The sequence below is a fragment of the Dryobates pubescens genome, chromosome 3 (genome assembly GCF_014839835.1).
Source record: "Dryobates pubescens isolate bDryPub1 chromosome 3, bDryPub1.pri, whole genome shotgun sequence".
Classification (NCBI taxonomy): domain Eukaryota; kingdom Metazoa; phylum Chordata; class Aves; order Piciformes; family Picidae; genus Dryobates; species Dryobates pubescens.
The window spans coordinates 42,452,616-42,596,794 of record NC_071614.1 but is presented as its reverse complement, the minus strand read 5'-3'; the positions used below and the strand labels follow the sequence as shown (position 1 = coordinate 42,596,794).

At 39.0% G+C, this 144,179-nt stretch overlaps 2 protein-coding genes across 6 annotated transcripts; one reads left to right on the top strand and one right to left on the bottom strand.

Moving 5' to 3' along the window:
- The first annotated feature begins 42,607 nt into the window (after positions 1-42,607).
- On the top strand, positions 42,608-74,186 carry FANCL (FA complementation group L). Its single transcript, XM_054180056.1, has 14 exons — positions 42,608-42,721; positions 46,433-46,491; positions 47,427-47,487; positions 48,470-48,526; positions 51,131-51,228; positions 55,833-55,929; positions 61,453-61,521; positions 69,559-69,709; positions 71,405-71,488; positions 72,073-72,118; positions 72,209-72,290; positions 73,049-73,165; positions 73,484-73,555; positions 74,151-74,186. The coding sequence occupies exons 1-14, from the start codon at positions 42,629-42,631 to the stop codon at positions 74,184-74,186; spliced, it is 1,122 nt and encodes a 373-aa protein (XP_054036031.1). The 5' UTR covers positions 42,608-42,628.
- VRK2 (VRK serine/threonine kinase 2) lies at positions 73,940-121,738 on the bottom strand. Of its 5 annotated transcripts, XM_054180055.1 has the most exons (15): positions 121,708-121,736; positions 121,227-121,367; positions 108,978-109,033; positions 108,421-108,490; positions 107,544-107,631; positions 107,296-107,404; positions 104,891-104,983; positions 95,534-95,666; positions 85,192-85,312; positions 82,677-82,735; positions 80,709-80,890; positions 77,137-77,313; positions 76,672-76,877; positions 76,066-76,158; positions 74,371-74,475 (listed from the first exon to the last, which is right to left on the bottom strand). In XM_054180055.1, the coding sequence occupies exons 2-14, from the start codon at positions 121,360-121,362 to the stop codon at positions 76,086-76,088; spliced, it is 1,503 nt and encodes a 500-aa protein (XP_054036030.1). In that variant the 5' UTR covers positions 121,363-121,367; positions 121,708-121,736; the 3' UTR covers positions 74,371-74,475; positions 76,066-76,085. The 5 variants fall into 5 exon arrangements, with proteins under 5 accessions (XP_054036027.1, XP_054036026.1, XP_054036028.1 ...); XM_054180052.1 differs by lacking the exon at positions 76,066-76,158 and having other exon boundaries at positions 73,940-74,475; positions 76,671-76,877; positions 77,137-77,310; positions 121,708-121,738; XM_054180051.1 differs by lacking the exon at positions 76,066-76,158 and having other exon boundaries at positions 73,940-74,475; positions 76,671-76,877; positions 121,708-121,735.
- Between the last annotated feature and the right edge of the window lie 22,441 nt (positions 121,739-144,179).

Genomic DNA, 144,179 nt, shown 5'->3' with positions numbered 1-144,179 from the left:
GCATAAACCAATCATTAGCTGTCTGGAATTAGGAAGAAACTTCCCCATATGAGCAAATTATTCAATAACTGTCCATTATGGTTTTTTTTCCACTGAACCATCTGGTCCTGGTCACTTACTGTAGAGACAGGGCATCAGGCTGCTGATGTGATCCACTATGGTATCTCCTATTTACATTGCCCAAACTGCATATGCATTTGCCATGAGCTAAGGAAAGCTACCTCTGTACCAAAAGGTGTAGTTCTGTTGTTCGGTGACCTCTTTGCTGCATGGCAATTAATGAATATTTAGTTATGTATTTGTGATACAGGCAGGAGAGGATGAAGTTTCATCTTTCATAAGGGGCAGATTTTTCATTTTAAATGCACACATGGCTTGCACAGAACTGTCTAATGCTAACATGATAGCATTTTATTTTTCAGCATTTTGGAAAGCCTTTTGTGACTTTCACTCATAGTCAAAAAAGCAGGTGATTTTACTGAAGTATTAAATCTATTTTGGTTTTTATTTTGTTTGTTTTGAGAGTTCATTTGACAGATATTTCTCTTTTCCCACTTTCTTCAAAAGTGGGAAATACATCCTGCTGCAAAGTCTTAAGGAAACGGTATTCCACACTTCCATTGTAGTAGTCCAATAGCAATCTAGCTTAGATTGTCCAATAAAAGCTTATCAACTTATCTGTCCTAGAAAATTAGTGAGATATTCAAAGTTACTTTCTGGGGAGTGTTGGCCATACCAAAGTCAAGAAAAGCCTGAGAATTTTTCCTGCTGTGTAATATATTAAACATTAGATGCCATCAAGATGCTTTTGCATCTAATTGCATTTTACGGTTTGTTCTCTGCCATCCGTTTATTCTGTTTTAATGCATTGACTGCATCTCATGATCCAATTTTACTATTCCTGTCGAGTTTTACTATTACCATCTAGGTTTTTTTACTATCACTTTTTTGTCTACTACTACTATTTACTACTTGAACACTACTATATAGTTTTACTATTACTATTACTTACTATCAAGTTTTACTATACTATTTTGCTACATGAAATTCTGCAACAAAGATTGTGTCAGATGAAAATATGATTTCTGCTTTAAACCAGTCAAAACAGCATGCAGATATGTAATGCAGTACTCATACAATTATTCTGGAATACACCTCTCACACACTTGTGACTTGCTAACCAAGTCACAGATGTGCCTGATTGTCTTCTACACATTTGTTTAGCTATAGATAATGCTGATAAGATCCCATAGGTTCAAATAATCACCAAATGCAACCTAAAGTGTTATTGTTTAGTGATTTTAGTTGTCAGGATACATAATTTCATTATTAATTCTTAGAGTACTGTCATCTGACAATGTTGAAAGCAAAAGATTAACAATGCTTCAAAGACAAACTGTGGAGAAAGGAGTCAATGGTGCAGAAAATAAAAAAAAGGTAGATTAATTTCAGGGAATAAATTCTTAAGATCACTGGGAAAAAAAAAAAAAAACAACTTTAAAACATGCAATTGTTTCATTCTGCTACACAAAAATCATCTTTAAACCACAGAATTATAATACTATTTTCCACCCAAGAACTATGTAAATGTATTTAAATCAAGTTCATGGAAAACAGACACAACAACTCCTTCTAATGTTAGAATAGCTTTTATGTTTTAAAACCTACAGAATGTTTAAAAGTTTTCTAAGCTTGCCTAGCATTTTAAAAATTTGGAATAAGGTTTTTGTACAATTTTTTTTTTCCTCATATGTAACTTCTTAATTTGCACTGTGTGTATGTATTTTAATGATATGTTTTCTTTAAACAGTAACAGCAACCAATCCCATTTTGAAACTTCCAGAGCCCTGAGGAGATACATCCAGTGTTTATCAATCTACAAGTAGCAGATACAATTACAGATGAAAAATAATGGGGAAAATAAATTATGAAGTTAAATGCAAGGATCAGCACTTCCAGAAAGCCTCATAAATAATGGCAACCAAATTCAAAGCATAGTTTTAGAACACTATATCCAGGAAGACCAGTGGACTGAGTTATCACAGTATCACAGTATCACTAAGGTTGGAAGAGACCTCAAAGATCATCGAGTCAAGAAGTCATTTACAAGATTAATGCTAGAAACTTTATATGTCTTCAGTTTGAATCCAGCCAAATTAAGCAGTGAGCAAAAGGGGTTACTACATAACAACTCAGTGGCCTAGATGAAGTGAGTTTCCTGGTGCTGGTCCAATTCTTACCACACAACAATGTTCACACCATTCTGAGTGACACTAGTTAGCATCCTTGTTGGCAAGTCTCAAGTAGTTATGGACTGACTGTGCCCAGGGAATGAACAATGCTGTCAGCCCCAAGTGGGATTCTTCTGGGTCATGCTTCTGCTCTGCAGAAGCAAACATAGCTGTTGCTTTATCAGTTTACAGATAAATAGAGTTCATCAGCCTCTAGGGATGCCAGTCAGCCCCTTTTCTGTGTGTAGATTTCACATTTACAGCTATGTTTTGTGGCTTCTAAAAGCCCTAAAGTATTGGAGGACTTCAGGTAGTCAAATGAGCAAAATATTGCAGAGAGTATGATAGCCAATATGAAATAAGTAAACTTTTCCTATATGTTTCTTTGAAAAAGGCTTTATATCACTGTTGAATATCCTTTGTTGAACTTGCTGAAGCATTAGTCAATATGGTCCTCAAAGAGGCTTCTGCTGTAAAAGTCATAGGTCTTTGTTACGGGGTACAAATGGTGCTGATACTGAGACTGCTTTTACAGCAAGAATGCACTAAGTGAATGTCATTCCAGTGTAGTTTCAGAACAGTGTTTTTAACACTTCCACTTGGGAGTTCATCCTTCAGATGAGGCCTCCATAAGTTCAGGCCCTTCTTTAATGCACACTTGCCACAGCTACTGATTTTGTTGGCATTGGCATTGGATAAGATTTTTCTTGAAAGACAGTCTGCCCTCTAATCATCACTTATGCATCCCTGAAAGCTCTCCTGTGACAGCTGAGAATCAGGGTCATTATCTGGTGGTGGCGGTTTTTAGATTCTTTCTCAACAGCTTTCATATCAAAGGTAAGTATACAATCAAAAGTATTAGAATAGATACTGAAAGAGAACTGTATATAAGGGACCTGAAAATGCACTGTATAGGACTGTATTAAAGAAACAGTCACATAAAGACTCATTGATACAGCATATTTTCTTCATTATTTCTGCCTCATTGTATGTGAAACTATATTAGTATAATGAAGTGAGAAATAATAGGATATTGGATATTATATTTCCTGCCTAGCAGTTAACTGAGAATTTAGCTCAAGGCAAGAGAAAATGCAGCCTTTCTGTCCTGAAGAATAAACAAAAACCTGTTACAGAAATAAAACTGTCAGTAAGAAATCAGGTGGTCTCTCCACATGTATGAGTGCACTTCTTACCATAGCTTTTTAGAGAACTGCTTAAGGTTTAGTTTGGTTTGGTTTGTCTAGAAACCAATCTTATGGGTTGTTTTCCTTTTTACACCCAATAGTGATTTATTTACATTTTACTACTTTCTGTTCAAGATCTGTGAAAAAATTTTAAAGGCATAGCCTAAAACTACCCCAACTGATAAGTCTTACTCCTTAGTATGTAATTATGTGTATCTTTCCTCTTTATAAAAAAATTGAGACATTTGGGATGTTGAATAATCAAGCTGCATTTATAAAACTCAGATGCCAAAGGACTGGTGCACTGCAAAGATCCCTGCTTCAAGACTTCATGTTCCCTAGATCCCAATTTAAAAAAATTATTATTTCTTTTCCTCTATTTTGTATCCCACATGCTTTATTTTCCTTACCCTGTATGTAAGATATCTGATGTTTCCAAAATTGCTGATATGCTTCCTCTTATCTCTTCTCTACATTCTCTTTGGTATGCCATTAGTCAATTTTTGAAGAAATAATTCTTCTTCCTTCATGCAAATAGAAAATTCTTCACAGTCTTCTTTGTCAGCTATTTTGCTTGCTGAAGTCAACAAAGAATGCTTATGCTTTCAACAAGAGGAGAATCCCAAAGCTACAGACACCAACATGTGCATTTTTCAGTAGAAAGATACAGGTTTTGCAACCTTAAATTTATGCCCACTTTATGGTAACCAAACTAGATATCACTTAGAGAGTTTCTGTATTTCCTGAATATTAGCGTTCTAGTCTTACAGGAACAAAATAGCAGTTTTAGTTAAAAGGACTTTATGTTAGAAAATAGACTTATTCAAGCACTTGGAGATCTGCAGAGAGCTGCTGATTTATGATTTAGTACACAGGCAAAGCTATATGGAGTAAATGGAACTCTTCAGAAAGATAGAACATATGGTATAATAGTATAAATATATGTACACTTGTGTTAGGTGTGTATGGCCTGAGATACATCACAGACATCATAGTAGCCATTCATCTATATTATAATCAAGAGGAACCAAACTGCTGAATTACTAATTGCACAATTCCAGAGAAATGCATATTAATAAAAAGGAAAGTTACAAAATAGCAGATGAGCCAGTGTTGCTGGGATGGATCTGAGTGGAAAGAAGTCCTACTTTTACCAGACAGCTTGTATTCTTTTTCCATAAGCTATTTTTAATTTATAGCACCAGTCTAAACTATGTACAACAGACTTATTCACTTAATAGGTGCAGGTCAGAGAGTTATTGTGTTTCTGCAGCTGGTGCTCAGAAACTTTTTAATTTATGATGCTTATTAATTAACCAGGTATATGCTGAGAATGTCGCTTTTCCCTTTACCAGACATTAGCAGTAAAAACAAATATATTCTCAAAACAGTGGACCTTCACAGTACTTCCCACATTATGCAAAAGGTCCACAAAACTACAAAATATCTGAAAATGTAGTGATCCAAAAAGTATATCTTAAAAGAAAAACCATGCTATTTCCCTGAAAATAGTGAAAGGAGAAACATGAGTGGAAGACAGAGAGGGGGTGAGGGGGTTTGAGGCACTGTGGGGAGAGTGGGGAAACAGAAGTTTAAAAGAATGGATGACCTAACCCATTGTGAAAACTGCCAGGAAGCAACAATTAACAAATAAGTGCAGCTGCATTGCAATCTGCCTACTTGATCTTTTGGAATGAGCTGCTCCTGGTTTTATGCAAAAAAGAATTGTAAAGGGCTGATACTGAAATAGCCCTTAAGGAAAGTATGTCCTGAAGGAGGCAGGATGAGGTAACAGTTTCGGTAGAGACTCTATATCTCATGCACTGGCCTTGGAGACAAGCCTGCTTAAAAAAGGTGTGACTCCCATTAGCTTAGCAAGCACAATGCTTCTCATTATAAGGATCCTCACTTCCCACTTGCACCTCTCAAGACAAAGCAGCTCTGTGTTGTACCAGAGGACAGGGCTGTACCTCTTCAGGAAGGATCTAACACCTCTTCTGTAGCTTTGTTAAAAAGCCTGATGCTGATCAGAACATCAGTGCTCTTTGTTGTAACCTTCCTTTCAGGTGAGACTATTTTAATATTCTTATATGTGCATTGCTTCCAAAGCCAGAAGCTGACTCAGGAATCAGCAAGACAAGTAGACCACGTCAAAGGTTGTAGTCAGGTGATTTTATGCCAAAAAGGGGCTGCAAACCATGAATAATCAGGAGTGTTTCTGTATTCCTCTGCCATTTCTTCTACCAAAGTAATACCAAGATACACTCATTGAAAGACTTCCCCCTTACTGCTGCTTGAGGACTTTTGTGCTATTAGAGAAAAAGAAAATTACCATGATAAGGGATAGGCTTGAGTCCTTCACGTCTAACTTCATTAATTCTTATTAAAACAGTTGCATGTATTTTTTACCAGCTACCATGAATTGTCATTTCACCCTGCTAGTTTCCTCTGTATTATGGCAGAGCTAGTAGTTACTTCACTGTTGGATCTGTCACTTAACTATTCATTGGTGAATTTAAAAGTTACATTGTACCAAAATCACTTTGTTTCACCTTACAGCCCAAACTAAATCACTTTTAGCAAAATTCTCCAGTGCAAATGCCAGTCTACTTTATTTTAAAATTCTGTCCAAAGGAGTGTACTACTTCAGCAATTGTAAGCAAACTATATGCTTGCATATAGCTCAGAAAGCAAACTTATCCTAGGGGTCAGAGGAACAGTTTTACTGGAAAGAGCAATTTAACCTACAGCTAAGGCTTTCTTTTTCTATTTAGAGCTCTACTGTGAACTGTGTTTTCTTTCTGATAACTTTTCAAATTATTTTATATGACATTTCTGTATTTTCTTCCTAGCACAATAATTCTATCTTTGTTTCAGGGATAAGGGTTGTAATATATTCTCATGTTTGCCACACAGCAAGAGCAGATTCATCTAAAATATGACAACCAGCAGGCTTTCTTATTTACAAAGAGGGTCATTAGTTGTTTTTAAGAATATGGTGCAAATGATTGTACCAGTATATTGCTAATGCTTAAATCTACATTTCTGTGTAAAATTAATTTTCTCTTTTGTCTGTAGTTGCAAGTTGGAACACTTTCCTTATACGCACAATAAAATGTTAATAGCAAAATTTAGTGTGACTTTATGACTGTGGTGTCATTTTTCTCAGCTTGATCAGCTCTTTCAAATGGCATCATTATGATCAAAGTTGTTTACAGTAATAAAGCAAGAATAGTTCCAATAAAATAGTAGGTGCCTTTACAGTTAAACTGTAGCTGGCATTTAAGAGTGCAGCAGCTACTCATTCTGTGGGTGCAAAATCATACAAGACCACAATATAATAGAGTTAATGCATGTAATTATGAGTTTGCCCCCCTCAGGTTTTGAGGGCATTGAAAGAGACAACAGGAAATACATTATGAATCTGAAAGGGGGGAAAGTAGCAAAATTGCATATATGGCCAATATAAGGAGAAATAGCTATGCATTGAAGCTTTGAAGTCTCCAAAGTAGTGTATTATTCTAATGCAACATCGTTCTTCACCAGTAATTTGTCACTGGTTATTGACTTAGGAGAATAAAATGGGGACATTTTAAATTAAGGTACATTTATAATATTTTACTAATGTTACATGATTAATAGAAATTAGTTTAAATTGATGTAGGTGTGCTTTAACATGTGGGAACACATATGGATGATGTTTCAAAAGATTTTTAATAAATGTTGCTCTAATTACCAGCTGTAAACATTAATACTTGAGGACATGTGAAATAATTTATAAACCATTGGTCTCTATAAAATCTTTAAAGAAACTTTGTGGCAGTAAGAAAATAAACAGTGATTTATATCTGCTTTACTCCATGTAAAGCATAAAGCTGAAGTCTAGGAAAGCAGAACTCAAGGAATGTAACAAGTGAGATTCACAGGATCGATCACTAACTGGGAATATGGTTACAGTAATACATTAGGTGAAATTCCAGGTCAACAGTTGCAGTGAGTAAGATAATGAAGAAAGTAATGAAAAATTGTTCCATAGAGGGAAGAAAAAAGATCGATGATTCTTTAGTGAGGCACTGTCTAGTACTTCAGAAGACATGGGATTAATGCTTCCCTCTGCCACTTCTGACTTCTGTGACCTCAGGTGAACTACCTATACCTGATCGTAGAAAACGTGGTACCATTCCTGTAACACATCAGTTTTAAGCATTGACTTCAAACAGATTCAAGCGTAGGCTTAAAAGATGCACTAGAGCTATCTTTTGAAATCAAGACCCGCAACTCCAGGATTCAGTCTGTAAATTGAGATTAATACTACTTTCTCTTCTGCTGCTTTTGTTTACCTGTTGTCAAGGTATTGTGTATACCAACAATCTCTAGAACCAATTTCCCCCATGTCCAAAGTCAGCTTTGATATGGTGCAGCACTGTAACCTTGCATCTTACTGCTGGGAAAACAGTTGTGAGAAAAGGTTGCAACAAACCTCTGTCCCTTGGCTTGTGAGGTTCATTTAAGATTTGACCATCTCACATGTTCCTCCTTCAATTTGAAAGCTGCCTCAGAACAGAAATAATAGGTGACATTTGTTTGGTTAACAGTGATAATTGGCAACATCTGTGTCAATGTAAAGTAAGTGAAAACTCACTTCAAAAGTTCATATCCATTGGTAATAATTTATTAGCAAAAGTTTTACCTGGGACAGTAACAAGTAAATTGCAGACTGATCATTGCTTTCCTACAGTGAAACTTAGTAATGGTATATAGTCCATCCGAAGGCTGTACTTCCAAGATTGAAGACTCCCTAACAGAGACTAAGAGGATGTGATTGATTTATGTGATACTGGTTTAACTGAAAACACCATGAAATAATTCAGAACCAGTTTGATATTTTGGAAGACAACCTTATATCAAGAAACTTCAGGACTGTAGAGCACAGAAGGAGAAGACAATCATATATTTTTTCAATGAATGGTGGGGATACATACCTATAAAACTCCCAAACAATGTGCTGTAGCACCTTGTATCCCTGGAAAGGCCAATCAAGTAGCACATTATATGGTACTTGTGAAATATTGCAAGTCTTCAAATGAGGAAGAGAAATTTGAAACAGGCATATAAATCTGAGTCACGCTGTTATGGTTGAAGAAGTTTCCTTTATCTGGATTAAACTTCTGCTTTTATTTGATGTTGAAAGGTGTTTATAACTCTTAAACTGGGAATGAAAAATATAAGCCAAGATAATGTGGTTCCACATTCACCCAGAAAGAAGGCTCACTGAGGAAGTCAAAGTTACCTTTGACTCATGGGATAATGCCTGGATAGGGGCAAGTTCCTGTGTTTTCTCAGAAAGAACAGCCTTTCACAAATGACTGCCTCATGTTTTCTGTTGGTAAACTACATCCTTATTACACAATCGATTTTTTTTTTTAAATGTATGTTTAAAAAATGTACATTTTTAAAAAATTACATTATCATTATCTTTTATTGATGACTTTCCCTGTCTTTTAAAGCATTTTAATCACTAGACACTCATGTCCACAGGGTACATAACACTGTGGTTATAGCACACAATGCCTAGACAAACATACCGTTGTTTCTCCTTTATCCTTCCTATGCAAAGGCAGAATTAATTCAGTTCTGAACCTTTAGATGCTCATTATCAGACAGATTTATACAACTGATGGTCTGTACACATGGTTTTCAGTCCTGCTGAAATCAAGAGTGTTGCAATATAGGAAATGAAATATATACATTAAGCCTTGCAAGATTCAGGTCATAGCAACAAATGGGCTCAGTCTCTATGCAGTCAGTGCAGTGTTTTCTCATTTGCCCTCATCTCAAAGGGACAGTGCATTCAGAGAGAGAGCTGTATTTTTAAAACTGTTTCCAAGTATCATTTATTATACTTTAAATTGGTAACACTACTTTTTTTAATTAGAATTATTTCTTGTCTCTCTTTTGTTATTTTTTTCAATTCAATCTGTCCAAAGAATGATCACAGAGTAACATCCACTTTACAGTCCAGGCAGTGTGAAGAATTTTTTTATCCCTACGATACCTGAGGGCCTCTGAAATGGCACTAAATGAGTATGTTTAGAAATCTAGTCCCAAGGTTGCAGACAGTTATGACTATACATTTTCTTATGGAGGTGGTCTTGTTTCTGTCCAAAGGTTTACTCAAGTCAGTGAGGAAAATCCCATTTAATTATAAACAAACAAACAAAAATAATTTTCTGCACAAACAAACAAAACGATTTCATCCAGTCTTTGCCTGCGAACGTATCTATACTCCACTCATTTAGCATTATTTGGAACTGTATTAGTGGTATGGTTATAGCTGTAAATGCATTAAATGCCTTTGCCTTTCCCTCTAAAAACAGCAGGTAAATATTATCTTTCTACACATTGTCCTGATGCCCTTCTGCATCATTCTGAAATGTCAGCTCTCTGTCTCATTGCTAGCATCTGGCAGCCAAATGCTTTTTCCCTTGTCACAGAACATGCAGGATGAATTGAAACACTATTCTCTAAAAGGCCCAGTAAGTGCACAGAAGGGAAAATGTTTCTTACAGCAACTCTTTTTCTATTTGTTGTTGTCCTGCTCCATGACAATATTCTTTTTACCTTTGGTGTGGTGGACTTATCAGCTGGGACCTGATATAGTTACACAGGGCAGTGACAAACATACAAATTGAAGAGCCAGTTTTCCTTTCTCTTTGCCCTAATGTGTTCTCTCTCTCTTTACTTTTTTTTCCTTTCATTTTCCTTCTCTTCCATCTTGCACAGGGGTGGAGTAAAGGGGCACATCTGATTAATCCTTTTCAGACTGGAAGGCTTTGCAGTTTTATTACAGGACAGAATTATTATGAACAGCTCAAGCTCAAAATACTCTTTGATACAGGGAAATGTATTTAAAGGTTTGCCTGCAATGCCTGGTAAAACCAGAGCTGGAATATTTGAATAAGTGTTTTGAAGCTTGCAGTTGCCTGAGTTCATTGCTATCCAGAGCTGTAGTCCAAGATGGCTGGAGCTGCTCCAGGCTTTGCAAACTTATTACAAGCACAGGTGAGTTGCTATCATCAAACTGGAGTGTCCATTAAAACTTCAAAGGAGAAGCTTGATCTAAGTTTTCCTTGTCATAATGTGTAATACTTATTACAGAGAAATTTATTAAGCTTCTCTCATTTTATAGGTTGAATCTAGTGGAGGGTCATGGAATATATTAAGGTTTTGACCAAGAGTAAAGAGCTGAAAATTTTGTATTTTGCTATTCATGACCTTGGGACTACCTAAAATGGCAGCCACTAATGCAATTGTGCCTAAGCACATCTGTACTTTAGCTCCAGTGATGTTTCAAGAGACAGGAAAAAAACATTGGAAGATGAATGTTAAGCAGATGAATGTTAAGCATTTTAAAAGACAGGCACTATGCTAGGCCAGAAATGGGGGACCCTGCCATGTAAAATAGTCTTACACTCAGGTGGAAATGCTATACATTGAGAAAAAAAATACATAATTTAGTAAATTAAATTTGAGTGCTCTGTTCTGAACTAAGTCTGTATAACTGCTGCACTTTAAAGACCCATACTGTGTGCCTGAAAAATCAGTGTTAGTGAGGTGTCACACATACTTTAATATTGCATTACTATCTACTGTAAGTGAAATTACCAATTGGCACAGCACAGCTAATATATTTTTTTTTGCTAACATCATTGAGCAAAACCAGTTTTATTTTGTTTATATTGTTTATGCTGGTGTAAATATATAGTAGCTTGTGGAGACTAAGGAAGTTTGCAAGGACTGCATTTTCCAGATGTTCCTTTATTTCTTTTAGCTCTGGATTTGCAGACTTGAGGGTGGGTTTCATCTGACTGAGAACAGCTCTGACATCACCTAGGCTCTCTTTGCATAGTTAGTACAGACTTAATTTGTTCACCTTGAAGTAGACTGTTATTCGCTGTTGACCTGAGTGCACCTTTTCCCTGCTCTTCCTTTTATCATTGATGTATTTGAAAAAATGCTTCTTGCTCTCTTTTTCAAATACATCAATGATAAAAGGAAGAGTAGGCAAAAGGTGGGCCCACTACTGAATGATATGGGAGATATGGTAACCGATGATGCGGAGATGGCAGAGTGGCTGAATGCTGCCTTTGCCTCAGTCTTTACTCCTAAGGTGAGCCCTAGGGAACCTCAGTCTCTAGAAGCAAGGGAGTAGAAATGGAGGGATGCGGACACTCCACTGGTCAGTCAGGACCAGGTTAGAGATCTCTTATACCAACTAAAGACACACAAATCCATGGGCCCTGATGGGGAGCATCCATGAGTGCTGAGAGAGCTGGCTGATACTGTTGCTGAACCTCTCTCCATCATTTTTGAAAAGTCATGGAGAACAGGAGAGGTGCCTGATGACTGGAAGAAAAATGTCACTCCAGTCTTCCAAAAAGGCAAGAAGGAGGACCCACGTAACTACAGACCAGGCATCCCTGGATAGATGATGGAGCAGCTCATCCTGGAGGTCACCTCTAACCACATGGAAGACAAGAAGGTTATCAGGAGTACCCAACATAGATTTACCAAGGGGAGATCCTGCCTGACTAATCTGATAGCTTTCAATGAAACCATGACAAAATGGGTAGATGATGGAAGATCAGTGGATGTCATATACCTTGACTTCAGTAAGGCTGTTTCCCATAACATCCTCATAGAAAAGGTCAAGAAATGCAGCAGATTGGTCTGTAAGGTGGCTTGACAACAGAGTTCAGAGGGTTGTCATCAGTGGCACAGAGTCAACTTGGAGGCCTGTGGCCAGTGGTGTTCCCCAGGGATTGGTACTGGGTCCAATTTTGTTCAGTATTTTTATCAACAAGCTGGATGAGGGGATTAAGAGTACCTTCAGCAAGTTTGCTGATGACACAAAACTGGGGGGGAAGCTGGCTGACATCCCATCAGGCTGTGCAGGCAAACCTCATGAAGTTTAATAAGGACAAGTGCAGGGTCCTACATCTGGGGAGGAATAACAACAGACACCTGTACAGGTTAGGGGCTGCTCTGCTGGAAAGCAGCTCCACAGAGAGAGACCTTGGAGTCCTAGTGGACAGCAAGTTCTCCATGGAACAACAATGTGCCCTTGTAGCCAAGAGTATGGTATCCTGGGATGCATCAAGAAAAGTGTGTCCAGCAGGTCTAGGGAAGTTCTTCTACCCCTTCTGCCCTGGCGAGACCACACCTGGAATACTGCATCCAGTTTTGGGCTGCCTGGTTCAAGAGAGACAGAGACCTGCTGGAGAGAATCCAATTAAGATCCACGAGGATGATTAGGGGACTTGAGCATCTCCCCTGTGAAGAGAGACTGAGATCCCTGGGCTGTTTAGTCTTGAGAAGACTGAGAGGGGATCTCATCAATACGTATAAATATCTGAGGGATGGGTGTCAAGAGGAGGGGGCCAAGCTCTTTTCAGTGGTGCACACTAATAAGACAAGAAACAACATGTTCAAGCTTGAACATAGAAGATTTCACCCCAATATAAGGAGAAACTTCTTTACAGTGAGGGTGATGGAGCACTGGAACAGGCTGCCCAGAGAGGTTGTGGAGTCTCCTTCTCTGGAAACTTTCAAAACCCACCTGGATGCATTCCCTAAATGATCCTGCTTTGGCAGAGAGGTTGGACTTGATGATCTCTTGAGGTCCCTTCCAACCTCTTGTGTATTGTGACACTGTGACCTAAAAGAGAGCTTTGTGTGCAGTGGTGAACTCACTGAAGATGTCTTCATCTGGTATTTGAGAGACAAATATCTTTGCTGCATTTAATTTTCAGAATTTCTAGCACTTTTTTTCATAATTTTCATCCAATATTTCAGACAAATGTGAAACTTTACAGAAGTCCTAAATTGCTAGAAACCCTGTAATACTGAATCCCAAATGCAGTTTTGGATCACTCAGAGGATGGTGTTTTTTCCATGTATTGTATTAACACAACAACAAACAATATTTATCTATCTTCCAAAGTGAAGTGGGGAAACAAGAAAACAAGCCAAAGAACAACTGGATTTCTCTCCTCCTTAGATTCTTTATGGCACCTAACATATCCCAATAAGTAAGTTGTTTCTGCTTAAAAAAAAGCGAAGACATTTTCAAGGGTTGCAAACTCAGATTTATCAGACAACCACTCCACCTGTCTTGGGAAACTACATTCAGAGCAATTCTTACTATAAGATCCTGCTTTTTACTTCATTTAATTTAGGATTATTATTTTATAAACTAAGCTAAATTATCTTGAAGGGTATCATTGGAGTTATTCTGCATTTACAGTAATGTAACCATAGTCTGAGCATGAATTTGTGTCTTACTCCATTTTTATATGCAGTTTTCACAATTTTGTTTTTAGATAATTTGCTGCACTGGGAGGGTCAATGGCATGTATGTGGCAGGTGACAGGGAAGTATTCATTCCTCATATTTGACAGTAAACAGAGGATGCTGTCCTAGTGAGTCTCCACAAGCTTCCTATATAATCCATGCAGAAAGAAAGGCTCCTCCAGAGGGTATCTGAGAGCAGCTGAATTGTGCTTCTGCTCGGAACTGCTCTGCAGAGGTTCTCTTCGTATAAAGGACGATTGCCTTCCCCCAATATACACTGTGTGCCTAAACTTACATGAATGTGAAGAATCTCCCCAAAGAACTGGGTTGAAGTTTCCCCCCACCAGCATTAACTTTGCCAGACCAACTCAGTTAGAAGCAAATGAAGCTGCATTTACAAGCAAGAACTACACTCTACAATGGAATGCAATGAATATGTACAAAACAGACAGTATTTAGAATATTATACAGGTATTTACAATTAGCAAACAACACAAAAATCTCCCTGGCCAGAGACCAGGGAAGCCGTTCCACTGTCCATCACCCCCAACCCCCTGTCCCAAAAGAGAGAGAAGCAGAGAGAAAGCAGTGAGTTACTTCACTAAACATCTCAGCCCAGGCCAGCTGACAAGCAGGTTAATCTCTCCAAGCAGAGATCAGGAAAGAAGAGAGAATTGTTTAGGTACTGCCCATCTTATTCTAGATATTTATCCAATGAATTTAGAATAATATTTTGTTTTCCTTCTTACACCCAATAGTGATTTATTTATATTTTTCTACTTTTCTGCTCAAAATCTGAAATTAAATTTTAAAGGCATAGCCTAAAACCACAACAAGAATCTATTTTGTGCGTGGATTTTTGTGCATAGACTACACGACTAGTGGGAGAATGCTTTTTATTTTGGGCAGGTTAATTTGGACTTCTGTACAACTGTATTTAAATCTTTTTTGCAAAGACAACCTTTTGCTGTCCTAATGAATTTATTTGTTTTCATGAGTTTGTCTCAACATTCAAGTTATTGTAACAGTTTTGTGTATTTAATATACAGTGTGTGTTAATATCATAAGACAGTTTTGTAATAGCATTATAACATACACCATTCCCTCCAGATTTTTATGGTCATCTACACTTCTGCATTAAAATACTGTAGCTTGTGGAATTTACAGTGGAAATCAAGAATGAAGCCTGATGAAAAGCCTTTTAAATTGTGTTATATAGATCCACTGCATCCATCTTACAAAAGGACTAAAATGAAGAGAACTCTTAGGTGATAATTTCTATCATCGTATCTCTGCAAGAGCACAGGATTACCATTCTGACAGACAAACCATAAAGGAAGAAAGGTTGTAGTAAAGGAAGAAGGCTAACTTCATCTTTTTATTTGAAGCTTAATTGTTTATGTTTTTTGAGGAAAATGAAAATAAAACAGGAACTATGTATTCTTAGTTTAATTTATGTCTCACTTTAGATTCTGCAGCACTAAAATGCAACTAATATATCCTAACTAGAAAAATAAGAGCAGAAGAGATGCAGTAGGTAGATAGATAGATAGGTAGAAAGATAAACAGACAGATAGACAGACAGATAAATACTTCTCTCCCTACTGCAAAAAATGGACCTAAATTCTGAGGAAGCATATAATTACAAAGCAGTCTATTTATTATATCTCTGAAGATATATTAATTCTGAATTTGAGAATTTCTATATCATTTTTAAGGTAAGCTCTATGCAAGTCATGGAAGTTCTCATTATATTACCAACCATTATATTACCTTAGAAGTGCTCTGAGTTTTTACTGAAAAATATAACACATGGCACAAGTTATACTTCACATTATAATAAATACTACTGTAACCTCACCATGAAGCAACACAGGTTGTCATATCTATTTACTACTTTCTGACTTCTGGCTATCATGGGCCGATGTGACATGACAGTGTAAAATCATATTCCAGTCTGTGATGAGCTAGATGATAACATATGTCATCACTCCACTAAACCTGTGAAAAACTCTCAGAATTCCTCACCACAGTGTACAATATATGACTTCTTCACTGGTTACAATAAAGCACTGTTTATTGTTAATTGCTGTGATGTATTCAATTTCAATGGCAATCAGAATTAAGCAAACCAGTGAAAGCTTGCCTTATAGGAGTACTATAAGTATTTTTCAGAAGTACTAGTATGCTTCAAAATTACCTCAAGGACAGCTCTTCAGCAATCTGCATCACCTGCTTGCAGTCTACTAATTCATCTAAATTTAGTTCACAATTAAAGCACAGCTGACCCATATTAAAAGTGCATTATCTGCATTTAGGTTCTATTTATATAATAGTTCTTTATCACTCCCTCTCTCAAGTTTTCTCTTGTTTATCTTACTACAGATGTTCTTTATGGGGAATTATCATCCTGAAGAAATACTTCGAGGAAAATGAAGATGAGAAGTCTGTATATTAGAGACGGAAGAAATTCCTGTAGAACTGTCTTTGCAAATCAAATCAGAAACTAAATTCTAAAATTTACCTCCAGGGTTTAAGACCTGTGTGTTCATATGAATGTTCAATCCCCCTTTGGATTTAGCCAAATTACCATCCATAGCAACAAGCTCTACATTGTGTAAGAAGCATATATTCTGCTTCAAATTTCACTCTGTGTTCTTATCACATATTAGAAGATCCAAACCGTCCCTATCAAGACTTAATTTTGGTAGCTTTTTATCATATCTATGATATGATATGATATGATATGATATGATATGATATGATATGATATGATATGATATGATATGATATGATATATGATCTACCTTCTGTGAAGATGGTGATGCCAGCTGTTTCAGTCTTTTCTCCTTATCCTCTGTCATTCTTGCCAGATTAAGCTGAGTTGCTTCTAATTTTGAAAAACTTCTGTTTGCAGTTGGTGACCAAGATTGTACATGGTGTTTGAAATGCAGAAGTTAACTGATTTACCAAATGATGTACCAAAACTTTCTAATATAGTTGCATGCCAAGTGGAAGACACTGCTGAAGTCTTGACAATAAGTCCTTTTCCTTTGATACAATTTATTTAGAACTTATTAGAGTGTAAAAATAGATTTTTTAAAATCCTTGTAAAGTGCAAAAATTTGCATTTATCAACATTGAATTTAACCTGCCATCAGGTTGATCTTTCACCTAACTTGTTTATTTTGTTCTGAAGTTTCTTATTACCCTCTCTGGACTTGGTTAACCTGAATAATTTTGTGTCACCTGCAAATTTCATCACTTCAGTACCCATCACTTTTCCCAGCTCATTAAAAAATGTATTAAACTATGCCACTCCTGGTGCAGAATACCATGCACTTGGATGTCAAATTCAAATGTAGTGAAAACGGAGAATTTTTTTCTGCCTTTTTTTTATATCACTAGTTGGATTGATCCACGACAAAAAAACAAGTGAAATCTTTAAGTGAAAGCTACAGGAGCCTTGTTGCACACAGTTTTTCTATTTTTGTCTCCAGTTTTGTCACTACTTCATTTCTTTAAGCTTCACAAGGGTTTGAAAAACTAGACTTAAATGATGAAGCAGTTTATCCAAATTTCTGAGCCATATTCAATGAGTTCTAATGGATAAATTGGTATGTGAATGTCCTGTTGCATGCAGAAAATTAGAAAAGATTTTTGCTTACCAGATTAGGTTTATTTAATGGTGGTATTCATATTTCACTAATGCTAGGGTGTATTTTTCTGAGCGTATTGGACATTTAAACGTGTCTTTAATTAGAATATTTGTCTGAAGGAATTTATTGAATTCCTTCAGGATGTGCAACTCCCTATATTTGTCATTTATGTTTGAGAGGACACTTAGCACACTTGGAGCCTCTTTTAGCCCTGCAAGGTTTCATTTTCAGAAGCAAACAAGCAATGTGTTTTCCCACCTGACATGTAATTGCTCCCTAGGATAGTCTGCCAAGCAAAATCATTACCAGTACTGAGAGGCTTTCTCGTTTCTGTGAAGAAGCATTTGCAATTGTTAGTTCAAACACAAAAGTTCTCTGTATTTCTAACTGCTCTAACTGAGCAGATTTCCTCAGTCCCTTGAAAGCAAGTCATCAGTTCAGTGAAGGCCAAAGAATGGGCCATACTGCTACTCAGAAAGTAACCAGACTAAGCAAGTATGTCAGGGCTACCTGGCTTCCCTGTGAAAGATGAGCACCTGCTCTACTGCTATCCTCTGCCTGATGATGAAAGGGAAATTAGTAACAACATTGGAGCCTCCCACTGTCTGAAACAAGAAGATTTTTCTGAAGTCCAGTGGTACTTTGGAAGTTGGAAAAGGGAATGAACACCAGAGGATAGAGGGGAATTATTTAATCCACTTGCTGATCTCCTTACTATATCTTGGAAAAGTTTATTGAGTTTGCTAAGGATTTAGGAAAGGGAGGTGAGTAGAAGCTATAGAAGTTTCATTGATGTTTCCTTAAAGTTGTAAAGTAATCCTCTAAATTAAATTAATATCTAACTTCACATCTTGATCCTCTGTAATTCCCTTAAAAGGAATCTATATTATTATTTTTTCCAGGAACATGGGTTACAATATATTTTACATAGGACTTACATATTTCTCTGGCAATTACATAATTTGCATGTAACCCATGTTACAGAGTTTCTTTTGATGCATCAGATTCTTGGAGCATTTTGAACATCTGAGAGCTCAATTTGCAGAACAGAAACAGTTTTACACAAAGGAGTCCCTACCTCTTTGCTGGATTATCTGTTGTATACAGAATCGCTGCTAGGAAAATTTCAAGTGAAAGGGGGGCACACATCAATTTTTTTGTGGTGGTGTTCTAAATTCCTCAAGTTTATATTGCATTGTACAATCAGTGTTCAGATGCATAAGATGATTTTTTTTTTGGGGGGGGGGGGAGGGGGTAAAGTAATGATTTAAGATCATCTCTTCATATGAAGAGAGGCTCAGAGCACTGGGACTGTAGCCTGGAAAAGGCTGATGGGGCATCTTGTCAACATGAACAAATACCTGATCAGAGGGAATGAAGAACAAGGAGCTGGACTCTTCTCTGTACTGCCCACTGACAGGACAAAAGATGACAGATACAAAAAGTGGAAAATTCAGTCTGAACGTGGTGAGGATGGTCAAACACTAGAAAAGGCTGCCCAGAGATATTGTGGAGCCCACTTCTGGAGATACTCAAAGCTTAACTGAACACAGTCCTGGGCAACCAGCTCCAGATAACTCTGCTTGAGCAAGGAGGTTGGATTACATGATCCAAGAGGCTCCTTCCAAACTAAACAATTCTGGGTAAATGTATGCAGAATATGAATGATTAGTATGTATAGTTGTTTAATGTTGGATATCTATTTATAGACATTTTGGACACAGGAACCAATTAACAAGTCAAGCAGAATCTAAAATGAAGTCAGTCATTCAAAGCTTCTGAGATGCTTCGATACATTTACAAAATTTATGCCTAGTTCCTTTTCTTTGTATATAGATATAGTGCAACTATAGAGGTCTAGCACTGAATACAAACTCTCAGAAGTTCAAAACATCATAAAGTCTGCACACCTCTCTCATGAAGAAGTTAAAAATCCACCCTTTACTGATTCAGCCACTGACAATCTTTTTCCTTGTGTCAGTGTAGTTATATCACCAAGACATGATTTTCTAGGTGAGAATGTTTTAATAAAAACTAATGCTTCAATATTTTCCCCCTACATTGATAAAACAAAGTGCTAATTAAATTACTCAGCCCTTACACTCTTTTGTAAAGACTACCTTTTTCCATAGTGCCAATGATGAAAATGTTTCAACAATGGTACTTGAAATATTTCAGAAGGAATCTTTACCTTATTATTGCACATCAGACATGTTTTTGTGATATGTTGGTCTTTAGAGTAAGAAGACTTCTGACTTCTTCCAAAGTAACATAAGGGACATCTTGAAAACAGGACACAAGAGATAAGAAATATTTATAACTTAGAGGAGCATGTGCTACCAGAGCCAACTTAAATAAGAGGTATCAAATGTTTCTGGTGATGAAAATCTTTGTGTAACGTGAAATGGGCTATGTTCTGTTTCTTTTATTCCAAAGATGAGATGGATTTGAAAAACCTACCTGGCTCCTTGATGCAAGGACTCGCCACATGAGATAATCTCCAGCACATTAGTATTGGCAAGCAGATCTTTCACCCTTTTTTCTCCATGCCTTATAGAAAATATTAAATCAGTTTGGTGTCCACAAAAACTTTTGATCCTAGGAATAGCCTAGGGTACTATCATTATCTTCAGGAGAACCATTTGTAGATCTTCAGTAGGTAGCACTAATTTAATTTCTTTGCTAGAGAAAAAGTGGCTGATTTTCTAGATCAATATTTGATTGAATATGTTTGAAATTTCATCAGATAAAGGCCCCTTTTTCTGGCCCAAAGAGTTTTTGAACCACAGAGGTATACTGTTCTAGCTCCCCTGGGATCTGACTGCAAGGAGGTCTCAAAGATCTGTTAGAAACTTTCCTGCTGTTCCTTGTGTTCTTCCAGCAAGACTTTCTAAAGGTTGAGATAAGAAGAAAGAAGATCAAGAACCAAAATGTCTTTATATCCATTTTTTAATCTTTCCTGGTGCTTCTCTTAACTAAAAATAATCGTTTATAACACCAGTTTACAAAAAAACTCCTAATAGGATCATGTGAAAGGAAAGAAAGAAAAAAAAAGAGTGAAGACCAGTTCTTCAGATTTGCTTTAAGAAGATGCTCCAACAACTTTTGCAAGCCATTGACATTTGAAAGGCTTTTTCTCTTTCATGACACTAATTAAAGCAGAATATCAATGTATCATCATCTTGAAAGTGATCTGTTAAAGAGATATGCCCAAGGCTTAGAAACCAGGGCAATGGACATATGTTTTAGAACATCAGAAGAAAAGTTACCCAGTTATGTTAGATCACCACAGAAAAGCATAAAAGTGAAAAGATTCTTAAACAATAAGAGGTACTGTTGAAAAAAATGCACGATGTGAGACCCTGCATATTCCATATAAATTCATGCCAAATACAGACACACACAAACGTCCCCCTCCCTCAGCTCCATACAGAACACTGCTCATCCTTATGCTGTTCAAATGGAGAGGTTTCTTTAAATCTTTAGGACCTGGACATACATACTTAAAATGAGACTGTGAAATACTATGGATGGAAACTTCTTGTAAAATTGAGAAAAGAAATATATCTAAAGAGTAAAACACATTGTCTATCTTGAATACATGTATGGTTTGATGTTACATGATTAAGACTAAATACACTTCTACATAGTAAGATCCATTCATCTTAACATTAAAATGTAATTTAAATATGAGAACATTGATGGTGATTTGTTTGATACACAGAAGTTTGATTTTATTTTTAAAAGTAAGCATGTTAAACTTACTGATGATGTATGTGCATGCTTTTTCATTACACGAATTAGAGAACTGTGTCAAAGATAAAGAAATCATGTGGTACAAAATCAGTTCAGATAGGGGTTATTAGTTGTTTACTGCAGGGTCTAATGTCAGTTTTCTGCCACCTTTATAAATACTGTAGTATTTGTAGGGATCCAAACTCCTCTGCTTTAAAAATGCCTTTCCAATTAGCCAGTATTTGAACATAGTATACTGCTTTAATTTATTTCTTTGTGAAGCAAAAAGTACCCTATAAGCCAAAACTATGAAACATACAGCAGTAGCTGGCTTAGTATGTCATTTCAGTGATCCTGGGAAACACTTTCAGTCTTTTTGTTTCTTTTACAAGCAGCAAAAATGTGCCCAGATTTCTGTTAACCTCTTGGGGAATACAGGGCAAGGGTGGGGGGGAGGAAATCACTACCACTCTTGTATCTAGCATGTAATTTAGAAAGGTGTGCTAGTAACTCCAATGCCTTTTATGTAAATAGAAAGCCGGTTGCTCATTACTTCCTGCACCATACCTAAATGACTAGTTTATATCAAAAACACCTCATCCAGTTGCTGTACCAGGTTCTGCTAACCGAAACCATAAGCCTCCAGCAGCGAAGTCAGATACCCAATAGTCTCTGCATGGATCAAAGTAAGCCAAACAAAATCTATGTTTTGTACCTGCTCCCAATACATTTGGGAAGCACTGTTAATGAAAAATGAGGTTGATGTACCTATTGCACACTTTTGGATTATTGTTCACCACCATCAATCTGAAACCTAATGAAACAGAGACCACCTACAGTGGAGGGATATTGTGTCCATCTGACAAACTGCATCCAATTTACTAACTGATGGGATGGCATAAGCTGCCACTGGTCATATGATTTTCAGCTTCTGATTGGTCATACATTAAGCATTAGTAATGTGGCAATGCCATTTCCACTGTCATTCTCTGGCAAGAGTGAAAGTATCACATAGTACACTATAATTCTCTGATAATGATAGCATGTGCTGTGTAGTTTTCTCCCCACTGCAGGCACAAAAAAAAAAAATAAAATTGTAGGAGACTTGGCTTCACCAGACTGTCTTTATAGAATTAACAAAGAAATATGCTTGCCGTGACACACATTGCACCTTTTCAGTTCATTTCTGGGTAACTTTATGGGCACATGTGTTATGTATGTAACAACCAAACTCTGCAGGAAGAGATAAAATAGTGCACACATCACACAATGGGTATAAACAATGGGCAACCTAGGTTCCAACCTGCACAGTATACAAAGAGTTCTTTACAAAGAAAAATGCTGACTTTCTAAATGGAAGATGCTTTTGTTTCTGCACCTGTTCTGCTCAGTATCTTGTTAGGCTGCTTTGGCTATATGTCATACTAATAGGGAGAAGCAAAACAGGGAGAAATTATGATGGATATTAGTTTATCCCCTTGTTATTGCTAGATGTGATTATTGTATTTTCCTGGTTGGGCTCCCTCAGTGTACTCCTAACAGAGTGCAGCTTATTAAAAAGCACTGCTGCTTAAGTTTTACTAGCATAATAACCAGTTCTCTCTTTATGGTTGTTCTGAAGTCGATTCACTAGCCACTTGTCAGTTGGTGAAATAAATGTTAGGTTTTCCTAATAACTATTAAGGTTTTTAATGGATTTTTCTCCCATCGTATCTCTCTGAACTTGTCCAGTGCCTGTGTTCATGCTTGTGATTTATGCTTAGCAGGTGTTTGTTTGCTATGGGTTTCTAAATGCTGGCTTCCTACTGTAAGAAAGAAATGGGAAGGTGGGAATGGGTTTATTGTATTCTCTATATTGTTCCACAACTACGAAATGGATTTCCAGCTGACACTCTATGTGCTGCTACGTATTAAGCCACAAAACCCTATCTATATCAGCAATATACCAACTAATGCAAGGGAATTCGCAGTTAAGGCTGAAGCTCCATTATTAACTCGCTATGTTGTGCCTAGGTATTGCTGTACATATTGTTTTGATATATACCAAGAACACTGCAATAGGTAAACAAAGGCAAGTGAGCTCACAACACAACTTCCATGTTCTCTATGAGATTCTATGCCTGGATGTTTTGACTAGACCTTTTATATTCTTTTTATTTTACATTTCGCTTTTTAATATGTTTTTAAACTTTAGAATGTTGGTTAAGGCCATAAATATGTAAAATGTTTCACTAACTTCCTTTAAGACGTTATTCAGGTAATGGTTTGGATCTACAAAGCCAAAACCTACTGCCATTAGCTAGATTAGATCAACATAATTTTAAATTAAATATTACTCACCTAATAAAATTCAATCATTACAGTGTTTGTTATAAATGCTTTTTTGCCCTTAAATCTCACAAGCATTATTCACTTCAGAAGGGGTAAATGCTGCTGTGAAGTTGTTGATTGTTAAGCATTGCTAACAGCACTGAGATTGTTTTCAGTGCTGTACATATATGAGTGATCTGCAGGATCATTATCCAAAGCCGTCCAGGTCAGCAGAAAAAAAAAAAATATTGCCTTCAGTGAGCTGTGGATGAGTCTATGTTTTAATATACCTTTCAAAAATGGGATATATACATGCACAGCTCTTCTTTTTCCCCCAAACCAGATCCAGCTTAGCCTGTGAGTCATAATTTATTTATGTCCTTGAGGGGTCCACTGCATTTTGTTTTCCTTTTTCCTCAAGTTAGGCCTTCTTTATTTCCAGTAATGCTTACTGAGCTTGATTTGGGGCTTCCTTGCATTACTACATTCTCATCTTGTCACTCATATTACCCAGGTAGTCACTAGCATGATCTGTAATTTACTCTTATGGTTCTATAAAGTTCTGACTTTTTTTCCTGATGACTTATCATGGCACCGGTATGCACTGAAGGGGAAAGAAGATATAGCTCAGCTTTCTGGAAAAGATACAAACCAACTCAATAAAAGATAGTGCAAAACCCTGCAACTTGGTTATCACACTTGGTACTGTGTTCTGGCTTTGACTCACTTTATAGAGGATTAAATCAGCATTTCACTTGCAATTAGAGCCTACTGTAAAGAATGAAATGCTAAGAACAAACCCACTACAATTCATGGTTTTTGTAGTACTCTACCCAAAATTTATATTTAAACTAAAACAACCTTGAATGTATCCTTTGCAGGAATTTAGTTACTGGTTTTTACTCTTCAGCCATTTTGTGTGTTTGGGAAGTTGCAATGCATACAATTTTATTTATTGTGATGAACAGGTTATTAATTTATTAATATGAAATATGAGTTATATAAGTATTAATTTTATTATTAAATTTATCAATAACCGATGAATCACTATTTTATATACAGATTCTAGTGCACGATTGTGAAATACATCCCACAAGTGGTTTAGTATGTACAGTTTGGATCCAATTAGAATATTTACATAATTAATATCTATCAAAGGAACGAAAGGTACAATTCTGCTGCTTGTTTACCAGGTGGTGACTCAACAGGATGCTGGCAGCTGCTTAACTATATACAGAGAGTATTACAATGGGTCAGAGGCTTGAACTGGAAATGTTATGCTGCTAGGCGCTGGTGCTTTGAACTGAATGTTAGTGAGTGGAAAGCACGTGAAAGGTACACTGCGTTCTTTGTTTGTAGCAAGGTTAGTTGCTAGGCTGCAGCAGAGCAGCTGGTGGGCAACCTCGTCCCTCCCGCGGCAGTGGAGAGGGGGCAGAACATAGGCTAGCCAGTAGGCAGGCTCCCTTTGCAGGAGTCAGGCAGTAGGACTGGTCCCTAGATGGGGTCAGCCCTGTGGAAATGACCTTTGGGGCCAGTGAGGATGGCCCTGGTGAAGAGGCATGGCTGTGTGGAGCAGCAGCTTCCCCTTTGCTTGTTTCGAAAGAGCAGGCAGGACCCTCTTGGAGTGGTCCCGGCTTTGGAGTATAGGCACGGATGGTGCTCTGTGTTTCCCTGGGGTTCACAGGACATGGAGTGGTGAATTGACGGCTCCTCTTCTCTCCCGTAACGGCAGAGTCACACAGGTATGCAGATAGGCACTGGTCCTGCTTTCCGAGCTGACACACAGGGTTGTGCAGCTCTTTAGTCTGCTACTTAAGGCTGTAGTAGACATTTGGACTGCTGGACTTGGCTAGTCCCTTCCCTGTCAACTGGTGCGGCTGGCAATACAACGCTGAGGCTTCTCAGGCTTTCAGTGAGGGTCCCTCCTCTGGAGACTCTTGGGCTGAGGCTTGACGGGCCTGCCCAGAAGCTGGCTTCTCCTTGTCTTGCAGAGGCCACTGGTTTGCTTGCATGTGGGAGTGAGAAGACTTACTAGCAATGAGCTTAATAGCAAAGGCTATGGAATGTAGACAGGGAGCTGGGTAGCTCAAGCAAAGAGAAAGAGGACAAAGAGAAAGAAGGCAACTTGTTTATAAGTGAGGGTAATAATTATAAATTTCTCAAGGACGGATTTGGCCAACGGGCGCTCTCATAAACAATCGGCTTTAGCCTATAGAAAGCGTGAAGCTAGAATTATGCCCATACTTGGTATTAGCACAAGCATCCCACGCGACGGGTGCATGCAGTTATTTGTGCCGCATAGCTAACACCTTGACCTTTGTTCCCCTCAGGAAAGGAGGGGGATGTGTCCACACATGCTGGGACAAGTTTCAATATCTGGGGCCCAGAGAGATGATGGAGTCAACAACAACACCACATTCCTCAGCTCATGAAGTTAGCCATAGAATAGAATAGAATAGAATAGAATAGAATAGAATAGAATAGAATAGAATAGAATAGAATAGAATAGAATTACCCAGGTTGGAAAAGACCTTTGAGATCATCGAGTCCAACCTATCACCCAACACTATTTAATCAACTAAACTATGGCACCAAGCACCCCATTTAGTCTCTTCTTTAACACCTCCAGGGACGGTGACTCCACCACCTCCCTGGGCAGCAAATTCCAATCGCTAATCACTCTCTCTGTGAAGAATTTCTTCGTAACATCCAGTCTACACCTCTCCTGGTGCAGCTTGAGACTGTGTCCTCTTGTTCTGTCACAGGTTGCCTGGGAGAAGAGACCAACCCCCACCTGGCTACAACTTCCCTTCAGGTAGTTGCATACAGCAATAAGGTCTCTTCCGAGCCTCCTCTTCTCCAAGCTAAACAATGCCAGCTCCCTCAGACTCTCCTCATAGGGTTTGTGCTCCAAACCTCTCAGTGTCACTGGAGGTGTTTTAAGAGGAGACTGGATGAGGCACTTGGTGCCATGGTTTAGTTGATAAGATGGTGTTGGGTGATAGTTTGGACTTGATTATCTTGAAGGTTTTTTCCAACCTGGTTAATTCTATTCTATTCTATTCTATTCTATTCTATTCTATTCTATTCTAAAATACTTGTCAGTAATTGAACACAGTTTGAGGGCTAATTATATAAAATTTGATAATAAAAGAATACTACAGGATTGACTGAGTTTTGCAGTTAATTTTTAGTTTTCAAATTACTAGAGTTGAAAGGCTGTGGTAATAAAGAATAAAAATCCATTCAAAGCTGCTAAAGCGAATTAAGGTTTACTAGTGCTTTGAAAGACAAATGATCCAAGTGAGGTAACGTAGGGAGGATACTAAAAATGTTCTTGCCATTTACCATACATTTTCAGCAAGACTTGAACAGACTGGAGAGCTGGGCAAAGAGGAACATAATGAGGTTCAACAAGGATAAGTGCAGAGTCCTGCATCTGGGAAGGAATAATAAACTGCACCAGTACAGGTTAGGAGGTGATCTGCTGGAGAGCAGCCCTGTGGAGAAGGACCTGGGAGTCCTGGTGGATAACAAGTTATCCATGGGACAGCAATGTGCCCTGGTGGCCAAGAAGGCCGATGGAATTCTGTGGTGCATTAAGAGGATATGTCCAGCAGATGGAGGGAGCTTCTCCTACCCCTCTACTCTGCCCTGGTGAAACCTCCCCTGGAATATTGCATCCAGTTTTGGGATCTCCAGTTCAACAGGGACAAGGATCTACTCAAGAGAGTCCAATGAAGGGCTATGAAGATGATTAAAGGACTGGAGCACGTGCCATATGAGGAGGGGCTGAGAGACCTGGGGCTTTTTAGTCTGGAGAAGACCGAGAGGGGATTTAATAAATGTTTATAAATATCTGAGGGCTGGGTGTCAAGAGGGAGGGGACAGGCTCTTCTCAATTGCACCCTGTGATAGAACAAGGGGAATGGATATAAACTACAGCACAGGAGATTCCACCTCATCGTGAGGTGTCACAGAGCACTGGAACAGGCTGTCCAGAGAGGTTGTGGAGTCTCCTTCTCTGGAGACTTTGAAGACCTATCTGGATGCATTCCTGTGCAACCTGTGGTAGATTCTACGGTCCTACACTGGCAGAGAGTTTGGACTTGATGATCTCCAGAGGTGCCTTCCAACCCCTAGCATCCTGTGATCCTCCTGTGATTTAAAATATCAGGTGTTTTAGGATGCCATATGTTGAACACATTTCATTTTTGCACTGAATTTCTGTTTAAATAGTTAGGATTTCTGTTTTGGTTTGTCTTTAAAATGACAATGTGGTGGAAGAAATGCCTTCTTTGAATATGTCAACTCCAGAATTTTATTTGGGATCCATTAGAGAGATATAAAAGGAGCATAGCTTGTAATGACCTTGATCTATGCTTTTGAATGAGAGCAGGAAATGAGTTTTGGGGGAGAATTTTTAACCACCACTTGTTCTAATTATATAGTGTCAGAAATAAATGGGATCTTGACAAAAGTAGAGCAAATGAACTTAACACTGTTCTTCATGCTGGAAGGAATTTTGCAACCCTAGAGCACTCAGAGCACTGTCAAATGTTTCTCAAAGAACTGTAAAAAAGAAAGCAAAAAGATAGAACAGAGAAGTCACGTATACAGTAGCATGTCATAGACCTAGAGGGTTTCAATACATATTCTATATTTCTTTGCAACCATGAATAGCTGGAAATTGCTGAACAATTAAAGGGGAGAGGAAGGAGAAGGCAAAATAAACACTGATCTACTCCAAAATGTTATTTTCCTATAAAAATGTCCTTCCCTCTTTATCAAAATGTCTCAAAAAGATTTCTAAGAGTGGTCACTGATATTTTTCTCTTAGTGAAAAATGGTAACTCTAGAATGAAAAGTATCACAATAAAATTTAAAATAAATACAGGGTCACAAAGTACAGATATGTATTCTTGAGAAATATTTTTTAAATGTTATAAATTTCAGTTTTCATGTAATTGGTTGGGGGGTGAAAAACCTGCTATAAATAGTTATCATTTTACAGGATTTTTTCAAGTAATTTGGATGTTATAAAAACAGTGAATATTTACATTGATAACAAAAATATTTCTAAATGTGACAGCAAATTTTGAAAAAAATAACTGACATTCATGTGAGTAAAAAAACCCACCATACTTCTCTCAATACAGACAAAGTTCAAGGCTAAACATTAAAAAAAAAAATAAATCCAAAGATAAGAGAAGTAATCACAGCAGGATGAAGAGATATGAGGAAAGACTGCATAATACTTGCAACCTCTAAATGATCATAAATAAGGAATCAGCCTCTGATGAATTGTAAGATTATCATTAACGTTCTTGCTTTAAGGAAAAAGATTTTTCCTCTATTTTACCATTGATATAGAGAGCACAGAGTTTGTGCTTCCAAGGATTCAGTAATAGTTTGTGACACTAGAAATAAAGGCTACATGCGATAGTTTTGTAATAGCGGTAATCATATGCAGAAAAACTAACAGCCACCCAATGTTCAAATTCTGAAGTATTAAATATGATTCACTAGTGAGCAATTAAACTGTTAGGAGATGAAGCCAAACTGTTCTTTCTGCAGAGATGTCACTGGCTACAGTTAGCATCAGTGGAAGAGGCAACATGCTTAGATGTAACAGCCAGCTGTAAATATGATCAAACAGATTTGTCTACTGAAATAGATGTACAAACTACAGACAATGAATCTGATTTAAGTTTTTAATGGATTGGGATGCACTAGATCTGTAATATATAGGCCACAATATACTTTTTTAAGTAGATGTACTACATAAAACCTAATTAGCTCTCAGAGGCCAATATATGCTGAACTTCACTAGATGGCTCAATCATTTGGAGTTAAAGAAACACCACTGACTGCATTAATAGTAAGGTCAATAAATAAGATAAGAAAGACCTGAATAAAGCAATCAACCTAAAGTATTTCCCCCGCAGAGTGGCAGAAGAGGTCACATTTAGACTTCAAAATGCAAAAGAACTTAGTTTGCCATGTCAGCCAAGGAGCCAGGCAAGTCTAACTCTATAAAGCATTTGTTCCTTCAACTTTTTTCAGAACTGGTTTGCAAGAATATGTTCCACAATTCCATCAGCACCTGAATTTTAGGACTGTCTTGTTGCAGATTATGAAGGGTATGGACAGCTTTGAATCAAGTAATTACTACTGACCTGCTGGGAAGTGAAAAATATCAGCTGACAAATCAGAATGTTTAATTTCCATATAGGAGAAAGAGCATTAGGCTGAACAGAAAGATACTTCTTGTTCAGCCTGGAAGAATTTGGGTATGTAGAACAAAATACTGACAAGAAAACAGACTTCACCCTGGAAAAATTGATTTAAGTGTATGAATGAAGTAACCTAGAACAAGGCAGTCTGGCCTATATTCATGGGACTGTTCCCATACTTGAGCATGTTCATTGGTAACTTTTTATGGTGAAGTACTTCTTTCAAACAACATACACTGACAGTAGGTTGACTGACATTATTCTGCAAGTATTGGAGTATTCTGAGATTAAGCACTTATAGTGAAAATGTATGGTAAATGGCAAGAACATAATAGACTATTATAATTTGTATTGACAGTTGCTTCCAAACCTATAAAACAAAACAGAATGCTTACACTTCTATTAGTTCAGAGATTGTCTCTTGGATAACAGATATAGAAATCAGGATTATTTTAAAATAAAATCATCCCATATGCAAATGAGTGTTTGCATAAATCCTGCTGTCCTTGCTGAAGCCTTATTTCATACTAACATCCTTGTTTTGAAAAATTGGTGAATTATTTTACTTTTTCTATCGCAATCACTGCCATTTTAAAATGTGCTGAGATTTGAATGTGACATAATTAGCAGGAATCTTCTCTACTGTAAATGTTACCTTCTCTTTTAGCTGCCTTAGAAGTATGAGACCAAGATCAATCTAAAACCAGATTTTTCTTAAGAATTACTCTTCCTTACAAATAGCTCACGCATATTCCTGAGTAGCACAATATAACCATAACATTGCCTAGTTTCACCAGAAAAAATCTTTCACATTTTCAATGGCTTCAAGGCCATACAGTTTGAAGAAGGAAACTTCAAAGATGAGCCTCAAGTCCTAGTCCTCTTATGTGACAGCACACTTTGCAAAGCCCTCCCTATTTTCTTTGTGATCTTTCCTGAGTCAGTTAGAAACATCTTGAAGATGACTTATTTTTTTACTATAGCATTATAACATCTGCATTTTCAGCAGTATGCTATTTAATCACACTGGGTTATAAAGTGAAATTCTTAGTGCTTGGTGTAATATCTCATATAACCCATGCATTTGGTCTTTTAGTATCACTGACTCATCATCTTATATTCTTTCATCAACATTTTAACAGCCACTCTTAAAATGTAATTTGATGGATAATTCTCTAAAACTCAGTTGGTTTGGGGGGTGGGGGGGGTGGGTATTTTTGTTTGGTTTGGTTTAAAGTTTTGTCTCTGCAAATGTTTTATTTCTGTGATTACTGCACCTGAAACTAATTCCAAGCATTTAAACCCACAGGCCAGAGAATGTGTAAAAGTCAGGGCCAGCACAAACTCAGAAACTGATGCTATTGTGTGTTAGGTAAGGTTCTGGTCCCAGGACAGAAAATTTTGTCTGTAACAATAATTTCTCCTTTAGGTTTAATTGAAACATGTTTGTTTATTTATTATATATTTAGTGGAAGGTATGGATGTTAATTTGAGCTTACACACCTAGATTTCGTTTTAACCCTGTCCCCATGTGCTTTATTTGATCTAGCATTTGCTATCTACAGTTAGTTATCTGTTCCAATGTGATCTAGTCAGTGACTCTGAAAATCAATTTATCTGCAGCTATTCTGTAGCATACACATGAGGTAGAGCATTTATTCACTTATTTAACTTCCTTGTTAATATGACCAAAAAAACCCTTCATACAGTAAAGTGAGATACCAATGAATTTCAGGGAATTTTGGATCAAAGCTTCTCTGAGTATAGCACTTACTTAAGACCATATTTGATCTGGACAGCTCTGAAATAGATATTTATGTTAAATGTTCACTTAAGTGTTTTTCTGAATGACTTCTTTCTTAAATATGGGGAGTGAATAATTGTGCCTATTTCAACTGAGCTATTTAACATAGGCAAGTTACTTATGAAAGCAACTGTTCCTTTCTTCTCTAGCAATTCACAAATAGCAAAACAAAATCCCCAAATACACAAAAATCTTTATGATATCTGCCACTGTCAAGAAGATGCCAGAAAGTTAAATAACTTGAAAAACTGAGGTGGAAAACAAGATATTGAGACTAAATAACTGATGGGTAGTCTTCACCTAGAACCTGAAAAACATACTTCAAGTTGTGGTTTCAAAAACCAGTATGCAGAATTGATGCTTACTTATTCAATAGTTGTTTATTCTATAGAATTCCATGTGCCTAGTTGGGTTTTTAGACCACATTCTGCAGTGTGCACAAAAATGAGACTGTATTTTCTTCATATGTCTTTGAAAAAAAAATCAACCAACTTGTATACAAATTTCTACTACATATTTAATGACACACACAGAAAAGTACTGTTTTTATAGGAATATGGGAATATACTGAGAAGAATAACCTAAATTTTGTCTACAGAGATTTGCTTCACTAAATTGCATTAGTCATTACAGACAGCAAGACTATCTCTGTGAAGTAACACAGAGAAAAAGCCTAGTTTTAACTGAGCAATGAATTCTAGGGTGATGTCTCTATTTCCAGTCTGGATATTGAAAATAATCAGTGTGCAGAAACATGGTCTTTGCAAGTTCTGCATAGTGTGAGAGAATTAGAGAACTCCACCCAACCTTGTAAACGGAAGCCCATAAAAATTCTTAACATTTCTACAGCTTGCACACATAAAGAAAATTTACCTTATTAGTTACTTCAGATAAACAAAATCTCTTTTGAGTTTACATATGCATGCATTACACCAGGTGACCAGTCCTTATTTCCAAGCAGTGTTGATGAAGTCCCTGTTTCCTTATACCCACTTCTCACTTTCTAAAGTAAAACCTTTAAAGCACTTTGGTCCTTGAAGCACCATTGGACTGAAGATATGCTTCAGACCCACAAGTGATAATTATGAAGCCTTATTTCAGAGGTGGAAGAACTCTGTATTGTAACTTACATTGCTAGTTAATTCTTAAAGTAATAATCGGAGCCATAGTCTGAACTCAATTTCATTACACATGAGCAAATCTAGAATGAAGCTACTCCAGTCAAGTTATAGTCAATGAACTATATCAGATTTATATTGGCTCAACTGAGATCAGAAATTGGTCCTGTAATTGGACTTTTAGTTTTAAATGTAACATTTGCAATTGGCTGATCTGTTCAGGGAAGAGATAACTGTATCTTGACAGAGTTCTAAACCTTTTTGGAATTCATTTGGAGAGGGTGACTACATAGAATCATAGAATTGTTAGGGTTGGAAGAGACCTCAAGGATCATCTAGTTCCAACCCCCCTGCAATGGGCAGGGACATCAGACACTAGGTCAGGTTGCTCAGAGCCACATCCAACCTGGCCTTAAAAACATCCAGGGATGGGGCTTCCACTACCTCCGTGGGCAACCTGTTCCAGTGTCTCACCACTCTCATGGTGAAGAGCTTCTTCCTAACATCCGATCTGAATCTATCCATTTCTAATTTTTTTCCCATTCCCCCTAGTCCTATCACTACCTGACACCCTAAAAAGTCCCTCACCAGCTTTCTTGTAGGCCCCCTTGAGATACTGGAAGGCCACAATAAGGTCCCCTCAGAGCTGTCTTTTCTCCAGTCTGAACAGCCTCAACTCTCCATTCTGTCCTCACAGGAGAGGTGCTCCAGCCCTCTAATCATCCTTCTGACCCTTTGTGACAGGTTGAGGCAGACCCCCTCTCCACCACGGGCAAAAATAATGACTCAGACAAACAGATTGCAAAAGTGGTGGAAAGTTTAAATGGAAAAAGCGGTGAATGTTTACAGAAAGCCAGAAGCGCAGTAACAAAAGAGATCCCAAAAGCAGACCCAGAAATATCCCATCCCCACCTGAGGGTACACCCAAGACCCCCAGGGCTCCTTCTTCCCCACCTCACACCCCACTGCTAGGCTAGTCTCAGCTGGCCAGATCTGAGACTGCACATCCCCCCGGCCTTGGGCCTAGCCAGGCCCAGAAGGCTGGGAGACACCTCCCCCAGGTTACCGGGTGGTGGCGAAGGAAGAAAGAGAGAGTGCCAGACCCCTCGCTGAGATCTTATAGTGGTGCAGGGTACTATGGTATGAAATACCTGGTTTCCTGTGTCCACCCACTGGGCTGGACTTCGGGACACAGGAAACACCCCTCGTATGAACACAGGAGAAGGCACCTAGCCCAAACTCCTACACCCTTCTCTGAACATGTTCCAGCACCTCCAGATCCTTCCTGTAATAGGGGCTCCAGAACTGGATGCAGTACTCCAGGTGGGGTCTCAGAGTAGAGGGAGAGAATCACCTCCCTCAACCTGCTGGCTATGCTTCTCTTGATGCAGCCCAGGATGTGATTGGCTTTCTGGGCTGCAAGTGCACACTGGTGGCTCATGTTGACCTTCCCATCCACCAGCACCCCCAGGTCCTTTTCCTCAGGGCTGCTCTCAAGCCAGCCGCTGCCCAGCCTATATTAGTGCTTGGTATTGCTGCAGCCCAGATGCAGGACCTTGCACTTGGTCTTGTTGAACCTCATGATGAACATCTAATTCCATAATACCAAGATAAGGAAAACTGGAAATAGAGAGGTGCTGAATTTGAAGTAGATTATCCTTAAATTTGCATCTGCATTAGGAGGAGTGGTAAAAAAGCAAAATAGGTGGTGATGAGGGTGTGATGTCCATGTCACACTTTTTTTAATTTAAAGAAAGCTGTAGCTGGCATCAATTGACTGAATGCCCATTTACAGATGGAGCGCATTAAATGCATCCCAGCATTTTCTACTCCAGCCTAAGGAATTCAGTTCATGCACTTCAATACCGCATCACGATGTGAATCAAAGCACAGAACATCGAGACGCAGATTCACTTCAAAAGAGCATTGCTCTTTTGAACTGAAATGACACTAAGAAGGACGCCTAGATACAGAAAGCTATTTATAGGCTTTGCTGAAGATTGTTTATACATATAGTGGAAATTGTCTTACAAAAAAGCCCAGAGCAAATCTTTTCTATGTTCTTTTATGAAGTGGGAAGACAGGGCAACAAGGCCTGTGAATGAATTGTTTCTTAAAAATGAAATTAAATTATCTTGTCAAGATCATACTATGCTTGCTGGGTTTTAGCCAGCTAAAACTAACCATGTAGTAGAAGAATAGTATGTAAGATGTCTCTTAGGACTGAATTGTTCCTAAAAGAAGCTACTTGGAAAGGAACAAGGACTTATTAAGATAATGCTAACTCTTCTGCTGACCTTTAAGAGGAAACATCAATTGCAGTGTAGAAACCAGATAACCTGGCTCAGTTAAGGGCTAAAATACAGGTTTGTTGCCTTTTATGTAACATCTTCTGTTTTCAGTGCAGTTGAAAGCCCTAATGTGTTGACAGTCCTTCATATTCTTTCCACATCTCACTCTCATGGGCCAACAAGGTGTCTTCCAAGTCAACTTGGAGAAGAATTCCATCTTACTTGACAATAGGTTGTGTTCAGGGGAAAGCAGAAACTGTTTGCAATCCTTCAGACAACTAAGGCTTGATAGTGAGGATACTCAGCGGGGGGCTAGATTGTCTTCCTTATGCATCTACAGCAGCAGTCTTGGCTCTGGATTTCTTCTTCCCAAGCTTTTCAGGGAAAGGCAACATAATCTGCTTCAACAGCCTTCATCAAATATTTAAATCAACCTGTATGGATTTGCTAGAAGCAGGAGGATCTGTTGTGTTCCTTCACTAATACTGATTGGCTGAAGGAGCAGTTTCTGGCACAGAAGGAAGACTCAGGGCATTAGTGTCTTCAGCATCTTCAAGAGTCACAGCTATTCAAGAAAGGAGTGTCTGTCCATGGCCTGACACTGGGGTACAAATCAGCAAGTTAACTGTACGCTGGCATAATTAGCTCTTTTGTTTAAGAATAAACTGACTCTAACCATGTCTTGGGCATATGGTTCCTTCAAGACAAAAGGCAAATAACTCAATTACATTTAGAAAAGTGGCCTTAATGAACAGGAAAATGTCATTTAATCTTCTGGCGCATCCTGCATTTTATAAGTAAATTCCATGGGAAACTGTGTAAATGGAACATAATTATTTTTAAAATAGAATCCTTTGTTATTGGCTTCATAACTGTCATGTGCACATAAAGCACCCTGCTGCACTGACAAAAGACTGGAAAAGTTTCCTGGAGAGTTTACGCTGTTGAAAGAATAAAAATTGAAGCAGTAGGGTGAACTTTTGGTTCACAGACTCAAATACTGGATGTTAAACCTGGCTGAGAGAAAATCACTTTATTCTGATAACCGGATTACTTAGAACAAAAATAGAGAAAATTAAGAACTGAAGAGCAGAAAATTAAGGTGGAATGCAATTTAAAGAATAAGTAGATGATGTAGGTTTTCATTTTCATCCCCCGCAGTGTCCAGCTAATTAAAATTACAATCAAAATGAAAGTCTAAACTTGTAAATATCTTTAGCTAATGACTTTGTCTTTTTAATCATCTTCACATTCAAAGACTTTATTTTATTCATTTAGAGCTTTACAATAAAATGAAATTGTTTTTCCTCTAGTAAAACCCTTTTAATTTTTGTTATCTGTTTCTTTTAACATCATACATCACATATTTTTCTTTATTCTTTCCAATTTCTCTACTTTTACAGCCTGTGTTTCTCTTACACATTAATTTAAAACTATTACAAAGTTAAAAGTAATAAAATGCTATAATATAAAAACTTTTTGCTTAACATAAAGTCATTAGAGTTGCATCTACTGCCTTAAACTAATCTAGACAAACACAGGCTTTCTTGCTAAGGCGCATGTGCATATTTAATGCATTTTTAAGTCACTGATCACATACAGCTTTAAATTTAGACAGAACAGTAAGTATTCATCTTCTTTGTTTCTAAGACAAACAATGGATTTGCCCCAGTTTATTGAATGCTGCCATGAATAATAGTTGTTTTTCCTGTCAGTTTTGAGGCAACTTAAATGGTTTGAAATAGTTCAAGAATTAAAAGTAATTAAAGACATTTTTAATGTACTGGGCACCACTGACACATCTTCCTGAACTTAGTGATCTAAAAACTGGTGTTTGCTGTGAGTGCACTTCCCAACAGTCTGGCATAGGGAGCAATTTTGTCAATTGAAAATGCACGCATACTTGGATCCTGTGTTTCACATGCTACATCACCATTAAATTTATTGAACACATTTAGTTTAGCTTCAAAATTTGTTAAGTTTTCTAACCTTCTGTGAAGAAACCTTGAGAATGTAGAAAAAATTATGCTAGGTGATACAGTTCTGTCTTAATGACTTCCCTCATTTTGGCCAATACAGGCAGTTGATTTTATTTTGCTAGATAGTATTGACTTAAAATGAGCACTTAGAATGGAACTTATCCAGTCATAACAAATATATTTTAACACCACACAAATATAACATGTTAAAAAACAGTTCAATTCAACCTCAGGGTTACTTGCCTGATCCAGCTACACTGTGAAATATGAGGATTCTGAACTGGATTACTGGAGTCAGACTGTAGATTCTGAATTATACTTAAGAGATGGGTTTATATTTCTACAGTATTTGGAAAATCACACAAAGAGGCAGTGCTAACATCCAAGTGAAGTAAGATAGGTTCAAAATACTTGGATTTGGTGGCTGATGGACAAAAATTCAGTATGAACACATCTAAAGGTACTAAGTCGTTTACAGAAAGACGCTTCTCACATTTCCCATCTGTAACGGCCATCAGGGATGCCACAGCTGTGTACAGGAGATCCCATTCACATGCGAACACAGACTTTGGGTGCATTTGCAACTTCCATCAGTTTTCAACTTACCAGGGAAGAGTTATACTGCCAGTCATCACTGGTATCTGAATTATGTCCAGGTAAAACCTATTAGCAGCATAAACCCCCCCTCAAAGCTATTATGAAGTGTCTGACAAATGTTTTGGGGGTTATAAAACTTCTAGTTGGAGCATGACAATGTTTTCAGTTGTTTATCTTCACTTTTATTTTCTTGGGAATCAACAGGAAAGACGCTGTTAGCATTATACTCTATCTTGCAAGATAATGATCTCCAATTAAATAGTCTCATTTAACATTGGTAAAAGCAAAGCCAGATTTTGGCCCAGCATCTTTTGGAATCTCTAATGACACACATTCCCTAATTCTGAAGGGCAACTTTCATCTGGCTGCTTGGAAGATCTCCAAGAGTTTGTGCTTTGCAAGGTTTGAAAGGGATTATCTGCATACTCCTGTGCTTTTAGAATCAATATAACATATGGATTGGCCTTGTCTTCTTGAGTTGCCACTGACTGCAAAGGGAGTATTTGTCCAATTCAGGAAGATGTAATTGGCCCTAAAGCCTCTGTGTTTTTTATGTGCAGCAGTTAATTTATGTGAATGCATTAATGTTCATACATCAGTCATTTCACTGGGTCATCTGCCAAAAGGAGTGCCAAGATTTTGCCTATATGTACAAAGATGAACATGAGCTTTGAGAGCCCTGTAGACCTAAGACATTTTAAAATATCCCATTCTTACTTAATCATTTTATGCTGTTAATAAATCAGTCAGTGTTCTTGGTTTGACACTAGCATATGTTTTTCAGTATTAAAGCTGTTAAATACAGAAGAACAAATGCCTTCACAATCATCAGAACAAAAGCATTTCTGGCTTGAGACACTTTAGCAACTGCACTGCTTTGTACTGAGGTATTATAACAGAAATGTCCAGAGTCTCCATCAAAGTGTTTGAACTGTTAATGATGCAAAATGGTTTTTAAAAAGCCACAAGTAAAAGTACTGTATAAGACAACTCTGCAAATCACTAGAAAGAATTTGTAGCAAAAATGTCTCAGGTAAAACAAAGGAAGGTGTATAGGTGAAAACTGTACCCATAGCAGTAGCCTAGGAGGACTGTGGTAGAAGGGGAAACCTTGTGGTGCTCACCTGCATAGTCTTCCAGCAGCTGATCTAACATCTTGCAGTTTCCAAAAAGCATGGTTTGGTTTCTGCATGTGCCCTCCTGATGCCTTCTTCTAGTGTCACAGCCTCAGTGAGTTAGGCCAGCCTAAAATTAATTCACAAAAACAGCAATTAGGCTTTGGTGAACAAAGCATCCCAGCATACAAGGGAATCAGTCAGGAACCAGGGATACATGGCCAGGAATGAGGCAAAGGGAAGAGCATGACTGTCTCACAGCAAGTGAGTTACTTCAGTGGGAGCAGTAGTACAATAAAACCTAGATGTAGTACAATAAAAACAAGATGACAGGCTTGGCCTGCTGCTTTAGTCACAGAAAACTCTATCTAGACCAAATGGCTTTAGTGTGTCTGAGAAGTACTTTCAAACAGGGAAAGATTGAAGCTTGAAAGAAAAAAACTCCTTAATTAGCTGAGGATGTTTAAGTGTTAGTTTTTGCCTAGGACCTCAGTAAATTTTGATGGTTTTCAGTATGTACACATTTGGTGTACCTTTTAGGCATAAGTAAGCAAATCTAGTGGAGAACAACTGCATACTGTTCAAAGTATTGTTTTGCTATATTTCATGATGAGTCCTTTCATAAGATTTTATCTTTAAGAATTCATTAGGTCTGCAATTCTTAAATTGTGGGTCTGTGGTGAATTTCGTAGAGGCCTGGTCTGCTTAAGACAACTAAAATTTCTAGCGTGGCTTTTCTTTACAAACAACTACTGCTTTTAACACCACATTTTTGTGACTGCTAGATAGATGGGGAATCACATCAGAAGGGAGGTGCTCTCTGAAATAAAGATGTTTTGTATTAAAACATAGTCTAAACCACAAAAGTTTAAGATGACTTGATGAATGGTTTTGCACTCTTGGTAACATTGACCTTCAGTGGCTTGACATACTATTGCAATTTTTCAATTTGCTATTATAAAATCCAGGTTTCATAAACATTATTATCTTTCCATTATGATTACTTATCCCTTCTAAGGTCTACAATGCTTTTCTATAACATCTAAATGGAAATGGGATTAGGATGAAATTCTGTCACTCAAGGGATCTGTGGAAAAAGGTGGGGATATGGACAGGAAAGGTAATTTCTTCAGGGTGAGATGAATAAAATGACAATGATTTATGAAGAAGGAAGGCAACAACAGTATTATCCATTTTACATGATTTTAAGTTTGATTGGTTTATGTTGGAGAACAATGCACTGGTATTTTCTTGCCTTTCATAATATCCTTGAATAAATAAAACCAAGCTTTTAAGAAAATCTATATACAATGATTATTATTTTATTAGGTTGTTGAGTGGTTACTTGTGAATTCTGTTGTCTGTGAGTATACTTGCTGTCTGACAGCTCCTAGGATAATTTTACTAACAAAATATAGCCTAGAAATAGTCACTTTAAAGTGTTTGGTCTGCATACTATTTTTGTCACTCGAGTTTTTGATAACTGGCTGAATATGACATGAATGGACAAATAATTAATAACAAACTCAATTATTATTCTGCTGGCAAACAATTATTGTAATTAAATTAATGAAGGTGGCCTGTCACTGAGAGATCAGATTAGGGCTCCTTTGCCTGCTGAAGTATACTTGTCAAAACTCTTTCTTGCTTTTATTATTTTCTTGACTTAAAAATGCTGAAGTCTGTGCCAGATCAATGTAACATGACGTTTCAAGTAACTGCATTTTTTTTTAAGTTTAAAAGTGTGCAGTATATACAGTGCAAGATAATGAATAATGTTTTCTGGGCTCCAGTAGATAAATGTCTTATGGTTATCATATCACAATATTTTTATTTAGACACATTATAAATGAAAGGGACCTGACATTTCTTTTAAAGTCAGAAACTAAGATAAACACAGCCAGAAGAAAAAAATTCATTTTTGCATTTGATGCAATCAAGAAATAATCTCTGTACATGCTGAAGTACAGAGATACTTCACAATTATTTGGCTTCTAGTGTAATGCATATAGAGAAAAGCGCTCAAGAGAAAAATATTTTGATAAAAAATAAATTGATTATATGAAGGATGCAATTAAGCTTAAAGCATTGGATTAACTGTTCAAGGTGAGCCATGATGAGTGCTGAAATGCACATGAACAGCTTTAGGGGAACAAACTGTGGGTGTGCAGGTTAAACGTGGTAGCATTGAAATTTCTTTGTGCATATAGTTACAAAATGCTTCTTGAAATGGTAACTGACTCTTGCAATCATCAGAAGTTCTGTAGAGGGGGAAAAAAGGGTGACTGGAGCAATGTTCTTTTTAAGAACTGAACTGCTACAATGTGTTTCTCAGATTCATTGATAATGTAATGGAAGTCTGCAAATCACCAGTGACACTTGTAAGGTGTTAAAAACCACACTAACCAGCACTGAGTATATATTTTTATTACCACATATTCCTGAAAATCTTATTTTGATTGAATTTAAATTTCAACTCTTCGGACTCTTAGTACGTGGCATCAGGCATGGACCCCGGTCAGCATCTCCAGGAGGAGAGAGAAAGAAACTTGACACCATGTATACCAGAAGCTTGGGCACATCTTTGGCAGAGTTTGGATACAGGACAGAGGAACTTTGTAGCATACAAAAATAACACAAGACCTTTTAACATCTAACTGAAAGGAGCAAACAAGACTTCATGTTCATGCTCTCATGTAGTAGATTTCTTATAGCCACTACAACAATGGAAAACTGCAAAGGTTTTGACAGCTTTTTACTCCTGTTTACATACAATCCCCTTGTATAGACATCCCAAGCTAAGGAAACAAGATTCAGCTGCAGATCTAAGCATATTTATTGTTTTCTTTGCTTCTCTTTCAGTCTTGTCTCGCAGCAGAGGCGATGTTTCTCTGACTGTCATAAAAACTTGCAGAAAGCACTTGTAGCCCTTGTTTCAGGTTCCCTGGCCTGGAAAAAGTTGAGCTCCTGCTAATAACTGCCTTTGTCTACATTTTGCTGAGCCACCTTTAGTTATTTCCATGGTGATAAACATAGGTTTAGGGGTATTAATAACTCAACATGTGTTGGGAGAAAAATCCTTCTCTATTACTGGAGATTAATAACTGGAAAAGCTGACAAGATGTTTTTGTTATGTATACCATATGCAACAGCAGAGGCCTTATCAGCTGGGCTATAAATACATGACCTTCTACAAAGTTTAATAATATATTGCATACTAATCAAATAAACATTTGCATTTGTTCCTAAGGGTTGCAGCCTTCAGACTCTCGAGGTTCAGTCGGTAGTTCTGCAAACACACCTCTTAGGTCTGTAAATTACCTACCCCTTTGTAAAACGCTCTTCTCTTTCTCAAACATGTCTATGTAGGCAGAAACTGCCCATGTTTTGTGTGCTGCTCAGCCTTAGTGATATGCAAAGACTTAAGGCCTCCTGAAATAATAATAAACCTGAAAGTTCTCTTTCCTCAAGCCTTCCAAAACACAGTAACAGTCAGGTCCTAGTGGCAGCCCCCTCAGAAAAATGAGGAAGGTTTCAAGCAAGCATCAGAGTGCAGAAAAGCTTTTATCACCCTAAACTGCGTTGCAGCTAGAAACAACAAATGACTCTTAGAAGACTATCAAGCCAGGCACAGCCCTTTACCTTGCTTTGCGTAGTGCAGGCTACGTATTAAGAGCCTTACGCGAACGTTCACCTTGTTATAGGACTTTTACCCCCTCGGAGCAACTAAAGTGTGAGGAAAGCCTGAGTCTGGTCCGCATTCAGCCTGCCTCAGGTATCGGGAAAGCGGGCTCCTCAAGAGTTCTAGAAACCTCTCCGCGCCGCGGGAGTCTACCCAGGGCACCCTGTCTCGGGCGACACCTCACACTGCTCCTCAGAGAGCGCTCAGCACACGCCCTCCCCAACGGCCGCGCCGCGCGCCTTTCCCGCCCCCTCAGGCGCGTGCGACGGCTGGGGCGGGGCCTCACCCGGCAGCGCGTCGGATTCGAACCGCCGTGCCGTAGCGAGGCGGAATGGCGGTCTCGAGAGCCCTGCTCTGCCAGTGCCCGTTGCTGCTGCCTCAGAACCGGGAGGGGACGGCCTACGAGGGCTTCGTCACCGCACAGGTACCAGGCCGGCGGCCGTTATTCCGTGACAAGCTCTTCTCTGTCTCTAAGGCCTGTGCTGGCGGGCAGCCGTGGGACCAGGTCTGTGTGAGAGGGGGCGCTTCCCGCCTCTCCGGTGCCAGCAGCTTCCTGGTCGAGCGTGGAGTCGCCAGGCTTGTGAAGGAGGAAATACTGGTGAGGGCGGGGGACTCCGAGTCTGCATCCTGGCCGTGTGCCGTGAGCGTGCTGTGGAGAGGTGGTCTCGTCACAGTCCGTGGGTTAGCGCTGTTCTCGTTTATCGGTGGCGCGGCATCGCTGATGTCTTGTGGGTTGCGTTTATTGTGCTGGCAAATGTAGATTTGCAGCAGATTAAACGTGCCTGCACCCTGGGCCTAGGGTAAAAGGTTGACCATTTAAATGGCTAAGCATGGGTATTAGTGTTACAGCTTAGGCAGCTGCATGGTCCCTCAGAGGATCTGGTACTTTTCAGTGCAGACAGAACAGCACCTTAAACAGGTTGAGAGTGGATGCTCTTAAGCCAGGTCTGGCATCAGAGGCCATATGTGTCAGTGCTCTGGCTCATTAAAATATCACACAATGCATATGCACACAGACCACAGGAACAGTTCTTCATAGTGTGTTTTCAATTAGAAAAAGCATAGGGTTTTCTTCCTGTGAAAATTGAAATAAAAAAATATCACGGAATCATAGAATTACTTAGGTTGAAAGAGACCTTAGATCTACTAAAGGAGATCCACTCCAAACTCCCACCTATGGGTAGGGACACCTCTCAAGTAGACTCAGCTACTCAAGGCCTCATCCAGCCTGCCCTTGAACACCTCCAGGGAGGAGGTGTTCACAGCCTCCCTGGGCAGCCTATTCCAGGGTTCCACCACACTCGTAATGAAGAACTTCCTAAGATCCAGTCAAAGCCTACTCTACCCTCAGCTTAAAACCATTCCCTCTTGTCCTATCACTAGACACTCTTATGAAAAGCCTTTCTCCAGCCTTCCTGCAGGATATGGTCTGGGTCATGCTTGTGTTTACAAAAGTGTAGTTCTGCAGTCAAAATTCAGGACTTCAGTATTCAGCTTTGACATGACACTTGCAAGTGTGTGTTTATATTCATATTACTGTAATAGATGCAACTTTTAAAATGTTCCATGTGTTAGAATGCACCCAGGACTTATTGGGGGGGTTAAGATGTGAATGTGAACGTTTTTTCAGATGTGATTTCTTTTTAATTAGGGCTAAGGCTGTAATGCCCAAAGTTTGAGGTTATGTGTTTAATTTCAGCAGTCAGTAAGCATCAACTTACAGATAGGAACAACTGATGTGCCAGTAGTCTTTATTCATCTGTGAAACAGATATCATTTTTTGCTTGTGGGCATCGCACAGACACTGAGGTTAAAAGGAACCTCTAGAGGAGGTCGTCTAGCAGGATCAGCTGGAGCAGGTTGCTCAAGACCTTGTCTTATCTTTAATATCTCTAAGCATGGCGACTGCTCTGTCTCTCAGGTAGTCTGTTCTAGTGTTTGACCACCCTCACTGCTACTGAGCGTGTTGCATGTAGGTAACATTTGCTGTATTTTAACTTGTAGCCATTGTTTCTCATCCTGTCAGTGTGTGTCAGTTGGAGTCTGGCCACACGTTCTTTAGTGCTCCTCCATCAACTATTTGCACACACTGGCAAGATCCTTCTTGAGCCTTCTTTTCTCAAGGCCAACCCTTTCCATCTCTTTTCAGTTTCTCCTCATGAGAGATGCTTCAAGCTCTTTAATCATCTTCTTAGCTATTCACTGGGCTAAATCCTGTATGTCAATGCCTTTCTTGTACCAGGGACCCAGCAATCCAGGTATACTTCATAAACACCGACTTGGGGAAGGATCACCTCTCTTGACCTTTTGGAAATGTTCAGACCCATGCAGTACAGAAAGCTGTTAGCCTTGTACGCTCCAAAGGTTCATTGCTGGCTGAGGGTAAACTTCATGTCCATGAGTACCACCAGGTCCTTTACTACAAAGTTACCCTCTAGCTGGTCAGCCACCAGTGTGTGCTGGTACATGGGGTAAATGCTTTCCCAGTGCAGGACTTTGCACTTTCCTAAGGTCTTGGGGTTCCTATCAGACCAGTGCTACCATCCACTGAATGGTAGCAAAATCACACTGTCAATCAGTCATTCCTCCCAGTTTTGTATATTATGCCAATTTGCTAAGTGAAGTGCATCCCGCCCCATCATCTAGGTCATTAATGAAGGTCGCTGTCAGCCCCAGGACTGATGCCTAGTGTGCTCCAGTAGTTGGGGGCTTCTGCTGAACTTCTTGCTGATCACAACCCCTTGAGCCCTTTAATCCACCTCAATGTCAGTTTATTTAGTTCATCCTCCTGTTTGGGATGTTATGGGAAACAGTATTGAAAGCCTTTCTGAAATTGAGATTTTCAACCCACCACAGAAATAAAGCATCTGCTCAATCAGGCATCTAATCACAGGAGGAAATCTGGTTTTGTTTGTGGACATAATTCAAGGTGGAATAGAATCTAGATAAAAGCTTTGAGATGAGTTAACTGTCCTCTTCCCTTTAGTGAGGAGTTAAACCTACTCACAAGCCTTTATGTCAGCTTTGTTTTGATCCTCCCATACAAAGTAGGAGGATCACAAATAGGGACAATCACTGAAGATGTGAGTAGGTGGCATTTAGGAACTGTCCCATGTGGATTCCACTAATGGGGCATTTATGTACTTGGAACTCTGCCTACGATTTCTAAAACCTTGCTGAAATGCCTTGTGGATCAGTGCCAAAGTTCCATTTTAGTGTAGCACTTTCATGAAAAGAGTCTGGTTTGACTTTATTTGAGTTGAAGGCAGATTTTCATGTACTTCAGCATGACTTGCATTAAATTGTGGTTTTTTTGTTTGTCCAGGTTTGGATAATTTTTTTTTTTTTCATCTTAACTGTGTTATTTTTGCTTTATGAAATGTGATGCATTGAAGTTTTTAACTGAATACTGTGATTTAGGGATCAAGAATATTTCAACTTCAAAATTAAAAGCAGCATTATTTCTATCTGTCACTCATGCTGCTTTTTTCCTAAATAAAGAAATTCTGAATAATAGTCCTGAAAGATAAGACAGACTTTTTTCTTAGTAGCTGATCTTCTGGGCAATACTAACCACAACAGTCTCAATATTTTAATTTGTTGACTTAGAATAGAATAGAATAGAATAAACCAGGTTGGAAGAGACCTTCGAGATCATCGTGTCCAACCCATCATCCAACACCACCTAATCAACTAAACCATGCAACCAAGCATCCTGTCAAGCCTCGCCCTGAACTCCCCCAGCAATGGCGACCCCACCACCTCCTCGGGCAGCCCATTCCAATGGGCAATCACTCTCTCTGTGTAAAACTTCCTCCTAACCTCCAGTCTAAACCTCCCCCGGCGCAGCCTGAGACTGTGTCCTCTTGTTCTGGTAACTGGTTGCCTGGGAGAAGAGACCAACCTCTGCCTGACTACAACCCCCCTTCAGGTAGTTGTAGACAGCAATAAGGTCACCCCTGAGTCTCCTCCAGGCTAAGCAACCCCAGCTCCCTCAGCCTCTCCTCATAGGGCTTGTGTTCCAAGCCCCTCACCAACTTTGTTGCTCTTCTCTGGACATGCTCCAGCAAGTCAACATCCTTCCTAAACTGAGGAGCCCAGAACTGGACACAAATGTTTTGGTTTTTTTTTCAAGGGTAGAGACTTTCATATCAGGATACTGCTACCTCTGGATTTTCAGCTGAAAAATGCAAGGTAATATAGTTTTATGAAAGCAATTTGTAATTGTGTAAAAAAAAGTTTTATTTTTATAAAAGTAGTGATGGATATGCATATTAATGATTCTTATTTTTTCCAATATCAGTGTTGGTAATTAATTCTTAATCGTTTCAGCTTAACCTTGCTAAAAAATTGTACAGCATTACTGTTAATAAGTGCTGACAATAAACATTGCCTATATGAAAATATTTAGTTGTTAATTAACTTTGAAACCTGTGGTAATTAATTAGTTGTATTTATATATAAATCAGTGTCCTTGGGGAAAACAATGTTCATTTAAATTGGGTTGTTTGTATGTCATTATTTGAGAAACAGAAAATTCAGTGCAAAGTTGTAAACTTAAACCATTTATTCTTTCTGATTAATTTGCATTACCCAGCTTTTCTTTAGGAGCTCTGTTCTTATTGCTATACATGTTTGTCATGGTAGTCTGTAGGGGGCTGTGTGTATGCAACATGCACCCATAACTAACATGGGTTAGTCTTTAACATTGTGTTACATACCTCTACCTAGGCCAGCCTGCCCTGAGCTGTGAACAGATGTGGTATTCAACAGTTATCTCATTTTAGGTCAGATAGTTAAAACCACATTACAGGTAACTTTGACATTTTCAGGATTTAATTTTTAAATATTGGTATATTTTGTGAAGTTACATTAGCTTGCAAGAACGATACTGTTGTTTTCAGCAAAGAACAGGCTTTTGTTGAATTTTTAATGGACTTTGGGAGAGTGACGTTTGAAAGTTTTAAATACCTTGAATATGAAACTCAAAGACATTTTGAAGCATTGTTTACTTTGTTGTTGGGTTTTTTTAAGAATAAATTTTGTGTTGTTGTGTAGTAGACTTTCTGATCTGTCTTAAAAGTCATGTACTGTGAATTAAAAATTTGTATCAAATCCTATTTGTCTAGGATAGAGTGTAGCTGGCACCTAAAGAAGATACTGCATGGATATGGGCATATCTTAAAGCAGGTATACAGCTTTTAAAACCATTTCTGTTAAATGTATATTTATAATAATTCTGATGAGCTGATATTCACATGCCTATTCTAAAAGTGTTAAAGAACTCCTCTCATTGTATATCCAAATCTATTTTTGAATGCTTGAGGATTTGCAGGTCAGTCTAGAGACAGATAACATTTAGTAAATATTTTTATTCAAGCTTTTTTTTTTTTTTTTAAGAAAGGACAGTTTTTAATAAAATGCTGAAAATTTACTGAAGTTTTTCTTTACTCTCTCTTTTAGAAACAGTTTTTGTTTTTCCTTTTAGAAATATTTATTTTTTTAAAAACAGTTCCTAATGGAAGGCATTCATATTAATTATTGCTAGATCTAGCTCCTTCTGTGTTGTAAACAGTTAAGCCTCTATTCAGAGGAAACTTTGGAGCAGTGATACCACAGCCTTGCAGTCACAGAAGTATGTTTTGTTTCTGAGAAAGTGTCCTTGCCACACTGCTAGTTGAAACAGTGTCCCATGGACTTCCTACATTGTTGTAAGTTGTGAGTGACCAAATGTCAGAGCTGAGGAAATGAAGTGTAAATATGTACTGCATCAGAAGATAGACTGAGATCCTTAATCATATACATCATCTAAAAGCAGGTGGGTCTGGAGAGTTCCTAAAGAAAATTTAACCAACGAAGAAACATTTTTCAGTGATTCTAAAGTTTCTGTTCACATTGGTGAAGATTAAAGTCGTCATAAAAACATGAAATGCAAAGTCTTCATAAATAAGTAATGTGACATGTTGTGATGCAGGTGATGGTTAATTTTCAGTACAGTTTCCTGTAGTCTGGGAGATTTATTCTGAAATTGAAATATTTAAACATGATATATGTTTGGGATTTTAAAGCTGGTTAGTTTGACAATACTAGAAAAATAACTAGTTAGGCTGAAATTATTTCCCACTAAAAGTTATGAGCTGGAGAAAATAAACTGATACTGTGTTCCCTCCAGAGGTTGCACAGCTGTCCAGATCTTGTCAGTTTTATGGTGGAGCTGAAAACTGTTTTGGTAAGTTACAATAAATGCATGAGAGATGGGGTGTTCTAATAGCTTTGGATTTTACTTGCGGTATTGTTATGGTTTACTGTTTGGCAGATGGATTTATGTATTTAAGAGGTGTGCTGTTCATGTAATATTTGTATAAATATCCCTTAATTTTTTAAGTGACTGTACTTTTTGGAAATTGAAGTGTTATAGAAAAATCAAAATCCCCCCAAGGAAGGGATCTCAGTTTAGCACCATCCTTTTTATGATTTTCTTGGAATTCCTTCTATTTTCCAGATGGTAGAGAAGGCTTATAAAATACAAAGGATTGCTGAAGGTGCCTTCACCCATCTAACAACTTGACTAAGAAATCAGAAAGCTTTTTTTAATAGTTCATTGTTCTTTTGTAAAAAAATGTTCTAATTTGGGATTGAAGAGTAGCAAAGTCTTTTGTTAACTACATGAAACAAAATTCCTTGATGGTTAGTGAAACATTCTATGGAAATTCTTGGCAAAGAATATTTGCATACATCATACTTAACTTAGAAATACAACACACTAAGTATTCGTCAAAACATCAACAACAATACCCTGCTGGTATTACTCTACTGCTTTACACTAGGAATGCTCTTCCCCAGTGTTGGTTCATCCCCTAGCAAACTGGATTACACTAAACAAGGCAAGGGTGCTTGGAACAGGACTGAATAAAACTGTGTATGTGTGGCTGTTCTGGAATATTTCACAGTAGTTACTGTGAACTATTTGCTGGAATTCAGAAGCATTCAGAAAATGAGAATGTAGTAAAAGTAAAATTTATTCAATATTGTAAAATAACCCTCAGTGCAGGTAGTAACAACAACAGAAGACACTACTGAAGAACTGGGCAGGAATTATTGTTATGCTACTTTTATTAATCTAGTATTTATTTTCTTTAGAATTATTAATAATTTATTCATCTCATAAGCATAATTGTAACTTAAGTAAACTTTTAAATGACAAGCAGCACAACACAAATGTGAAACATGATTTGGGTTGGTTGGTTGGTTGGTTTGTTTGTTTACCATGGCATTGCCTTTTGATAAAAATTTCTCTTTCAGGCATATCAATATACTTAATGAGTGTCTGTACCAAAACTTAACTCTCTAGCATCCTATGATTCTTAAAATTCAGAAACAGGGGGTTTTTTGTGTTGAGGGTGGTGGTGGATGGGTTGTTTGGTTTGGTGTTTTTTGTTTTGTTTTAAGTTTATTTTTTTTTATTGCTATATAAAGTTTTATCTAGGTACTGAAAAAGGGGGTTCATATATGTGTGGTCTTTTGTGGCTCTGGAGGTCAGGAGACAGCTGTAGACTGTCTTCTAGTCAAAATCAAAGAATCATAGAAGCAATGAGGTTGGAAAAGACCTCAGAGATCATCGAATCCAACCTATTACCTAATACCTGACACCTCATGACTAACTAAACCATGGCTTCAAGTGCCACATCCAGTCCTTTTTTGAACACCTCCAGGGATGGCGACTCCACCACCTCCCTGGGCAGCACATTCCAATGGCCAATCACTCTTTCAGTGAAGAACTTTCTCCTCACCTCGAGCTTGAACTTTCCCTTGTGAAGCTTGAGACTGTGTCCTCTTGTTCTGCCACTGGTTGCCTGGGAGAAGAGACCAACCCCCTCCTGGCTACAACCTCCCTTCAGGTAGTTGTAGACAGCAATAAGATCGCCCCTGAGCCTCCTCTTCTCCAGGCTAAACAACCCCAGCTGCCTCAGCCACTCCTCATAGGTCTTGTGATTAAGACCTCTCACCAACCTTGTTGCCCTTCAGTGGACATGTTCAAGTGTCTCAATGTCCTTCTTAAATTGAGGGACCCAGAACTGGACACAGGAGTCAAGGTGTGGCCTAACCAGTGCTGAGTACAGGGGCACAATGACCTCCCTGCTCTTGCTGGCCACACTATTCCTGATGCAGGCCAGGATGCCATTGGCCTTCTTGGCTGCCTGGGCACACTGCTGGCTCGTGTTCAGCCAGCTGTCAATCAGTACCCCCAGGTCTCTCACTGCATGGCCACTCTCCAGTCAACCTGTCCCCAGCCTGTAGCACTGCTTGGGGTTGTGACCAAAGTGCAGCACCCAGCACTTGGACTTGTTAAATGCCATCATGTTGGACTCTGCCCATCTGTCCAGCCTATCAAGGTCCCTCTGCATAGCCCTCCTACCCTCTAACTTGCCCCCAGCTTGGTGTTATCTGCAAACTTACTGCTCGTCCAGATCATCAATAAAGATACTGAACAGGATGGAGAGGATGAGTGGAGGCTCTTCTTGCCCTTAAAGATACTTGACTTCAAATTTATTAGCTGAAAAAGAGGCATGTTTGATATTTGCATCTGAAGACTATGCTGTCAACATCTGTGGGTTTTTTAAATTGCAGATGTTTTCATTACTGGTATCCAAAGTAGTTTACCAAACAGCTTCTTTGTCTGCTTTAGCTGGAGGCTATAACAAAACAAATGCAGCATAAAGTTAATTTCACATAAGCTTAATATTTTTGAATGAATTGTGAAAATCGCATGACTAAATAGATGCAAAAATATTGAAATCTCTCTTAATTATCTTTTTCATGTTCTTTTAAATAGGAAATTGCTCTAAAAAAGACACGAGACACGCATACACCATGGCCACCAGAATACTACTCCTGCCTTGTCAGAGATATAGAAATATTGGGTTGGAATAAGTATGTTTATTTCTTAACAGTTGTTATATTTGGAATATCTGATCTGCTTTTCTGTTTCTGAGTTGAACAAACCAAATATACTTGCTCTGGTTTTTTATCCTGTTCAGAAACTGGATTTTCCTTTAAAACTCTGCTGCTTTGTTTCTAATTTAAAAAAAAAAAAATAGCACAACAAACCTGTATCACCTGCAGGTATATTTTGCATCTCAGATAACTGAGCTGAAAGGTGAGATGCTACTACTAAGACTACTGACCTATGAACTGTTGGCATAGTAAACTTAGTACTGCTTTCATAGTTCTTTTCCTTCTTTTTTCCTACTTTGTACAGCTTTTTATTACTATTTCCATATGCTACAGTTCATTATCATGTACCTTTGTGCTTTTATGAAAATAGTTTTTACCTTTCTCTAGAACTAGAATAATTATGTTTAAACAACAGTTCTATTTTGCTGTCCCTAGCACATGGGTCTCCTTAGACAAAGGAATAACAGTTAATTTACAAAAAGGCAATTCTACAAAAAGGAAAAAAAAACCATGAGTGAAAGCTGTAAATCCAAAACTTCAAAGCAGCCAGCTATTTGTGACACCCACAAGAGAGAAATTCAGACCTTTTGGCATTTTTTGCTGTGCAGATGGATTCCAACAGAGATGGGGCATTCCTTACTCTCCAAAAACTATGCCAGCACACCATGTTTGGGGAAGCAGAGGAATGTTTCCAGTTAGTTATTGCAGAGTATGAACTATGTCACCTGGGGCTGGGGGCTCAGTGCACCCAAGAACATAGTTTCATGTATATACTGTACATATAATGTCAATACAGATACTGAGTCTCCATAAAAAAGAAGTTACAGTTCAGATCTTCTCAGGGAAAGAGAACTAGGAGTCTTCTTGTCTAGTGTCTTAATGCATTTTGGCTTAATACTTGCCAAGTTTTGCCATAGAAAGTATTTTTTCTTCTTCCCTTCTCCATTTCCAAAGGAATCCTGCCTTGCATGTGCTCTCAATCATTTGTGTGTTGTGCTGAATTCCAGTATTCAGGCATTTTACTGAGGCTTTCCATCTTTATGGTCATTCCTTTATTTTGTATATGATAAAATGATGGAACCTATGGAGGAATAAATGTTTATGTAACTGAAATGCCACCTATGTAAGTAGCTCCTTACTCGATTATACAATCCTATAATGCTTACAGTGTTGAGCAACTTTCTGCTGTCCTACAAAACTGACCCTTTTAATCTCTTCTTATCCAAAGGCTGTTAGAGTGATGTTACAGAGCAAGTTAGCAACACAGCTACTAAGTTCCCTTTTTCTGTTGTAAATGGAAAATTGAATCCTCCCTCGTTCTCTGGAGGCAGTTTGTTGTTTTTACATTCGGTTAAGAAGAAGGAAGGCTACCTATGAATTTTCATTCTGGGCATTCTTCAGCCTTGTATCCCCCTTTGTGTGGGAAGGTGTTTATTCCTTGGCGTTCCTGTCTGTGGAAAAATTTGAAAGGGAAGAGAATGCTTTACCAGAAAACCTCTTAAGTAAGTAGTTGTAATCAGTAATACTTCAAAGGTGCTGTGTTGTATAGCTTGAATAGTGGTCTTCTACTAGTAGCTAGTTGTTCAAGTCACAATTAAGTAGAACTCATAAGAGTTTCCAGGTTGGTCTGGATTGTAGTGGTGCTCCTTGTACCAAGGAGCCATTGGTGCCAAGGGTATCCAGCATGAGGAACAGGTTGTTCTTGGGCTGCCAGGTGATGATCTGGCAATGATCTATGAGGTTTCTTTACTCTTTTTTCCCATGTTACCTCTAAGCTCAGGGAAACTACATTTCAAACTGGTTTTAAAATATACCTTATATATTCATTCTAAAACTATGTAAAAAAACTGGATAATGGTGGTCTCAGCACAGTTCCCAAATCATTTTCTTTATAAAGTTCATTTAATTTACACTCAGTAAAACTGAATGTGAAGGTTCTTTTTGAGTACAATTGAATGCAATCATTGTCACTGTATTTTTAATGTAATGGTGTGCATATGTTTACATTTTAAATATATAAATAAGCACACACACATTTTTATTTTAGAGGTGGTTAGGTTGTTAAATTAATTGAAAGTACCGACCCCTTAAGGATTTCAGAAATCAATTTTAAGATCAGTATGTCTATTGCTATCTAAGAAATAAAAATAATTTTTCAATCTTGATCACTCCCACCCACTATAGAGTAAGAAACTGCAAAAGATACTTGGTTTTAAGCAAAAATGATCCATACATTCTGAAACCTGAAGAGTGATCTAAACAAGATGGCTGTCAGAAGAGATCATTTTAAATCCTAAATACCTCGACAACATCCCTTTTATTTATTTTCTTTCCTCTTTTTTTTGATATCTAACCTCACAGTGCATTGATGCAGGCACCAGTTGTGCTTTGTTTTGGACTCTGCCATGTATTTTATTGCAGTAGCATTCTGTGCCTTAGCTGCTGGTTTGGGATTTTCCTGCCCCAGCCAACAGTAAATGGAGCAGTGGGATATAGATAGTTTGTTATCTTCATAAAACTGATTTGATTTTGAGGTAAAGTTGGAACGAAGGAGTAATGTTTTGAATTTGGGTGGTGTGGAGGTTTTGGTTGTGTTTTTTTCTGTTAGAGGAAGATGATCTATTTTTTTTCTAAATAAATGAAGTGTAATTGACTACCATTGAATTACGCTTTTGTCAAGATTTGTATTTCTTTTAACTGTCATGGAGAAAAGGAATGTTAAAATTCTCCCAGGAATCTGAAGAACTATTTAATATTGCATTAAAGATAATCGACATTAAACATGAAATAATACATCTCTTTCCCTACTTACAGCCATTACTACTTTTTCCATCTGTGTTTCAATTCCCTCATATTGAGGCTATGTCATTTATGCAGATAATTTTATTTTCCTTTTTTCACTTCCCTCTAATAAATGTGCCTACCCTTTCGTGTATGTCTACCTTTTCATGTACAGGCTTCTACAACTCTGTTGCCAGTTTTGGTTGAAAGAGAAGCATTTTTCCCAGTGTGTCAGGTTACATCCAGCCCTGGAGCAGGGTGGACTGAAAAGTACCTACCTGCCAGGTGGACAAAGAAACCTGACTTGGTTCTTGCTCCCAGGGGGAGGGGGTCCCCTGGTCAAAGTCTATTCCACTCCCACTTTCCTGTACAGCAATCCTATTTAAGGGGAGCCATTTTCCTGGCTCTTTGTGTTGCTCCTGCTTCTCACCTGCCTGAGAGGGTGCTCCGTCTGCTCCTGCTGTTGCTGCAAGCACATGGTGGGGCCTGCTTCATGCTGCATCCAAACTCCTAAGGACTTCATCTGAAGAGAATGCACATTTGCATCAAGAGAATCCTTTGCCAGCTGTGACTGCTTTTGTATATATTTTTATTTACCTTTTTTCCTTATACCTTTGTAACCTTCCTTTAACTCAGATGCCTTTTATATTTTATTAAACTTACTTTTTTACTTCCAAATTAATTCAAGACTGTTTCTTTCATGATTTTTACCTCTCTTTTCTCCTGCCTAATTTGCTTTCCTCTACTGGGAAAAAAGGGAGAAGGGAGGCAATCTAAATCTGTTCCATTTGGGCTTTTGGATTCTGGGAAAGCTTAAACCACAACACCCAGCATGCCTGTCCTTCTCTAGGTCCAGTGATTGGGCTAGTATGCCATAGTTTAAAAAACACACACCTGTTACTTAGGCCAGCAAGCAGATGCTTTCTTTGAACTCTGACAGGCCTTGTCCAAGTTACACAACAATCTTGGACTGCTTTTTATCTTTATGTAAGAATGACATAGTAAAAATATCAAAATATCCATGTACCCAGTTCACTGGTAAATCAATGGAGAAGTTTGAACCTTTGTGGCAGTTGTTGAAGCTACTCAGCAGAACGTATTTCTAGACAACAATGTATTTTACAATTGTATTTATCTTGATTGTGTGAAGCACAAATCAGTGACACCTTAAGGAAAGAATCGGTCACTGTCAGAAGTTTTAAAACTTATTTACATTTAATATGTACTTGTTACTTGGTTGAGTGCATGTATACTGTGTAAAACTGTCATGAAACAAAGGCAGATCATCATAAATAACTCATTTTTTACCTATTTGGGTAGCATTTTGTGCAGAAAATCAATTTCAGAGTATGAGCCAATATCCACTGAATTTTCTGCAATAATGGTATTGATAATAAAAGAGAACTTCATTGAAGAGAAAAGCAAATCAAGAGCATAAAAGTCTCATACAGTAAGAAACTGCAGAAATGTATCAAAGATTTGACAGGAAGTTTAATGTGTACATAAGTAGAGGCTGACAGGAACATGCTGTGTATGTCAAAGGTTTCTGTGATGGAAAACTGAAATGGAGTGATCACTGACCACAGCATGAGCCTTGACACTGTGTTGTAAATAACCTAAGGATATATGACTGCATTAAACTGTGGACTGGTGCATTAACAGCAGTAAATCTAGAACAGCAGAACTGGTTGGCATATAGGACTTTCCCGATTAATATTTGTAACAGACTAATCAGAGTATTGCAGACATTTCAAACTGTACTTCTTCAAATGCTGTTAGAGTTTTCTTTTCTCTTTCAGAGTTACTTATGTGGATACTGGTCTTACCACAATCAAGTTAAAAGCTGAAGACTCTTGTGGTCGACAGCATCTCATCACTCTGAAGTTAAATGCAAAGGTGAACTTATATGGGAGATTTTAAGGCTTCCTTTAAATAAATGGATTTTTCTTCATTCATAAGGATTTTAGAGAGTTGGTTTGTTGGTATGTCTGTTTTGCGAGGTGGTGGTGTTTGTGTTTTGAATTTTATTATTTATTTTTTTAATACAGAATATTTGGACTTCAATATTGCATTAATGTAAGAGTCTTTTCATATGATGCTGTGCATCACATAAGCACTGATACTGCAATTGTTTAACTGAATTACTGACAAAGCCGTCTGGGATACACTCATTCTTTATCACTCCATCCAGAAACTATGAATATAATGACAATTAGAATATGTTAGGTTGTTTCTTTACCAAGTCTTACTGTTACATCTAGAGATACAAAGGTTTATGAAAAACTGACTACAGAAGTGACTTCCTTATTAAAAAAAAAAAAAAAAAAAAGGAAGTCACTAAAAAGAAGTATTTTAAAAGTAATACTTTTTAGTCTAAATAATTGACTGATTCTGACAGTACTTGCAGAGCAAATCTATGGTGTCTACCTGGTACTAGGAACTGAACTGCATTTGCAATGTTTCTTGATAGAATTTCTCATTTCAAGCATAAATCTCTTATTGTAAATTATGAATATCAAAGCTATATGGTGAAAAATGTATGGTCAATAGCTGTTGTCTTCAGAATATCAGTCTAGGGGAATAAGTGGATCCAAAAGTGTCTAAATGTTGTTGTTTGAGACTGTTCTTGGTCCGTTGGCTGAACTAATAATCTTTAAGGGATGAGGTACAGTATTGTAAGATTACATTTCACTTTCACAGACATCCTTTATTCCTTTATATACAAGTCATTTTTTAGTTTTACATAAGACAAGCTAATTTTACCTTAGAGCAGGGAACAGGAGCCTGTGGAAAAAGAGCTATTTAGCAATGAGATTACTAAAGTGGATTTTTAAAACAGAGTAAAATTATCCTACATGTACAGAGTAATGAATACATCATTTGCTAGTCAGTCCATTATTTAATACATTGGTGGAAAAAATAAACCAGGAAATATAATTGTGGTCTGTTTAATGTGCAAGCAGAGTTATATTATTGTTCATAAGGAGCTGCTGTCCTATATGTAGAATCTGACACTAGAAACTCAATGCAGCCTGTTACCCCTTCATTTTAGTTTCTTGATTTTATGATGACTGAAGTAAAGTGTTTTAACCATTTGGAAGTATAAAAGTGCAGCTGCCTTGGTCAAACTTTATTACACTTAAGCACTGACTACTTTTGTTTATCTTACCACTGTACCATAAGGGGAACTGAGATAACAGTTTTCTGTTCTTAAATAGCCTATTTTCTCATTATATAGTAATAAGATATCTGAAGTTGAAGTTGAGAAAGCACTGCCTAGCAGTTAGGGATATAGGGTAAGAAAGAGGATAGATATTCCAGTGTTTCTGCTATAACAAATATTCATCAAATTTAGTTATTTGTTTCATAAACAAAAGCTATGGTGGTAGGATCATAGGATGCTAGGGGTTGGAAGAGACCTTTGAAGATCATCAAGTACAAAATCCCTGCCAGGACACACAGGAATGCATCCAGATGGGTCTTGAAAGGCTCCAGAGGAGACTCCACAACCGCTCTGTGCAGCCCATTCCAGTGCCCTGTGATACTCACAGTGAAGAAGTTCCTCCTCATGTTGCGGTGGAACCTCCTGTGCTGTAGTTTATATCCACTGCCCCTTGTTCTATCACAGGGCACAACTGAGAAGAGACTGTCCCTTCCCCCCTGACACCCAGCCCTCGGATATTTATAAACATTTATTAAATCCCCTCTCAGTCTTCTCCAGACTAAAAAGCCCCAGGTCTCTCAGCATCTCCTCATAGGGCATGTGCTCCAGTCTCTTAATTATCCTGGTAGTTCTCTGTTGGACTGTCTCCAGCAGATCCTTGTCCCTCTTGAACTGGGGAGCCCAAAACTGGATGTCATATTCCAGGTGTGGTCTCACCAGGGCAGAGTAGAGGGGGAGGAGAAGCTCCCTCCATCTGCTGGACTTACTACTCTTAATGCACCACAGAATTCCATCGGCCTTCTTGGCCACCAGGGCACATTGCTGTCCCATGGATAACTTGTTACCCACCAGGACTCCCAGGTCCTTCTCCACAGGGCTGCTCTCCAGCAGATCACCTCCTAACCTGTACTGGTGCAGTTTGTTATTCCTTCCCAGATGCAGGACCCTGCACTTATTCTTGTTGAACCTCATCAGATTCCTCTCTGTCCAGCTCTCCAGTCTGTCTAAGTCTCACTGAATCATAGATCAATTGCTTGTCCTTTTTGAACCAGATCTGACATTTAAGCTTGTCACAAGAGAGAATTTCTATATGAAACATGGTTTTGATTACATGGGAATTTGATTTTCCTTCATATATACCTTTGCAAAGACTTTGCTGAAACTTTTTTTGAAGGGATTTCTTTTGATGACCTGCTTTAATAAAAGTATGCCTATTTTAGTTATGCTCTCTCTTTGATTAAACCCCACCCCAGCTTGCATTGCAGGCTCATGTCTGTGTTCTCACAAATGGATTTATTTAGCCTTGTCCTCATAGATGCCATACAACAGAAAGAGTTACCAGCCTGCTGACAATGTTTGTGGGAAAAAAAACCTTCAATAATTAGCAAATTCAGTTTCATAAGGTTATTGTGTGTATCGAGATAATCCCCTAATTATTCCTTTGCTCTCATTCTTGACAGTTTAGATGTGTTTTAAGGACTTGCCTTTAATGCCTTGTCACAATGTTCTACCTGTTAATCCTTTTCTAAATTTGTTGCTAGTTAGGAATTGTCCTTTCAAACCCTTTGATCTCTGTAAACTGCATTTATAAAGTGTTTAGGAAACTTAGGGTCATCAATTTAAACATGGAAGACTCGAGAAAGGTCATGCCATAGGTATGTTAGCCAAGTCATTTGAACTTTGTTTACAATTAGACTTAAAACTCAGAAGAGGATGTATTGTTTAATGCTCAGATTACATCTTGTGAAATAGGTTTCAAATGTATTTGGCTGCAAATATACATATTGTGTCTAATAATTGTTTAAATTGTTCTAAAGAATTTGAGTGTAACTGTAGTAACGTGATGTCACTGATAAACTCTGGTAGAGTATTAGCCTGGAGAAGAGGAGGCTCAAAGGAGACCTTATTGCTGTCTACAACTGCCTGAAGGCAGGTTGTAGCCAGATGGGGGTTGGTCTCTTCTCCCAGGCAACCCCCAACAGAACAAGAGGACAGAGTCTCAAGCTGTACCAGGGGAGGTTTAGGCTGGATGTTAGGAAGAAGCTCTTCATAGAAAGAGTGATTGGCCATTAGAATAGGCTGCTCAGGGAGGTGGTGGAGTCACCACCATCGCTGGAGGTGTTTAAGAAGAGACTGGATGAGGCACTTGGTGCCATGGTTTAGTTGATTAGATGGCATTGGGTGATGGGTTGGTCTTGATGATCTCGAAGGTCTTTTCCAACCTGGTTAATTCTTCTCTCTTTTCTCTTTTTTCTCCTTGCTCTCTCCTTCTTGCTCTCTCCTTCTTGCTCTCTCCTTCTTGCTCCTCTTCTAAAATACTGTCTCCTGGGGAATCACTCACCTTGTTTTATACAGGATTTCCCTCTGTGAGGTCTGTAATAATTTTGTACATATGTACAGAACCATCACTGCATATTTCTTGGCAGTTATCTGGTGCACAGTACAATATTGGTGCTTTTAAAGAAAATTTGACTAAAAATGTGGGGGAAAAGTGCTGTAGGTATTTTGGCTTGGGTTGTTTTAACATAACATAAAGGTAGTAGAATCTGTTTGCAAGCACTTGTTCAAAGGCACCGCACAAAAGCCTGCATAAAATGAATTTATTTACCAAGTAAGTAAACGCATAACTGGATAGTGCTGCTGGGATTTAAATAAGGGAGTCCTAAAAGCAATCCCACGGTAAAATTATTCTGACTTTGTTGTAGGTGTACTTTTATACATTGAAAACAAGTTCATTTCTATGCAAGCATAAAAGTAGTTCATAAAAATAATACCTACAATGCAAGAAAAGTATCACTGCAATAAAGGAAACTAACAGCTTCTGTGGCTATACATTTCTAAGCTGTAACCACTTCCTGTCTAAAGTGGATGCTCCATTTCTCTTGCTCTGTCACTGTTACTTAACTAGTCTGCTGCCGGTTAGATAAAATGGTGAAGCACAAGATACTAAAGCTGTAGGAGCTGTCTTCAGAAAGTGAATACCTAGCAGAAACCACAAATGAAAGCTAATTAGAAAGCAAATTTAAATAAATTTCTGTGAAATCCATAAATCCTCCACATGATTACTAGAATCAGAGCAATGAAGAATGGATGCTCTAGGGAAGCTGTGCCTCTTTTTTGCTGTTTGCCATAGAAAATTATTTGAAACTAATTACTGTAGAATTACATTTTACACAACATAAAGGAACATTGAAAAAAATTCTGATAAATTGCCAGATGTCAAATAAGGACAATGTCTGTGGTCTAGAGGCTTGCTTTGGATAGAGAATGGCTATGGGAAGCAGCAGAGCTAAAGTTCATCTTAATTCTCTGTAAATCTGTGATGAAAGTGGAATTTTTTTTTTTTCTTCTGTTTCCCCAAGTAAGATTCTCTTAATATTTTCATGTGTTGGAAACTGATGCACTATTAAAACAATTTCAATAAAACTGCTGTGTTCAAAGGAGGCAACTTTTCAGGTGAATAAAATTTTGGATAAGTGCCCTTTGAAAGGGCACAGTTTATTTGTAATTAGACGTTTCTTTCCTACTCCATTTTTCAGAAAATAGCAGGGTTTTTTCCCCCAGATTCCTTACTGGATGTTGAACAGAAGACTTACTAGTGTAATGAATAGTAATTGGTTATTTTTTGAGTTATTAAACCTTTTATAGCTTCAGTTCTCTTAATCCAGCTATTTTTTCCTTTCCCTGTTGAAATCTTTTCATTTAAGGTGAGGGTCAAGGAGTTCTTGTGGGTTTGGATATATGTTCATTTGTCTCTTTCTAAATACTTACTTACCTCCCATACCTTGATTGCTTTCGGTTTGAAAACAAAAAGTATTGCCAATCAGTGCAAATACTCTAAGTGAAAATTAGTTCTTGACTCATGAAAAAGTAGTTTGGTTTTTTTCCTAACTTTCCTGTGCAGTATAGGTAATTGAGAACATTTTAAATGAAAAATTAAAAAAAAAAATATGCTTTTTGTCTTTTTTTTAATGTGTTATTGCACACACTGAACACAGAAAACTTTCTTCTGTCTTTATTAGAAACCGGTGTATAAAAACTGTTTACATGTAGATCTCTTCTTTAAATAATTAACATTCATAACTATTTCTGAAAATGCTTTACATATTGTTTCCTCCACGAGCCACGTTCTCAAGATGCTTCAAGTGTACGTATTGTTATCAAATTGGGCAGCTCAGTACCAGTCTGATTTTATATCACTTGAAAGGGGGGAGGGGGGAAAAGCAAAGAAAAACTGATTTCTTTTCTTCCCTCAGTATCCAACAGAACCACCAGTTTGCCTTGTGGACTTGCCTGTTCGCTTCGCCGTCTCTTGGACACCACAGGTAAACTAATGTACTCGGCATCTTCTTTCTTCTTTAATAACTGAGATGTATATGCAATATGTAACTAGTAATAATAGATTGGACATTGCTTTTGCCTTTTTTTTTTTAACTCCAACTTTTTTCCTTCTGCACATTTTCCTTTTCTACATGCTTTTGTAAGTGTAAAAGAATGCTAAACTCCATAGTCCCTGTGATAACATTTTAAATATTTTCCTTGCTACATAGATATACATTGGATAGTATAGTCTTTGCAGTCAGACTGGCTCTTTCTTTTTGAATCTCTTCATATGGCTGAAATTTCTTTAGGAATGACACTGGGAAATGACATGCACGAGAAACAACTGTTTTATAGAAAAGAAGCACCCTCTAAAACTGACAATTATGAAAACGGGCGGTCTCTCTGTTATCCTGTATCGTTTTCAGACCCTCGTAAAACTTTTTCAGTTACTATCAAAAGAACAGGAAATGAATTAACAGAATTCTGATTTCATAGTTGAGCTGATACTGTTAATATAAAGAACCAAGAGCCATTGTCTTTTTTTAGTCTCTCTCGCATTATTTCCTGTAACTTTTGTCCCTAATAGAGCATGTGTACTTGGTTACACGGATTTAAATGTGACCACTTATATGTAAGTTAATTTAAATTATCTCTGGAAAATAGCTGATCCCTAATTTTATTTAATTCAAGAGAACAGATTTTACATAAATTATTTCATTTCTTAATTCTAACTCTCATGAAGGTTTCTACCCATCAATAAAGCCTGTCTTCATAGTACTGAATTTACATAGGGACTAAATTTACATAGGGAACACAGCTGAAAGGTGGCATCAGAATGATTTTAAGATGGGCATATAATTTTTACTGCAGAACTCAAGCTTCTGTGTGTCACCTCAGAGCCTCTGAGAGCTTAAGGAAATAATTGTAAAAATGAACCATTGTTAATGAAGCATAGTTTGATATGTACTTCTAGCTTTTGATTCTCTGGTGTGGTTTGGAACAATTAAAAGAGACACTTCTTTTCCTTTAAGTTTTACAGGATTCCATATACTGTAGGCAGGGTTTCACCTACTGTTTCTAACCTTGAACATTACCCTATTACTTCTAATAGTACTCTATTTATTTTACAGCCTTGCAATTTATATTGCCTCAAATTAACATTTCTGATCTCCTTGATAGTTATTGCTTCTCTGTGTTTACTGTTAGTAATTTTAAAGCTCATAACTGGACTTGTGTTTTAATAACATCTTGGAAAACATTACATGAAGCAACCTTCTTAGGTTAAAACAAGAGGAAGTATATTAACATTTAATAATAATACATATTAAAAAATATATTGACACCACAGCCAAATAAAAATCCAATGTTAAAAATTACACTCTAAGTGCCTGAGATCTTAAAATCTTTTCCTGTTAAAATTACCTATGGACTATTTGAAAACATGAACAATCTACGTTTGTGTGTAAATGAAGACTCAGTTTTGAAATCATGAGATGCTAATTCTAGCTGAAGGTATCCTGCTCTAATACTGAACCAAATACTAGCAACATTTACGTTGTGCTGATGGAAACGCTTTAGTTGTAAGGGCTTTCTTCAGAATTGCCCATATCTGTGTGGGTGGTAATTGTGTAAATGGTGTTTATTTTCACAATGCCATAGAAAGCATTGCTGTGAGCAGTCTTCACATCATAGTAAACTAAGGGTTAGGCATAGATAATGTTGAGGCACCACTGATAGTAGAATCTAGCATATCCTCAAGTGGTTGAAAATTTTCATTGCTAGAAGGGAAAAAGAACACACTGTTCCTATTTTCTAGTAAAATTACTTATGCTGATTGGTCTTGTATTTTAATATTTATTGATTCTATTTCATGTAAAAACTGCCAAGGCTTAACTAAAACTATACAATTGCAGTATGAGTATGTAAACTCAAATGGAAAAAATATAAATAGATTTCAGCTAATTTATTAATTTTTTTTTCCCTGCCCTTGTATGTGCTGTTGGCCATTTCAGGTTCTTTTCAGTGTTTAGGACTTCAAACTTGAGGGTTTGTTGGGTGGTTTGTTGGTTTGGGTTTTTGTTTGGGTTTTTTTTTTTTCCCTTTTCTCTCCCTTCCCCCTCCCCCTGTATAATAATAGACATGGCTTTATGGCATCCATATTAAAAATGGGTAATTTTCCTTATGGTCCCTGTCTTCCTGCTGCGTTGATAATGTTTTGATGTATTTTTCTTTTGCTGTGATGAGAGGTCTGCTGCTGCTGCTCTGACATATTCATTTGGATGAATAATTATAACTTGCACAATGTCAAGCTGAAGATGGTAGGGTTTTGTGCCTCATGACAAGCCTAGTAGCCAGTGCAGGTGTCTCACAGCATGATCAGCAACAGCCAGTGTATTCTGGCTCAGAGGAGACATTTTAGGGTAGTAAGAAATCAGCACCAAGGGCAATGCTGCTGCTACTGTTATAAGTGCCAAGTAAATGCAGAGTGCTTCTCAATGACAAGTGCAGGAACATCTACTTATTTCAGTTATATTTTTCAAAATAACCAGATAAGTATGCTGTCTCTGCACTTCAGCATACACTGTGAGCATGGTTCTGCAGTTTCAGTGTATCTATATTCTGCTGCACTCACATCAGGGTGTCCTTTCTCTACTGACCACTGCCCACCTGGCTGGCTACATGAAGGTCATGAGAGTGGAAGTTAATGTCTAATGAGGTCACGCAGCCAGCCAACAATGAAACAGTACTACAAAATTCAGAAGGTAGAGAGTATTCTGCAGTTATGTTGATGAAAACACTATAAAATGCATCGTAATTGTGCTTTTTCTTAACAAAGTAACTTCACAGACTCCAGCTTTATAGGCATCTGTAAATACAAAATGTTTTAGATGGCTGACAAGATACTTCATAAAGATTTCAGAGTGTTGTCTCAGTTTGATTTGTGCTAAGAAGGGGGAAATTGTTACAATGCTGTTTATGAGAAATAAGCAGTTTCCAAACCTAAAGAATGTTGAATTATTTAGATGGCTGGCAAAGGGATCACCTTTACCAATAATAAAGTGTATTCTATCTGTGAATTCATAAAGCACATACAGGTAACAACACCTGCAGTTCAGGCAACTATACCTTTTCAATTAGGAGGCTTTGCAGTTCTCATTTTGGATAAGCAGATTTTCTGTTAGGAAGAGTTTTTATCAAGAATTTTCAGAACAAAGACTATTTAAAATATATTAAATTTTTTTTCAGAGGTAAGTTGTAATAAATCGTGTTGTATTTAATTAGAACATTCATGCTATCATTTGATGAATGCTTATTTCACCCAGAATTTGGAGCACATGTTTGAAATTTGGCATATAGGAATTCTTTAGTTACTGAAAGGCTTCATCTTTTTCTTCCCAGCCTTTATGGCTCTAGAAATAAGAATAAAAATTAGAGGTGGTTCTTACTCCTTTAATTGAAGGAAACAGTGTATGGCAATAGAGGTGAACTCGGCAAAGTGTTTGAATTGAATAAAGAAACAAACTAAGGGAAGAATTGGCTTAAGGATCTACTAGTGATGACATGGAGATGAGAATGCAGTCTAGAAATGGAAATAAAAATGTTGTGAAACTACAGAAAACTCTTTCCTGGTAGGAAAGAAAGTATGCTCCCTTCAGAAATACCTGATACTTGCTGACCAAAGTAAGTGTTTTTCTTGCCCCAATGTTGAAATCAATGGAGGACATATAGTCTGAGTACACACAGGTAGTATTTGGGTCGCTCTTGTAACACTGTTGGGGTATTTTAGAGACCTGCTTAGCTGCCTGGATCCCCACAAGTCCATGGGACTGGATGGGATCCATCCTAGGGTGCTGAGAGAGCTGGCAGATGAGCTGGCCAAGTTGCTCTCTATCATTTTTCAACAGTCCTGGCTCACTGGAGAGGTCCCAGATGACTGGAAGCTGGCCAACATGATGCCCATCCACAAGAAGGGCTGGAAGGAGGAACCAGGGAATTACAGGCCTATCAGCCTGACCTCAGTGCCAGGCAAGATTATGGAACAGGTCATCTTGAGTGCAATCACACAGCACTTACAGGATGGCCAAGGGATCAGACCCAGCCAGCATGGATTTAGGAAGCGCAGGTCCTGCCTGACCAGCCTGATCTTCTATGATCAGGTGACCCTCCTGGTGGATGTGGGGAAGGCTGTGGATGTAGTCTACCTGGACTTCAGCAAGGTCTTTGATACCGTCCCCCACAGCAAACTCCTGGCCAAGCTGTCAGCTCGTGGCTTGGACAGCAGCACTCTGTGCTGGGTTAGGAACTGGCTGAAGGGCCAAGCACAGACAGTGGTGGTGAATGGTGCCACATCCAGCTGGCAGCCAGTCACCAGTGGTGTCCCCCAGTGATCAGTGCTAGGCCCCCTGTTCAATATCTTTATTGATGATCTGGATGAGGGCATTGAGTCCATCATCAGTAAATGTGCAGATGACACCATGCTGGGGGCAGGTGTGGATCTGTTGGAGGGTAGGAGAGCTCTGCAGAGGGACCTCGACAGGCTGGACAGATGGGCAGAGTCCAACGGCATGAGATTGAACACATCCAAGTGCCAGGTTCTGCACATTGGCCACAACAACCCCATGCAGTGCTACAGGCTGGGGTCAGAGTGGCTGGAGAGAGGCCAGGCAGAAAGGGACCTGGAGGTACTGGTTGATAGTAGCCTGAACACGAGCCAGCAGTGTGTCTGGGTGGACAAGAAGACCAATGGCATCCTGGCCTGTATCAGGAATAGTGTGGCCAGCAGGAGCAGGGAAGTCATTGTGCCCCTGTACTCAGCACTGGTTAGGCCACACCGTGAGTCCTGTGTCCAGTTCTGGGACCCTCAGTTTAGGAATGATGTTGAGCTGCTGGAATGTGTCCAGAGAAGGTCAACAAGGCTGGGCAGGGGTTTGGAGCACAAGTCCTATGAGGAGAGGCTGAGGGAGCTGGGGTTGCTTAGCTTGGAAAAGAGGCTCAGAGGAGACCTTATTGCTGTTTACAACTACCTGAAGGGAGGTTGTAGCCAGGTGGGGGTTGGTCTCTTCTCCCAGGCAACTGTGTCAGTGATTCCATAGGGGGGCAGGGAGGAAAACCCAGTACTCTATGATCAAGTTAGAACAGACTGTGATATCCACTTTTGCATAAAACTGCATTAAGGTGTTGTGACTATTCCAGCATGAGAATTTCCTCACCTCTGCTAGCTAGTCACTGCTGCTTGTATAGTAGTTAGACAGAAAATGCAAGGCTTATACCCTGCATTAGGAATATCTTCATTTTGATTTAAATTGCTTTGAAAGATTAAACTGCCACTATGTTCTTTGTTTTTATAGTGGATATTTTGCCTGATGAGTGTGGAAATGTACAGGGACAGAGGAAGGAGTAGCTGGTTTGGCTTTGTTAGTGCTATTTAGGCAGCCAATGATGATTATTTTGAATTCTGAATGCCAAATATTCTTTGGAAAGTAAGACCTATGTCATACAAATTCTAATGCATTTTTTCCAAGGTGACCAAGAAACAGAGTTAGTGCTGTCTGCTGTTACTAACAGCTGTCTTGGTGTATTGTAGACAAAAAAAGCCTGACAGCAGTCTTTTCTAAAAGTGTTGGGCAATGACCAAAAATTAGGTGGTTAATCAAATCAAAAGGAATGCTACAGTTTTCATGGTTTGCATGACAAGCATGTGATGTATTTAAATAGCTATGGATGCATTTATGTATATAGCAGGAGACAGCTGGCAACATCAATGAAGCATACAAATAAGATCAAATGAACAGTGCATTAACAAAAAAAAAACCACCACCAAAAAAAGAAGATTTAACTACCTTTTCAAGGCACATCATTGGAAAATTACAATTAGTATTAAAATTAATTGGATTTGAAAACTTATCTATGGATTATAATCCCTTGATGTTTCTTTTTTTTTCCTAGTGAAACCTTTTGAATTCCCAGAAGATAAAGATAGAAATGATTATTAGAGGATTTATCTGTATGTGATATAGGAAAATGTAAAAAAATCAAAATGGAAAGCAACTGTTGCAAGTACCAGAAAATTACGCTATTAATTTAAGTGTCATCAGAGCACAAAAGATCATATTTCAGGACTGTGTGAAAATTATTAAAATACTGGAAATAATAGCACTTAAGATGAAGATATTGTACTCTAAGATGTGGTTAAGTGACTGACACTATTATATCACTTCAGGTATTATAAAAGTAACAAAATGCTTTTAAAGATAATAAGCGTTACATTTTGAGATTGGCAGTATTCACACGTTTCTGCTTAAGTGCTTTCCTACTTTAATATAATTTAATAACAGCAGTAAAAAATGGAGCATTTTATTTCCAAGTTACACAGTTTCTTTCTAAAATATGTATGGGCAAAATATAAAAAGTTATTACTTGTAAAAATCGTATTTCTTCATCTGAGAATGTTCATAGAAGTCATGCGTTTGTGCCCAGGTGAGAAAGGAAGAATGTGTACTAAAGATTAAAGAAAACTGTTCCATCTATATTTTTGTCTTATTTATAGAAGAATAGCTCTTCAAGAATTTAGTATTTCATTAGCTTTTTCTTTTTGACCCCAGGCCAAAAGTTCTATACAGAAAGAGTGATTGCCCATTGGAATGGGCTGCCTGGGGAGGTGGTGGAGTCGCCGTCATTGGAGGTTTTCAGGAGAAGACTTGATGGGGTGCTTGGTGCCATGGGTTAGTTGTTTAGGTGGTGTTGGATTGGTTGATGGGTTGGACGTGAAGATCTTGAAGGTCTCTTCCAACCTGGTTTATTCTATGTATTACCTTGGAGTCTGTCCCCAAAGGCAGGAAACAGTGGCGTGGGTTTAACAGTGGACTTATCTTTCCAAATACAAGAAACTATAGCTGAAATCTGGCCCTCATGACATCCTTCTCTGGTTTTCAAAATGGACATGACTATCTTTTCATCCAAACTGAATCAGCTTTGTTGGTTTTCTTCTACCCTTCCTGCTTTTTATTCATGGCATTTAATTGTTCACTTGTGTTCCATGTAAACCATTTCAAGACCACCCTATGGTGCTCCAAAGAGATTCCTCTCTTTCAACTCTTGAGTTTCCTGCTACCAACAAATTTGAGAGAACAAGTTATCCCTGAAGAGTTTGTCTTCAAAACATTAGCCTTCACCCTTTTTGTTTTTTACCTCCCCTGTCACAGCTTCATCTCTCCCCATAAAGAAGCCACATTCTGATGGCTCCTTGTTCTCCTACTGCTCCGTTCATTACACTCTGCAGTTCCTCCACAAACTCCAAACTTATACAGGGCATCACTCCAGATGCAACTCATCTTTCTTATGCATCTTCACCCCCTTTCAGTTCCCTAAATTCACGTTATACTCTCTGTGCATCTGCATTTGGAAAGATGTTAACTTGACTTGTAGAAATAGTTCCTTCTTTTGTATTCAGTGATGATTTAAAAAGACTACTTTTGTATTGCTGATCTGTGTATTGTCCTGTATAATGAAAGATTTTTCTGATTCCATCTAATCCACTCTCAAATATTGAAAACCTGTGAGTGTAATCCTGATTATTAGATGGTTTCTTCTTCTCTTACTGTGTTTACATCCTTGAAGTCTAATGTTAAATTAACTATTTTTGTACTGCTTAATGTGGAGTTGTGACGTTCTTAGATTACATTTCTTGAGTCTTCAAAAATACATAAGCTGGTTTAGTTCTGTGGGTATTTCTGTGTGTTACTATTTGGTACCACTGCTGTGTTGCTCAGCTGAAGCAGACAAAGCATCTGGATATTTAGCAGTAGGTACTGATTTTTTTTTCTTCTACTGTATTTTTACAGCAGTTTGTTACAAGTCAGAATGCAAATTAATAGTCACTAAGAGTTTACAGAAAAGTTTTCTCAAAAGTAGTATAAAACTATCAAATCCAGGTGTGATATCTGTGTATCACAACAGGTTGGAAGGATTGGAGAACTTGTATGCAGGATACAGCTATTGTCTTGTTTTAATTCCAGTCTGCTTAAATTTCTTCCTGTCAGAGCTCCTTACTAGACATATATAACCAGTTCCTGGCAGCATTAGAAATGCTGAAAGAATTCTGGGATACCATGGATGAGATTGATGGAAAGACCTGGGTGCTTGAGCCTGAGAACCCCACACGGAGTGCCACAACAAGGAGAATTGCAATAGGTATGGCAAGATTTGAAGGAATGCAGTGGATCTAGGACAGAAAATAAAGGGGTCCTGTTCTGAGTTGCTTAGGCAATCAGACGGTGTTTGTTTGAGTTAGGAAAATGGAAGGCACCACTTAAGGCCCGCAAGACACAACTCTTATTTTGTGTATTAAAGACAATAACCTTCCAGAATGCTGAACCTGTTCAGGAAATTAATTACAACTGTATTTGCTACATAAAGTTTCTGCAGGAAAACAGTGTGTATCGATAAACAACAAACACATAACTGTCAGAAACCAGTAACTCCAGGAAAATGAGCTTAGATGAAGCCTTTACTGAATTCACAAATTCCAGATTTTTCAACAATTTCCTGGGATCAATCCTGTTGAGTGGAGTCAAAGCTGGGAGAGGCATTTAAAGGGGCATGTGAAAAGCATAAAGAAATAAGAGAAAGGTAATTAGAGGCTTACAATGTTAACCATCTGAAAAAGTATCTTAATTCATATGCTGATGTCTGGCATTTTAAGGTCTTAATATATATAGGATGAGTTGTCTACCAGTTGTGAAGGAGACATTTGTCAGTGCCAGAGATTGGAAATACTGGGTTGGGGCAGGAAGAATGTTATCTTTGAGAGAAGAGTACCAATTTTTAGCTTAAATCCAAAATATCAATAGCACATTGTAGAAATCTAAGAATGTACAATGGACCAAAGCAGATCTAGGTTGTCCCCAGAACCTGTGGGAAGGCTGATTGCCTGCAGAGTGAAGAAGGAAAGGAGCTAGTAGGGTGCTGTTGCTGCTCCTTTAGGGGTGGAGGGAGGGACAGAAAAAGTTCAGCAACTGGCTAAAATGACATGGGTCGGACAACACTTGTGTGTGTGTCTGTGTGTGCAGTCGGAGTGGCTTTATCTTGGTTCAGCTGTACTTTGACACAGACCAATGAAAAGGAAAGAAAAGCCTCAAAAAGCGCCTCGTGTCAGATCAGCGGAGGGCAGTACAAGGCTTTGAGCTCTTTGTTGTCAGTCACAGACAATCTTCAGTTATGATTAAACTTTGATTTCATTCATTCCAGTTTCCTCAAGGAGGGTGAGCCTAACATACCTCTTAATTACAATAAATGGTGGGTTTCACCTAGTTTTATTTAGAAGAGAATTTGCTGTGAGGTTTTTAACATGGATCCAGAATGGTTTTGAGCTGCTTAGCCCTTGAAATAGCAGATCTTTTGAGGATGATGGGGTGTCTTGTACAGAAAAATATTTGCTGTTTCAGTCCAGGAGTATGCTGTGGAGGGGCCTGGCTTTTATTGCTTAATACGGTCTTTTTCCTTCCATTTTTTACTGTAAAAAGTCATGAAGAACTAATAATAATTGCCTCTCTGTCTTTCACTTCAAATGGATTATGTTGTCTAGCTAGAGTTTGATTATTCATATATCTTAGTGTTAAGGTTAGGGCTAGTCTAAAAGATGCAAGATTGGCAGGTTTTCTTAACCAGGTGTTATTTGTAATTATGCTCCATTGAAATGTAAATATTTGTCGCTACGTTACACAATTACTGTGGATACCTACCAACTTTTTATTATTTATCACCATGAAAACCAGCCTTAACTAACCAAGTTAAAACTGATTTTCAAAAAAGGAAAACATTACTATTTTCAAATACTTGACTGCTAAGAAAAGCTTCCTTTAAGAAGTATTTGCTTTCACCCTGTAGGGAACAACGTCTTGGTGAATATAGAGGTAGATCCTCAGCATCCAAGCATGCTCCCCGAGTGTTATTTTCTTGGAGCAGATCATGGTAAGGCAGCAGACATACACCATTTATTTTCCTTGTAGTCTCTGATGTCTGGTGAGCAGGTACCAGTGTGAACAGTGTCACACTCCTGGGGTAAACTTTAATTAGGCCAAGCCAGGAATTAAGCTGAATATGTGTGCAGGAGACTTTTTACACAGCAGACACTGGGGGTTTAACTGCCTAAATCCACAGCATGCTGTTTTGCTCTGTGAATGATTCTTTTTTTCCCAGTGCTTTCCTAGCACAGTTTAGAGGGAATCCTGTGTCCTACACAGCTGCTTCCCAGCTGTGCATTTTAATATATTTTCTTACAAAAAGTTAATTTACTTATATATGAAAATATTCTATCTTGTACTCCCTGTCCCACATCTTTTTACCAACTTTTTAAGGTAACTACAATCATATCTTCAACAGTAAGATACTTTAGTGTAATGAATTCCCCACACTGAAAACAAGAAGTCATTGACTGAATTAAAAACCCCAACCAGTGCCTTCTGCATCAGTGCTGATATGTGAGGAGTTAGATTGGGTAAGGAAGCAAAGAAGATCCTAAAATTGAAGTAATTATTTATGTGCATTTTTTGCAGTAGTTAACCCCTTGAGAACTAAGCTGAACAACAACATGCACTTATGGTAAGCATCTTTAGAGACACAGGTATGACATGGAAATGGTATTTGCCAGTTTTATTGTTGACTTTTCTTGTCCCTCTCTCCCACCTGCAGGGATCCAGAAATCAGTTTGTTACAAAACTTGAAAGACCTCTTAGACATTGATTTTCCGTCACGTGCTGTGTTAGAAAAAAGTGTAAGTTTTTGTTTATTGTCAGTTTTTACTTCTGAGCAAGTAAAATTTCAATGGTCACTTTCTAACTATCAGCAAAATAAGAGACTTAGGGTAATTGGATTAATGTATTGTCATAAGGACTTCTGAACTTCAAGCAACCATTGTCAGAGCTTGTTAACCTTTGATTAGAGGTGCACGCTTCCCTGTGGCCTTCATCGTAGTAAGGCGATTAATAACAGGCTTCACTATTAAAAGGGAAAGAGGAATTTCCAGAGTAGCTAATGAGATGTGGAAAATCCAAACATTCTGTTATGGATGTTGATGACTTAAGTTCTAATTAGGTAGAGCTGCTTACAGGGGACAAGAGGCCATCCAAATACTGGTGCATTTCAAACTAACTGGGAATTAATTTTTGACAATGCTCTAAGAGTGGATTACTAGCTTTGCTTCCACTTGTGAAATTCTTAAATGAATATCTGACTGAAGTCTTGTGCCTGCTGTCCACATGTAATGACAAAGCATTGTGTTTGATAAAAAAGAAACAGTGGGGCCCAGGAGTATGAAAGTGCTTGTCAAACTAGACATAATTCAGTGAGAGAATAAAATACTACTCAATAAAGTCTTGTGTAGCTGGCAACTAACATCATTCTTTATGCCGTAACGGTGAAGGCAAAACTTAGTAATTCTAAGTAACAAAAAATGCAAAAGCAGAGGTGAACCTGTTTCCTGTGTTAGTTTCCTTTCATTCACACTGAAGCTAAATCATGTTGCATTTCAAGGATTTCGCTAAGGACTGTGGAATCTGCTATGCCTATCGACTCAATGGTGCTACTCCAGATCAAGTGTGTGATGAGCCCCGATGCGGACAACCTTTTCACCAAGCTTGCCTGTATGAGGTAGAGTACATAATGGGACAAACATTGCCTATTAATGCACATGTTCTAGAAAACAAGTATTTCCCACTTCAGTTTCAGATGAAGCAAAGCCCTTTAAGGAGTTCTTCAACAGTCACTGCACCCTCTCTTCTTCTTACCCACACTTCACATGTAAGCTCCCTGTGAAAGGGAACCTGCCTCACTCTGTACTTATACAGGCCAACTGCACAGCAGCTGTTGATCAAATAAATTTTTTTGGGGAAAAAACCCTGGTAATAAATTGTTCTTAAACTTCATATCAAACAAATGTGAATTTGAATCCCTTTCCTTGTCTTGCAGTGGCTGCAAGGTCTTCCTTCTAGCAGACAGAGTTTTAATGTCATCTTCGGTGAATGTCCCTATTGTAACAAGGTAAGGAAAGCCAATGAAAGTAAGTGATTGAATTAAATAGTGTGTGGTAGCTGGGAAAAAGGCAAAAACCGTAATAAAGTCAGCTGGAAAACAGAATTTGTGGCTACTATCTTCCCTTTGCACACTGAAAGAGTGGGAAACATTGCTTCCCTGCATTTAGTGTTTAACAGAAGCTTGTCTGAAACAGTATCGATGAGTACACACCTGTGGTGTGGCTCAGTTGGTAGCACATAAGACCCTTAATGGGAAGCTTGTGAGTTCAAGCCTGCAGTGGGCACTATTGTCCTCCCTACTCTAGTCATGGGGTCTGTGGTGACAGGTTGGACTCGATGATCTTTGAGGTCTCTTCCAACCTTGGTGATACTGAAATGAAATGAAATCATCAACATACTGGTATTAGAGGAATTAAGTGTCACATCCCCTTGTCTTGCATTATACTTTTTTTAATGTTGCTTCAGGAGAGGTCCAGTTTCAACAATAATGAATCCCAACATTTATAAAACAAACCAGCCTTGTACAAACAGGAATTATTGAGTGCAGATGGGGAAAGTAACAGATACCTATTGACAGTATTATTTAAAATCTCTTTTTCAAGCCCCTAACACTGAAATCTTCAGTGAAGAAACTCTGAGGAATGGCCTGTGTGATGGGAACACTGAGGACGGTGAAAGAGTGCATCAAAGAAAATACAAGGAAAGTACTATTAGTAACAGAAGGACGAGTATAGCTATACTGTAGTGGTATGTTTCATCAGTAAATGCAAGCCTTAACATAACAGATGTAGAAGGACTAGTGATGTCAGAAACTGTGTCTTGCAGTGATACTGGATGATCTGTAGTTAAAAGCTGGTCACATTTCTTTTTGGGTCCAGAGAATATTACTTGGGGACCAAATGATGGTAATTCTCTTGCAGTGTCTTTCTGCAGGGGGAAAAAGACAGAAGTAACCTTTATAGTGAAAAAGAGAGTGTGAATTGGTAAAACAGATGGCAGATGACATCTAGGTATTTATGTTATCCTAGAGAAAGCAATACAGTTCTTAGTCTTAACTTTGGAGTTTGCAGTATATTGTATATCAAGTGTGTAATGTTAGGTATGATTACAGACCTTCTAAAGAGACATGCTCTGTGTTTATTACTGAAGTCAAGACATCTGAAATTGTTCTCTTTCTCATTTCCAAAAAAAAAGCTAATACACATGAAGTCTTTACAGTACTGATAATAAAGCTTCAGCCTGATAACCCTAGGCATTGCTTTGGAGTTTGAGTTGCTGTGTTTTTATGTTGCACAGTGAAGATGAAGTTATCCTGATTTATCATGGAAAACAAATATGCTCATCATGTGACTTTTGTTCTAGCAGGGCTGGTTTTATGTCTCCAGAAGCAATGTCATCTTGACCTTACCTTTTGCTCCCCATCTCTGGAAGGACTCCCCCCACACAACAATTGTTTCCATCATGTCCAACATAAAAGCTGCTGCTCACAGTTTTTTTTATTCTTTTTTTGTATTATTTTCTAGATGTTACTTCTGTTATCCTCATTCTCTTTCCCAGTTTATCAGCTCTCCCAACTCTCACAATTGTCCTACCCTTCTTGTCTGTTAACAACAGGGCAGCCATCCCATCAGTGTCTGACTCAAGAGTGAGGTGCCTGCAGCTAACTACTCCAGGCACTTGCTGAACCAACCAAAGTGTTGAATTACTCTATCAAGGATTCTCCAGAGCTTCTCACCACTCTAGTTCCCCCATGAACAACTGTTTCTTGTCTCCTACTGTCCCTGAAGAATCCTCCTTAATTTTCATAAGCTCAGTACTCTAAAACTGCCTGTATAGCTTATTGTTACCAATCTTCTAAATCACATGAAAGGAACTGAGAGGAAGTCTGCAAAATGAAACCAAGAAAATCCTGTCTTCTATTTCCCTCCTCCAGTTTCTCATTTGAATATCTCAAATGTTATCTGACATCCATTTTAACTCTCCCTACTTACGTATATTTGGTGAGTACCAGGAACCATTCTACGTAGGTGCAGTACTGTGATTCATATTGGAATAGCAACTTCCCTTTTCAAAAGGCTGAAAACACAAATATAATCTGAATACTAGACCAATGATTAGTCTCTCTTCTGTAAAAATGTACTCTTCCTCCCACTGAAGAGGGAAACACAAATCCCTATGTTACTCAAGATCTACACAGTGTACCCTGGATCTTTTTCTACCTCTGTCGTGTTGGAAACCTAGATGTAGCTCCCTTTCCAGATCTACCTTCTTACAACTATACTAGCCTTTATGCAAAATAAAAGGAGGGAGGAGATTTGTGGGAGAGATCTGCTACCTTTTTTTTCTGTTATCTTTTGAATTTTGCATGTGAGGGCTAGGGTGTAGCACTGGACTATATTCATATTGCAAAGTTGCATTAGTTAATTTGAGTCACTACTGTGTCAGGACTCCAAAGACTTTTCAGACTCTCTCTACGTTGCAGTCAGCCAAAATATCTCCAAAAGTTGTTCTGCTCACCGCTTTCCTGCCTGATGCTCTCAGGTACAGCTGTGCTTTTTCTGCTTCACTCTCCTAGTTTGTACCAGAGACTCCCGGCAGTGATCAGCAGACGGCTTGAAGCAATGAATTAGGCATTAATAATAAAGCTATCTTTAAAGTTGCATTTTTGTGCTTAGTAGCAATTGTCCTCATTTAACAAGTGATTTTTATACATGAAAGGAAAACAGGCTAGAATCTCTTCTGTGGTGTTTATATTTTAACAAAAAGGAGCACAGTGTGATTACCAAAATGTACTTTATTCTGCATTAGTTTTATTAAAACCTAGCTTAATTTATCAGTCTTTTCATGTACAGTTAAAAAGTAGGACTGAATACACTCAATCCCCTTTTGCAGTAAATTACCAACAATATTTGAGGGGAGTTAGTGAACTACTAAAATCCTCCAATTGAAAAGAATTTAAGAACTTTAATTAAGAAACGCTATGAAGTTTTCCACTACAGAGAAAAGGAAACTACTGAAGTAAATTAGCTTGTTTTGGTTTCTTTAAAACTCTTATTTTTCGACCAGCTGATGTTTCTCTCACAGGGTGCCATGACTGTTCTAAGGTAACACCAAAATCTCACCTTCTGTGGGTGATCAGGCTCCTGCATCGGAGTGTAAAATTGAATTGGCTTCTCTTCAGACCGGAACTGCTGGCGTATCGCACAAGCACGGGACCTGGTTAGGCAGTTCAGTTCTTCCTCTCTCACCTTGATTTGCTTCGGTTCCACTGTCTTTGGTGACGGCTTTGGTAAGCAAACCCGTTGAGGCACAGGCAGTAATTCTGTATGCTACAAAGAATTCAGTAGCATTTAAAATTACTACAGGTGTTATTCCACTATTCCTTCCTGTCACATTTAAGACAAGTAATTACAAGAAACTCTTGAGGTTTATGTTTGGAATAATAGAAAGGCAGTATGAAAATACCAGTTTCTGGAGTTTGAGACATAGCTCCTGGCCTTCTTCAAGTGCTTTTCTTCCTTGCCCACTCCAAGAGGTAGCTAACCGACCAGGCGATTCCATGCATTACTTTGCAGCCTAAATTCTTACCTGCTGAGGCTCCATGTGGTGAGGCATCCTGGTAAATTTGCATGGCTTTTCTTCATCTTGCAGTTGTTTGCCTGCTTTCCCTATACAGGCTTTGCTGTGACAGATGTTTTCTTCCCCTTCCTTCTTTTGCTTCGGCTGAACAAGTTTTGGCACAGGCTTTGGTAAACGAACTTGCTGCTGGACAGACAAAAATTTTGTGGAGTGAAATATGAAATGAAAAAATGTCATCCGTACAGATAACATGGAATGAGAGCATGCTTTTATCTCTCTCAAAATCATTATTTTCAACATTTTAATTATCATCTTCAAACACTACAAAGTTACACCTATGCTCTGTTTGGGAAGTACACTGTGAAGTAAACTTGAGCTGTATATTTCAAAACATTCACTAATACCCTTTACTGAGAATGACACCAGTAAGTCATCATTGGTTTGGTTAACAAGTGGAGATGAATGCATTTCATATCACTGGACCGAGTCAAATGCAAACCCCCCGCCCCGTCTCCTGGCCTAAGAGACCTTGAGACACTTCCCCACCATTACCTGATAGGGAGCATCTCCCACGGGAGCAGAGAGGGAAGAAAGAAGAGGAGAATGACTTTACAGATGAATTTATAGGGCGCAGGACATTATTGGTATGAAATACACTGTTTCCTATGTCCACCTTACTGGGTTGGACACTCCGGACACCAGAGGTGTAACTTACGTGGCAGCAGCAGGAGACACCCAGCCTAAACTGCCACATATTTTACTCTTTCAAAACGTTAATGGGGAACTCATGGTGAATAGTTGTGTGGCTTAATGAAAGTTTTTCTCCTGTGCTGTTCTAAGCACCAAATCATGTCTGTTGTTGGCTTTTCTAACTTGGAAGACAAACCTAACCAAAACACAGGCTGCATGCCACGTACCTTTGGTACTTTTGGCACACCAATAACTCTGTAACTGTAATGTTTGTATATAGTCCTCTGTGCAGCAGCTGTATCTGAACACAGTGGCTACAAAAAATAATGGGCTGCTTTTTCTATATTGCAATTCAAATACATACAGGAGATAGGAACTCTTAGCCTAAGTATAAGGAGCTGCACCTTAAATTCCCGTTCTTCCGCAATTCCTCCTTACATCACTGTCAAGGAGTTAGTGCTACACCTTATTGGTACTCATGGGTGTTTACTGGGTTTCAGAAAGGAACTGACCTTTTTAATGTGTACCAAACTGGTACAGGTGGAATCAGACAGGTCATCTGGAGTCAGATTCTACTTGTAAGCAAGAAGTGAGGACACAGTGGATTGTTTGTAGTGACTCCCACTATTCTTGGGTTGCCTCTTTAATGGGAGAAGTGTTGGGTGAATAAAAGGAGAGATGGAAAGAGAATGCAGAGATTGAAAGAGCCAGACCTAGGATAACTACAGACAGTGCCCTGAAGAGATGCAGTGGGAAGTGTCTGCTTGTCATTGAATATTTTGTCAGGGCTGTAGCACCAAAGTGCACCAGGCCTTGAATAGCTTCCACAGCCAGTAACTTCAAATGGTTAAAAAAAAAAAAACCACAAAACACAACAAAAAACCAACAACTAACCCAAAAACCCCAGAACCCAGCAATACATTTAGAGAAAGTTCAGTTATCTGCTCTCTCTACTTGTGCTTAGGTGCTCCTTAAGTTCTTTGAATAACCCTAGAGATTCCCTTCTTGCAGCTGTTTTGGAGTGAATGTTACAGGAACCTTGCACATGTAAGTGGCAAAACAGGCTAAAGACACATACTCTGGTCAAAAATAGGCAATTAGTGGGGCAGTGCTGGTGTTTTTACTGTTCCAAGCAGCAAGACACCCATCATTAAAAACCTCTCTGAAAAAGTGATGACAGATGCCAAGATCTGGTAATATGCAGACATTCTCTGTGTGATTTTTGTTCTTGGCCATCAAAACCAATCTCTGCGTAGCCCTGTAGCACAAGGGTGGTGATAACAACTGACACTCTGCATTCATGGATCAGTAACAGCAAATGCTACAGTAGCTTTTACAGCCAGGAAGGTCTGGATCGTCTGTTACACCCGCACACAGTCACATCTTAGGCCAGGCAAGAAGAAAATAGATTTACTATTCAGTATCTGACTCTTGGATCAGCTGGAGATTGTTTACAGCTACCTGATAATTTCAGTTCAGTTTGGAAAACTTTCTCAAACTAGCAAGGACAAAGCGGTCATCATCAGAGCAAGACAAATACTGTCACTGAAGTGGCTTTTGGTATTGTTAAGAATTAGTGGCGAAAACAGGAAAATCAATGAAACTACTAAAATAAGTATCTGTAATTACCAAGATCAAAACCCAGTGCCTTTTTATTAAACATCAACTTTTGTTCTGTCTTCCATATTACATAAATAGTGCTGACAATTGGTTTGTGAGGCACTTGCTACAATAAAATGTAATTGTATCATGAGAGAAAGGTGACAATCAGGAGATCATGAAAAAATTACATATTCTCACTGGTGGTTAATTAGCCATGCAAAACCCCCTCAAACAGATATTCTCTTCTATTAGGAATGATTACTATGCAGGCCTACAGATGTCAATACCACAGTCATTCAAATACTTCTTTCCCTACTAATTGAAGGTTGTAAAGCTCTGGTGCCAAGGTTTTGCTTCCAAAGAGCTAATTTATGACTAGAAGGATATTTTATGTCTTCAGTTGTAGCAGCTACAAAACTCAGCAAATCAGAACCATCTGTGCACTGATACTTGAATCACCATTCATCTAGCAGCCTATCAGTCACATTAGTTTGCATCCTGCATTCTTGGCTCACGTACACTTGTGATGGTCCAAAGTTCACCAGAAATATTAAAAAGGAGTGATATCCTGACCCTGCCTTATTGAACACACTGCAGAGGCAGAAACAGGGCTTCTGAATATGGGGACTTTTGAGTCAAAGGTATGATGGGACTGACACTTCACAGCAAGGTGCAGTAAGACTGCTAATTACCTCCATCTCCACTTAATAAACCCGTGTTTTGATAAGTGTATAGCTCCAGACTTAAAGTACCAAAGGAAAACATAACACACTAGCTGTCAGTTTCAAAACTCTGGGTGAGTGCATCACACAGCACTGCATACCAATACCAGAGTAAAATCCCAAAATAACGCCTCCTCTACATTAGTGGCTGCAAGAGTATGAAGGTAAATGATAAAAAAACAGTTTGAAAGACAAAATTAATTAAATGCTTTCACTAATAAAGGTAACTTTGCTTTTAATCTGGAATCAAGGAAAAAGCTGGTATTCAGACAAAATGTCAGTGAACCAAGTCCTTGACTTCTCCGTTATCCTGAAAGTAAATCATTCTCCACAGACCTATCACTTTGAAATGAGAGGCTGTAGGTCAGAAGGACTCACGACAGTTCTTCCTCAAGGGTTGACATCCCACATTTTAGCAAAGCCAGGGGAAACAGAAATTACAAACATGGTATATTTAAGGTAAAAAACCTGCTGTGTCAGTATCATTTTGAGACCTTAAACTATTTCCTCTTCTACAAAAGAAAGCGCAGCTACCAAGCAGATGTCAGAAATAATCCCAGAACTTACTTTTGAGGCTTTAGCAGTGCAGTGATTTTGCATGCCAGCTGCAGCAGAAAAGTCCAGAGGCCCATCATAGCAAGTTCCACTTGACTCCAGTCCATCCAGGAGGATTTTCTTGAGCACTTGATACTTTGGCTTCTCATCATAAGCCAAGCCACGAACACAGGCCAAAAATTTGGCTATTTCACCTGTGGAGCATATCGTTGCACATTTCACTTGGTGCAGACCTTTAGAAAGAAATTAATTCCAAAACACCGCCAAACAAGATAACACAATTTCAGCTGAAGACACAGTTGAAATACAGAAAATGATGACAGCTTGTCTTTTTGGGATGAGAAAAGGAAAAGATAGACTTGGATAAATAAGCAAACCTTTAAGTGGTACATTTGTTATGCAAATGCACTAATTCATATAGTACTAAAAGCCATCCAGGTATTAACCAAAATACATTGTCAACAAATAGTTCCACGTAAAATAGAAGTCTTTTTTATTTCAGAGATCAAAATACCCCTTTAAATATTATTAAAAATCCCAACTATTTTAAATATTATTTATTACAAAAACCCCAACCACTTTAATCTTCACAGGTACTGTATTTTGAAAGAATAACTTGTTTTATTTCTAATACTTGGTCAAAGAGCAGCATTATTTTGCTGTCATCAAGTGGTTCTAGAATCAGGAAAACCACTAAATGAGCAGAAATAGTGCTACTAGGAAAACCTATACAGCAGATCAAACTTTACTCTCAGTTGAAAGTGACCGAAGAGTATCCTAAAACTGGAGTACTACACCATATATTAGCATCTGCTGAAATCTCTGCAGTAAAGGTTTATTAAACATGTATACACGTCATGAATATATTTTATGTATTGAGCAGTGCATTCCAATAATTCAATACAGAAGCATGATGAAAGTAAGTGAACAAATAAAAATTAGATCCGGACCTCTGAAGAAAGTTTGGTGTCTTCCCTGAGTACCTTTGTATTTCAGTGAAGGAAGGAACATGATAAGACAAACCAATCGCTCATTTGAGGTTGAAGATTTACCCATCAGTGTTTATTTCATCTACTTAGCACTTGCTTATGGGATAATGCAGGAAAGAAAAGAGTTCCTGCAATAAATATCCCAAGTATCCCATATCACAAACCATCAAGAATCATTTACTGCAGTGACCAGTGTTCCAACAGCATCCAGAAAGCCACCTTTTCAGCTTGCAGCAAAGCCTTTATGCTAAAAATGTTTAAAGCATGAGCTTGTACATGAATGGCTGGAGCCAGGAGGGGGTTGGTCTCTTCTCCCAGGCAACCAGCACCAGAACAAGAAGACACAGTCTCAAACTGCACCAGGGGAAGTTTAGGCTCAAGGTGAGGAGAAAGTTCCTCACAGAGAAAGTTGTTAGCTGTTGGAATGTGCTGCCCGGGGAGGTGGTGGAGTCACTGTCCCTGGAGGTGTTCAAGAGGGGATTGCACTTGGTGCCATGGTTTAGTAGTCATGAGGTCTTGGATGACAGGTTGGACTTGAGGATCTTTGAGGTCTTTTCCAACCTTATTAATTCTATGATTCTATGATCCAGTTTCTATGAAGCCAGAATATTAGTTCAGTTGAATTGCACCCCAATCAATGAGTATTACATAACTGCTGTGTTACCAGCTAAATACACAGATCCTGCAGGCTGAATTATTCTGTTGGACAGCTATGAGTGAGATTGGCTCCTGCATGCTTCATTGCAAGGGTTGATCTGAGAATGTCTTCTTGTGTGTTATAGTCTGCCCTAAGAACAGAGGTCAGGAATACTGTACAGGCTTAGGCATGGTGAAGCATCTGCCTTAAGGTGCAAAATTTAGCAGCTGCATTGAAGATTACAAATTGAAGACTTACATGAGCATTACTTTTATTATCTGGTGCTTCCACCAAACAGAGTAAGACACTTCAGTATTAACAGGCTAATTGAGTACATTGTGTGCATACACTTACTAGAGCCGCTTCCAGAAGAATCCCATTCCATCACTGAATCTGGGAGCTCACCCATAAGTCTGAAATGATGTGAGAACACAATAACTTAATGTAGTTTTGGAGCAGGTGATTCTTCATTTGGGATTTAGGAAGACTACAAGTCTCAATTCCAAAGGGAGCAGACCTCTAGGATAGCAAATGGCTCACAGTACTGCTCTTAAAACAAAACCTTTTGCCAGGTATGTTAACTCTTTAGAGACTGCTGATTTCAACAAGACCATACTTAAAACCAAGACTGCACTTTATGTTTTTCTTTGCATATGTTTTAAGCTTTGTAGAAAGAAAAAGAAATGAAATGGTGTTCTGATTTTAACTTAGTATTTGTATTTCAGAATGTAAGTAGCAGTTCTGGTCTGCCTTCTAGTCATTCAGTATCAGATTCTTTCTACCACATAGCTCATGGGCATCTGGGTGATGCTTGTCAAAATTACAAGCAGGCATGGCATGGACAACAGGGGAAAGGGAACTTAACCTAAGTCTCATGCAGCTCATAAACTGAAGGGCAGGGCCACAGATGTACTTCATCTATCCAAAAACGGCAAAAGACACTGGAGCTCACAATCAGTTACACACTTAAAAGGGATGAAATACCATCAGCTCTCATCCTGGTGCAGGCATGGAACCAGGAAGATTTCCTGGCACCTGTAGGAACCTGCAGCTGCACAAACCCCCTTGCCCCAAGTAACTGAAATCTGTTAGTTCAGTTTAGCTGTTAATACTGTTAAGAATTGTTTGTTTGTTTGTTAAAAAGAGACAAAGCTCCACTGATGAGTAACAGGATGTGTTCTCACATGCATGAATGTGGGGTACATAGGCTAATAGTAACTGAGTAATCTGCTGTTTAGCATCAGGAATAGGGGGATTAATTTTAGAGAAATGAAACATTTAAACAGAAACGTTTTCCTGTAATCCATCTTAAATTCCAATTCAAATGGAGCCTCTCCAATTAGGATATGGCACAAACATTTCAAAACTCAAATACACCAGCAGTCTTTGAACAGCCACAGAGCTCTGGCATAGCTGGTGATACTGGGAGGAAAGACTAGGAACTTGTAGTGAAGACATGAATAACTGGTGAACAACACTGCTGAAAGTTCTGTTCTGGCTCCTGCCTTTCCATTGTACCCCACCATCACACGGCCTCTGCAGCAAAGCTCTGGCATGCATAGAAATGGTTTAGGTGGGATGTTCAATCTAGTTATTAACTTATAAGCAACAAAATATGCACATATATATCCAGATATCTCTTTCTGGCATTTGAAAACAGCATAGGCATTGAAAATTCAGATAAAAGGGAATGACTTGGGCAAGTTACCCAACACCAAGAACACAATTCATTAATCTAAAAGGGTATTTCTGATAAATGGGACCTGTAACATTTTCTGCTCATTTCCTCAAAGCACGTTTGCTTGGCATGCTGCAAACAGTAGCAAATCTAAGGGTTAACCACACGGGAAGAATTAGTGAAGCAGCTTGATTGATTCAATTGATTTAACATTGAATAGTATAAGTGTTACCTTGCAGGGGGTTGTGTAATGATCAGAACTTTTAAAGGAGAAATATTAAATGTAACACACGATGTCAACATTTACAGATGCAATCTGTATTATCCACAGGCTGCAGGCTAACCTTTTTCTCAGCTGAGAGCCGATGCCACACTGAATTTGCAGATTGATTTCTGTGGATCAGCTATCCCTATTGTGTACCTCTGTGGTGACTTGCCCTACTTAAAAGTTTGCTGCCTTCTCCAATTGTGATGTTACATTTATGGGTAACTACTCTTCTCTATAGCCTTCTGCAGGCTACATAGTACCACATGCAATTAACTCTCTCCGGTCCCAACTGTAAAAGCAGAGAAAGAAAACACTAACACTGTTGCTGTAGTAAGCTCTAAATAAGTCATGCTGGGAAAGTGGAAAGATTTTAATCAAGTTCCTTAGTATTTTGGTATTTGTTTGTAATGGCAGTAGACTTACAGAATATTAAAAACCTACACAAAAACATCTGAAAAATAGTATCATACAGCAAGTGAAATAAATTGAATGCACATGTGGAAAAACTTCCAAGAGATGTTTATACTATGGTCTTGACCAAGCACCCGTGAAGTTTACTGGTAACACACAACTACCCTCTGTATGAGCAGTAAGGCCTGCACGAATTCATAAATGTTTTCTTTAAATACTACTATTAAAAAAAAATACACAGACAAATTGACTGGGCACTGTGCAATTTATCAACTCTACAACAGTACATACATGACCTGTGGAGGAAGGTGCACAAGCACATAGAGTTCATGTTTTTAACCGCTTCTAACATCTCTCTTAATTGTGAAAAATTGTTTTAGCTTTCTAGCAAGGTGCTATTCCACAGCATGCAAAGCTGCCTTTTTCAGACCTATTTTGTTAAGCGATGAGAATGTTGCAGGGTCCAAGTGTGATATGCACACGTGTACGTGTGTGTGTTGTTTTATTTTTACTTTGTTTTCGCAGTCTGGACGGATACGGGGTCCTTCAGGTTCTGTTCCCAGGGCAGCTTCCCACACAACCATTGCAGCATACAGTAGCCAAGGATTTCAAGGTCACTTCGCCTGGATGGAGCTGAAACACGGGGAGCGTGGAAAGGGGGGGTAGGGTGGGGTAGTGGGGGTAAAAAAACAAACCAAAAACTCTTCTTAGGAAATAGAAAAGACTGTGATTGAACTAGTGTTGATGAAATATAAAAAAGCCAAATGGGCAAAGTGTTTTGTTTATTCAGCTGTGTTAGACCTAAAACACCCCAGCATTTGGCCACAGTCCACAGACAGGCAGTGACTTGTTACTGCTGAAGTAAGGGTCAGTTTCCTCACCTCCTCCAACTTCATCCTTCCTCAGTTTGGCCTGTCACATGGACTTGATCCCCATGGCCTCTGACATGATCCAGACAGCCCATAACAGAGTACCAACACTTTCTCAAAGAGCCAAGCAGTAAAACAAAGAAATAAATGTCTGCTGCTAAATTGCTAACACATGTTCCAGGAAGTCCATGGGGTCCACATTGGTCATGCAGGGACCCTGTGAGTGCAGACTAAACACTGATGGCCTTTCCTGTTCTCCTGCAGAGCTATTTGGACTTAGAAGGTATGACAAAACTGCCATCTAGTGTACATTTACACACCAAAGTCACCTGCTCACAAGTACCAGGAGCTGTTTGTTTAGAGCTGTAGCACAAGCTAAAATACGCTTGCTCTTTAGCAGTTCCTGTGTAACTTTACCACCACTATTTCCAAAAAGGAAGGTATTTTAAGGAACAACTTACTCTTCCTCTGCATACCCCAAACAGATTCATTAACAACAGCACACAAATACAGTAGGTAATTCTATCAAAAATATCAATCCCATCACCAAACATCATCTAGGCAGAAAAAGCAGGTAACCAAAGTTAAAGTACAGATTGAGGTTTCCAAGAGAAAGTGGGTGGGGGGAATTGCACTACTAGTAGAATTGCTACTGCTATGATTCAGAAGGAACCAAACTTGAAAAATATGGAACAGGCATGCTTGCTGCAGTATCTCTTTGTACACATTTTGCAGCCTATAGTTTGCAAGTTGATAACACATGGAATCGGCCAGCCCAGAGCCTCTGAATTGTGATTAAAGGAAGACAGATGTAGAAGTTAAATTTATGCTTTTCCATAATGAATTTGGACTTTGGAGGAAGGAAAGATTTCAGATCTGTTTGGTGCTTTCTGCCTAGCAAAAACACTAGTAGTTGAGCAGAGTGCTGTTAATCCAGCTGTAAACAGATACCATATTTTATGGGACTTCATTAAATAAATTCCAGAAAGTCACGCAGCAAACTTTTCCTTTAATATAAAAAGTCATCTGCTAAAAGCTATGGTGCCAACACATCATACCTGGTTCTTGTTACCAAACACACATTATTGTAAAAGTAGATCAGTTCTTACACGTTCTCCATCTTAACTGCTATTAGACTATGGGAATATTAGAGGCCCTCAAACTAACAGAATGCTACACTATCCTTTGGGTGTTGTTTATATTCTGCACTGGATTCAGATACATCCTAATGTTGGCCCTCATTAAAATGAAAACACAATCTCTACCACTTGCTGCTCTGTAGTGATTTCTTCAGCTATAAATCTCCAGTTGACTGTGGAACAATTCCAATCATACAAGTGTTCGCAACTACTTTTGCCGCTATGGCAATTCCTGAGTAGAACCAGAGAAACCAACAGTTTCGATTGCAGATCCTCCAATTTTCACACAGTCCTATTCTGGCATACGCTTGTGTACAATGGGCTGCAGAAAGTAACCTTTTGAGGAAAACTGTCAGAAATACAACAGATCACTTTTTCCCACTGAGGGTCTAATTGATAAGATTCTGTATATAATGTTAAGTCAATTAGTTTTCAGAAGCTCAGCTAAGATAATTCATTTTCTGACAAAACAGCCCCTAGAGAGTGAAGTTCACAGTTACCAGTTTGGCCATGACTAATTACCTTCTCACTCAATGCAGATCTTCCAGCCATTTCCTGACTAACACTACGGCAAAGCCATCAAGAACAGGGGGATGGGTGCAAGACAGACTTTACTGATACCTCCCTAAAGCCACAGTACTCAGCTGGGGGGGGGGGGGGGGGAGGGAGGGGGGCGGAGAAAAGGGATATGTAACTAGGCCATACATCACCAAAACCTCAAAAGGGAAATGTTTTAGAGAGAGATGATAAACTCCCCTATCACTTTATCGCCCACGTCACTGAGGTGTAACTACATAAAGACACTGACGTGTTTTTCATAGAACCACATGAAAATATCAACATTTGATTCTTTGCACTAGCTTACCATTTTTCTGCTACTTTGTCATCTCACAATTAGAGATGTTAACTTCAAAAACTTTTGAAACTATTTAGATCCTTTTATAATATTTTTTTTTAAGGCATTCAACTAAACTTCAATGAATTAATATTATTTATGAACAATGGAATAATTAGATTTTTCACCCCAAATAAAGCACTAGCACATAAATTTCAACTCTCTGTTTACTTGCAAAAATAACCCTGGAATACAATTGGAGATTACAAGAATTCTTAATAAATACTAGCTGAGAGAAGTCAATCTGGCTTCACTTTAAATGAATCAACCCTACCAAAAACAAAATAATAATTGTGCTTGATAACTTGTAGCTGCTACCAGAGTACATATTTAAAATAGTATTTAAATTATCTTACTTCTCTCTAGACTAAAAACTTTTCTTTCTTTTTTTAATAGATACTTGATTTCTACTTTTCTATTAAGCAGAATTTATTATTATTATTATTTAAAATATTGCTAAATGTGTTCCATATTTTTTGTAGTTTAATTGTTTAACTGAAAATGCAAGGCCTGATTCGGTCTTTAAACCTGCCAAGACAAATGGAGAACTCACACTGAAGCTACGGAATTAGCAGCCACGTCACTGAAATCAGATTCAGGCCACAAGGAAGTTTTATATACAAACATATACTCAACAAACAAACACAGTGGTCAGTGGAAAATAAAAGTGGCAAAACCAAAGCAATTCACCCTGAGAAGGTAACATCTTCTGTATCTCTGTATACTGGATGTGGCAGCTACCTGAGCCCTAACTTATATTCAAATTACTATTTCAAAACAGATCATAAATGATACCACACTGGCTGCAGGATGCTCTCAAAACTACATTGCTCCCAACAACTCATCTGAAAATCATCTAAAAATGGGAGTTTTCCTCTACAGCCCTTAATAAATGAACTTTCTCCAGCCTTTTGTAAAGATCTAGGATGCTAACAACTGACAGATTAAATGTACTTCTATTATTTTTAATTAGCACTATTACCTTAAAATTTCACCATTAGTGTTTCTTTAGCTTGGAAGCTTTTTGTAGAAAGATTGTGTTAGTTGCTCACATTGCATCTATGTGCAGTGGAACCTCCAGTTCTCCCTGGCATTACAGCATATGAATTCATGTTAATTCACAAAGAGAATTAAGAGAAGAGGCATTAATCCTAAAGCCCATAAAGGAAAGGAGTGCTAACATGCCCATGGAGACACAGAATTATGTTAAAAATGTATCATCACAATGTTTTAATAAATGGACTAAAAGTGATACCAGTTTTTAACTCAGGGTTGTGATGATAAAAAACAAGACAAATACAAGATTTGCCAAAAAAAGCAGTGTTTGTATTAGGGACAGGAGAACGGAAAAGACAAAAAAAGTCTGATAACGAAGCATCACTTTCCCAAGGAACTAGTCAGCCTAAGAATTCACTGCAGCAGGGCAGTGACTAAATAGCTGGAAAAGGGTTGATAAATAGTTAACTTGATGATACATTCTAATGCTTGCCACCCTGTACAGAGATACCAAGTCTCAGGCAGGGCCACTGCCAGCAGGAGCCAGGAACAATTGCTCTTCAATTCACATACAGTTCTGCACCATTAGCTTGGCATGTTGCAAAGTACTCACTGATAGTAACGACCACTATGGAATGCTGGAAAGAAAAATCCAGTGTCACCACACTGGTCATCTGTGTCAACACATCTGGACTACAGCTCTTCCAGAGAACTCCATTTGGGACATGGCAATAAGCAATGACTTCTGTGTCAGCTGGTAAACTGGGATTCTACAGCCATACACTCAACTGGTGACATGGCTGACTGGCACAAAACACACTGCAGAGCTGGCAGGAGTTCCTGCAGTTGTTCACAGGAATGATACAACTGTGAGTCCCCAGCACCGACCTTGCCCTTGGAAGGTGCTGTACCAACATCATCTGTCTCGTGACCTTGCAAAGGCAGCATGAAAGCTGGGAGCTATCCCATACATCAAGCACTCTCCCGTGAGTAATGGGAAGCAGGCTCAGTACCTTAATTGAATAACTCCACCTCAAGAACCACAAAAGAGCAACAATACTACTGCTGCTGTCCCACTGTGGCCATACTCATGAGCACACTGAGGTAGCAAGTCCTGCAGGCCAGAAGGTTCCAAGCTGTGGTCCTCAAACCTCTTCAAAATAGCAAAGCTGTCCTGGACAATCATAACAGCCTGATGTGCAGACAATTGCACAGCAACCTCCAAATAAGCAGTTACACACACACGCTAACCAGCAGGATCTCACGGCAGAACCTTCTCCTTTTTGCATTTGCTATGCTGCATCAACAACACAACTGTGCACCCAGCAAGATTCTCCTCTGAACGTGGACAGAGTGAATGATCATTTGGGCTGGTAGAATGGGATGTGCTGAAAGAAAGAGGGATGGAGTCCTGATTTGATGGGGAGAAGTTTATGTAGTGGGAAGGCTAGAATATGAAAGGAAACTTGACCATGAGATCTAGTTGGTAGAAGATAAATGGTGGTAACAAGAAGTGCAGGTACCTGGTTGGCAGTAACAAGTTTCAAGCTCGCAGTAAGAAGAACATGTGACAGGAGAGCGGAGACAGGCAATTTTAACCTTCTGTCACATCTGTGGCAGAAAACAATCATGAAAGTTAAGGGCCTGACAACAGCTCCGAAATTCACAAACTTTTGGAATTCCTGGGGTAGAGAATAAGAACCAAAATTAAATAGCCAGTTCCCACTCACTCACTAGTTGTGCTACAAAGTCGTAATGCTCATTTTATTCCTGTTGTTTCTGGACATTCTTGGCAGAACAGGACAAGCCTGTAGAGGTGGTTATAGGAACCTATTCACCTATTTCCTTGCTAAACTCTTCTTTCACCTACAACAACCTCCCGCTCCCTCTTCTGCCAGGCACACATTCCTAATCCACCACTCAGAAACTAAACCATCTTTTTATTTATTTCACACTGCAATGGTTCCACCCACTTTTTTGCCAGACCAGTTATATTTTCCTTTTTATCTTTAGGATTTACAGTTTGTCCTGCACAGAGTCTTTGGGAAACATGTATCAAACTGCAGCAAATCAATAATTCATTTGACTGACAAAAAAAAAAATCCAGCAATCTCCTTCTGAATCCTAACTACACATGGACAGATGCCAAATAAACCTCTTGATCCAGAGCCATTTAGAGCGCTGTTCTCTGGAAGCCATTAGGGATCAGAACAGAGTTATGTTTCCAAGCATAGGTGTTTATATTCTTGCACATTCTTCCTCACAGAATGAACCCTGTGTATATTCCAGTCAACTCCTGCATGTAAACGAAAAGGAAAAATAGACCAGAACTGAGCTGTGGTTTTAATATCAAGCAGCAACAGTTCTGTCAGACCAATGGGGAAAAGAAGAACAAGAACTGTAGAGCTTTCCCTACAGTCAGCCCACTGCCTGCATTGGCCTGTACTAACACAGCATACAAGCCTCAACAGTGCGTGTTGCAACAGCCATGTGAGTGGCACAAAGAACTGACTAAAATATGGTGTCAAGCAGCTGCAACTGCCTTGCCCAACACAGGAGATTAAAATAAACACTTCTGCTCAATGAAAGAAATCTCAGACCAGCTACAAAAGTGGGATGAATTGAGGCAAACATCACCAGACATTCCACGTATCCTTAAGTTCTGCAAGGATTTCAGTAGCTCCTGTGTAGGACGGCAAAACGTCAAAAGGAAAAGGAGAGTCATCTTCATGGCAGACACAAATATACGCTGGAGGGAATTCAGCACAGGCAGCTCATACTCTTATGTTCATCAACCACAGCAAATTAAAGCCAGTCTTAAGCACTCAGTGCATGGGACTAGAGTATTTAAAAAAACCTCAATATGTTAAGCACAGTATATCCCCAGAGAAATTAGGTATTGACTGCATCCCACGGTGAGTAGAAAAATCTACAAAAATCTATAGGAGGCATTGATCCAAATATTACTTTTTAACACTATGTAACAAATTTTAAAGTGTACACTCAGTGCAGATATAATTCTCTTTAATTATCAATCAACAAACAAAAATGTAATACTGTTTGTACAGTATGGTCTTTAAAAATTAATACCACGAATACACTCAAATACTACACTAACCTAACAATGCAGTTGTGCCACATGGCATTTGCATCAAAATTAAAAGGTTTTAAATTTAAAAAGCCTACACACAGTGGTTGTGGAGATCCAGACACTAAGTAAAAGAATGCTTATAATGTGGGCCAGATCCAACTCAGGCCCTGCCTTGGTTCACAGTGAACTCTAGATCTGAGGTTGCGATGTATATTTGGTAAGAGTCAACAAGTCCAGAAGCCTCCAAACAGCACTGTGGCACAGTAGAGAGTGCCTGTGGGGTCACACACACTGAGCAGATCAGAGGCGTGCCTTGCAAAACTGAGGACAAAATCAGCATGAAAAGACACGAGGCAGGACAGCTGCCTCCAGCCTTGCTCAGCTTGGGGAGATTCCTCTTCAGTTCCAGCACAAAGCCAAAGCCATGAGCACCATCAGTTTACACCAGTATGCATTAAGCAACTTGTTTGATGGCAGCAATTCGCCATCAGCTTCAATAGGAACAGCAGCACATCTGACTCAGCCTTCACCAGAGGCTGTCAGAATAATAAGGACTAATCCTACAACCCAAAAGTGTTACCATGTAGGTAGAAAACTTTCTGGATCTCAGTGTACAGCATAACCTCTACAGCTGATGAACTCCATGGAGAGCTTGGGGAATAAACAGGGATGCAGATGGGTTAAACTCTTGATTCAACTAGGAGACCATCAGTGCTGATTTAAGTGGTACGTGGCTGGATTTGATTGGCTTTAAGCAAGGAAGTTACCAGCTTCAAGCATTGCCAACAGGCACTTTTGGAAGCCATAAATTCATAATTTTAAGTTTCAGCAGGTACCTCAAATGTCTGTTTATATTCAGGTAGCTACTTTGTAAGCAAGTCAAAATGTTCTCATTTGTCTAGCTCAATACAGAGAGTGGTACCAGTCAGGGATTCTGAGTTTTGAGATATTTATGTTGCTACACACATTTAGGAAATGCCCTCTGAAAAGGATCTCATTTATAGAAAATAACATTTAAAAATTAGAACTGTATTACAAGAGCACTGAAATAAAGCGCTCCACTCTGAAAAATAAGGTAACTATCCCAACGAAGGCTGTCTATGCAACTTCAGTTTGGCAACAGTGAAGCAGTCTTGAAATGCTTTTCAGAAGAACATCCCACCTCCCCAGTACATGAGATTGCTTTGAGTCACAACTTGGCATTGTGACATAGAGCCCTTTGCTCTAGGTCTTGAAAATCTTTCAATACACTGAAACATCTCCACAACTCTAAACCTCACAACAAGAAACGAGGTGTGTTCTGCCACCTGGACCTGTGCAATCTCCAACAGAAGTCACTGCAGATGCACATTATCCTGAGATGGTGAGAGACCTGCTGCAACTGGGAAACTGGTAATTTGACCTTAATGAATTCAGGCAGAGCTGAGTCCTGCTTTTCATCAGTTCCACCATGGCTTGAGAAAGGTACTCTAACTCACAGACTGTAGAAGACAACACCGTGTGCTACCCAAGTCTGTAACATTTCTCTTTCAAATAAAAGGAATTATCTTTGACACCATTCCCCATAGCAAACTCCTGGCCAAGCTGTCAGCCCATGGCTTGGGCAGCAGTACTCTGTGCTGGGTTAGGAACTGGCTGGAGGGCCGTGCCCAGAGAGTGCTGGTGATTGGTGCCACATCCAGCTGGCAGCCAGTCACTAATGGTGTCCCCCAGGGATCAGTGTTTGGCCCCAACCCATTCAATATCTTTATTGATGATCTGGATGAGGGGATTGAGTCAGTCATCAGTAAATTTGCAGATGACACCAAGATGGGGGCAGGTGTGGATCTGTTGGAGGGTAGGAGAGCTCTGCAGAGGGACCTCAACAGACTGGACAGAGTCCAACACGACAGCAATCAACAAGTCCAAGTGCCGGGTGCTGCACTTTGGCCCCAACAACCCCATGCAGTGTTACAGGCTGGGGACAGAGTGGCTGGAGAGATGCCAAACAGAAAGGGACCTGGGGGTACTGATTGACAGCTGGCTGAACATGAGCCAGTGGTGTGCCCAGGTGGACAAGAAGGCCAATGGCATCCTGGCCTGTATCAAGAATAGTGTGGCCAGCAGGAGCAGGGAAGTCATTGTGCCCCTGTACTCAGCACCGGTTAGGCCACACCTTGAGGACTGTGTTCAGTTCAGGGCCCCTCAATTTAAGAAGGGCATTGAGACACTTGAACATGTCCAGAGAAGGGCAGTGAGGCTGGTGAGAGGACTTGATGATCCCTGAGGTCTCTTCCAACCTTATTGATTCTATGATTCTATCTGTCCTGTAATCAACTATCCATTAACAGACACCTCTCCACTAGGCAAGCCAGATGCTACAACTATCCAACTGCCCAATCCCAAAGACCTATTCCTCAGTGTCCACATCAAATGCTAGTACATGACCACACTGTTCACACTACCAGGACAAAAAAGCCAGGCAGACCTCCAGAAAACACACTGTATGCTTGGGAGGGTTAGAAGAGTCTGAAACAGATGCCCTCTTCATGACAAAGTATTTTTCAGCAGGTGAAAATTGTGCAATTGTCTTAACAGCAAATACTTGACAGTCTTATTTCATTTTTCCTAATGACCAGAGTTAAACGATTGCAGGTTTTAACAGCGTCGGCAAATTATCAAGACCCTCTACATTACATGGTCAATGGTCCTTTTAATAGGAAAAGCAATAATACACAGTTGTTTGTGCCAACTAAAACTCGTTAGAAAGTATTAGTTTAAGGTAACAGTTCAGCAGCTATTAACAAGCACAAATCTCTGCTGTTATCACTTGTGAGACTATGATCCTAGCAAAGCTGGCAGCAGGAAACCATTCCTTTTGTTTTGAGAGATCTGGGGGGTGATGGAGGAGGGGAAGAGGGGAAAAAAAAGTTAACAGAAACTATTCTGTAGCAAGAGTCAAAGTTTTTCAATAATGACCATTTTTTCACTAGCATAACATTAGAATTGACTTTTTGTCTTGCTGACATAGCAACTAAGAAAGTTGCGTTGCATTGGCCATATTGATTGTGAACAATGCAGCCATCAGTGGGACTTTGCACCATATATTTTCAATATTGACCTCCCATTCCCTTTTCCATGGCTCTATGGGTCTGCTATTGGATTTGGACTGCAGTGTAATAAACAGCTAAGGTTTAATTAATGGTAAATGAATACAAGACATAGGTTATGACTTTAACTAATTAGGGAATTGTTGAATTAAGTCTGCCTTGGAATGCAAGGCAGTACAATCAATATCCAATAAAAGGACTATGTATGTAATTTACCTGCAAATGTGTTTCCAATACCATCAAAGTGAGTTTAAATAAGTAAGATATATGAAAGGCTACTGGAAAAAGATTTCAGAAAGTTAACACTTTCTGACTTCAAAACAGATTTTCCTCCTTGCACAATGAATGTCATCTTGTAATAGCCTCTCACAACACAGATGGTGACACTCAGACACAGCTCTCCCTAAAGGACACTGCATACTCCAAACATTTTTTCTTGACAAGGCAACATTAGCAAATACTGCCTTTGCCTCTACAGAATATAGAGAATGAAAACCAGTGCTCCCAACATGAACCAACTAAGTTTAATGGCAAGCTCTTCCTAGAGTGTCTTGGTTCACCTTCCAGTAGCAGCCTTTTCGTTTTAAGCATGCTGTCTCTCCCCTCCCCCACCCGAGCCCTGGAGAAGCACTCTCAGATACAAGAAGAGGTCACCACATAAGAGTCTGATCAACCCTGAGCAATCCCCAAGACTACTTCCATTGTATACATCAGCTCACACACCCTGATTACTCATTCTGCAATCACTTGCCTGAAATAAAAAAAAGAAACCTACCTACTCCCTTGTGGGCATCTATACTGGTAAACTCTATTGTTCCATTATGGCCCTTCCTAGGATTTTCCTGATAGTGTTTGTGGTTCCCATTGGGACAATATCTGTAGGAAAGTCCATAATCTGCAAGATAAACCTGGAAGACATGAACAGACAATGAATAATGCTTTTGTCCTTTGAAAGTATAACCTTTATAATTATGTCTTAAGAAACTGATAGGTTAAAGACAGCCTTAGATCTAAATTTTATTAAACCAAATGGTGCCTTAGGATAAAATATGTACAGCTGGGGGCTATAACAGCTGCCCTCCCCATTTAAATCCTTCCACTACTCTTATTTCAGAGTCAAGCAGAATTTCAGTTTTTTAATTTTGTTCCTAAGCTCTTTCCTCCCCAGGTGGGCATCTAGACAGCCTAAACTACAATGCACCTTTTTATGTATGCTCATGCTGCTTACAGGATCCCTTCCACTCCTTAAACAGGCACATACACACCCCAGAACAGTACCATTTCACGACAGCAATGGAACTCCAAAGCCAGAGCAGTGAGGCAGGAGATTCACCCAGCCAGACTGGACATAGGGCTCCAGGGCTAACAAGGGACCATGACTACAGGGCTGCTGGGCATTAGCCCAGCTGTAGTCTCATCTTCATCTTTTAAGCATCACTGTTGGTCACTTTGTAATGGTGACAATTATTATTGAACAGAAAGTGTAAGATAAAACAAAGCAAGAGAAACTAGACCTCTCCTCAACCCAGAATGAACTCTTAGTAAAACACTCCTAAATTTCTAAGATATTTTTAAAAGGTTCAGAGCCAGACTTCATTCTAAGTTACTTCAAAGCAAATCCATGGAGCTAGAACAGTGTAGGAGAAAAAAAATCTTTGCCTTCACTGTGTATATTGAAGCAACCTCACACATTCTGCCACATTTACCTTTCCATCCTAGCACAAGTGGTTTTTTTGTTTGTTTTGAGGGTCTTTTTTCATGTGGGGTTTTTGTTTGTTTGGGTTTTTTAATGCTTCACTGTAAGTACACTAAATAACCAGAGGAGGGAAAGCCCCCTGGTTCTGAATGACCTCTCTGGGAGATGCACTTGTGGATTCTTGGACTTAATTGTGAAAGCATTAACTGATTTTAAAGTCAGTCTTGCTCACTTTTACAGGATCTGAAGCTGAAAACAGAACAGCTGAGGAAAGATGAATTTTACTTTCTGTTCTTCTGCTGCCTGTCATGACAAACCCTAACACACCATCTGTCTCCTATGCCTCTATTTCTCTATAGGCATTGTGCAGGCAGTACTGCAACTATGTCAATTCTACCACTCACCTAATTTAGATTAAGGGCACCAACCCACTCTATGAAGTCCAGATTAACACGTTCTACCTTCCAACAGGGGTGGACTTAATACATGCACATGGTCAATTACTGCAGCACAGCTGACAAGCAGTAACTTGTTGAAAGCAGCTGGAATTTAATCACAGTCCGTCCACCCGGCCATACCCCATAGGTTATTTTCTCACTTTCACACTCACATCTAACCTTTAACCCTTACATTGACCCATTCTCACATTAGGTAACTGGGGTTTTTTTAAATAAATATCCAAGTATAGTACTTTCACTTAGAAAGAAAAAAAAATGCTACAGACTACCATTATATAACCAATGGAACTGATCTCTGGAGTAAAACCTAAATCATCTACTAACCATATTATTATTATAAAAGAAAAGCTTTTTTCATATTCAAGCCTTAGTTTTGTTTCCTCTTTTGCTACAAAATAGTTTATCCTATAAAAGTCTAAAATAAATTCTTCTGGCGCTCACTTGTAATTTAATTATGTCACTCCTGGTAGAGGAAAAACAAACACACAAAAAACCCTCAAGAAAACTTTAACACATTATTTTGTGGCACATTCTGTAGAACTACTGATTCTTGTTTGTGCTCCAGGCAGCTTCAAATACTGGGATGGCTGCTCTCTTGGTTTTACTGTTTCTGCTGCAGGACGTGTGCTTATTTGAAGCATGTAAGGGGGGAAGCAGCACTCGCTTCCTGCAGGGAGATGGCTTTTAAGACTACCCATGATGTTTTACACCTGACAGACCATACAAACTGTGATACAAGATTAAAGGCCATAGGCACCTTTAGAAAATTGGTCAAGGCATAAACTTTGTTGGGTTGACCAGTTTGATTCTCACCTGCATATGTTCTCCAGCATATTCCTGATTCTCTGGTATCTGTCCTAATTGAGCCCACAGTCAATGTGAGAGAACTAATGTAGACTACCACAATATGAGCTTTTATGAGTCATCTGTATCCTTGATAGGCTGGGAAAGCGAGGGTAGGCCAAGTGGGGTATTATTCCCAGGCTAAGGGGTACATTCTAGATTTTGCTTAATTGTAAGTTTCTAGCATGTATAGTTGACCAGATGCAATATGATGAAATACAGAGCAGACTTCAGTCTTTAAATATTCAGACTATGCCTTATATTAAATCAAGATTTGTTTAGAAAAAATAATAGAAGATGAGCATCTCTGCCAGTTCTCTGGTTCAGACTGGGATGGGAGTGCTTGCTTGTGTGACAGACACTCCCATACGGCAGTCCAGCCTTGGTGGTGTTTCAAACTATTGTAAGAACAGGGAATCTAGAAGGTAGCCACAAATATTTGCTTGTCAAACTTGAACTCTGTATAGAAGTTACCAGTTATCCTGCAGATAAATCACAGTAACTATGTACTCTTAATCCATTTTTAAGAAACAGACTTTGCTTAATTTACTTTTAGTAGTAGGATTACCAGAGTAGTTTTACATTTATACTGAAAAACTCCTCTGAAAGTGAGAAGTAGCCTTAGGTTATCTTGCCTTCACTGCTGGTGGCAAGATCTGGAAGCCAAAAAGCCGCAGATCACTTTCACAACTCTCACATCAGAATTTTTCCACAAACAAGCCACTGACAGTAGCCTCTTGAGTCAAAAGCCACCACCAAAAATCAGTCCCCTTCAAGTTGTACAAAACTACCAATGCGCTGTTACAACCCTGCCACAACCATTATCAGAATGACTATGTTATTTTAAATTACCATTAATAACATTTCATCAATTCTCATTACAACCCATTTATCATTAAATAGATATATAGTTCTTTATTTATATTAGTTCTACTTGTCTACTTTTGGAAGGGCATGCTGTGTTACATTATCTAATTTGCTCAGAACATGAGGGCTACGGGTACATAACAAATTTATAGAGTGTTACAGGTTTTCTAAAGGGTATAGGGAAAGCAAAAAGGTGGTGAACATTAAGAAAAATAAGTCTTTTAGTATGTTTTTCACTACAATATTTTTCACCTGTGTGCCTTTTCTCTTTCTGAGTCTGCACTAGACTCAACAGTGCTTAGCACGGTCTGTTATTAATATATTTTGTTATAGATTAGAAGCCAGATTTCTAAAGTCTTTGCACTTAATTTCATGCAAATGTGAGTATGCCCACCTTACTCAAGCAAACAGCCACACAGGCACAGATATTTATCTACATGCACAAGCAACAAGCCATGGACTTGGCAGCCCTCTCATCCCATTTGTGCATGACTCCTTCATAGTGCTTTACAACTGAAGTGTATTAAATATACAGAATTCTTACAACTTGTATACATCATGATATATAATTGCACTGAGCCAGAAGTCGTAAGCCAAATGTGTTGGACTCTGTCTTTAAGTATATGTAGCAGGTGATTTATCAACCAAGCAGTAACAATACAGTGACTTTCTGGGTGGCTATTTTTTTTTTCCAGTGGTTTCATTACTATCTTATGTAATGCACTGTAAATTATTAACTACGTACCTACTAATAAGAGGCAGATTGGTTGCTAATGACCCTAGTGCTGTCAACTTCAGCTGGATGCTACACTACAAAAAGGCTAAAGGTAGACTGAGATCCACTGGGGACAGGAAGTTTTAGGTACAGAAATAGCATCTTTCACAAAACAGAAGCCAAAGAAGGAAGAAAGGCTAAGCAATGGAGAGAGGCAAATAAATCTCCCATGACTTGTCAAGCAGCAAGTCGTGATGCTGGAATCATCTGAACACCGAGGTATTTGGGCCATTACTACACCAGAAGAAAGCCACAAACAAGGAATAAAACAAAACAGAAAGTGTAAGCAGTTCTATTCAAATGTAGCAGTAAGTAGGACTGATGAAAAAATTAAGAATAGAATAGAATAGAATAAACCAGGTTGGAAGAGACCTTTAAGATCATCGCGTCCAACCCCTCAACCAATCCAACACCACCCAAACAACTAACCCACAGCACCAAGCACCCCATCAAGTCTTCTCCTGAAAACCTCCAGTGATGGCGACTCCACCACCTCCCTGGGCAGCCCATTCCAATGGCCAATCACTCTCTCTGTATAGAACTTTTTCCTAACATCTAGTCTGAACCTCCCCTGGTGCAGCCTGAGACTGTGTCCTCTTGTTCTGGTACTGGCCGCCTGGGAGAAGAGACCAACATCCGTCTGTCTACAACCTCCCTTCAGGTAGTTGTAGAGAGTAATAAGGTCACCCCTGAGTCTCCTCTTCTCCAGGCTAAGCAACCCCAGCTCCCTCAGCCTCTCCTCGTAGGGCTTATGTTCCAAACCCCTCACCAACTTTGTTGCTCTTCTCTGGACTCATTCCAGCAAGTCAACATCCTTCCTAAACTGAGGGGCCCAGAACTGGACACAGTACTTGAGGTGCGGGCTAACCAGTGCAGTGTACAGGGGCAGAATGACCTCCCTGCTCCTGATTGTAAAGCTACATAAGGCCACCTGATTGTAAAGCTACATATCAGATCAAGGGTTTAGCCAACTTCCATGAGTTAAAACTCAAGTGTTTCTACGTGGAATTTCTGCATACTGTATCCTTCCTAAAAGAGAGCAGCAACATTGTCATTTTTCTCAATTCATATGCTCTTTAACACATCTGTAATACCAGGCACAAAAGACGACAACGAAAAAATGGCTTAAAGCTGGAGTCGTTTTCATGCATCTTCTACCCATGGGATCAACATGTGAGCTCTGCATTTTCTATGCTGGTCCAGTGACTACTGGTCTTAAAACTTTGATTTGTATTCTTTTTTTTTTTTCCTTTTTGGTTAGGTCTATATGTGATAACTCTGAGAGTTCTATTCTCTACCTACCTTGTCTAAGAAATGCTTAAAATCAAAATCAGAATGGAGGTGCAAATACAATAAAAATCCAAATAGGCAAATTCTGGTGCAGATTTGAGTCTGCAACACTGCAGCATGTCTGCCCATATATTCCAAGGGCAGTGGGGGCCAAGGAAGAGAATACAAGGTAATAGTTTTTAAGAGGCATTCTTCCAAAACTTATTTCATTTATCGAGAACTCCAATTTTAAGATCTTTCCTGGTGATCACTTGTCCCTTTTAATAGTATCACAATTTAAACAAGTTTATTGGATTTGAGTTTCTCTTTTAGAGTCTTCATCAATAATGCTTAGTCTGCTTCATCATACAAACAGCTACTGCTATGCACCAAATTACGTTTAAATCACCACAATACTGAGACAGTGCTTCGCTTGTGTAATTTACAGGTCTGATCACTTCAGTTTTCCTTTCAGGCCTCTCTGAGACTCATGGGCTGTGTACTTGCCCCAGTACATCACTCCTGTCAATCACTGAGCTGCATCCAAGTTCAGAAACATAATTGATTGGAGAATTGATCACTTGACTTGTAACTCACTGAATGGCCTTGCTCCCTTCCATTGAACAGATCTGCAGCAAGCTGTTCAGAAATCAGTTGATTCTGATCTTCTAACCATTTCTAAACATCATTTGGAGGTCACACAGGGACAGGACCTTTATTTGTTTCTCTGCCTTGCCACAGAAGGCAGGGGACAGCAGTATGGATTTCAGACATTCTTTCAAAAAGGGGACTATGGTATTTATTTGCAGTGGTATAAATCTACCAAGTTAATTTACACAGGAGAGAGAGTAGCAGCAGAAATTCTAACATAGAAAAATGATCTTTTTTTGGAACTGCAGGAAGTCAGGCACAAACTCACACAGAAGAGTACATATGTACAACCACTAAACAACCAAAAAAAATTGAAGTTGAATATAAGAATACATGTGCTTTTTTGAAAAGGGATGTCTCTCTCTCCCCCAAAACAGAATATGGAAATACATTTTTAATATGTAATTTTAAGATACTAGTTATGGTTTTCTTTTAAAAATGAATTTCTAGAATTAAAGAACACTTCCATTTTATTATCTTTTAAAATCCTGGGCCCTAAAGAGCAAGAACCCACTGACAAAATTCTGAACAAAAACTCACCACAGAAATTGTTAGGTCAGACAGCTTTATTACACCAACTCCCACTGGAGCGACAGGTCTCTCAACTTGTATTCCCGAGTTTGCCACTGGCTAGATGCTCTCATTCCTATGAGATTAGGTTACCCACTTTACCACCCAATTCCCCTGTTTTTAATAAAATAAGATCACAGCTCTCTAGCTATCAAACATTCTAGCAGGAAGTGGGACAAAACATTTCACAGGCATTTGGTAGCAATGACAGTATCTGAGGTTTTATCTGTGGTGTTTAAGATTGAAACACATTGCCAAATTAAAATACAGTTTTCTCCAACAACAGTTTAGAGGATGCAAGATAGAATAGTCCATGTTTTTGTCATATTTAATCAATGGTGATGTTCCACAAAGCATCCCAGTATGTTCATAAAGACAGCTTCATTTGTAGAAAAAGCTGTCACAATATCATGAAGTCTTACACTGGAACTGGACACGTCTGGAGTATTAAGAAGCAGCTTTCATGATAAAGTTACGTGCAAATTAACAGCATGTGCAAATAGCCATGACATGACAAATGCAAGATCATCTGTGCAAGTACACATGTACAGACTCTCTCACACTGTTTTAGGTATTAGTATCATCTAGTACTGCTTCTAGCACAAGTAAGGAACAAGGATGGAGGCAGCAAGCACAGAATCAAAAACTCCAGAGAAAAGATATTCAATTCATGCCTCACAAGACACAGAGCACACATGTTTCAAGATACTGTGTAAGCTGTGCCTGGAAAGTAATTTATTTGACTAGAAACAGCCCCATAAAGCCATCTGCCCTGCTGTGTAAGCTTAATACAGTACACATTACCTTAGAATAAATTCAGAAACAATCATGGTCTACATGGCTGCAGATGGGTTATGGTATAGCTATCATGGCTTCAGTGAAATTAGCAGACTTGTGGCCACTTACAGAATTTCTAGAGCCCATGACTTGAAAGTTATCTGAATAATATCTGAATTGTTCTAAGTTTTCTCAAGCAGACAGAAATGAAAGTTTAATTAATACCTTACAAATGCAAATAAGACTTAGAAATTATCTCCTAATTTAACTCTCTGAATTAGAATATGGTTTTTAAAAATGTTTTATAGACTAGTATCAGTGGAAAAAGAAACTTTACTGACCAATATTCTACACAAAACCTTTCAGCACTAACGTGCACTTTGCACATGTTAAGCAAGGAGTTACTTAAACTGGAATACCCATATGACTTAAGTTATATTTCCACCTAAAACCTGACCCGTAGCTCAACAGTGCCTAATTTTACTCTGCCAACGAATTTACTGTTCAACTACTAGTATAGGAAGATCTTCATGCAGACAACATAAACCAGAAAATCACCCAACAATATGGCTAATTCAAAAGCAGCTGATCAAAGTCAGCTACACATCTTAAAATTTTATGATTACTGTAAATGGACACTTCCAAAGTTATTCCAATGTAAAAACCAGCAGCATATCTTGTTGTCATAAAAATACACAATTGTCAAGACAAAAGAAGCCATTTGAGTTACGTTAATGGGTTTGGGTAGCAGATCATTTTGCCTCTAAACAGCCACCTCCTCTGCATTCAAAAGGCTGGTAAACACTATAAACTGAGACCACTGCTTAAAAACATGGTTGTTTTAAACATCCATGCTAGTTTTCAAACTACGTGTGTTTTAGAAAGCTGAAAAGTTAAGTTTGACTTAACTATTTAGCATTAAACTTGTAAAAAAAGCAGTGGTTCAACCCCCTGTGGCACTAAGCTGTTTTGCAAAGCCTGTTTCTTTGCCACTGCAGCAGAAAATTATAAGACAAGATTAAGAGTTTCTTATAGCTAATTATACTGAAGTCATTTTTCCTAAATGATTTTTTTTCCAAGAAAAGAAGCATGTTCAGATTTTACTAACTGAAGGGGCAAAAAGACAATTTTAAGAGCATGTGGAGTAAGACAAGATCAAAAGATTTGTTTCAAAACATTTCACTAAGACACTGCCATTCCAAAGCTAGCTTGAAGCTTCAGTGTTAGAGAGCAGCAACCTCAGTCTCCCTTACCTGTTATAGCCCATACAACGAGTAGGACACAAGAATTAGCAATATGGAAACACAATTCATGACCATATTAGAAAGGCAGAACTTCTCAGGAAGGAAAATCCAATAGGCTACATCTTTCTACTAACATACTGCAACTGGCTGTGGTGGGTTGAAATTTCCTCCCAGCATTAACTTTTAGCCAGACCAACTCAGTTAGAAGCAAATGAAGCTGTATTTACAAGCAAAACCTACACTCTACAATGGAATGCAATGAGTATGTACAAAATAGACAGTATTTACAATATTATACAGATACTTAAAATTTGCAAACAACACACACCCCCACCCCCCCCCCACCCTGGTCAGAAAGACCAGGGAGAGATGTTCCACTGCCCCCCGCCCCCAAACCCTCCTGTCGCAAGAGAGAGAGGAGTTGAGAGAGAAAGCAGTGGGTTAGACTTATCCCAAGGCCAGCCAGAAACACATTATCTCTCTCCTAAGTGAAGCAAAACAGCTGAGATAAGAAGAGGAGGGAATGGGAAAGAATTGTTATGGTACAATCCCTCTTATGCCAGACATTTACCCATTGAATTTGCTTAGAATAATCTTTTGTCTTCCTTTCTACACCCAATAGTGATTTATTTATATTTTTCTACTTTTCTGCTCAAAATCTGCAGCTAAATTTTAAAGGCATAGCCTAAAACCACCACACTGGCATAACCTAGAAGAGCAATTAGGTCCTCAGACTTGCCTTCTTGATTAGCTTACCCATCCATAAGAGTACCACAGTCAGCAGAAAACAAAGGGAACAAAGCAGTTTTGTTCATTCTGTTTCACACTTTTAGCCCTATGGAGCCACTCTTGGAACTGTCATGATATGAGTGTTCACGCATGAACGCCTTCTAAAACAGGAATTGTTACTGCAGAATATAGGTAAAACTATTAAACTGTTATAAATGCATTAAAGTAATAGTAGATAAATAAGCATGCTTACCTCGTGTGGATTAGTGTAGCCCAGAAGTAGATTTGCTGCTTTAATGTCACCATGAACATACTCATTTTCGTGTATATATTCCAAAGTATCCAACTAGGAAAGGATTTAGAAAAGAAATCATCATCATCATCATCATCTCCACTGAGCCCCAAACCTACCACCAAATATTTCTCACTTATACAGTGAAATCAAGGGCTACACAGACTGAGCTGAGAAATTTGTTTTGAGATAGAGCACAAGGACTACCCACTCCCTTCCAGAGGGTCTGTTCTCATCGGGCACACGGCTAATGACAAATCATAAGCAAGACACACTTTGCCATGAGGTATCCCTGTGTAACTACCTGTGAGTACCAACTTCAAAGGCTGCAAATCAAGAATGAAACTAGTACTTTATAGACAATGGAGGAAATATCAAGACCATCAAGCTCTTAAAAGCCACATATTTAATCACCCCTGAAGGTTTAAAATATATTTCATCCTGGCAGTTATTATATGACCTGCATTTCACATCACCAACCCCCTGCATCATCAGCATCCTGCTTCATCTCCTTACTCGGGTACAATAGCCCTAATTATTATTAAAAAGAACACATTTGCATGTGGAAAATACATAGGACATTCTAACCCTGGCTTTTGGAGAGTAACAAGAGTGCTACAAGTTTGTCAGTTATGAGACCACAAAAGCCCTTCACTTCTTAATTATTATTTAGGTTAAAATGAAACTTCAGAGTTGTCCAGTCTAAACCTTCTGCTTCAAGCTGCACTAATGTAAATTAGATTGGATTCTAAAAGAGAATAGTCAAGTTTTAAATGTCCATAAGGATGGGCATTTGCAGCCTCTGGGAAGTGCATTCTAGTACTAAGACATTCTTCTTGCAAAAACTTTTCCTTTGTACTCAAGAGCTCCTCCGCACAGTAATAGCAGCCTCACAGAATCCCAGCATGGTAGGAGTTGGAAGGGATCTCTTGGGATTATTTAATTCAATCTTCTTTCTAAAAGCAGGGTCATCCAGAGCAGGTTGCACAGGAACACATCCAAGCAGATTTTGAAGAGAAAACCCCACAACCTCTCTAGAGCCTGTTAGAGCCTGTTCCAGTGCACTAACACCACCCCAAAAAAGAAGTTTTTCCATATGTTTAGGTGCAACCTTCTGCATTTCCAGTTTGTGCCCACTGCCCCTTGTCCCTGTCGCTGGGCACCACTGAAAAGAATCTGGCCCCATCTTCTTGACACCCACCCATCAGATACTGATAAAGATTGGTGTGGTGGGTTGGAAGATTCCCCCCAAACATAAAACTACCACAATTGGTGAGATCCCCTCTCAGTCTTCTCTTCTTTGGGCTAAACAGCCCCAGGTGTCTCACGCATTCCTCTTAAGAGAGATGCTTCAGTCCCCTCATCACCTTCGTAACCCTCTGTTGGACTCCAGCAGTTCCTTGTTTCTCTTGATCTGGGGAGACCAGAACAATTCTCCAAATGTGGCCACAGTAGAGTTGAGCCTCCCTCAATCTGCTGGCCACACTCCTTTTAATGTACTCCAAAGATACCACTGACCTTCTTTCCCACAGGAGCACAGTGCTATCTCACAGCTTGTTGTCCATCAGGACTCCCAGATCATTCCTCATGTGGCTACTTTGTAGTAGGTCAAACCCCAATCTGTGCTGGGACATGAGGTTGTTCCTTCCCAGGTGCAGTATTCTACATTTGCCCTTTTTGAACTTCGTTAGGTTCCTCTCTGCCCAACTCTCCGGCCTGTCTAGATCTCACTGAATAGCAGAACAGCCTGACAGTGTGTCAGCCACTCCTCCTAGTGCTGTATCATCAGCAAACTTGCTCAGAGTACAATTTGTCACAGCACAATTGATATTACAAAGAAGCGCCTATATAATCATCTGTTAGTATGCGCCAGCCTGCACACATTTGAAAACAAAAGTGATATTTGCTTAGTGGCCTAATGCTGGCCTCTACAATCAGTGTGTTCAGCAAACAACCTCAAAATTTTGCATTCCAGCATGCAATTGTGAACTTTGACAGATATGGATGTCTAATACAATACCCTACAGACACAGGGGAAAAAATAAAATCCATACAAGTTAAAGCATATGAGAATAAGCTTACACATCTCAGCCTAGACATGCATGTTGAAGTGGATGGCCTATGTTTTAATATATTAAAATAAAAAATTAGTTTGAGTCCACCAACTTCCAGGTTTACAAGGGGTCTTGATTTTCTACTTAATACTCATTTTATCTAAAAAAAGATCAAATGTAAGAAAACACATAACATTTACACATTTAATTCTAAACTCAAGAGCTACGTAAAGGAACTACATAAGGAAGACAATTTTCTAGTTGAACTCAGCAAGTTCAAGACATAGCAATTTCCCCCCTCTTTGTACACACCATTCGTGCCCCAAGTTGCAGAACAGTCTCCTTCTTAAATCTGCTTCCACAATCTTCAAAGATTCTTTGAAGGTCTTCCCCAAGTCTCTCCATGACCATGAACCTATAGCTACCAGGAAATATATAAAAAAGGAGAAATCCTTCAAGGCAAGAGTGCAAGTTTGTGTCAAATTGAAAGGATTCCTCTCCATTCTGTTGAAAATGGATCTTCAGTCAATTTGAGGCTTAATTACCATTCATTTTATTACCTTTTTCCCTTGTATTCAGCCAAGCCTGATCCCCAAAACACTGGAATTCCTAGACATTTTATTTTTTTGAGATTCATCCATTTTCTTACTGTAACAACAATAAAAAGGGTAACATTAGGTTAAAGGTAGCTAGTTTGATGTGGGGTTTTTTTGTTGGTTTTGTTTTAGCTGTCAAGTCAAGGCTTTGAATGAAACGACGCAAGACTTATTTGGCAGTTTGTGCAGCAAACAATTCAGAACATACTTTACTCTGAAGTTCTCCATGTTGTTCAAAATAAGAAGTATTTTTGTCTAGCAACGTGATACTTTGCTCCCTTAGATGGCAGGTGAGCAATTATCAATAGCTGAAGAAATAATTCTTTCAGAAGCTCTAGTCAATACAGAATGCTTCAAGCTATCTAAAGTGCTTATGTCTACCAGCAATCTAAGTCATCTAAAGTCTTTAGAACAGTTCCCATGAATAAATCACATCCATGCTTAAGTGTCTGCAGAACCAAGTGCTTTGATTACTACTAAATCCTGTGATGATTACACACACTCTTATCTCTGCACATGGGAATAGTTACTAGCATAAATACAGTCACCAATTAGTCCATGTAGCACCTCTGTTCCAAGGCTGGCCTCACTGGAGTCCATTCATTGTTGTGCACCCTGAAGTGTGCACATAATAAATTTGGTACACTTCAGAAAGGACAAGGATAACATTCAAGTAAAGAAACCTGTAGAAATCTACAACTATTACAGCAACAACTAGAATTAGTTCAGTGTCTATGAGATGAGTTTGCTATTAAACTCTAGAGCAACAATACTTATTATAAGTAGTTAAACTCAAACTTGCACTTAAAGCTACTTGAATCAGAATTAAGACATTACTTACTGTGCTCTTGTTTTGCAGCCCTCTGGTAAAATTTCAGTTCAGAAAACAACGGGCCATTTTCAAGATATTCCTATTAAGAAGTAAACAAACTTAGTATCAGAAAATACATTCAAAAGACAACAGTTTCTCAAGCGAGGTATGTAAGAAACTCAAAGACGATTAAGCCCCTTTTGTGACTCCTCACCTCCCATACACTATGCTATCTGAAATGCAGTTTAAATAAGTGGCTAAAAATAAAAGTTGTTTAGCAATACATTTTCATCAATAGAGATTCTTTAAGGAATTATACTCCACAAATTCTTGAAAATAGCGTCTTAAGTGTGCAAGTTCACAGCCTGATGTTCCTTAGTAAATTGTTGAGTGCACTAATCAAGGAAAGGATCAAGAAAATACTGTGTATCATGGAAATGCCAAATATCTAGTCCAAAAAAAAATAAAATAAAAAGGAAAGACAAAAGCCACAAGCATCCAATACAGATCTGATACTGCAAATAAGGATAATGAAAAGAAAGAAATGCATGCTAGTTAACAGTTTAGAAATGAGATCAACACATTACCACTTTAATTACATGAACTGCATCATCATCCACAGGAACATGGATTTGAGGGGAAGCTGCAAAAGGAGAGAGAGATGGGAATCAAGCTGCAAACAATAAAACATAAATGCAAACAAAGACCAAGCTAACATAGCATATAGTCATTAGAAAAAATACATGAAAGATAGTCAACATTTGACCTGAAATTCCTGCTTTTAAAGGTCAAAGTTGTGCAAAATTCAAAGAAAAAACAAAAGGAAAACAACAAACACAATAGTTTTAATCAACAAGTACAAAAGCAATTTTAGCCCACATTTTGAGAAGTCTGTCCCTCAATGCTAATTCAGGAGTAAGCAGGATGTCCCCATTGCAGGCCTGTACCAGAACAAAGTATTTCATTATAACAGACTGTGTTTAAGTCATTCCAGTCAACTGGATCACCTCCCTGTTTGGTTACTATCAATTCACTGCCATGACAAAGACACTTAAAAGTTATGACCTACATTATGCCACTAGACAGGACTGTCTGCATTCCTCTATTACAAATTAATTTGGCCTAGAACCTTGATTTTTATGCTGACATTATTTAGACATTGGCCTAAGTTAGGGATAGCACCACCACCACCTTCCTAACAGGGGAAGAGGGATTGTGCCTCTTAGTGCAAGGAGAGATTTCAAAACAGTAATTGACCACATGTGCCAATTACAGCCCAGGAGACAGAACCTCTCTGCACAGACAATGCAATTCTATTTTCTTCTGACCCTGAGAGAACTATCAGTTCTCTTCGATACTACTGAAGTTACATGGAGCTACACTGGGATTAAAATTTAATGAGACTAAATCATCTGTTAGAATCATCACTGAAAAACACTAAAAAGAATACAGTTCCTAGGAAATAAGTGTCCCTTTCAAACTTCTTACAATGATCAAATACGAGCAACAGTCCAGGTGTGAAACACTTCAACTATCAGCACACACAAAAATATACTGCTTTTATCCACATAATAAAAATCAAATAAACTTAGATCTAATCAAACCATCCAAGTTACATTTTTTTTTTGATGGTCAGGACACAATAATATTTTTGCAATGAAGAGACTCCCTCAGCTGCCATTCTCCTTCAGTTCTGTTCAGTATCTGGGTTAAATCTTACAGCACACACACCTGACACCCACAAGGTCCTCACTGCCTTCTGCTTGACACTTTCCCATGTGAATACTTCTGTGCAAATAATGCATTAAGATAAAATTAACATATCCTAAAACAGCAGCTCTGGACGGTATGAAGTGTCCACAGACTCAAACTTGCAGCAGTCACATTCAGAACACAGTTTTAAAATATCATACAATCAGGAAGGCAATTTTGGCAAACTTTGTTCTTTTCACACCATGGTACTGAACAGGGAATTAAGGCACAAGTACTTAAGTCTTTATCCTTCTCCACTACATGTTAATAGCTGAAGACATCTGTGGTGGGTTGAAATTACCCCTCAAAACAAAATTGCCAGACCAGCTCAAATGGAAGCAAATGAAGCTATATTTACAAGCAAAACTACAGTCTGGAAATATGAAATGCAATGAATATGTACAAAATATACAATATTTATATATATTTACAATTTATAAACAACATAAGAACCCCCTGGACAAAACCAGGGGTTATCAACAGCTTCCCCCTCTCCATTCCCTTTCCCCTGTACAAGGGAAAAAAAGAAAGAGGAATTAAGCATAGAGTAGCTTGTTAGTACTTAGCCACAACAAGAAATCAGCCAAGGTCAGCAACAGCCAAGTAAAAGCACAAGCCAGTATCTGCTAGAGTGAAGAAGCCAAAAAGAATTAGTTTATACAACTAACTTTATGTTAGTTACCGGACCAATGGGATTATTTAGACCTTATCATTATTTTCACTTTACATCCAGTGGTAATTTGTTTACATTCTACCACTTTTCTACTCAAGATCCATGAAAAACTTCCTAGGCATCAGCCTAAAACTACCACAACATCAGTTTAAAGGATCACATTCCATAAATACAATGAAAACTGTATTCAACAACATCACATAACCCAAATAGAATTAGATGTACTACCTTACTGACATATATCAGAAAAATTAGGATAGAACAGTATAGACTAGACCAGACCAGGTTGGAAAAGACCTTTGAGATCATTGAGTCCAACCTATCATCCAACAGCATCAAATAAACTAAACAATGACACTAAGTGCCTCATCCAGTCTCTTCTCAAACACCTCCAGTGATGGTGACTCCACCACCTCCCTGGGCAGCCCATTCCAATGGCCAATCACTCTTCCTATGAAGAACTTCTTCCTAACATCCAGCCTAAACCACCCCTGGTACAGCTTGAGACTGTGTCCTCTCGTTCTGTCACAGGTTACCTGGGAAAAGAGACCAACCCCCACCTGGCTCCAACCTCCCTTCCGGTAGTCGCAGACAGCAACAAGGTCTCCTCTGAGCCTCCTCTTCTCCAAGCTAAGCAACCCCAGCTCCCTCAGCCTCTCCTCATAGGGCTTGTGCTCCAAACCCCTCACCAGCCTTGTTGACCTTCTCTGGACACATTCCAGCAGCTCAACATCTTTCCTAAACTGAGGGGCCCAGAACTGGACACAGTACTCACGGTGTGGCCTGACCAGTGCTGAGTACAGGGGCACAATGACTTCCCTGCTCCTGCTGGCCACACATGTTCCTGATACAGGCCAGGATGCCATTGGTCTTCTTGTCCACCTGGACACACTGCTGGCTCATGTTCAGGCTACTATCAACCAGTACCACCAGGTCCCTTTCTGCCTGGCTGCCATCCAGCCACTCTGACCCCAGCCTGTAGCACTGCATGGGGTTGTTGTGGCCAATGTGCAGAACCCGGCACTTGGATGTGTTAAAACTCAGGCTGTCGGACTGTGCCCATCTGTCCAGCCTGTCGAGGTCCCTCTGCAGAGCTCTCCTACCCTCCAACAGATCCACACCTGCCCCCAGCATGGTGTCATCTGCAAATTTACTGAAGATGGACTCAATCCCCTGGTTCAGATGATCAATAAGGCACCATGGATGGATGTGGCACCATTCGCCACCAACCTCTGGGCTCGGCCCTACAGACAGTTCCTGACCCAGCACAGAGTGCTGCTGTCCAAGCCACAGGCTGACAGCTTGGCCAGGAGTTTGCTGTGGGGGACAGTGTCAAAGGCCTTGCTGAGGTCCAGGTAGACTACATCCACAGCCTTCCCCACATCCACCAGGAGGGTCACCTGATCATGGAAGGAGATCAGGTTGGTGAGGCAGGACCTGCCCTTCCTAAATCCATGCTGGCTGGGCCTGATCCCTTGGCCATCCTGTAAGTGCTGTGTGATTGCACTCAGATGACCTGTTCCATAATCTTGCCTGGCACCGAGGTCAGGCTGACAGGCCTGTAATTCCCTGGTTCCTCCTTCCAGCCCTTCTTGTGGATGGGCATCATGATGGCCAGCTTCCAGTCATCTGGGACCTCTCCAGTGAGCCAGGACTGTTAAAAAAGGATGGAGAGTGACCTGGCAGCTCATGTGCCAGCTCTCTCAGCACCCTGGGATGGATCCTATCTGGTGCCATGGACTTGTGAGGATCCAAGAGGCAGAGCAGGTCTCTAACTACTTCCTCCTGGATCACAGGGACACTATACTGCTCCCTGAATCCATCTGCCAGCTCAGGAGGACAGTTGTCCAGAAGACAACCTAACTTGCTATTAAAAATTGAGGCAAAGAAGGTGTTAAGTTCCTCTGCCTTTTCCTCATCTTCAGTTACTATATTGCCCTCCACGTCCACTAAAGAGTGCAGTTTGTCCTTGCCCCTGCTCTTTCCATTAATATATTTGTAGAAGGATTTTTTGTTTCCTTCACAGCAGTGGCCAGTCAAAGTCTAAATGGGCTTTTGCCTCTCCAATTTCTTTCCTGCATGACCTAGCAACATCCTTAAACATTTCATGGGTTACCTCACCTTCCTTCCAAAGATGATACACCCCCTTTTTTTCCCTTAATTCACTCGGAAAAGAACCTCTGTATAAGAATAATAGCAAGATACTTAACAGACAGTTGATAAGTATAGAGAAGTATCAAATTTAGATGCATTTGAAGGAGTCTGATCTCACTTCCCTGTAGGTATCTTGACATTTTATAAAGAGAGGCCTAACTCATGGTAATCTGAAACAGACAGTAACAACTGTCAGGTTAATGAAGAAGAGCAATTAACAGGAGGTCACCCAAAAAAAGGGCCTAACCCCTGGGGTTCTTACACTGTGCTGGTGTGGATGGTTTTCAGTCACACCCTTGCAAAACTAACCAGCAGTCATTACAATGAGAGAAGGGGAAAGAAAGAAGGAAAAAAAAAATAAATCAGACAAAGCTCAACAAGATACAGAAACAGATGCTCCACAAAATGAGTAACAGAACATTCAAATCTGCAAAGGAGGAAATGGTATTACTGGTTTTTACCATACATACATGAAAAAAGGTATAACATTCCCAATGGGCAACACTCCAGATTTCTTAGACAGATAGTGGACAGAATCTGATACAGAAATGTGGAAGCTGCATGCATAGATTTTTGTCCCATCATTTTAACTCACCATTCATGCATCAGGCATCAGTACCTCAGCTCCAGCTCAGAAATAAGACAGACTATTTTTTGCCCATAAATGAACATAAATGTTTTTTTTTTTTTAGATTGTCTCATTACTATGTATAGTTACTTAACAGACTGGAAAGGCTCCCAAGGTTTAACAAACAGTCTGATTACATACCTCATAGACCACCACCACATACTCTCCTGCGAGTTTAGCTCATAGTTAATTACTGCATACTTGTAATTAGCCATGTGCTAGCATCGTTCTGTGTGGTAGCACATGGCTATTTATAATATTACAATCAGCTAAACGCTAGACTGCAGGACAGTAAGCAGAGACCCTGCAGGAGAGCAATGTTGATAGGCAGGAGGTCTCTGATGGCATATAAATACACACACATATACTGAGATTATGGTTGCAAATTATATCTTAAAATAGCATAACAAGTGTGAGAGTTCACAGTTTACAGGGTACGTTGCTTTTATCAGCTGAGATGCACAATCCCTTAAATTTTAGGGGAGGCACATTGATGTATACACACAATTAAAACCACTGTCTGCATAACTTTTAACTGGGGACACTGGTGCAAGACAAAGCACGTAGTGGGCTATGGCTGTTTCTATCTCACGCCAATACAAGTCTCACAAAACATGTGCAAACGGCAAAGGGCACAGCTCCATTTTCCGTTCCTCCTCCCGCCCCATTCCACAATTGCAGCTACCATGCCAATGAAAAGCATGTGAATTTAAAATGCACTGTGAAATAAAGCTGTGCAGCAAGATTCACGCTCTTTGCCGTGATTTCCAACTGTTGTGCCTACACAACACAGCAAATAACTTACCTCAAATTAACCCATGTCCAGAATTCCCTGGTTTCACCCAGGCAGAGCAGTTATAGCCTTATCATCCTCTTTAATCATGAATTTCATCCATTTAGTTGCTGAGTGCTACAACCTTAATTAATGTAGCTTTCTAAATGTTAATAAGAAATGGTAACAAAAGGGTGTTTCTGGATGAACTGTGATTTCCTACAACCACACAGCACAATTGCATGCAGTCTGACAAAGAAACGTGCCAATTCTATTTGCCAGTTCAAACGTGCTTGTTGTAGTTTTAGCAGTTAATTTGTGGCAGTCACATTTGGAATACAGTGAAATATTTTCAATGGCTCTCACAGAACCAGTTTTGTTGACAAAGTTTACACAATGGAAAAGAAAACAGCATTGATTTGGCAGTTTGGAAAACCCCTGCTCCTGTCCACAGCTGGTGTCTTTGCCACTGCTGGGTATTTTCAGGATATATTTGATTAGGAAACACAAATAAAATTATTTCAGAAGTTCTTGGATTGCAAGTATTTTATTTTTGCTTCGTTTCACTGGGTAACTAATCAAGAAGAGTATTATTTTCAGCTTAGTTCTTTGTAAAAATAAAAACTAATCTCAAACATAGCAAAGTTAGAGGCTACCTATTAAAAAAAAAAGGAAAAATTCTAAGCCTATTTAAGTCCAGCCAAGAGCTGTTAAATACAATAGCTAACAAACAAGGGGGGAGTATTGCTCAGAGCATCTAAGAATAAAATTGATCCACTCTGCAGGAGTGTAGTTACTCAAACCAAAAAGTACACAAATAAAATGTATCATCTGCTATTTAACACACAACTTCAAATATTTCCTACACATGGAGGGCATTAAAACAAATATTGAAAGCTGACCAAAACTCACTGCTCTTTCCCTGCACCACCCTCCACCCCCAACCTTTGCATTATCCAATATTTCTCAAGAGCTAAAATATTCAGTGTTTGAAGGCTATTTATAGTCCATTTTTAATGTAGCCTAAGGAAGACCTGCTTCCCTGCACATTGTTCCTTCAATGATGCATCATCCCTTCCTGGACAACTCTTTTCAGCAGTGTTTATAAGTATGGTTTTTCTATAGTCTTCTAGATATTTTATGAATGTAAAATTTTACTATACAAATGATATGTACATAGCCCTCTGTACCCTGCTTTGAAACCATCTTCCACAAGACCTAACTAAACTGGTTTTAGTAGAAAATTGTGCTCAGCTGCTAAACTGCTCTGCATATAACTGCAAATGCCTGCAAGTTAAGAATATTCAGTTCTGGCAGGAAATTCCACTACATTTCTTACACATACTTCTATGTAATCTTAATCTTAATTCATTACTGCCAAAGATTTGTATTCCCCAGCAATAGAAACCACTGACTTTCAAAGTTAATTGCTTTAAGCTGGAACAGATATGACACATCCTTTAACCCCAAGCAGAAGAGACATGTATGGTCTGCCCTTACAGCACTCTCAGGAGGGAGTCCAGGCCTCTAATATTTAAAACCTGATGCACAAACTGTTTTCTGGCAAGATTCTGCTTCAGCCCATCTGCTAGGCTAACACAGTGCCCACTCAAAAGATACTATGCCAGTTTCAGTGGGGTACAGGTGCCAAAGACGGCTGAAGGGAGCACCCTCTATGAGGCAACAGGTGCCCTATTGTTCATCTGAAGTGATTCCTGCTACCATGTAACACTGCTTAGAAATACACCCCCCACCAATTTAAAAGAAAACCCAAACCCATTCAGACCTGTTTTCTTGACTTACTGGTTTTATTTCATATGCCAGGGTCTCAGTCCCTACCTAGAACTCTCACAAGGTGGATTGATAAAGAGCATGACAATGTCTCTCAAATCACAAGTCCAAACATAAGGAAAAAAAACCCAACAACCCAAACAATACATCATGTGGCAGAACACTGAAGTGTAATAGTAATGATCTCTGCAGGGGCCGGGGGGGGGGGAGGGTTGTTAACAATAATAAAAAAATTGTGTGTTGGCTGTAGTGTGCCAGATTTTGAGCAGTGCACAATTATCACTGGTTACAATTTCCTCAGTATGTACAATCCTGAGTGTCTCCTATTGTAACAACACAAGCATAAATAGAAGTCAGACAGCAACACAAACACCTGCTGCAAAGCCAGCTACAAAAAAAATGGTTTCAGAACTCCTAGTTTTCACCTATTGCTTACAAAGCTCCATGACAATATAGATACGTAACACTACATTGTAAATGTGTTTTAATTGTAAGAGACTAACAAACATGTATGCAAGTATAAAAAAGTAAGTATTTTGCACAACCAGCAGCTTCCATGAGAAACAAGCCTGCAGGTAGATAGCGCTGTGTACAGCAGATTTCACTGCTACAATGTAATCTTAATGACACATTGTGTGATCATCCTGTACTTAAATTTTCAGTCAAAACTGTGCATTAATAGAGTGCTTTCAAAAAGACTAGAGAATGGTTTACATAAAGACTGGTGTTAATTACTGACTGAGATCAGGAAAATAAATGAGAAAATTTACAGCTCTCAGTAGCACTCTCCTCAACTCTTGCTTAATTTTACAACGTATTGCACTGCTCTCCACAGGGCTACAAACTAGCTATAAGACCAATAGTATGTCCTCTTCCATTCTGCACGTTCCCCTCCATTCTGCTCTTATCAAAGGGGTAACAGTAGTACTCAACAGGATACCAGCACCAGTAACAAAAATAAAATAAAAACTTCTCACACACAACACTTACAATCCAATTGTTCTTGCTGCAACAGCAATGCTTGAGAGAACATCTCTAGATGGCTTCTGTTGCTGCTGACAAGAGAGAAAGCCTTTCTCTTCAGGAGGATTGGAAGGAGTTAGTATTTCTAAGCTGCTGGATTTGCTCTGGTCAAGATAAAAATGCAAAGGGAATCCAAGGGAAGGAACAAGTCTACAAAGAAATAGACAAGATGGCAAAACCAGAAAAGAGAATAATCAGAAAAACAGGGCAAACACTGTAGATAGTGGTAGCTTTGATGTATGAAATTAGAAGTTTAGAAGTCCTGAACCTGAAGTGACTATTTGCATCCTAGGGCTCAGGGTCAGCAAATGCCTGCTTTCAGCAGCTTTGATTTAGTGACTATCTTCCACTGAATGCATCCCTTGCAAATATATTTTGCAGAACTACCATAAAATTCCTCAAGAATGTTGTTATAGATTAATGGAGTATGGAGTACCCTTAATGGCAAATTAAGCTATAACAATGCACATCAAAATCTTTATACCACTACTGTAAAAAAGACTTATTAAAAACTATAACCAGCAAAGTTAACCTTTATTTTTATAAAAGGGCTGTGCTGTTCATATCTGGCAAGCAGCCAAATCTGCCTCCACTGTCCAGCCTTGCCCTCCTCTCCACAGCTCCGTGTTAGCTTCTCACTGAGAGCTGAGCGGCCCTCCCATACTGCTGTATATGCACTATAAACTAGTCTCAACAGCAGAGGTGCCTCTCAGCACCGAAGATCCATATCTTATTCTCAAAGGCTCGTCATCTGCTTCACTACTCTTGACTCTCAGCTGAAATCTTTTGTCAGGTTAGATTAAAAAAAAAAAGAACAGTATATTTCATACAACATTAACACATGTCAGAGATAAAGAGGTGGACTCGGCAAAAAGGCTTCCATTATTTTCAATACTTGAGGATAATTCTTGACCACCTCCTCTCTTAACTGTGAAATGAGCTACAGGAGAACTAAGCTTTCACTTCATTGCTACACACAACATTCACCACCCCTTTGGAGAGATTAAATGAACACGAATACCATCATAATAGTGGCAGATGTGTTTCTTCAGCCATGCTGTCACTTATGAAAACACACAGAATAGCAACACCAAGGGTCCCTAACTATATTCTCATTCTCAACTAATACATTGACTGCTTTCCACCTCAGTTCAGTGGGAACCAAACTGCAATAAACACCACAATATATGAAATCACCTCAGTGTTCTATGTGATCAGGAAGAAAGCTAAAGAAATCTGTATGAAGCCCACATGCTGTACCAACAGCAAGGTCCAGCATGATTTTACTGCATTAGCAAATGACAAAGCTCTGCTCCAAGTGATCCAAGAGCACATTTTTTGCCTTACACGTGGAAAAATATTACCAACTAAAACCTTGCTTTCTGCACTGCATCCCCAGTTCCCTTAGTCCCTCTTCTCCACGGGACCCTTCTGCCAAGTTTCTGTCTTCCTTTTGTTTATCCTTTAATAGCAATATCAAGAGACACTTTAACTTCACTTCTTAGCTATTGCTAAGGTCTGTTTTCATATGGTAGCATCTCATACAATCTCTATGCCCAGCATCCCTTAAATATAACCAACTGAAGAAGGTCATAATAAACTGTTAGATAAAGAAGAAAATGAATGTAAATACTCTGTATACGTGCCAGCCTTTGACTGCTCTGTAACTAGTTAGCTGAAAACCCCCCATCATCCCTACTGGTTCAATCTGTGGATCAGTTAGGTATGTGTGAATTACATGAACTCCAAAGGATATCAAAGAAACTCCACTACAGGAACCTATCAGATGCTCTCCAACTACTAACAGCAACACAGGGATTCAAAACAGTTCCTTCAGGCAGCCTCAAACCACAAACTTGGTGAGGAAACACAGTGCAGCAGAGAAAACCAAATGTAGCCCAAAGCAAAAAAACAAACCCCCCAAAAAAACCCCAAAACAAACAACCCACAAAAAAACCCAAACAAACAAGCAAAACACCACCAAAAATACCCCAACAAACAAGCAACCCAAAAAAACCCCACCAAACTAAAAAACAACAACAACAAGCAAACAAAGAAAACCAAAACAAAACTCAACTCACACGAAGGGTAGTCATAGGGCTTTCTCCAGGTTTTCCAGTGCCTGTGTTCACTTTATGAAAAAGCAGGGGCAGTGGCATTTAGGTTGGGACTGAAATCTTTTTGTTTCATTTGCACAAGCATTCAGTGAAACGAAGCACCAGCTTACACCTTTTTCCCTCTCTTAGAAACTTTCTCCACTGAAACATAAGTCCAGATGCACAAGTAAAAGTGTCCATCCTCCTCTAGTTTATAGCTACACATTATACAACTGAGCAGCCACTTTAGAGAAGCAACATCTGACCACATATGGGACTACCACACCATGAAATAAGATACGAGTCTTCAGCTGTCGTTCAGTTCTTTGTGATTAACCATAACGGACATAGGAAAGTAAAAGAAGGAGGAGAGGAAGAACACTTCAGTGCAATCTAAAATGCTTCTGAACAGATAAAAGTAGACGAGCACCAGGAGACAAGACAAGAGATCTAACAAAGATCACAGTAAATAGGTCACCAAGAGACCATTGGTGCAAAAGTGCTACATTTACCTCTGCAAATACAAAACGAGCAAACACTAACTCTTCTGTAGAAAACACATACATTTTTTCCTCTCTACAGCAGGTGCCTGATACTACAATTTGACACTGATGGATAACTCCTCCATCTCCATGAAACTACATCCAGTCTAGTACAGCTCTGCATATTTGAAAGGAGTTGCTTGAAAACAGAAGAATTAAGAAGGTGCAAGACATCAGAAGTCTGTTCTAATGAAAACTTGTGTCATTATAAAAATCTGAAAATCACACTCAGTGGAAAGCTTATACTATGTAACCACGTGTTAACAGATTCTTTCCTGATAAATCACTCACTATGAAGAAAATGTAATTAAGAGATCCATTGGAAAAAAAGCAATAACAACAAAAAAGCAACAACACATATGGGAAACAAAATTATTTTCCATAGCAGAAACACAGAAACCCAAAAAACTTAACAAAAATAAACCAAACCAACTAAACAAAGGTATAGTGGATTTATTCATAAAAAGAAAGCCAATTTATGTTGAGTGACTTGCTTATCAAGTTTTAAGCATTAGGACTCCATATAATGAGGTATCATACCTCTAACTTAAAATGATCGTGGCTTCAGGAAGAACATACTAAACTGCTTCTAGATAATTCTCTACTGCTGTCTTAGTACAAGCTCATTTTAGCCCCAACAGCCACTGTAGACTAGCTTGTCTGTATATGTTTGCCACAGAAAAAAAAATACAAAAACACCCCAACTGAACTCCTAATACTGCCTTGAAAACCAGATTTGCTCTTTCATACAGACCAGCAATAGTAATGTATGTTGTATTCCCTCCAGTGACCCAGAATGTTTCACAAACTGCCTTTCAGAACCATTCTTTATAAAACACAGGTTGAGTGAAATGCAGCAGCTTCTTCTGAAGAAAATACAGGAACATATCTGGGCTTGAGCAAATGAAAGACACCATGTCCACCTCTCAGGGGCAACACCCAGCTAAATATTATTACCATAACGGTTTTTGGATGAAAATCAATTTAGTCTCGGACAGGAGATAACATTTCCAATAACCAGAAACCCTAAGAGCACTCCAGAGTGTAAGACTGGCATATGTCCAAAGCAGAAGATAACAAAAGCATTGCCAATACTTTGAAACACATCACATGCCAGCACTCTTCAGTAGCTTCTGACAACAGCAGTACCTTGCCTACTGCACCCAAGCTCCACAAAAGTGCACTAGGAGCCTGCAAACTAGGCCAGGTAACCAATGGAGATCATGCTGCACCATCAGCAACACTTAACAAGGACAAAGTGCAGTAAAGGTCAGAAAACCACACTTCAACACGGACAACCACCAGCACATAAACAGTAATTTCTTAAGCCCCTTCAGTCTTATTCACATCAGAAAGTTACAAACAAATTCACAAGCCACCCTCTGAAACACCACCAATATTTCACCTAAATAGATCAAGCCAAAACCTCCCTGGCCGATCTGACTGCCCAATCTCCAGCTTTTTCCTTCGGTGTCTTTCAGGATCATGTCTCTTGGGAGAGGAATTGGCAGCTTGCCTCTACCGCGATCCTTAGGCGGCATCACACCTTGAAGGGAGGAAAAACATTAAAGAAAAAGTTGATCTTTGTCATAAAACAGGTAACCCTCCTTGTCCTTTGCCCAAAAGGCAACGGAGCAGGGCCACAGCTCTGCGCGGCCTCCCGCGGCGATCCCCTTCAGGGCGGTGGCCGGGCCCCCGGAGGCTCTCCCCCACTTCAGGGCCTTTCCGTCGAGTGGCAGGCCGGGGCAGTTCACTTGCGGTGGCCTCCTCTTCAACAACTGACGAGGCGGGGATAATAACTGGCCCACGCTCGGACGCACCACCCGCTCTCCCCACACCCACCTACCCAGGGCCCCCGCGGTCTCCCTCTAGCACTCACTACAAACTTCTCAGCGCGAACTTCTCGCAGGCCAGGCCAAGGCGGGGAGAGCCTAGCCCGTACAAGAGGAGAAGGCGGGCTGCCGCCTTTCCTCGGGAAACCCGGGGCGGGGAACGTAGAAAGTCCAGCCCAGCCGCCGCCAGAACGCGAGCTAGGCTCGCCGGCGCCGCGCTCCGCCCCGGGCCGAGCCTTCCGCAGCCTACCCGCGCCCCTCAACGAGGCGGGGCGATGCGCGCGGGGTTTGCTGCGCTCCCTCAGGCCTCGGGCGGTAGCTCTGCTGCCCTGTCAAGTGCCGGCGTGTCTTGCCAGGGGGAAGTGGAGGAGTCAGAGGGCCCTGCCTAACCCCCCTGTGCTCCCTCTTTTTAAACTGCACTTCTCAAATGAGGAACTTGCTTTTATTTTGTTTCTTAAAATGCGTTGCTGCATATAAAAGTAGTTGGTCGGACTGTTCCCTACCTGAGGTAAAACCAAAAGCGGTCATAGCTCATCGGGGTTTTGAGGTGCAGCAAAGCCTACAGGAGCTGTAAAGAAGTCAGAGCTATCATAGCATCACTCCTCAATTAGGCTGCTTCATTTTTGCCTTCGGATCTTCCTGGCATACGTCGAGGATCTCTTCTACACACAGTAAGACAGATTCTTACCCAAAAGAGCATGCAACAGCTGTGTTCACCCCGTGTGAGGGCAGAGGCTCACACTGCCTGAAGTGTTGAGAGTAGCCTCACAGCACCGTGGGGAAAGGCAATGGCCACCCCACAGCAGGCAGCTATTGCGCCAGGCAGGTAGAGAGGACAGATGCAATGATCCCATCACGATCATCAGTCCTGTGGGTTGGCAATAAAGGACACAATGAGTTGGGCTTTTAACTCCTCAAACTCATAGGGCATGCCATCACAAGCCATCTTGTGTGTGCTTTGCTTTAATAGAGGCCACCCATCCAGCACACTACATCTGGGTAGAGTTGACTGGAGTGCAGTACAGCTTCCAAGCAATAGCTGCAAATATTTAACCAATTAATGGGAAAAAAAAAAACTAATGAAAATCAAAAACGTCTTCAGCAAGTAGATGATTTGCAAGTGTACTGAGAAGCAGTACTACAGATTGACTGTAAAGTGTGTATTTACATCAGTAGAGCAGGCCTTAACCCTTTCTACCTCACCAACCTTGCATGCTTTGTGGTTTTACCATTGCTGAAAAGACCTGCTAAAAGAATTGTGGGTAGAAAGCTCAGCCATAAAGCTTTTCAAAGGGCCTGTTGCCTTTGCAACAGCTGTCAAAACAGACTGTAGGAGGGGGGTGGTGTAGTTGTGTTGTTTATTTATTTTTTAAAGAACCAAAACAACCACAGATGTGCAGTGCTGCATCAAAGAAACCATTACCACCGACTGGAGATAGTTAGCACCTTTATTCACAGAGACCATTTGGGCAATGCTCTCAGGATACTTGTTCCTTGGGATGAAAGGCACTGTTCTACCCTAAGTGAAGGGTCTTTTCAGAGGAAAATTGTCTTCAAATAGTTGCCTGGAAATCAGAGAATCAGTCTCAGTTTAAGGAGAAAGCTCTTTTTGCTCAACTGTTGCCAAGGTATTCACATGATTAAACTGAAATGAAAGCATGTATTAGGAGGGCGTACTGCTTCCAAGTGATCTTTCCCTGCCTACAAACAAATCAGATGAGATTTGCATCTATCCTCTAGACATTTGGCAGACACCTACGTCATTATATAGTTTAATGCTTTGGGGTTTGTAGAATTAGGAGAAAATCCCAGAAATTAAAAGACTTAAAAATTGTAGTTGTGTGAAAAAAAAAATGCAGGTTAAGTATGAATGAATAAAAGGATACATGATGCTAAAAAAGAAAAAGACAAAAATAGGTGTTTCTAGTCAATTTAAGTAGTCTGTTTTTAATGAGTTAATTTCCCTTTTGTTCCCACAAAATCATTGAGAACACCTTAACATCAGGAAGTTAGTGGAATAAATGGATTTAATGAAAGACTGGGGTTCACAATTCATAAATGTAAGCTATTTTGAGCTTATTTAGTGCTTTTTCTTCATGAGCAAGGAAAAAGGTTTGGGGAAAAAAAAACCCTCATGCAGCTCTGAGAAACAAGTCATCAGAAAACACTACTATTAAAATTTATTAATTTTGCCATTAGCTCATATGACAAGTGGAAACAGATGCACAAGGTTTTATTTCACCATTAATGAATACAGTAGCATATGCAAGCTGTTAACTCATTTTGAAAAACTTTAGTCAGAATACACAGCATTCATTTGACTCCTACAACACAGACACCTGCACAGGTAGCTAAGATGCAAAGTCCTCAGTTTCGAATTAAAATTTCCCTGTTCTACTAAAAAGAAGAAAAATTGCAAGTTTACAGTCTCAATTTCATCCAAGTATGAGTATGTAAAGCCTCAGCCATCTTTGTATCATGAAGCTCTTTCACAGCTTGCACAGTTTTAAGATACACACCCTATAGGTCATAGAAAATAATGAGCTTGTTTAGGTTTTTTTGTATTTTTTTTTCCCCAGAGAAAGAATAGACATAAGATTAAAGATTTAAAAGTTTTATCATTCATTACAAGCATTTAAACTCCCTCACGCAAATATGATAGACTAATAATATCACTCAGAAATAAAAACACAGAAGGGAAAAAAACCCACAAAAATAAACAAAACTTCCATAAACCCAAACAAATCTTAAAGAATGATCTTATTTGTCATTTAAATCCAGATCTTTATTAATAAACAACCACAACTACCAGCCTCACAAAAAATGTATGCAAATATCACAATTTTTTTTTACCCAATTTTGTTCTAGACAATGCCAAAAAAAGGTAAAAATCAACAAAGATAAAAAACTTTACCGCAGAAAAGCTCTAACAGACCCTTTTCCCCTGCAAAAAGCACATTTCTGTTTGTGGGTAGGACTAAGGAAACTTCTTTAACTGTTGGGCTGAACTGGAGACAAGGTTGTTTTGCCCCCTGCTTATCAGCAGCCAATTAGCAACCCTCCCAAGAAACATGAGCTTCATTTATTCATGTTAAAGACTTCATTGCCTCATCATAGTTGCTTCAGATTTGCAGTCTGGGGATGTGATCTAAGTATGAATGGCCAAAATAATTATAGATACAAATGTGGGGGGGTTGTTTATTGGTTGGTTGGGCTTTTTTTCAGGAAAGTCTCATTATGAAGGAAGTAATTTCTCTTCAATGTGATATAGCCAACATTACTGCCAAATTCAAGAATCCTTATAGGAGGAAAGTACTTTAATAACTAGAGTACACTAATAAAAGTGAAAATATACAAATCCTGCCAGCATGCAACTAAAAATGCTACCAAATTACAATTACCTTGCTTTCCAATGCCTCACTGGTTCAAACAGCTGAAGGCCACAGGCCCCTCTCATGAGAAATCTCTCTCTCATGCAGCCCAGGTGGACATTTTCTTCGTAGTTCTATATTGTAAGTGGTGGAAGAAATTCTGTGTGGATGTTTGGTGCAGTGCTTCTGATACCCTCAGGGGATTGTTCATTTGTTTTGCTTGCTATACACTTATTGATACAGAATGCATGAGGACATCTAAGCTTTTTTGTAGGCTTGGTACGGGTATGGTCAGCCATATTACTGAAACAGAAAATTGCAGTGGTCTGTATTTTTATTTTGTTCTGTGGTTATTAGTACCCTGCATTCAAGGTAAAAGATGGGTGTAAGTCAGTTTAAGTAATGAAACAAAGATACCCATGTAATGAATTGAAGATACCCATGTAACTTCTGAACATGTGGTTCTTCTATCTAGCTCTTCAAGGTGTCTAATGTTATATAATATCTGGCCTTTTAGATTTGTAGGTGCCCAAGATGTACTTTAAAAGTTGGAAGTAAGCCCAGAAGGTGCACGCTTTGGATGTTTTATTGTAATGTGTGTCTCAGAAGCAGCACCCTACCCCTAATCATCCTAAGTTCCAGAAGATGACAAAAGCTGTGTTATCTTGGGTTGCATTTAAAAGTGCGGAGAGGTTCTCAGGGAGTGGGCATTTGAATTGTTTAATAACACAGCAAACTATTTTTATCTCTGTCCTGAGGCTATGTTTGTTTCTGACTTTGTTTCAAAACACTACACATTAAACCTTTGGTCAATTTTACCTTTACTTCATCTTCTTTTCTTTCTCCTTGCTCAAACCGAGTCTTGTGTGTAAAATATTTTAGTCAATCATATTAAATCTTTCAGTACACAAACCCCCTTAAATTCACTAAAGTACATGTAGTTTCTCAGTTTTGCATTGTGACACTTTTGTGGTATTTAGCGCTGGCGTTTCAGCACTTCCAGATTTAATCTCTTCCTCCACCTCTCCACTCCAGATCTCTGTTGCTTAAAATACCATGGCTAAATTTGCACTAGAGATGTAACATCTCTGTATTAAGACTATTGACAGCAAGACATCAAGTTTCAGCCAGCTTTCCTGCTGAGAAGCATATTCATGTAGGTGCAGCTATGCAGAATCCCATGCACTTGTCATGCTTATTCAGTTGTCACTGTGCTCACTGCCAGTTTCTTAGAACTTTTAAAGTAATTACTTTTTGCAGTATCAAGGGATCTCCAACATCCAGGGGGTATGTTGCTCAACTCAGTCATTGTCTAGGTGCATTGACACTCATTTAAAAGACTTGACTCTATTTTGTGTGACTGGCCCCATAATTGAGATCACATAATTACAATAATTAGGAAGCTCACCTCAGGACATTATTGGAGTAACCCACCCAAACCTAAGTCCATATGGTTTGAAGTAGCTAATGAGTCAGTTAATGTGCTATGTCCAGGAGTAATGGAGACTCAATATTGATGGCATGAAAACATAATTTACCAACTTCCTGACTGATTAAGGTTTGTCACATAGACAGTTCTTCTATTTTGCATCTCAGAATAAATTCAAAGTATTAAGCTATTTTTACATGCTAAACAGAGCAGAAGAAAACAGGTGAGGTTTATTTAAAGGCAGGCAATAAACTAATCCTTTAAAGAAAATAGTCTCTAAAGAAAATACAAGAATAAAAAGGAGATGTCAGAGCTTTCATCTTAAGTATGGTACTGCAAATTAACTATTTGAAAAGTTCTCTTTAAGTACAGATGACAATGGCAGTAGGTGACGTTTGCTTTAGTGCCAAGCAGCGTGAATGAATGACTCCCTCACTTCAGAGAGGCTGCTTTAGCTTCTGTAACTTGTTTACCCAGTCTCCTTTTAACACTTGCCTTACTCACGGATACTGTAGAAATGTGTAACTGTTTCTACATCCTGAACTAACCAGAAAAGGAGGTTAATACAATGAGGTCACACCCTCTGGCATCAGAAGCACCAAGAACCCTGAAATCGGGAAGAAGTGATGTCTGATTTTTGCATGAGCTATAGAATCTGTCTGTCTAGTCAGGGTCAGGATTCCTCTCACCAAGTCTGTTCTTGCTCGGACATCATTGTAATGACCATTAGGATGAGATGTTACTCCCAGTTCCTATCACAGTAACTGAAAAGACAGCCAGATGCTGTCTGTGTTCCTTATCTCTTCTGTCAGAGGTTTTATTGCTCATACCTTTAGAAAGGTATGAACAATATTTATAAGCACTGAAGAAAAAGAGTTTTCTTTTCCATGGTTATCTACTTTCAGAAATGTGCAAAGAGATTATCGAACTTCATTGTTATTGTGGGAATGGACTGTATTGGTGAGGAAAGCAGAATGTCTACTAGGTAGGGCAGAGAAGAGCACAGAGAATGATTTTCCATGTGGGAGTAATTCCAGGAATCCTAGCCCTGGCTCTGCTACCGACTTCCTACAAATAATTTCGTATCTATTTAATTTTATCCACCTGAAGCAGTCCAAGTAGTTTATTTTAGGGCAACGAGATTCTCAGGTGAGGCTTACTGCTTATGTATTATTGCCATGGCTATTACCTGGTGGTGACATTAGCTGTCTTTTGTCATGGGATATATGATGCATTAGAACTGGTTCCCCATATAGGCTGCTCAAATGTACGTTCTTTCATTTTTTCAAGCTGCTCTTAATTCAGTCTTCTCCCCTGCAAAATCAAATGTATGTGAAACACACAGAATTTTTATGAAGTTCTAATTATTTTAGCCTTCCAATGAAAATAAGTAATTTGTCTCCACTGATGTTCTTGTGCGCTTTATCCTAGGCATAAAAGTAAAGATACTCTGATCCAAAAAAGTAGGAGGAAGGTTACTAAGATTCTGTGGTGGTTATTACTTACACACTAGGTCTTTTCAAAGGCTATGTGAGAATGGAAATGAAGAAATTCCAAGAATACGATCAGTAGCACACCAGTGTTCTTGGTCTACAGGAAAGAGTGGCTTGTTTTTTTCCTGTACAGCAATGTATATGAAAAGGTGCACATAAAAATTTAAGTCTTTTCACTTCTGAGATTATATGTAAAGTTGTTTGAGAAGGGAACTCATCTGCCACAGCATTCATCATTCAGATATTAATGGTACTTTTTATGTATAAACTCAATTATGATGCTAGGAATTATTAAATATTACTCATTTAATGGCAAGATTGATTTTTCCCCCCCTCTGACTTCAGTATAAATATTGATTTTATGATCTTTATATGTAGTGCAAAGGTTGTTGTATTAATAGTACATTAATAGAAAGTAGCCCTAACCATGATATATATATGTATATATATGCATTGTTATTTGTCAGATCCCATCCAGAAGGAAAGATGCAAGGATGCAAGGTGCTGATGACTCTTTCCCAGGAGACATCAGGAAGCCACTGTTTTTAAAGATGACTAGTGCTTTGGGGTAGGAATTATTTATTTATTTATTTTTTTACTTTGGGATGGTTTTGGTTTGGTTGCTTGGGTTATTTTGCTGTGTTGTTGGGTTTAAAACATTTTTTAAAGAAATTAAAAAACAGTGGTGAAGTGGCAAATAAATTGTGTAAAGTATCTAATGGGATAATGATGTGTATCATGCTGGTAATTTTCTTCACAGCTGATTTTTCAAAGCAGTTCACTGGTTTAAGTTGAGCTTTGCCCTGCTTGTGTTACTTTGTTCCTTTTTTTTTTTTTTTTTTGGCATTTATAGAGCCTCTTGAAAATTCATGCTTAGTACTGCTGTTCTAATGGTTGGCTGAACCAAGGCATATCTTTTGTTTTTAAAATATTCCTCGTCATGTAATTGTTTATGACTTTTCTATAAAGTCTGTTCTGTAAAGAGCAGGGATAAGAGATCATGCATTGAAATAACCTTTGAATAATACTGTATAGTTTCTAAAGGTCCTGAAAACACAGTGCCCACTTAGAGGAGGAATACTGACATGCCTTTTATAAATGCTGTTTTATGAGTAGTCTTTTTTTAATATGGTTTGAGTGACATAAGTCAAGAGGGAAGATGGCAAGTTCCATTCTGTAGTTTACAGACACCGTGGAAAATAAATGTGTCTGGTATGACATATTGGCATACATAAAATACTTGCAATTAATAATGGAAAGTGATTTGAGCAGCTAAAAATCTGGTAGCATGACCCCAACAATTTGCAGCTTTAAACTGATTTTGAAAGAAAGAATAATAACAGCCCATGAAGATAAATAGGAAATGGGATGAAAGGCAGTACTGCTTTGCGTCCTGCTAAGTTAATTTTGCTAGGAGAACTGATTTGCTAGACAAGAGAAGTGTTACAGAACCAGTTCATTTGGACTTCAAGGCACTTGATGCTGAACAACACTGGAAATTATTAAGGCTGGAGAATGTGTAAGTTTAAAAATGTCAAACAGATGTAGAAACAGGTAAGGAGTAATATAACAGAAAGGGAAAATAGCAAAAGGGAAAATGGCAAATGACAAAGAGATTACTATTTTCCTAAGAATATACTCAAAGACCTGTTTGATTCAGTATCGCTAATTTCACAAGCAACCAAACCAAAATAGAAATGTCCTTATACAATTTGTTAATGAATAAGAAGTTGTGAGGCCATGGAGTATTGTTGTAAGAGAAACAGAACAGAATTTTTTAACACAAAATTTTAAGCTATACTTCTTGGGACTGCTGCTTTGAAGGAAAAGGGGAGATTCACAGAATGATCCTGAGCTTCTAACACTGTTGCCATATAGATGTTCAAATCACCCCAAGCACAGCTTCCAGGAGAAGGCGTAAGCAGGCGAAGGCGTTTATTATGTTATAGAGCACATCACTCTGGGAGTCTGAAGAGAATTCACGCTTGATTCTAGGTTGTATCAAAAGAAAGACTTTCATTTTAAAATTCAGAATATGTGTTTGGTGGTCTTTCATTGAGAATTCATCTTTACTATCCTTTGTATTCCTTAAGTGTCATGAATATTATCTCCAACAATGGATGCAGAGGGCAGTGATCATGTTCATTTTTTCATTTTTGCTGAGTTAAGCAGAGCTAGGTTATTACTGAACTGAGTTGGAAGAAGACTTCTTCTGCTGGAAAGTGGTTCATTAAGAAGTAGATTTAAAAAGAAGTTGAGGAAAAATTTCTTTCCAGAAACAGAATAAGCAAAATTGTTTAGTTTTACTGATGTTAGGTGTGTTGAAGGGTAGAAACTCAGAAACTTGTTTGCATAAATAGTAAGTGGTAGGGAACTAATTAATGAATTAGGAGCTGGCCAAAGGACAGAAAGGGGATATTTGTTTTGTACCTTGAGAAATCACATCAGAAATACCATAAAAGGTATTGAGGCTGAGGGCAATAGAATGTGAATTATTTTATGATGTGGAGGGCTAGATTGTGGAACCAAACTATTATTTTCTTTATCTACTTGGCAATGTGAAGTATACTTGGGTATACTTTTATCCCTTGTGCAGGAGAAAAGGCAAGAGCTGCTGACTATTGAGATAATTTTGATTTTTCCCATAGGATTTTCCAGAAAGAGAGATTTCAGCCCATTTAAGCACCATTATGAGTTTTGTGCTTCCAAAGTATAGAAATATAATAATGGTTATTCACTACTTGATTAAATTAAGTTTCATTTCAGCAACATCCTGGGCTCAGTTTATCATGTAAGTTTATGAAGGAAATTACACCTGTTAATAGTTTGATAAAAATGCAACTTTCTGCATTTTTCTGTGATTTTCAAAATTAGCAACTACATTTATATATTGGCAGTATCAAGAGACAATTCACATGTATTCCTGCTTGCATAACATACCACACATGGTACTGTTGATTTGCTTGTTTGTCTGTCTGCTCTTTGCATATTTGCTTGTGTGTGTGGTATTTTCTTGGAGCACATCCGTCGCATTCCTATTTGTATTATTACTTTCTAATGATTTCTTTACTGCAGCAGGTGTCAAATAGTATTGTTTTTTCACAATCAGGGATGAATAGAAGATGTATTGCTGTTGCAACTGAATCTAATATGAATTTAACGAACAGTAATGAGCAACTGTTTTGTCATTATTGAGGCAACCACTGTGATGCTAATAAACTCATGTCTGCTCTTTAGAAAAACCGTGCTGACCCGGATTTGTAGCATGGTCTTAATGTCCCAAAAGCTTGAGGCAAAATATAATAGTGGAACCCCTAAACTGAGCATAATTTAGTAATTTTCTATGTGACAGGCTTCTTATTTTCTCTTATTAAACTAAACCTGATTTAAGTATTTCATGCTTTCTTACATTTGAAAGGAAAAAGATGAAGAATGAGTGCCTATTAAAGGAACATAAAGTTAAGAAGTTGGGCATTCTGCCTTAATTTCCTTTAATGTAAGTACACTAATTCCATAGTTATACACTTGACGGTGGTTTTGTGTTAGTAAAGGCAAATATACGCAACTGTTTTAAAAGTAACCAGTTTTAAAGTCACAGTCTATTAAATCAGTATAAAACTATACTATATTTTAGGGGAAATACCACAACTCTCTTGATTTAAAGTGGTTTTTTTAAATTTATTTTTGTAGGTTATAAGACTGCTGAATAAACAAAAATACCTTTGACACAATAGCATCAATAACTTGACTACAGAACTGATATGTAAACGAGTTCTGACTCCTGTGTGGCTGTGCCTTCTCCAAGTATAAGTAATACATAGAATGATACATAAAGCTGTGTAAAAGGGACAGCTAGGTAGATGGTACTTAAAAACAGATCACAAGGAATCTGGTCATCACTGCTTTCCTAAAAGCTAAGTACAATACCTCCATCAAAAATAATGCTTCTGTGTTGTAGTATGGTTGTAGGTGTTCGATCACCCTAGAGCACAGCTTCCAGGCCAAGATGTTAGCAGGTGCAGACATTTATTATGTTACACAGCAAAGTCATATACTCTATCGGAAGACACAGGTGTCACATCTTAATTGGTTATTTTCTACTGGCATGCGTGTAATTAAGGCATACAATAGGTTAAAATAACAAAACAGTATTCTAACACATCCAACCAAATTCTGCCAAGATTCTCCCTTCAGTTACAAGATGTTTACATTCTTTTCTAAGTCAGAGACCAAGCATAGCCATTCCAAAGCTATCCAAAAACAACCCTTCTCCTACATCCCCCCTTTTTCTAATAAAACCACACTTCTGATCGAGCTTTCTAATGTTCTTTGCATGCATAAAGCAAGCAAGGCAAAATTAACTATATAGTAAAAGCAATCGCTAAAATCAACAATCCAATTTTGATAAGAGATTGTATCCAGCCTGGTAACAACACATGCCATCAAAGTCTTCACATCCATGTCTATGGACAAGTAACAAGAAATCTACAACAGCCCTATTCTGTAACATAGTGTGTCTAACAGAATGATGTAACCTATAAAAGATACACTACTCAGAGCTGTACCAATTAGCTCATTCTAACACAACTGGCATCCAGCTACACTACAATAACAAGCATACATTCCTTTACACTTATTGTACAAGGTCAAGACACAAACAGGACAGTTGCTTATTTCAGACCAAAAGGTTTCTCTTAAAGGAGAACTGACATCTTGCTAGTTCAAATTCCTACATTTCCCTTTTCTTTTAATAAAGAAGAATTGATTAACCATATCACTTCTAGCCTGAACACATTGTACACAGGGATTATGACACAAATACCTACAAATACAGCAAACCCAATCTTCAGCATTGTCCTTCACAATCTGCTTCAAAGGCATGAATGTTACACCTTCACCTTTTTGTAAGATCATCAAAAATCATAGAACTGTTTAATGTCAGCAAGGTCCTCATTTGATCTGTGAGGGTAGGGCTGGCCAGGCTCTATCTCCACAGATAAGGAAAATGCCTGCAGGCACACAGCAAGAGCAAAAAGGCCCCTTCACCAGGCCAAAAGGCCCCTTCACTGGGCCAGAGGTGACATCCTGAATATTCATGATTCTGCCCAATGTAAAATTGCACATAACACAATAATCCATTTTTACTCACTCTAACATACTGATCTCTTGATGCTTTGTTTTTGCTAAGGAAAGGTACTGAGTCCTATTGTTCCAAGTCAGGAGTCCAGACATATCCACAAGGTGCTGTAGAAACAAAGCAACAGAAGAACAGCTGTTCATCTGATAGTCTCTTTTTTTGATGCATAGAAATTTTGCATATATAGGAAGACAAAATAATTATTAACTGAAACCATGTTGACATGGAATTGCTGAGTAGTAGAAAGCTGAGCTGAATGTTTCCTCAGACATGCATTTGCAGGGTCAGATTCATTTTGTAGTAAGGAGTCAGGCAGTGGCCATTCTCTTGCATTCATGCCAAGTTCTGCAGACTTGGCATGATTCTTTGAGGTCTCCCATACTTTGTGGAGTGCCAATACAGAGCATAGTTGTGAGGCTACTGAGATCTAAGTGGACTTGAGCAATTGAGTACTTAGATGATTGGCAGACACACTTCCAAGAAGATTAGATGAGAATGGAGAAAAAGTTGGCAAAAGGGAGAAAATTACAGCTCATATTGAAAAGTGACCTGTTGTGTTGGGTGGCTTGGGTAGGAAGGAGATTTCTATGGGAATTTGGGAAGCAGTCATCTAGACCATCTTTGAATTCTTTGGTTACGCAGGGAACTTTCCAGCAGCAACACCAATGGTACACAGAGCTTGTTGTGTTGAGTACAGTGGTTGCAAATAGTGTCAAGGACCACTTGGAAAATTACACCAAGAGGATAAAAGGAACTCCAAAACAAAATACTGTAACTGAAATAACTAGAAAGTCATCTGAGTTTGCTGCATGTGTTTCTGCTTGTGTAAGGCCAAACTGCCTTACTACCTTCTGTATCTGTCCCTGACAATGTCCTTATATCACTATGGCGGCCTAGTGTAGTTGAGTGGTTCATCACCTGAAACTTTATGGAAAGTAGATTGCCATGGGAAGACATTTGATAAAATCCCTTAAAGATATAAATATTACTTCCAGAATTCAGAGGCATGTCTTTAGGAAAAGAAAAAATATTTCCTTCCAAGAATCCTAGTCTTCATATGCTGCTGCTTTTTACATAAATAGTGAAGCAGCTGTTTAGAATAACCATTGAAGGCATGTGCTAACTTTGCTTACATATATGTGTAACTCTAGAAAATCTCCTGAGAGAGTCTTTGCTTATGGCTCTCTTGCCTGTTCTGCTGCCTCCTCTGACTGAATGTCAACAACAAATAAATCAAGGGGTCATTAAACTCTAATAATCCCAATCCATCTCTTTGTTCACACAGAATAGAATCATTTAGGTTGGTCCTTTAAGATCATCAAGTCCAACCATTAATGCAACCATGTCCCTAAGCACCACATCTACATGTCTTTTTAATACCTTTAGAGATAGTGACTCTCTGGGCAGCCTCTTCCAGAGCTTGACAACCTTTTCAGTGAAGAAACTTTTCATAATATCCAACCTAAACCTGCTGTGGAGTAACTTGAGATTGCTTCATCCTGCCCTGTTGCTTCTTGCCTGGAAAAAGAGGCTCATGTACACATGGTTCTCTTCCTGTCTCTGTGGGGCAGGAGCAGGCAAGCCCCACCCCCAGCCTTCCCCTTTCCATTTCCCACTATTACACCACTGCTTGTGTACACACAGTAAGTGATTAAGTATTTAAAAGATGCATGGATGTGGTGCTCAGGGACATGGTTTAGTGGTAGTGCCTTAACAGTAGTGGTGGGATTGCAAGCTCTAGGGTAGCAGCTGAACTTGGTGATCTCAAAGGTCTCTTCCAACCTCAGCAGTTCTATGATTCTATAAATATTCCCCAATGAATCCTTCCAGTGTGGCTTGGTTCAGCACCTGGTAGTTAATGCTTGAGGAATAGATGCTAGAAACTAGCTGTCATCCTAGGAATTTTGGTGAAAGATTTTGGTAGGTATGTGGATATGTTTCTGGAAGAGGTAGGCATGCAACAATGTAAGGAGAAAGTAGTAGCTTTAGCTATACAACAGTTACATGCAACATCACTTTGTAAAGTTATATTGCATTGTATTTGCATTGTTATGAAACCATTATAAATACTACAAGAGCCATGTGTAAACCATCAGCAGTATCACCATACAGGTAGTGCCCCCTTCAGATTGAGAAATACAGTCTTGCACTTTTTCTCTAAGAGCTGACCCTGCTCTTAAGAAGTGCAGGGTACCTGAATCCAAATGAGAGAGGTAATATGCATAAAGAAAATGGAGTTACATTCCCTAGTCTAATAGATGGCAGAAAATCTATAAAGAAGTTCTTTGTAAATTTGTTCACAGGGCATGTGAAAAGGCAATAATGCAGCCAAGGTAAATGTTACTGTCACATAACCGGTAAGATCTCAATGTCTGTCTTTCTCAGAGTCCAGGACTCTTACTGGAACTATTTGGCAAAATTAATGTTTGCCTCTCTATTTCCAGTGCTCCAGTAAGGACTTGCACTGGCACAGCTTCAGAAAATTAAAACAGTCAAATGGTTTACTTGTTCAAAGTGACAGATAAAACAAGTTTGGGATTGCTGGTGATAAACGTACTGACTGCAAGATGATCTCAGGTTAATAAATCCTGGGTAACATCTGAAACGGTTGGAGATGCAAACCTTTGCAATAGCTCTAGTGTAAAATAGAAAAAACAGCAAAAGCTAAGTTGTGTATTGAAGGCACAATTCTCACCAAGTAAGGTACACCTGTCTTGGGCGGAAGAAGAGGAGCACAGCCTGTTGACCATCCTCATCTCTTTTGTCTGTCTTCGCAGCTGCTGCTGTAGCGGTGGTGGTGATGTTGTAGACCCCTTGCTGGCCCTGGTACTAGTGCCAGTGGTATATATGAGAGAGCTGTCTTGTGGCTTTTATACCCTAGTTTAGGTTGTCCCTGCCTTCTAGATGACATTTAGCATGATTTGGGAGGAAAGTTGAGTACAGAGTCATATATGTTTAGCATGTACTTAATTTTCCTCATTAAGGGATGTCAACTTTATTATTAAAACTGCAGTTAGTCAAGGAAAGGTCTTTGCTTGGATACCCTGGACCTCAAAATCTGCTTTGAAGTTGGTTGTTTATATTATTTGAGCCCAAATTCATCACCTTTATCCACACAGGGCCATCTTATATTTGTAAGACTCCCTCCTTCAGCTCTTTGGCAGGCCAGCTTTGCAGATCTTCGTTTTAACATAAACACCTGCTGATTGTAAATGACCTTGGTTGTGGAGCACACTAAATCAACTGGTCACAGGATCACAAGATCTTAGGGGTTGGAGGGGCCCTCCGAAGATGGAGTCCAACCCCCCTGCCAGAGCAGGACCATAGAATATAGCACAGGTTGCACAGGAACACATCCAGATGGGTCTCCAAAGTCTCCAGAGATGGAGACTCCACAATCTCCCTGGCCAGCCTGTTCCAGTGCTCTGTGACCCTCACAGTGAAGAAGTTGAGGTGGAACCTCCTGTGTTTATATCCATTACCCCTTGTCCTATCACAGGGTGCAACTGAACAGAGCCTGTCCCCTCCCTCTTGAGACCCAGCTCTCAGATATTTATAAACATTTATCAAATCTCCTCTCAGTTGTCTCTTCTCAAGACTAAAAAGCCCCAGGTCTCTCAGCCTCTCCTTACAGGGCACATGCTCCAGCCCCTCAATCATCCTGGTAGCTCTCCATTGATCTCTCTCCAGCAGATCCCTGTCTCTCTTGAACTGGGGAGCCCAAAAGTGTTCCAGGTGTGGTCTCACCAGGGCAGAGTAGAGGGGGAGGAGAAACTCAATCTGCTGGACACAATCCTCTTAATGCACCCCAGGCTCCCATTGGCCACCTTGGTCACAAGGGCACATTGCTGTCCCATAGATAACTTGTTATCCACCAGACTCCCAGGTCCTTCCCTACAGGGCTGCTCTCCAGCAGATCACCTCCTAACCTGTACTGGTGCAGTTTATTATTCCTTCCCAGATGCAGGACTCTGCACTTGTCCTTGCTGAACCTCATCATGTTCCTCTTTACCCAGCTCTCCAGTCTGTCCAAGTCTTGCTGGATGGCCACACAGCCTTCAGGTGTATCAGCCAAACTTCCCAGTTTGGTATCATCAGCAAACTTGCTAAGCAGACACTCTGTCCCCTCATCAATGTCATTGATAAAGATGTTGAACAGGACTGGACCCAGCACTAATCCCTGGGGGTCTCCACTAGATACAGCTCTTCAGATGGACTTGGCACCATTGATCACCACTCTTTGGACTCCATTTTGTGACCAGTTCCTAATGCATCTCACTGTTCTTCTGTCCCACACTTCCTGAGGAAGCGAGAATACTCACAAGGATGTTATGAAAGACAATGTCTCTCATGTCCTTGTCCACCTGTCCCATGTCAAGATAGGTGGTTTTCCCACAGTTACCCATACAGAAGATGAGCCTAACATTGCAGAAGGGCTGTATATACTGTGCAGTACACTAAGAACAAGTGTGTAAAGAGCATCACAACCAGAAAGTGATGGCCTCCAGGGAATCCTTGCTATCAGCTTTAATCTAACACTGATCAAGTTTCATAGCCTCTTCGATGTTGCTAAGCTTTCTCCACAAACTCTGGAACTGCAGATCTTAAAACATACTGTGCAGGAAACATCACCCACAGGCCTTCCTTTCTTTTCCACGAGGAAAAGATAGCCAGTCACCAAGTATATAGTTCAGGTATATGGCTGCACACAATGCAGATTGATAAATTAGATTACTTTCCTCTGTGGAAAATGGATTATTTTAAAGAAGCTTGATGACACAAAGCCAAAAGCTCTCAGCCAAAACAGGTGTGAGATGAAGTCAATGGTCAAGTCACAGGATTGGGAGAGAGGAAGAAAATGCATACTTCAACTTTCCAAAACTGAGGCTGCTTTAAAACGTCTAGAAACTATTTTGCTTTGCTTTACATACTGATTACAAAACAGGAAATGTAGAAGTGAGGAAAGAATTGCAGGTGTCTTGTGAGATGAATTTCCTGCTGACAGGCTTTAAAAATAATCTTTCTTACAGAGTAAATCTCTATCAACTCTTCCATCCTAGCAACTTGTAAGAAGCCACAGATTTGGCCCCATTAACTAAGATGGGTGTGGAAACCACAGGTTGAAGCTCTATAGATTGGAACAGATGATCACAGCAGCTGTCATAGCCTTTACATCTCTGAAATTTCAGACATGTTGGGTCTGTAAGCACTGTTGGGCAAAGGTGGATACCTGAAACCCTGTTTCATTAAAAGGAAGCTCTTTTCTCTGCCTCTCTGTAGTTGCTCCTCACTTGAAAACAGATGCCATCATCAAGTGACCTGAACATTTTAGCCAGAGCATATTGTTAATCATATATATGTATTGTTTCTGGGTTTGTGGCAGTTATGCTCAACATTTTAACAGAATTTTGTTATTCCAATAGAAATTAGGTCAGTTTGGTTTACTGCCCTGCAGAAGGTACTTTCTTCCTACAATTAGATAAATTGGAATTGCTTAATCTCCACAATAATTTTATTCTGTTTGTAAGTTCTCAAGGTTTCCCTCAAGGTGTCAAGGATTTTCTCATTCTCTAGCTTGTCTGTTTTGTTCCTTGACTCAGTAGTGGAATTTCACTGTGATTTTTAGATCTCTTTTTTAATAGATAAATGCACAAGGGAGTGATGTTAATTTCAATTTGTTGGGAGATATTTCTTGTCTCAAGTTCTTCTGTACTATTACAGGCTTATTTTTTGGCAAAAGGAAGAAGATCATTCTAAGCACGCTCTTTGGGCACTACTAGATACTTTTGGACACCTTAATACTGTGATGCTTCTGAATCTATCTAGTTCAAAGCTTTAATGCCATCAGTGTTCATATGCAGGCATACTGATTAAATAAGAGTGTATGCTTGGTAAGTGCCCACATCACCTCTGATTGTTTTTGAGAATGACCTCTCTAGAGGGTCTCAGTAATACTGAACAAAAACTTGGTGTCAGTCCCTGGCAGAAAAGTTTCCTCGCCCTGTGGAAACCCTCCTGCTCCCATGTTTTCACTCATCTCATTTAGTGAGCAGTTGCTGTCATGAGCAACCTGCTTAGTGCAAAGAGCCTTAATGAAGCTCTTTTTGTGATTCCTGATGAGCTTCATGATGGAATATGCAGCCTTTGGTGGAATTCACTACTTCAGTTGAGCTCTATCCTTCTCACCACTCTGCCCTAGATGACACTCTGAATGTTGCTACAATGCAATATGTTCTTTTCATCAGCTAGACTGAGATTTTTTTTAACAGAAAGGAGAATACAGAACTAACCAGGTTGGAAAAGACCTTTGAGATCACCAAGTCCAACCTATCACCTAACACAATCTAATCAACTAAACAATGACACTAAGTGCCTCATCCAGTCTCTTCTCAAACACTTCCAGTGATGGTGACTCCACCACCTCCCTGGGCAGCCCATTCCATGGCAAATCTCTCTTTCTGTGAAGAATTTCTTCCTAACATCCAGCCTAAACCTCCCCTGGTACAGCTTGAGACTGTGTCCTCTTTTTCTGACACAGGTTACCTGGGAGAAGAGACCAACCCCCACCTGGCTACAACCTCCCTTCCGGTAGTTGTAGACAGCAAGAAGGTCTCCCCTGAGCCTCCTCTTCTCCAAGCTAAGCAACCCCAGCTCCCTCAGCCTCTCCTCATAGGGCTCGTGCTCCAAACCCCTCACCAGCCTTGTTGACCTTCTCTGGACACATTCCAGCAGCTCAACATCTTTCCTAAACTGAGGGGCCCAGAATGGGACGCAGGACTATAGGTGTGGCCTAACCAGTGCTGCGTACAGGGGCACAATGACCTCCCTGCTCCTGCTGGCCACACTATTCCTGATACAGGCCAGGATGCCATTGGTCTTCTTGTCCACCTGGACACACTGCTGGCTCATGTTCAGCCAAGGTTGTTTGGTAAAGTTCAGGGGTAACTTGTTTTTTAAATGTATGTTATAGCAAGGAGAGTTGTTTGATTGTGTTGTTTTGTTTGTTGGTTTTGGTGGAAAAAGAAAAATTGCTGCCATAATACTGCTTTTCATTAAAAAAATATTTAAGTGAAGAAGGAGGAGGTTTATAGATTAGACAAAGAGGTAATTTCTAAGCAGAGACAGCATAAAAAAACCATCTCCCTATTGAACTCTGTAGTTGAGAATAAAACAATTTTATGAGACTATTGCAAACAGCAATCACTCTGATAAAGACACAGGCTCAGACTTTGTGAGGTGTTTCTTGTCATAGTGATTCAGCTTCTACTTCATACAGTGAAATCCAGGAATCAGAAGGCAAAAGACATCCAAGTGCAGTAAGTGGAAAAAGAGTAATATAGGTTTAAAAAGATTGTAAAAAGAGAGGTGAGGGAGACTAAGGAAAGAAGATAGCTTTTTATTCTTTCTGGAAGGAATGTTGGAGAGTTCTGTAACTTCAAGGAACTTTATATTCAATGTTTAGAATGATTTTTTCATTGACTTTTCCTGAAGGTTCCCCTAGATGTATTTTTAAGGTGCAGTGGATAAACCAAATATTTGTGGCTTCTCTTTGCAGATTTCCAGTGAAACCATTGTAATAAATGCAGCATGTAGGCAAAACATCTGTCAGAAGCTGACATTATTTCCTCTTTATAGCTCAGAGTAGTTTTCATTAATTGGTTGTAGAGGGAAAATAGCAAAAAACTTGTTCAAAGTGCACAGTAAAAACCCATAAATGCTTAGAGGGCTGTTTTTATAAGTATTATTTTCATGCAGACACTTGAGTGAGGCAAAAATCCCCACCCACACACACACAAAAACCCCAAACCAAACCAAAACAAAAACCCAAACAACAAAAACATGAAGCAAAAATGTAGAGAAGTGTTGAAAAGTCCAAGAGTTTAGCTTGTTATTCTTCTGTTTTACAAGTTGCTGTTAAGGCACACAATACATTTTCAAGGCTTTTGGGGAAAAATAGCTCCTATGATGTGCTATGAACTGCTATGTGATGGAGTGTCCCAAAAGTTACACATGATGCTCACATCTGAGGTCACTTGAGGATTTTGCAGTTTTGCAAAGAAAGCAAAAGCTTTGTACTTTGTGTTTCAATCTACTAATTTACAAGCACAAGTCTGTTGTCTGCTCCAAGCTTGAACCTATGGACTATCATAAAAAGGAGGGGGAAAAATGCCTCTTAAAGAACTTCTGCTGCTTTGATAGGGAAAACAATTGAAAGTAGAGTATAAGCACATGCCTTTAGAGTACATAACGAGGAGTTTCCCATTGACTTCAGCGAGCTGGGACTTCAAGTGGGGGAAAGGGAAAGAAAATAGAACAGCACTTAGGCTTGTAATACAACTTGTGGTTACATGATGTACAAAGATTAAAAGAAATTGAATTAAGTAATTTACCTAGAAGATATAAGACTTTTCAGATCTTTGAAAATCTTCTGCAGGTAGAAGCTATGTGAAAGACAGTTATCTTCCCTTTATTTAATAAACTAAGTTTTCATGCCGCTAGACCAAACAGGACTTTGGATGCTATAGAAACCTTGATTAAATTTTAATTATCCTAGATATTCTGTTCTTTATATTGTAATTTATTCAAAGGATTTGTTCAGAATTACAGAAAAATGACAGTCCATTAATAATGACATTCCTTAAATGACAGCCACTCTGACCCCAACCTGTAGCACTGCATGGGGTTGTTGTGGCCAATTTTCCTAATGGATTACATTGCCAGACTCCCCAAATTGCTTTGTACTTACCAGTCTCTTCTCCAATCTCCAGTCATCTCTTATAAATATAGTCCCTCAAATTACTTTTTGCTCATTTGACATTTATCCCAGTCTTTTTAGGAGATTCTTCCACACAGGTCTGTCAACAAGACCTTTATCATTCTAAAACAACATCAAAAAATATTGTTTATATCTCATCTCCTTATAGTGTCTTGCTCTTCAGATGAGTTCAGAAGGAACCTCATCTGAATCTGTCAACAAAGTTGTCTTCCCTGGGATAGGAATATTTTCAATCTCAGTTAGTTTTTCTTTGAGGCTCTCCAAGATTGCAGAATTTTGATTCTTGGAAATTTCTGTGGTGATGGAAGATCTGTTATGTCTAATGGCAGGTAAAGGTATCTTTTATATGGCAGTTTCTTGCTGTGCTCAAGTACCAGATAATATTTTCCAACCTAAATAAGATGTTCTAAAAGGACTGTTACAAGACTTAGTATCTATGTTATGGACTTACAGTAAAGTGGTGGAATTTCCGTTTCAACTAGGTAAAGTGTTATTGAAGCTTTCTGTCAGACAAGGACACAACTCCTACATGCATGTATTTGCTTTTGCTGGTAAGTAGCTGTTAAGTCTCTCATCTGTCTTGTGAATTCTCTGTAACTGGAAAATTCAGGCTTTAAATCTGCACAAATATCAGTCTTCCATGTTCAAAGTTATATAATCCACTTCTACGATGTTGTAACATTGACTCTAAGTGATTAAGAATGCTTTTTGGGGTTTTAATTTATCTCCTGGATTTCTATGATTTCTTCTTTTCCAACTTTTTAGTGGCAAAATTTGCAATCTTTTAGAAAAAGTGACGATTTTTTTATTCACTCACAATGCTACAAGAAGCTCAGACTTTAATGAGATATTTCAAGTATCAGAGGACAACAGTGAAAGAATAAACAAGATCCTTGATGCAATATAAATTTGATTTTTTATGATTTGCTCATTTTTAAGGAAAATGACAATACCATTAACAAACAGCTGTGAGTGTCTAGGAATTGTCCTGGTATCTGTGCTTCAGAAGGGGCAAAACATTTTATAATTGTAATCCAAAAGTAAACAGAAGTGAGGAAAAATAGCACTAAGGCGTATTTCTGGGGACTGATACATCTACCACATTAATATGCAGAATTAATTGAGTGAAGCCACTTTCTGAGGAGAGGAGAGAGGTAAAACTAGGCCAAGTGTTTGGGTCATGGAGCAACCCCAGAGAGGAGAGCTACAGGCTTAGGCACTGACTGAGAAGGAGTCTTGGATTCTGAGCAAAGAAAAGCACTTCTTGTTGAGTCCTGCTGTCTTCAGTGAAATGGAGCTTTGACTGCTTTTTACAGATGAACAGAATTACTTGGCGAGAACACACCACTCCACTGCCAGTTCTGCCTTCTAACTAGAATAAACTCTTGAGGCTCTTGAGGTTTTGACTAACTTCTTGGAGAAAAGATAGGATTTTTTTGTATTTTTTCCTCAGCCTGGCTTGCCACAATAAACTGTTTATGCTTTTGCATTGATTACATTCAGTACCTACTTTTAACACAAAAAAATAGTTGTTCTGGTATAGATACAGACTATATGAGCAGCAGTATTTCCTTTGAAGTAGCTGAAACTGCTGACACTTTCTTTAGGGTTGGAAGTGTTTCTATCTTCAATTTACATATGCACATTAAAAAGTTATGCTTCTTCTAAGGTCCCAAAGGAAATCGATATCAAAGTCCAAAACATATGCATTATGTATATGCATACATGTATAGCTTAAAGATCTTTTCTTCCTCGTGTCTTTCTGCTGCATTTTCACCCTATTCTTACTATTAATTTCTTGGTTTCCCCTTGTTTTTCCTTTCCCATTTCACTCTCCTCTCCTTGGAAAAGCCTCACCTTACCCCTCAGTTCTTCCTTTCTAGACTACTCCACACTCCTTTCTCTTCTAGTTCTTCACAGAAAAACTTTATGGATCCTTCTCATGCTGAGCATTAGTTCTGTATAGTTGTAGTGCTGCTTGATTGCCACGTGAGATCCAGCTGGGGTGAGAAGAATAAGGGACAGCTATTCTTCTTCTCTACTCAGAAGTGCAAAATGTAACATGCTGTTGCTGGTGTAGAGCTGCAGGGGAAACAGGGCTCACTGCAGCTCGGGCTTAGGAGCCTTACATCAGCAGCAGAAACAGCATGACAGCAGTGACACATGCCAGCTCTCACCAGGTATGACACTGTAGCATGAAGTTTTCCAATGTAAAGACAGAACCCTAAGTCTGGGTCTTCTCTGAAAGTAAAAAGCAAAACACAAATATAAATTTAATTGAACAACAGCTGAACATATAAGAGAAGTATGTTACTTACAG

Excerpts from the sequence above, each read along its gene's own strand:
- VRK2 (XM_054180051.1), bottom strand. The coding sequence starts at position 121,362 with ATGCCGCCTAAGGATCGCGGTAGAGGCAAGCTGCCAATTCCTCTCCCA. Across the intron at positions 108,491-108,977 it reads CAGTTCATGTAATTAAAGTG|GAATATCTTGAAAATGGCCC; the intron begins GTAATGTGTTGA and ends ACTTCTTAATAG. Across the intron at positions 104,984-107,295 it reads TGCAACTTGGGGCACGAATG|TTGGATACTTTGGAATATAT; the intron begins GTGTGTACAAAG and ends ATCCTTTCCTAG.
- FANCL (XM_054180056.1), top strand. The coding sequence starts at position 42,629 with ATGGCGGTCTCGAGAGCCCTGCTCTGCCAGTGCCCGTTGCTGCTGCCT. Across the intron at positions 46,492-47,426 it reads TTTCAGCTGAAAAATGCAAG|GATAGAGTGTAGCTGGCACC; the intron begins GTAATATAGTTT and ends CTATTTGTCTAG. Across the intron at positions 73,166-73,483 it reads ACCAAGCTTGCCTGTATGAG|TGGCTGCAAGGTCTTCCTTC; the intron begins GTAGAGTACATA and ends CTTGTCTTGCAG.